Genomic DNA, 144,179 nt, shown 5'->3' on the forward strand with positions numbered 1-144,179 from the left:
GGTGTGCCTGAGAATTTAAGGTATGTCTGAAAGAAACATACATGAAATTATTAAACGTCCCATTTTATAACTCACAGCGTGTGTCTATATCTAGCCTGTAAAGTACTCAAAATTATAATCACCTTATCTGTAAATTACTGAAGAAAGAGTTAGGCAATATCAAAGAAACACAAAAAGTGATCCTGACAGCCTTACCATCTCCATCAATGTATTTCCCTTCTTCCTCCTCACCCATTAAGGCTGGGTTAATTTTATTTTTAGAGAAGTAGAATCTTAAAGTCATGAATTCTTGTTATAACTTTGCAGATATAAGTCACTTAGGCCTATTTTAAAATGCCACATAGTTCTCATTCTGGAATTGAAACTCTCAGGGGCACACTGCAATGCTTTTTGGCAGAGGTTTTCCTAAAATTGGATTTTCTTCAAGTCCTTCCCTCCTGCTCCTCTCTTTGTGCCAGGTCACCTCCTTCTCCTCTGTTATGTATTCAGATGACAAGGAACTGTGTTCTCTGCCAGGTCATCCCTCCCATGAATCACCCTGACATTAGGGCTTCCCTCTCTTCACTTCTCTTTACTATTTTGTTCAGTTTTGCTGTAATTTTCCAAGGGAAGTGACATTCCCATAATATTGCTATTCACTGAACAATGTTTGTATGTGTTCTGAATAAGAAAAATCCATCTGCTAGGAAAAAATCAGTCCAAGTTTAAAGCAAAATCTTCTTCTTTAAACTAGAACTTTTATACTTAGAAATAGAAGAAAGTTACCCAAACAGGGCTAGTCCCAGGACACATGCCAGCAAGATGCTCATCAAATCTATGTTAATGTGAGATGACATTAAACAACAATCAAATGCTTTGTAATGAATCAGGTTTTCATCAACATTTGCTTACTGTGAAATGTAACATTTTAAAATATGTTTTACAGAAAAAAAGTACACTTTAATTATTGTTGCTAAAATACAATGACTTAAAATGCTTTATGTTGCTATATGAGAAGTGAAGTTTTAAATGTAAAATACATTCTTAATACTAAATACACAGAAATTCAAAGGATGATTCTGGCAAAGCTATTCCTATAAGTCAATATAGTCATCTTTATATCTTTCACTTGCCAGAGATATAATTGCTTCAAAATGAACCAACAAGAGAAATAAGAGTTCTAAGTGAAGTGCTGACAAGTTGAATGGATTCATGTAATTAGCATTTGGTAAGATGTTTTCTGCTTGTTTTCTAAAGGTTATGCTCAAGTAAGTATGGAATAGAAATCTTGTTCATATTTGAGTGGGACTAAACAGCTATTGTTAGAGAATGGACAGTGTATGGACTTTGGAGTTAGACAGATATACAGCAAGTTATTTAATCAATTTTAGCCTCAATTTTATCATTTGTAAAACTGGAATATTAAACTTTCCTTGAACTATTGCCCTAAGTATGAGTTATCCGATATATGAATTATCCCTTATATTGGTTGACACATTGCAGATGGTCAATAAGTATTATTATTAGAAGTGAAAACTTGATTGAAAAATGAGCTATAAGTAATATCTATTTTCAGCTTTTAAACATACATGTAAACAGAGATTAAGTGGGATCAAGAGAGATTTTATCCTCTTAATTTTTACTGTGCCTCTATTGCTGTGCAAATATATGCTGCAATGGTTGGGAAGTTAAATGTTGAGTCAAACCCAGTATAATCATAAATGTTAGTTTAAAATTTTCTTTTTATTTTGTTTGGTATACTGTCCAATTAATTTTTAAAATGAATAAAACCTCTTTCTATATATGGTGGTAGTTTATCTTGGCTGCTGTTGTCTTTTTATTCTCTTTTAAGTCTATGCCTTTTTGTCTTCTAGTTATGATTTTATTACTGACAAGTGCATTACTAGTCTCTGCGGTGGTTCATTTATTTGCTAGTACCTTTACTTCCTTATCGAGAATGGGATAGTTATTATTTCCAGACTCCTGCTGACATTGTTTCTAAATCCAGGGCCACTTCCTCCTGCCATAGCATCATTGGCCAGGTGCTTTGTCTGTAGATTATTTTCATTTTTCAGCTGCTGTTTTCCACCCCATGGAGTTAAATCTATTCATACAGTTTATTTCTGCTTTTACAAAGATTTTCTGATAAAATATGCGAAATGGCTCCTGTGCATAAAGTATTTGCAGAAAGGAAAAAGATGAGAAACATGGCATTAAATTAGGCCCTGATGTAAAAAGAAAAAGCCTAGTTTTTTGAAATAGCTCACACAACAAAATATCTAATTTATCAAATAAAAAAAAAACCCTAATTCTGAAGTTAAATTTGTCTTGGAAGAAAACTAAAAAACAATAATAAAAGGAGCAGAGTCAAAGTGAAATATTTTAATGTATATTTGTGATTCATAAACTAGAGAACAATTATTTTAAGAAAAGAAGTTTGACTTAGTAAATAATATGTGTTCCTCCACACAGAAGAAAATTTTCCATTGAGAAGGGCTATCAAAGCCTATCTTTTAATAGTCTATTGAACTACAGTGGTAAGGTTGCAAACAAATTCTATGTAAGTTTTCTTAAGCTGTGTGTTGTGTCAGTGTTTGTGAGTGCTTGTGTGTGTTTGAAAGGATATACAGAAACGTCATTGAAGAATTTCAAGAAACTGGTAAGCAAAGAGGGGACTAGGGATTTTCTAACAGTTTTAATATTCTTAGAACTCAAGAAGACGAAGATGCCATCTCATGTAGCTCAAACATTTCACTTTAAAGGTGATATATGTTTAGTACAGTAATTTAGATTTACTAGGTCTTATCTAAAATATGACATAATAGCCCTTGCCTGAATGCTAATACTTTTGTAAACGTACCAAGGAAAGAAATATCTTACCCCAGGTGGAAATAAAAATGTTTCTCAATCACTGAGAAGAGTAGTATCAGTGTTTTAGCACAGGTAGGCGGTTTTTCAACTGAAAAGACCGATTGAATGCGAGGGGTGATGGGCACCTTGGCAAAAATAAAGATTCTGTTTCAAAGGTCTGGACTAGGACCTAAGATGCTGCTAATTTGTTGACCACACTTTTAGTATCAAAACTCTATATAATCTGTGTTTCTCATTGCTGCTGGATTAAATTTCAGGGGTTTCCTATTGACCACCTTAATCTCCAAATGCCTCAACATTGTGGTAGAACAGTGGTTCTCAAAATGTGGTCCCTGGACCAATAGCATCAACAGCATCTGAGAACTTGTTGGACATGAAAATTTTCAGCACCTACCACAGTCCTAGTAAATCAGAAACTCTGGGGTGCCCAGAAATTTGTGTTTTAACAAGGTCTCCAGGTGATGCTGATCCCATATGCTAAAATTTGAGGGGGAAAAAAAAGCATTCCAAACGACTGGTTATCCAGCCTGCGGCACATTACAACCATCTGGTAAGCTTTCTAAGAGTAACAATGGTTGGGCCTCACCCCTGTCCAGTTAAACCAGTATCCCTGGGGCTATGTCTAATGTGCAGCCAGAGTCGAAAACTACAGTTGTGTGCTATTGATAGTCTATCTATAGAACTGATTCTTCCCTCCTCATGCTTCACTCTTTCCCAGGGTCACTCCTCCAGGCTCTCTCTTTGCTCCTCTATCTTCTCATGGTATTTCACCTCTGCTTTGTACGGCCTTCTCATTCCTTGTATTAAAACACTTTTTTCCTTTACTCAAAGCCTTCTTTTTGATTTCTATCTCATGTCTCCTAAAGTAACCTTACAAAGGAAATGTTGTTCTTTCTTAAATCTTCATGCTTAATACCACATATTTGTACATACATGATTTTGAGACATTTTTCTCAGATGTTTTAATAAAAAGAACATTGTTTTTCTATCGGGCTCTTAATTTCTTTGGATAAAATATCATATATTTTCTTGCATTTGCAGCTTCAATTGTTTTCAGCACAGATCCGAGGACGCTGGTGATTCTACAACAAGTGCTTTTTAAATTTAAATGAAGAATGCACAATTATGGTTATTCAGTAAGAGCCTTTTTGGACGATTATTTAGAGAAGAAGAGAACAAACACATTTTCATATGTTTATTTAGAGAAAGAGAGAACAAAATAATCAGTTTAGCTGGAGGATTTTTCTTCCCTTTGAATAGATAAAATAATTAATACTGCACTGTTGATTAGCTTGATAAAAAATGTTATTCTCTTAATAATTGTATGAGCAATAATCACGCCTATCTCCACTGATCTAATTCATAAATGCAGATAAAAATTTCTAAGGACTTGTTATGCCAAATCATAAACAAACACCATTATTATTTTAATTATAATGATAAATTTTTCCAGTATTCTATTAAAATACTATTAATGGTTCTCTCCAAATAATTATATTTCTAGTCAATGCTATAAGATAGTAACAAAATAACTCACTCCTCACAAAAATCATTTTCTTGTTTAATATAATTTACATTATAATTAATAGTTTATGGTACAAACATATTTGTGGTGAAAGAAATTATAGCTATAGAGTTAGAATGCAGGCAAAATTACGAAAGCTTGTTTTATTTTATTTGTTTAGTTCAAAATAGCCCTACTGATCTGACATCCCCTTAGGGTTTGGGTAGAGTTTAATGAAAAATCTGAAAAATGAAATAAATTCTTCCTTTGACTGTGTTGCTCTGAAGTATGAATGTAAAGCAATGAGACTGAATGCATAAAACTCATATGTAGGTAAATTGTGTATATAGTTTATACAAAACCACGTTACAAACATGTACAATTTTAAAAATAAATTTTATATTTTAGAATAGATTTAAACCTACAGAAAAATTACAAAGATACTACAAAGAGTTTTCATATACCCCACATTGTATATGTATATAATCCCTGTTATTAACATTTTATATTGGTATGACACATTTATTACAATAAATTATATTTTATTGACACATTATTAACAAAGGTCTATATTAAATTTAGATTTTTTTTGGTTTTTTTCTAATGTTTTGCTGCTTCAGGACCCATCCAAGATGTCATAGTGCATTTAGCTCTCATGTCTCCTCAGGCTCCACTTGTCTATGATAGTGTTTTAGACTTTTCTTGTTTTTGATGACCCTCACTGTTTTGAGGAGTACTGATCAGATATTTTGTAGAATATCCTCAAATGGGATTTTTCTGATGTTTATCTCATGAATTGACTGGGTTATGTGCCTTTGGGAGTGTTCCACAAAGATAAATTGTCATTCTTATCACATCATATCAAGAGTACATATTATCAACATGATTTACAACTCATCATTGTTGATGGTGATGTTGATCACTTGCTTTAGATAGTTTGTGTCATATTTCTCCACTGTAAAGTTACTCTCTTTTCACTTTTTCTATATGTGCTTTTTGGAAGGATGTTCCTATGTGAAGTCCACACTTATGGAGTAAGAACTCGACCTCCTTGAAGGCAAAGCATTTACATAACGCATTCAGAATTCTCTTGCAAAGGAAATTACTGTGCAGAAGAATTGCGAATATTTTTGGGTATTCAGTTATTTAAGTATGATAGTATGGACTCATGGATATTTATTTTATACTTAGGTTTATAATCCAATACTATTTTATTTATTTTATTACTTGAATTAATCCAGGGTTGGCCTTTGGGAGCTCTTTAGATTGGCTTCTGTATCCCTTTGACATAATCCCATTTTTAGCTTTTTTTTTAACTTTCTGGGACAAGATGGAGTATATACTTATCTTGCATATTTCTCACCCCAGTCCTATACTCAGCCATTTATCTAAGGAGTCCTAGCTCCTTTTATTAAAGAACCATAAAGTGTCAAAAACAGCTAGAAAATTGTCTTATTCTCTCTGCTCAGAAATAATAACAACACAATAAATGAGAATAGGTAATACCCTCTTCAAAGATATTTTGCTAAGCATGTTAATCTTTGCTAAAAATGTAACAAGTAATTGTATTAATTATCCTCGTTTTACAAATGAAGAAATTAGAACAGAAAGAGTTAACCTAATGACCAATGTCAATTGGCAGAAAGGCAGCAGAAAAGACATTTGAACCCATGTTATTTTTATTTCAAATGTGCCCAACCAACTTTTCCAAACTCCTGGTTTCATGTCTAATACCTCTACCACTGAGCACCAACTTGCCTCATTCACTTTATATCCCAGTTACTCCCTACAACCGTTCATCCCTGCCAGAGTTCTCTGCTCATCTTCCTCTATATGGGTTGAGAATACAAGATCTACTAGAAATGACTTTTTTTTTTAATCTATACTTTTCTAAACTCTGCTGTCTTTTACATTCTGCATCCTCTGTGAAGCCATCTTTAATCATATAACCTCTCTTCTGAAATTTTATAAACTTATAATTTATTCTAATCATTTGATAGGTGGCATATGATCTTTCTCCAATCAAAAAGTTCCCGAGCAGAATTCTTAGTTATTCAACTTCTCTCCATTTTCAGCAAATGGGTTAGTGCTTTGTAGTCAATCTGTGTAGAAAACATTTAATAAGCACATACAGATTATTACGGTGACAGTAATGATAGTGATTTTCATGACACATAAGTAAATTTCAAATGACCAGAGCCTACATGTGTGCCTGAAGTAGGCTGAGGAATCAGTAATAGATGAGAAAATATTCTATTAGCCGATATTCTACAGGGATACAGAAAGTAGAAAAATGAGAACATCTTTATACTTAGTGCTAATTTAAATGTTCCTTAGGCACCATTAAGAGTTGTAGACTCCATAAATAATATTAATACGCAGAGGGCAAGTATAATAATTTGAAAAGGATTCAAAGAAAAGCCAAAAGATTAGGTCAAAAGTTGGAAAAACAATCTTTAAGAGATTATAAACTCTTCACCTTAGAAAAAAATGAAGAAAAATGTAGAAAAAAATAAGGCAATTCATTGTAAGCAAATTAAATAAAGCACAATTAAAAGAGGAAAAGGTTAATTATTAGTATTTATTTATTTATTTATTTATTTATTTATTTATTTATTTTATAGTCCTGATTTTTTCTTTTCTTTTTTTCTTTCTTTTTTTAACTTTAAGTTCTGGTATACATGTCCTGAAAGTGCAGGTTTATTACACAGGTATACATGTGACATGGTGGTTTGCTACACCTATCAACCCGTCATCTAGGTTTTAAGCCCTGCATGCATTAGGTATTTGTCCTAATGCTCTCCCTCCCATTTTTCCCAACCCCACAAAAGACCCTGGTGTGTGATGTTCCCCTCCCTGTGTCCATGTGTTCTCATTATTCAACTCCCACTTATGAGGGAGAACATGAAGTGTTTGGCTTTCTATTTCTGTGTTAGTTTGCTGAGGATGAGGGTTTCCAGCTTTATCCATGTCCCTGCAAAGGACATAAACTCATTCCTTTTTATGGCTGCATAATATTCCATGATGTACATGTGCCACATTTTCTTTATCCAGTCTATCGTTGATGAGCATTTGCGTTAGTTCCAAGTCTTTGGACTTAGTAGAACGATTTATAATCCTTTGGGTGTATACCCAGTAATGGGATTGCTGGGTCAAATGGTATTTCTGGTTCTAGATCCTTGAGGAATCACCACACTGTCTTCCACACTGGTTTAACTAATTTACACTTCCGCCAACAGTGTGAAAGTGTTCCCATTTCTCCACATCCTCTGCAGCATCTGTTGTTTCCTGACTTTTTAATGATTTCCATTCTAACTGGCATGAGATGGTATCTCATTGTGGTTTTGATTTGCATTTCTCTAATGACCAGGGATGATGAGCTTTTTTTCATATGTTTGTTGGCCACATAAATGTCTTCTTTTAAAAAGTGTCTGTTCATATCCTCACCCACTTTTTGATGGGGTTGTTTTTTTTTTCTTGTAAATATGTTTAAGTTCTTTGTAGATTCTGGATATTAGACTTTTGTCAGATGGATAGGTTACAAAAATTTTCTCCCATTCTGTAGGTTGCCTGTTTACTCCGATAGTTTCTTTTGCTGTGCAGAAGAAGCCCTTTAGATTAATTAGATCCTATTTGTCAATTTTGGCTTTTGTTGCCATTGCTTTTGGTGTCTTAATCATGAAGTCTTTGCCTATGCCTATGTCCTGAATAATATTGCCTAGGTTTTCTTCTAGGGTTTTTATGGTTTTAGGTTTTATGTTTAAATATTTAATCCATCCTGAGTTAATTTTTGTATAAGATGTAAGGAAGGGGTCTAGTTTCTGTTTTCTGCATATGGCTAGCCAGTTTACCCAGCACCATTTATTACATAGGGATTCTTTCCCCATTGCTTGTCAGGTTTGTCAAAGATCAGATGGTTGTAGATGTGTGGTGATATTTCTGAGGCCTCTGTTCTGTTCCATTGGTCTACATATCTGTTTTGGTAGCAGTACCATGCTGTTTAAGTTACTGTAGCCTTGTAGTATAGTTTGAAGTCAGGTAGCATGATGCCTCCAGCTTTGTTCCTTTTGCTTAGGATTGTCTTGGCTATACAAGCTTTTTTGTTTTGTTTTGTTTCATATGAAATTTAAAGTAGTTTTTTCTAGTTCTGTGAAGAAAGTCAATGGTAGCTTGATGTGAACAGCATTGAATCTAGAAATTACTTTGGGCACTATGGCTATTTTCATGATATTGATTCTTCCTATCCATAAGCATGGAATGTTTTTCCATTTGTTTGTGTCCTCTCTTATTTTCTTGAGCAGTGGTTTGTAATTCTCATGAAGAGGTCCTTCATGTCCCTTGTAAGTTGTATTCATAGGTATTTTATTCTCTTTGTAGTAATTGTGAATAAGAATTCACTCATGATTTGGCTCTCTGCTTATCTATTATTGGTGTATAGCAATGCTTGTGATTTCTGCGCATTGATTTTGTATCCTGAGACTTTGCTGAAGTTGCTTATCAGCTTAAGAAGATTTTGGGCTGATATGATGGGGTTTTCTAAATATACAATCATGTCATCTGCAAGTAGAGACAATTTGACTTCCTCTCTTCCCATTTGAATATGCTTTATTTCTTTCTCTTGAGGCTAATTATTTTTAATGAGCCAGAACTTTGCCACATTCCCTCTAATGACCTCAATTATGGCAGAGCTTTTTTATGCAATGGCTTTTCAAAGACTAAAATGGGAGACTTGAAATTAAAAAATGAGTGAAAAGTGTATTTAAAAGCCTTTTTTTCAGCTAAAAAATGGGCAGTGTCCAATTTAAAATAGGACATATTGCACATGTCTGTGTTTCTGATTCTGCAACATTTTTTGTGCTTCCATGTTAGCCTCATTATTCCTTATGAAGGATATAAAACTTACAATTCCAGTCTCAAACACGGATGAGTCCTTATTACCTGCTTCTGAGAAGTTCTGACTAGATTCTGATTCATATTGACATACCTGGCATCTCACACTCACATGGTCACCCTGAAAAAGAAAAAAGGACCCCTCCCATTCCAAATTGGGTTCAGATGTTGAGACTGAGGATACAACACACATACTAAGATGCCATGACGATGTTTATTACTTGCGTAATTAAAGTCTATGGAGAGAGCAGGACAAACTTCTCAAGAATGTACAAAATGGCTTGAGAAATAAGCACATCGTGGCAAATACATTATTTCACCTTGCCTGCCTGTATCAAAATATATTATGTACCCCATAAATATGTACACCTACTATGTACCCACAAATTTTTTAAAAAAATAAAATAAAAAAAGGCTTGAGAGAGCAAGAAGAGAATTCCCCGTGGTTAGGGGCTGGGGCTGGGTTGAGAGTCCCTGCCTGCAGGCAGGGCTTGTATGTCTTAAATGCCTCTAAAGGAGTGGGTCTTATCAGCCAGCACAGATGTGAGGCACAAGGGAGAAGTAAGCTAAAACCTGTCAGCAAACATCAGAAAATGGAGTTAGATTCACCATTAGAGAGACCCTGTCTCTACGTGAAAATAAACTTTAATGATATTATCAAAAATATAGAAGTCATTATACTAATCTTTGATCCCATCTATATAACACCTCAATTTTCATACCTTACTCCAAAGAACAGTTTTGCTGTCCCCTTGCTTGTGCTTTTACTACTAAATCATTAAAATATAACCCAGGCGCAGAAAAATTTGCCTAAGAAATTTTATTATTGGCATGCTATAGTCAGTTTATTCATTCACTTAACTATTTATTGGTCCTTTTCTGTTTCTTTAATTAAGCTAGACATATTGTAGAGTGAGAGACGAGCAGAAGTTAAAGTTACAGAGGTAGACATGACTGCATAGAATACTAACAGGCTGAGATTTTATGTGTTAAATTTTTCAAGTTAAGGATAATTTTTAAGACAAGAATGCCATAATCATATTTAGAAACAGGAAGTTTAGTATGATAACAACAGGAAGAAGCATTAGCAAAAGCTAAGAAGAAAGAGCAGACTTAGAATAAGAAGAATCTATAAGATAATAATGAACAAAAACTTTATTTTGGAAATAAAAATAATAGAATCATGAAGAGGAGAAAGCATTTGACTCTGGGCTAAATTACTTGGCTATTGTTATACATAATTTGTTATATATACTAAATATGTGTGTGTGTGATATGTATATTTATGCATATATGGATATCTATAAATATATACTTATTTCCAAAGCTCTCTTGACTCAGTTTTGAGGCCCTGGTAGAGGCCTATTAGTTCTTCCTGTGCAGTTCATTAAGTCCACACTCTGATCACTCCTCTCATTAGGCTTTCTCACTTTGACCACTATTCACCATCCCTAATCTTCCCAGGGCCAAGTACCAGAAAACTGGGGACAGCCTCTATGACTAGAGCCTGCAATATTATTCAAATAAGCAAGCTCACAAGCAGCCTCAAAAACCTAGCTAACTCTGTGTTGATTGATCTGCATAGGTACCCACTGATTTCAATTTGCTGTTACCCTTTCCCCACATGCAACTCTCTGCGTGGCGCTACTTGGCAACTTTCTTTTTTCTTTTCTTTTCCTTTTTTTTTTTTTTTTTTTTTTTTTGATAGAGTTTCGCTCTTGTTGCCCAGGCTGGAGGGCAATGGCGCAATCTTGGCTCACCGCAACCTCTGCCTCCTGGGTTCAAGCGATTCTCCTGCCTCAGCCTCCTGAGTACCTGGGATTACAGGCATGCACCACCATGACCAGCTAATTTTGGTATTTTTAGTAGAGACGGGATTTCTTCATGTTGGTCAGGCTCATCTCAAACTCCTGACCTCAAGTGATTTGCCTGCCTTGGCCTCCCAAAGTGCTGAAATTACAGGCGTGAGCCATCGTGCCTGGTCAGCAACTTTCTTTCAGTTGGAGCTGTAAGCACCAAAGAGTTCTGCCTTTCATCTGTCTGAGTGTCAGTTTGCTGTGTTCTGCCAACAAAAGAATCTTTAAATCTTATAAAACAGCCATTTACCCAAGTAGGGAACTAAAGAGGGAAAAAAAGAATTAAGAAAAAGAGTATTTATTTAGTTTTTGGTCATGTCATCTGTGAGGTATTTGTGGGCCATCCAGATGGAGATTCATGCAGTTGGATATTCAGTTCTAGATATTAAGGAATACCTGGAACTACAGAAAGAGAATTTAGAATTATTGGCCCATGGCAGTTGAAAACATGAAAATAGACATAATTTTTAGAAAATGAGTTATAAATGAAAAGAAGACAGGACTGAACATTAAATCCTGGGTGGGAAAAGAAAGAATTGGTTACATACTAGATATGTCAATTAGATAATGCCATGTGCACAGCAATTCATACAGCTCTTAAAGGAAAACAAACAAGCAAAGGACAAGGTCACTTAGCACCCAGATGAGCTTGTGCCTTTGTGTCAAGATGAAAAATTTGGAAAACAGGAGTCAACCCTCACCTCCAGAAAGATAACCAATATGTAAGTGTGACTTAAATGTGTTACATATGATTAAAAATTGAATTGGCCTTAGACAAGCTTTTAGAAATTTGTATTGAGAAACATGTAGATTAAGCATTTACTAGAGTATTCTGAAATAGAATAGACAACTAATTGCAATTCCCCCAAGCTGCATTTAAACAACCCAGTTGTTGGAGATGAGATGCCAAATGACTGCGTTTTGATAGCACTGATGTGATGGAGAGATGGGATTGAATGGTTCCAGGGAGCTGTCTGTGTGTGATTAAAATGAGGTATATTAGAGCTTATGCTGAATAAGCAAGAGATAGAAATCAACAAATAGGCTTCTATCTGTAGGCTAGAATAGGCTTTCCTTCCTCTATAGGAAGGAAAATGTGATATAAGATAGAATTAAGAAGGGCAATATGCCCACTCCAAATCTTGATGATTGGTGTTTAGGAGGTTTCATATCCTTTACTGGAGTGACTCTGAAAAAATCATTTCTTCAGTGGGAAGCAAAGTTTTAGTTCAAGTAAAGAAAAATATAAGGTAGAAGAAGGTTTTTATAAGATTGAGAGTATAAAACAGTTGTTCCTGGATAAATGGGAAACTATGAATATCTAGAGGGAGTTTGGTACTGAGGAATGAGAAAGAATAGACAATTGTAGAGCTTACATTTTGTGAGAGTGATCGAGGAGAATAGGGATAAAAGATTTTGAAGAAACTAATAAGTTTCAAAATTCTGAGTACAATTTTGGTGTAGTTTTCCAGCTCTGAAACTACTCTAGGTCTCCAGGTAGTGGAGAGTCACTGCATGTAATCTGTAGCCACATAGGGTTTGGGAAAGTAGGAATTAAAGCAGCACTCTAACTGCTTGGGGGCTATATTAGTCCATTTTCATACTGCTATAAAGAACTGCATGAGACTGGGTAATTTATAAAGGAAAGAGGTTTAATTGACTCACAGTTACACATGACTGGAGAGGCCTCAGGAAACTTACAATCATGGTGGAAGGCACCTCTTCACAGGGCGGCAAGAGAGAGAATGAGTGTCAGCAGGGAAAATGCTAAATGCTTATAAAACCATCAGATCTTATGAGAACTCACTATAACGAGAACAGCATGAGGGAAACTGCCCCCGTGATTCAATTACCTCCCACCAGGTCCCTCCAAGACACATGGATACTGTGGGGATTACAATTCAAGATGAGATTTGGGCAGGAACACAGCCAAATCTTATCAGGGGCATTGGTCATTGTCTATAGTTGACTCAAGTGTGTGTCTTTCTAGGGTCCCTGAAATGCAATACATGACTGGTAAACTTTTTTTTTCCTTATCAGTATTTTCTGCTTTGGACTGGAATATAGCATCCCAAAGCTCCACTTGAATTAAGTCACTAATGATGAGAATTCAAGGGATTAATGATGCTTTACTTGCTGCCACTGGAAGAATTAAGGGAATGATCCTGAAGAAATTATTTAAAGCAGGGCTACATCTCAGACATGCAATACGTATTAAAAAGTTGAAGTTGGGTGACAATAAATATGCCAATAAACAAATGTCTACCCATGCTAAACTTTGACCCTAGTTAAAAAATGATAGTTTTTAAATAAATGTATAAGGCCAGTAAAAATTCCTTAGAAGATGAATTAATGAATAAAAAGAAGTTAAATGACTTTATCATAAAGTAATTAATAACCAATATGTATTATTTGTAAAATGTGGGTTATTTAATAAACTGAAGTAACTATCAAACTTTAGAAATTTTTCATCACATACTTAACAAAGTACTAAATTTAAGGCATTAGAGTGAATAGGCAAACTTAAAACTCACTAAGCTCCATAATTCTATAATCCAATAAATTAGTCCTGCAAATCTGCACAACATAAAAATAGTGCCTATGTTATAAAATAACACAAAAATAAAGATACAACTAGATTCATAGCATAATAATTATTTATTATATTATAAGACTCTCTCAATGTAGAGGAATTCCTAAGAAAGCTGTAAAACTATTCCTGAGTATCAGGTAAGGATCAAAGTTGTAAATTGCTTTAAACTTCATATTTTAATAGGAAATAACTGGATGACAGGACTCAAATACCTGACTCCTAATACTGTTATCTTTCCTAATACAATTATACGTATACTTCAAAATAAATCAGTTGGCCTACCAGTAGCTTTAATATTTTCCTGAGCTATAAATATTTTTAACTTCCTCTTTCAATCATTATTTTCATTTAACCACCTTTTATGGAGCAAAAGCGGTCTTCCTAGCACAAATGCTAGCCTTGGGATCGTAAAGATGACTAATAGATTCTGCCCTCACTGTGCTGGAAGTCTGGAAAAGATAATAACAGATTTATAAATGTAGTTCTATGTTAAAAATCAACAAATTAAGCATATATAACAGATAACTGAGGGTAGTGGACAACTCTACTTGGTAAAATCAGAAAAATCTTCATAGAGAAGGGGCTACTTGAATGAAATGTGATCAAAGTGAGCAAAACTGATCAGCTGCAGTGATAGTGTGTAAGTTGGTTGTGGGTTTGTTTGGGGAGAGCTTGAAGGTAGAGAAAATCTGTTGGATGGCCATTGTAGTTGTCTATGAAAGCATTTTTAAAGATTTTGTTATCTTCATGTTTACAATACTTCAGTGGTTTCCCAAAACTAATGAAAGAAAAGTAATCCTTTTTATGACAACGTGCCAGCTTCTGCATCTGAAAACCTACCTTGCCAGTGTAAACTCTCAACACAATGGCCCTCAAACATCTTACTATCACAATAACAAAATACTTTTTTCTTCAAAACCTAATACATAGATTCAATTCAACCTATAACACGTAGAGAAATATTTCCTATATGTTATAGGTTGAATTGAGTCTCTTTTCCAAAATACATGTTGAAGCCCTAACCACCCGGACCTTGGAATGACTTGAAAATAGGGGCATTGTGGATACAATTAGTTAAGATGGAGTTTACTGGATTAACATAGACCCTTAACCCAATACAACTGGAGTTTTTATGAAAAAATGGCCACATGACACAGAGAACAAGCAGAACATCAGGTGATAATGTAGATGGAGATTGGTAAGTCAAGGAACACCAATATTTCTGACAATAATAGAAGCAAAGAAAAAGGTAAGGAGCAGATTCTCTTGTAGAAGCTTGGAGAGAGCTGGCCTTACCAAGACCTTAATTTTAGACTTCTAAACTCAAAAACTGTGAAAGAACATATTTCTGTTGTTTTAAGCCCTGTAGTTTGTGGGATTTTGTTCAAGCAGCCCTAGGAAAGTAATTCGCTATCCTAACACAACGATAAATATAGAACCCAATATAATAGAGCAAAAATTTGAACAAACTCTTCACACACACATTTATACCAATGGTCATTATGTGCATTAAAAGATACTAAACATTACTGGTATCAAGAAAATATGAGTTAAAAACCAAAGCAACATACCACTATATCTCCACTTGAATGGCTAAAATGTAATAAGATTTAAAATACCAAATGTTAGAGAAGATGTTGTAAAACCAGAAATTGCCAACATATCTGACAGAAGGTAAAATGTTACAACTTCGTTGGTAAAGAAACTTGTCAGTTACTTCAAATTGTTAAATATCAGCTTTAATTATAAGAGGCAAAAATTGCAAACAATGCAGCTATCCATCAACAGGAAAATTGATAAACTGTGTCACTGTCACAAAATAAAATACCACTCCAAAATTAAAAGGAGTAAACTACTGATGCATGCAACATCAATTGGTCTCAAGAGTATTATGCTGAGTAAAAGGAGCTAGACACAAGAAGTGTATACTACATGATTCTATGTACATGAAATTGCAGAATCGGGAAAACTAATCTTTGTTGATAGATAACACATCAGCAGAGGAGTAGATTAGTGGAAAGGAGGAATGAATAAATGTATTGGGGTGATGGAAATGTTCCAATCTTAACATGCAATTATCAAAATTGAATGAAAACACATTTATGATATATAAATCATGTATAAGATATATATAAGTTGTGTATAAATTACATATAAGATGAATAAATAATTAGATAAACCAAAGAATCAATAACTTTTTAAAATAAAACAAATGGATAGAAAGAATTCCATTTTTTTAAAAAAACCCTTAATTTTAGAATTCTAAACAACAGACCAGTGAAAGAGTATATATCTCTCTGTTGAATAAAAGCAAGATTATGTCCAAAGGTGCTAAAATTTTTAAATAAAGAAAATTTTCTGGTTTATAGTGAATTATAAATTACAAGCCTTTGTGAAGTGAGTTTTTTTATGAATTAGGAAGTTTTAAGATGGCCCTATGAAAAGAAATTTTTTCCTGTGTTTGCCTAACATAAACATAACTGTCACAAGACATATAAATATGATAAAATGGTTTTTTTTTATTTTTTGCACATGCTAGCGGTAAAGTGGGAAGAAGAAAGATTGATGTTCTTAGGAGAAAGAAATCATTAAGTATTTAGAAAACTGGAAAAGGATTCAAGAAGAAAATGTACACGGGTAGAAATCAAAAAAGCAAAAATGAAGAAAGAGTACTTGGCAAGTGTTCACCCTTATTACAGATTTTCATTCATAATGAATATAACATTTTGGGAGAACAGTGAATAGACCAGTTTCACTGAGGTAAGAGATTTGTCAAAAGAAGTAATTGAACAAAACATTTAAACAATACAATAGAGTGAAACTTTCGGGAATCAATTATCAAAATATAGAGTTTGGTCATCTGAGGGGCAGTGAAAAATTATTGAGGATTTTTAACTGAAATGATTGTTATAAAGTATTATTTTAGGATGATAAACTAATTTATAAATGTGAAATTATTTTGTATCAGGCACTACTCTATTAATTTTGGAAATGTAGATAATGACAGAGACTTTTGACTTGACCAAATAATACCTAATATAATATGAAGTAATTTATATTCCTTAGCTAAAGATGGATGATCATTATATTAGTCCATCCTTTTGATTTGCTACTGTATGTTGATTAAGTTTAGGTGTCAATTTTACTAGATCAAGGGATGATCAGATATCTGATAAAATATTTTTCTAATTATGTCTGTGAGGATGTTTCCATGATAGATTTGTATGTTTTTTGACTTTTTAGGTTTTGTTTTGTTTGTTTTACATACAGTATCATTTTATTCACATGAATTTCTAGAATGGGCAATCAAATATATGCTAAAAAATAAAAATAAAACATGGCTTCTCCTTATAGGGCATTAGTATGGAGCAGGGGAACTTTCTGGGGTGACGAAAATAGGCTGCATCTTAATACAAATGTGGGCAACACTGGAGTATCTATCCATTAAAGCTATATCATTAGGAAGTATGCATTTTAGTGGATATATGCTACCTTTCAAACCAAAACTTGTGAGAAAAGAAAGAATTGTAAGTTTTCATCTATTTGGTCTCAGTCCAGCTGGGTGGTCATTGTATCTGTGGGAGTCCATATCTTCCATGTTGGACATTATGAACATAACAGTTTCTCTATACAAGGGGTTCGGCTTTCCAGATGAATTAATAAATGCAATGTTCCTGTCGCAGCCACTCTGTGTGTGCCATTGCCACAAGTCTGGAGTGGCCTGCCTTTACACAGAAAACACTGATCTGGATGGTCAGGCTCTCAGAATGGTCACTTTGTAAAGGCCCATCGTCCTGCCACTGTTGTAAGGCAATGGGTCTGTCCTTAGTAGTCAGAGCATCTTAGACATCCATCCATGTTACAGGTGTGCAGAGAGCTCCTGAGTGTGGTTGAAATATCGCCTTTACTTATATGTATCATTCGTAGGATAAATGAAGTTATCTTCCTCCAAGCACCCATCCAGTTGGGAATGGACTTAAGGGCGCAAGCCTATCAGCAATGTCTGGGCAGTTCATGGCATTTGGGAGACTTGAACTTCAGTGCCTACGAGGTGGGATCATGTGCTCTCCAGGTTGCCATAGCTATGGGTGCCCTCTGTCATCTGATTTCTGCCTTGCCGTTTCCTTCCTGCTTCACTCAAGAATCCTTCCAAGATGACTCTGAAGGGAAGCTTCTAAGTTTGTCCTCCAGCCCAAAGGAAGTCTGAAAATTCAGAAGAAAATTAAAAGAAGTCCATAATTAAACTGTATTAAGTGATGAAGTTGACATAGCTTATGCAGTGGTACATATATTCTGAAATCAAAGATGGGAAGAGAAAGATTTGACCTGTCTTTCATGATGCCAATGGAGTATATTATTATTGTTTATTTATTTATTTTTCAAATTTTAGTTTAGATTGAGGAGGTAGATGTGCAGGTTTATTACCTGGGTATATTGTATGATGCTGAGGTTTGGGGTGCCAATGATTCCATCACACAGGTACTGAGTGTAGTACCCAATAGTTAGTTTTTTAACTCTTGTCCTGCTGTCTTCCTCCATTCTTTAGTAGTCACCAGTGTCTATTGTTGCCATCTTCTGTCCATGAGTAACTGATGTTTAGCTCCCACTTATAAGTGAAAACATGCAGCATTTGGTTTGCTGTTACTGCATTAATGCCAATAGTATAATGGCCTCCAGCTGTATCCATGTTGTTGCAAAGGATATAATTCCTTTGTTTTGTGTGAATGTGTAGTATTTCATGGTGTGTGTGTGTGTGTATATATATATATACACACACCATATATATATATATACACACCATATATAGATATACACACACCATATATAGATATATATACACCATATATAGATATATATACACACACCATATATAGATATACACACCACATACAGATATATATCTCTCACATATATATACATATATATATACACCATGTGATATATATATCTGAGATATATATCTCTCATATATATATCTCTCTCACATATATATCTCTCATATATATATCTCTCACATATATGTCACATATATATCTCTCATATATATATCTCTCACATATATATATATCTCAGATATATATCTCTCTCACATATATATATCTCACATATATATACACACCATATATAGATATATATACACACCATATATAGATATATATATACACACCATATATATATACACACCATATATAGATACATATATATCTCACACATATATATCTCTCACATATATATCACATATATATATCTCACATGTGTGTGTGTGTGTGTGTGTGTGTGTATATATGTGTGTGTATATATATATCACATTTTATTCACTCAGTCCACTGTTGATGAGCACCTTGGTTGACTCAGGTCTTTGCTATTGTGAATACTGCTGTGATGAATATGCAACTGCATGTGTCTTCTTGGTAGAACAAATTTCTGTCTTTTGGATATTTATGTGGTTTGGCTGTGTCCCCACACAAATTTCATCTTGAATTGTAGTTCCCATAATCCCCACATGTTGTGAGAGGGACCCACTGGGAGGTAATTTAATCATGGGGGCAGCTACCCCCATGCTTCTGTTCTTGTGACAGTGAGTGAGTTCTCACAAGATATGATGGTTTTATGACGAACTTTTCCCTCTTTTGCTAGGTACTTCTCCTTCCTGCCATCATGTGAAGAAGGATGTGTTTTCTTCCCCTTCTGTCATGATTGTAGGTTTCCTGAGGCCTCCCCAACCATGTGGAACTGTTAGTCAATTAAACCTCTTACCTTTATAAATTATCCAGTCTCAGGCAGTTCTTTATAGCAGAGTGAGAATGTACCAATACAGATATATACTCAGTAATGGGATTGCAGCATCAAATGATATTAATATTTTAGTTTTAGGCTTTTTGAGAAACCTCAAAACTGTTTTCCACAGTGGCTAAACAAATTTACATTCCTGCCAACAGTATGTAAGTGTTCCCTTTTCTCTGCAGCCTCACCAGCATTATCTGCAGTTTTTCTGACTTTTTAATAAGAGACATCCTGACTGGAGTGAAATGGTATCTCATTGTGGTTTTGATTTGCATTTCTCTGATGATTAGTGATGTGGAACGTTTTTTATATATTTGTGGGCCACTTTTATGTATTCTTTAGAGAAGTGTCTGATTATACCTTTTGCCAATTTTTAATGGAGTTTATTTATTCACTTGTTTAAATTTCTTATAGATGCTGGTTATTATATGTTTGTCAGGTGTGTAGTTGGAACATATTTTCTAGCATTCTGTAGGTTGTATATTTATTCTATTGATAGTTTCTTTTGCTGAGCAGAAGCTTTTAGTTTAATTTGGTCTCACTTCTCTATTTTGTTTTTGTTAAGATTGCTTTTAAGGACTTAGTCATAAATTCTCTCCAAGACAAATGTCCAGAATAGTGTTTCCTAAATTTCCTTCTAGAATTCTTATAATTTGAGGTCTTCCATTTAAATATTTAATCTCTCGAGTTCATTTTTGTATAGGGTGAAATATAGGGGTCCAATTTAAATCTTCTGCATATGCCTAGCAAGCTATTCCACCACTGTTTATTGAGTAGGGAGTCTCTTCCCCACTGCTTATTTTTGTCATTTTCAAGAAATATCTGATAGCTTTATTGTGGTTTCTCTATTCTGTTCCAGTGGTCTGTGTGCCTATTTCTGTACCAGTACCAGGCTGTTTTGGTTACTGTAGCTTTACAGTATAGTTTGAATTCAGGTTATGTGATGCTGTTTTTGTACCAGTGCCAGGCTATTTTGGTTACTGTAGCTTTACAGTATAGAGTGAAGTCAGGTAATATGATGCCTCAGATTTTGTTCCTTTTGCTTAAGATTGCTTTGACTATTCAGGCTGATTTTGGGTTCCATATGAATTTTAGAATAGTGTTTTGTAGTTATGTGAAAAATGACATTGGTAGTTTGATAGGAATAGTATTGAATCTGTGGATTGCTTTGGGCAATATAGATATTTTAACAATATTGATTCTTCCAATCCTTGAGCATGGAATGATTTTCTATTTGTTTATGTCATCTATGATTTCTTTTAGCAGTGTATTGCAGTTCTTCTTTTAAAGATCTTTCACCTTCTTAGTTATATGTATTCCTGGGTATTTTATTTTTTTGCAGCTATTGTAAATGGAATTGTGTTATTGATTTGGCTCTCATCTCTCATTTTTATACACATACTCTATTTGTTTATAAAAATGATGCTGATTTTGTAATCTGCAACTTTAATGAAGTTGTACTGATCAGTTCCAGCAGCCTTTTGAGGGATTCTTTAGGATTTTGTAGGTACAGAATCGTATCATATGTGAAGACAGCTAGTTTGAATTCTTCTTATCCTTTTTGCATGCCTTTCATTTCTTTCTCTTACCTGAGTGGTCTTGCTAACACTTCCAGTACTATGTTGAGTAGGTGTGGTAAAAGTTAGCATCAGAAATGCTTTTAGTTTTTGCCCATTCAGTATGATGTTGTCTGTGGGGTGATCATAGATGGCTCTTATTTTGAGGTATGTTCCTTCAATGCCTAGTGTTTTGATGATTTTTATCATAAAGGGATGTTGGACTTTCTGAATGCTTTTTCTGCATCTATATGGTTTTTGTTTTTATTCAGCTTATGTGGTGAATAACATTTATTGATTTGTGTATGTTGAAATAATGTTACATCACAGGAATAAATAAAACCTGCTTGAACAAAGCCTACTTGATCATGGTGAATTAACTTTTTGATGTGCTTTCCTACTTGGTTTGCTAGGATTTTGTTGAGGATTTTTGTCTGTGTTCATCAGGGATATTGACCTGTAGTATTCTTTTTTCATTATATATTTGCCAGGTTTTGGTATCAGAGTGATTCCGGCTTTGCGTAATGAGTTAGAGAGGAGACCCTCCTCCTTTATTTTTTGGAATAGTTTCAGTAGAATTGGTACAAGCTCTTCTTTGTATCTCTGGTAGAATTTAGCTGAGAATCCATCTTGTCTGGGTCTATTGGTAGATTTCTTATTATTGGTCCAATTTCAAAACCCAATTGGTCTACGCAAGGTTTCAAATTCTTCCTATTGAACCTTGGGAGATTGTGTGTTATTAGGAATTTATCCATTTTCTCCAGATTTTTCTGGTTTGTGTGCATAGAGATGTTCATAATAGTCTCCATTGATCTTTTGTATTTTCATAGGATCATTTGTAATGTCATCTTTTTCATGTCTGATTGTACTTATTTGTATATTGTAGAGAGTGTCTATCAATCTTGTTTACACTTTCAAAAAACAAACTTTTGGTTTTGTTGATTCTTTGTATAATTTGGGGGTCTTAATTTTATTCAATTCTGCTCTGGTTTAGTTATTTTATTTTTCTCCTGCTAGCTTTGAGGTTACTTTGTTCTTATTTTTTCTAATTCCCCTAGGTGTGATGTTGGATAATTAATTTGAGGTTTTTCTAACTTTTTGACATAGGTATTTAATGTTACAAACCTTCCTCTTAACACTGTTTTTTATGCATCCCAGAGATTTTGGTATGTTGTATCTGTTTTCATTTATTTAAAAGAATTTTTTAAGCTTAATTTCAATGTTAAATTTGCTGTTTATTCAAAAGTCATTCTGGAGCAAGCTGTTTAATTTTTACTATAATTAGGTGTTTCTGAGTGATCTTCTTGGTACTGATTTCTTTTTTTTTTTTTTTTTTGCACTGTGGTCTGAGAATATGGTTTGTGTGCTTTCAATTTTTTTTTAATTAATTGAGGCTTGCTTTATGGCCAAGCATTTCATTGATATTGGATTATGTACTGTGGGCAGATAAGAAGAATGTATATTCTGTGTTTGATGCGTGAAATGTTCTGTAGATGTCTAATGCTGACAGAGGGATGTTGAAGTTCCTCACTATTGTTGTGTGGTCTTCTAAGTCTTTTCATAGGTCTAGAAATACTGCTTGTACAAATCTGGGTGCTGCAATGTTGGGTGCATATATATTTAGGATAGTTAAGTCTTCTTATTGACTTGAGCCCTTTATCATTATGTAATGCCTTTCTTTGTCTTTTTGTTGTTGTTGGTTTACAGTCTGTTTTATCTGATACAAGAGTAGTGACTCCTGATGTTTTTGTTTGTTTGTTTTCTGTTTGTGTGTTAGATCTTTCTCCAACCCACTACTTTTAGTCTAGGAGTGTCAATATGTGTGAGATGGGTCTCTTGAAGACAGCAGATGCATGAGTTTTTTTTTTTAATCCAACTTACCATTCTACCTTTTATGTTGGGTGTTTAGAGCATTTACATCCAAATTTAATATTAATATGTGAAGTTTTGATCCTATTATGAAGTTGTTAGCTGGTTGCTTTGTAGTTTTTACTGTGTTGTTGCTTTATAGAACCTGTGAGCTATGTACTTAAGCAAGTGTTTCTGGTAGCAGGTATTGTTATTTTGTTTCCATCTTTAGAATTCCCTTAAGAGTCTCTTGTAAGGCGAGCCTAGAGGTAATAAATTTCCTTAGTCCTTGCTTGTCTGGAAAAGATTTTATTTGATTTTTGCTTATAAAGCTTAGATGACAGGTTATGAAATTTTTGGTTGGAATTTCCTTTCTTGAAGAATGCTGAAAATATGCTCGCAGTCTTTCCTGACTTGTCAGGTTTCTGCTGAGAAGTCTGCTGTTAGCCTGATGGGATACCCTTTGTATATCATCTGCCCTTTTTCTCTAGCTGTCTTTAAGATTTTTTCTTTAACCTTGACCTTGGACAGTCTGGTGAGTATATGCCTTGGTGATGTTTATTTTTTATAGAATATTGCAAGTGTCTCTGGATTTCTTGTATCTGGATGTTTACCTCTCTAGCAAAATTAGAAGATTTTTAAAAATTATTTCCTTACATATGTTTTCCAGGGTGTTTTCCCTTGCTTATTCTCTCTCTTGAATGCCAATAATATGTATGTTTGATTGCTTTATATAATCTGATATTTCTCAAAGACTTTGTTCACTAAATTTATTTTTTTTTATTTTTACCTGACTTAGTTCAAAATAAATTTAATGAACACAGATGGAGATGGCCCTCCTGCACCAGAATCTTTGCACAGGAATGCTGGGGCACCTCAGGCTACAAATCCAGGTGAGCTGGTACTCTGAATGCCTGGAGATTTGCCTAGGCATGAAGCAGAGAGGGACTTGCTGCATCACAATCTATGTCCAGAATGTGTGGGGCAACTCAGCCTGATGAACCAGATGAATGGGTTTTCTAAATTCTTGGAAGTCTGCCTGGTTGTAAAGCAGATGTCTGCCTTTGTTGATGTTGGTTGACAGTCTGTTTTTATCTGATATAAGAATAGTGACCCCTGATCCTGCACCAGGATCTCTGCACAGGATGGGCAGGGCAACTCGGGCTGCTAATCTAGGTGAATGGGTTCTCTGAATGCCTGGAGATGTCCCTGGGCATGGGGCATAGTGCCTCCTGCACCAGGATCTCTGCATAGAGGGGGTGAGGTGACTGAGGTTGCTAAACCAGGCAAGCAGGTTCACTGAATGCTTAGAGATCTGCCTGAGCACGTAACAAAGAGGGCCCCCCTGCACCAGGATCTCTGCACAGAAAGGGTGGGGCTGGTCAAGCTGCTGATCCAGGTAAGCAGGTGCTCTGAATGCCTGAAGATCTGTCTAGGCATGGAACAGAAAGAGCTCTTCTGTAACACAGTTATTTCCATGAAGGGTGGAGCAGCTCAGGTTGCTGGTCCAGGCAAGTAGGTGCTGCAGATACCTGTATTTCTGTCTGGAAGTGGAGTAGAGAGGGCCCTGCTGCACCACGATCTCAGGGGAGCAGCCTGGGGAAAACAACAATGGCACGCACACACTGGTTCTAGGTTGCCAAGCTGGGTCTACCTGTAAGTTTTCTGCCCAGGAGAAACTGCAGCTGTAGCAGCTCTCCTTTCCCAGGCTGTGACAGGGAAAATACAATTCCAGCTCCTACTGCTGAGGCACTTTCCAAAGTTCCGGCTATGGAGGCCCCTATCCTACCCCAGAGTGGACATTCTAATCTCTGACCTGAGACAAATATGCTTTTGCATCCAGAAGAATGGGTTGCCAAAGAATGGGGTCACCAAAGAATGGCTGACTTTGTATTCACCTGGATTAAAAATGGTATCCTGCTCTCAGTCCTAGGTCTGGGCCAATGTTGCAGTTTTCCCAGTGTCTTTCCATCATAGCATCTACAAGCTTCTTCCCACACTAGCTCCAGGGCTTGTGAGAAACAAAATGTTCTCCCTCAGCTTGGGTTGCTCGGATCCCCAGTGCAAATGTGAGTCATAGAGAAAGGCTCCCTGCATCTCTTGTGTACTGGCGCTTCACTCACTTTTGTCAGCCAGATTCCATCATAGAGACTGTTTGCCAGCAATCTCTTTCCCAAAATCAGGGTGCCCTTCATGATTCTGGTGGATTCCCATATTCCTTCTTGAATTAATTGAATTTTCTTCTTGAATTTCCTTCTGTCTCTCTGAAGAATCCTGACTAATAAGCTCACAGAGTTTATCTTTATGCACTATCTTGCTGCTTCCAAGTGGCAGAGGCACGCTAAAAGCCTGTAATCTACCATCAAATAGACTGCTATTTGAATCAGTGACTGAGTAATAAAGACCCACCCTCCTCCAGTTGGATGGGCAGGTACCATCCAATCTGCTGAGGGCCTAGATAGAACAAAAAGGCAGAAGAAAGGCAAATTGACCCTCTCTTTCTTTTCTGGAGCTGAGGCACCCTTCTTTATCTGCCCTTGGACATCAGAACTCCAAACTGTTTGGTCTTTGAACTCAGGACTTGCATCAGTAGCCCTGCACCCCCAGTTTTTAGGCATTCGGCCTCAGATTGAGAGTTACACTATTGACTTCACTGGGTCTTAGGCCTTCAGACTTGGACTGAGCCACACTCTAGGCTTCTCTGGTTCTTCAGCTTGCAGATGGCCTTTCATGGAATATCTCGTGTGTGTGTGTGTGTGTGTGTGTGTGTGTATATATATATATATGTTAAGGAGAGAGAGAGAGAAGAGGGGATTTATTAGGGGAATTGCCTCATATGATTACGGAGGCTGAAATGTTCCACAACATTAATGGGATATATATCCTATTAGTTCTTTCTCTCTGAAGAACCCTGACTAATACATACTCTGTTCTCTAATCTGTATGTATCACTTTACCTGGTAGGGTCTGATTTGAAAAAAATAATCTATATTTTTAACCACATACCTGTTTCCCATATTCTTTTGTCTTCTGATCACATTAACTCTAAGTTTTAAATGATTGAAAGAAACTGCTACCAACTTTCCTTAAATCAATTTACAACTCTACCTCTGGCCATGATGACAATGGAGGAGCATATTATAATATGCAAGGAAGTGGGCACTATGAGATGAGGATATACATTTTCTTTACACTGACCATCAGCCACTCTACTCTTCTGCTTCCATGTTGTTTATGGGGAAAGATGTAACAACAGTTAAGTTGTCATTTGCAAGAATGGGTGCTATTTTTTAAAGTATGCAAGGTAAAGCATGCATAAGGATTCATACCATCTTAATATTGCACAATGTGTCCTAATTTAAAAACTTGTTTTGGAGGCAAGTTGGCAGTGCTGACAGTGTATGCTTTTTCTTTTTTAATGTTTCTAAAGAGAAGTAAAAATTTGACTGAATCAGGTGTCAATTATACTACAAAAATCAAAGGTTTGTACTATGTAGTTTGATAAATTCTTCCCATGAACATTGGTAGATATGGTGCATAATGAAATATTTTGACCTTTCTTGTTTCTTAAAATATTACTGGAAAATAATATGAGGATGTATAAAAGAGTCGTCACAGAAAAAAAAAGTCCTTTTTATTTATTTATTTATTTTTCTAAAGGAGCAGTAGTGAACTTAAAGTAAGGGTGATATTTGTTTCCTTCCAATCTCGAGATTTTCTCATTCTAAGGCATGAAAGCATGGATAGTATAAAGTTTGTATGATAAAAGTTGTAAAGGCATTTACTTCATTCTATCTGTCATTATCCTAATGTGTTATCTTGTCTTATTCCTTTGATGACTATATAAATTAACATTTATTTAAAAGCTACTTGGCCATATACCATATGGTAAATTTTTGAAAACATTGTCTCTAGTCTTTAAAATGACTCTTAAAGATACGTCATATCATTTCCATTGTCCAGTTGAGAAAACCACATTCAGAGATGTTGAGTCTTTGTCTAACATCTGAACATCTGAAATAAGGCATGGTGCTGGAATAGGATCCTATAATTCTGAAATTCTAATTTCTGTTCCCTCTGCATAGCCTAGACCCTCTTAGATAGGTTTTGTTCTCTTCATTTGTCTCTAAATCACCTGGAAAAATGCTCTCGGTATAGCAGGTGGTCAGTGAACATTTATCTTGCGTGAACTTAGTGGGGAAATGTAGTTATGCAACCAAGACTTATGGATTCTGTCATAATAGTTCTGTCCCTTATCAATTGTAAAAATGTATCATTATCCCATGGATTGTTTCAATTTCCTCAATTATAAAATGAGAATTTAAAAATGATCAGAATTAAGAGATAGCATGTAGTGTAAAAGACTCTACAGGTAGTGTAAAGCCACTCTATATTCACTCATAATGCCACTTTTCTGGCCAGCTCCAATACAGCACAGAACCCGCCAGGCACATTGACTCATCCTTCTAAACTTCTTCAGTGGGGTAAAATTTTTTATCCATTCTTTTTACATCTGTTCATAGAATAGCAGCTGCAGGGACTTTTCTATAACTGTGGTGGGATGAAATACAGGGACTAGATCTAATCTGTTACATAGGCCCCAGCCTAACATTTGTGTGTGCGTGTGCTCTAATCTGTACTTTTGGTAATTTCCACAGGCAGCAGCATATCAATGAGTTTAAACCATCTTCTCTGTTGCTGTTTGTTTTTGTTTTTTGTTGTTTTGGTTTCTCTTGTTTTTTTTAGTTATTGGCAAATGCTTCTTACCTCAACCCCAGAAGCATTTTCTTAGGCTTGCCAAAAATATTAAATGCCTGGGCAATTTTATGGGATAATAGAATCTGTGTTCTCCCATTTTGATTCTATAAAAGCAGCAAGTGGCTTGCCTGAGCTATATATTGTATGATGCATGGGGATGCTCAGGGTCCTATAATCACAGTGTATAGGGATGGTCTAGATGGCCATCCCCTGTGACTAGAATGAAAGACAGGAGTTACAACGGCAAAGTGACCTACGGGAAATTTGGATTTCTAAATTGCTTACCAAAATGCCTCCAAAAGGTGGTGTATCTATTAAGGGAGGCTGAGAATATACTGAGGGAGAAATTTAACACTTTATATAGTGAAGACCAAGAAAAGCATCAAGCTTCCTAATGCAACCTTGCATGGTGACTTTAAAATTCTTTTCGGGAAAAATGGCTAGAGAATTAAATGTTTATTGAAAATACCCTCCTTTTATATGGTTTCATATCTTTCCCAAACCCTCTGCACTTACATTCTTGACTGTGATACAACATATATGGTTAAAATGTTTTATCTCATAAGGTTAATTTTCGAGATGTGAAACTCTGTTGGTTGTTACTGTGCATGTGCTAGAAACCCCAGGGTTTAAGGTAAAAGAAGACTCTAAATTTGAAAAACTGTGGACAATAGTAGAAACACAGAGGATGATTTTGCATTCATTCCACCTTGACAACTCCACTTTGTAGTTTTCCTCACCTTTGTGTCTGGAATTTTCATACAAATTATGTTTATTTATCAAACATTCCAGGAGATTGGTTTTTGTTCCGGAACTATATTCATTTGATTACCCAGGAAGCATATTTTCTTTGAACACTAATTGGATCCCCTAGTAAAGATACTAGTTTTATTTTCATATTCCTAAAATGTTAAGTTTCAGGGCATTATGATCATGCAGCCTTTTTGAATCCAATGGTTAAGTTATTTATTTCCATACTATAATTTTTTTTAGCTATTGTGGAAGAAAATTTGTTGCTGAGCTAGTTAAAACAAATGTTAAATTAAATATAAACAACATTAATTATGATCTACTTATGCTTTCCAGGCAGGAGTCAAAAACCACATGTGATTTAGAAAGTGTTACATAAATGAATGAAATGGTCTCCAGTAATGCAGTAAGTAGCTGTGAGACTGGTGAACTGAAGAATGCATGACCTGCCTAACAGTATTAAAAAATATGTGAATAAGCCACTCTGCCAGACAAACAAAATCCATAGATAAGCTGAGAGATGCAGAAGGGACAGGAGGAAGGAGCTCTATTTCTCTCTGTGGAAGGGAACGCTGACATGAGGAAAAATAATCATGGTGAGTGAGCATTGACTATGACTTCACTTAGAGCTCTAGGCAGTAGGGAACAAGTGAAGATCAGATCTAACAAAATAAGGCCTAGGGAATGCAAATGAAGCAATTTATAACTAGCGATTGGTTAAAATTGGCTTACTGACCCTGTAGTAACATCAATCCAAGTAAGTACTTTTTTATTCTCATTATGGAGAAGATGTGAGTCAGTGCTTGTTAGTGGTTCAGACCACAAGCTCTAAAGCTTTGTTGTTTAGGATCAAGGACTCTTTCTGCTCCATGTGAGGTATGAAAATGTGGGCATGTTACCAGAACTCACTGCCCTTCAGTTTGCACATCTGTACAACACGGATAATAATAGTACTTACATCAATGGTTACTTTAAAAATAAAATGACTTTATATACTTAAAAGGGCTGGCACATAATATTGCACAAACATTTGTTATTACAAAATAATTGTCAAACAACAAGCATAACCTCATTCAATTCTAATTGTGACTGGTTTTAGCTTTTTTTTCTACTTACTTGAAGATATACTATAGATTCTATTTTCTAGATTTCAGTAAAGCAGTAAATAATCATACCTTTTATTTCATATAAAGTCAAAGATTATTAGAGCCACTAGGAAATTTAAGAATCCCAATTCCAACTTTGATTTTCTAAGTTAAAATTATGTCTAGAAAGAAAATGCCTTATAGTCATACTGTGTAAAACAAAAAATGGCTACAATTCATATCTTCTGTGAACAAGTTTGATGATTTTCCTGAGACTCTCTCTGTATTGTATATGAAATGAAACATGTTAATTTATTCCTGATATTAGTGATTAGTGAGCTAAAAATTGTTCCTCTATTTTCAATGAAACTAGTTCATATAGAGAGATCTACCACAGGCATGAAATATAGGAGAAAGGTTTTGTGATTTACTTAGTATCAAGGCAGTAATTTCCTCCAGTTAACAGCTAACATGTTTTATCCTTTGTGGAAACAGGTGCCTTTAGATGTGATCCTTTTAAATTCAGGGGCTGTCTGACAGAAAAGAAGGGGAAGATCCTCTACAACGTTGATGCCAGGAAAGCAACCTCATCTCCTGAGCTTTATATGCAGTTGTAAACACATTGTCTTCCTGCAGCTGGAAGGAAGTATGTGTAATAAGAATAAAGCCTTTAACAAAACACAATTTACCTGGCAGGAGAAGTAGAAATTCAGGTATAAAGAGGAGTAATGCTATAAGACAATAATTCTCAACCCTAACTGCAAACCACAATCACCTGGAAAATTCTTAAAACTACTGCTTCTCAAATACCACCACAGAGATTATGATGAATATATTCTAGGGTTATAGCCAAAACAAAAGTATTTTTAAGCTTCATGATGGACTCTAATGTAAAAGTATTAGTTAAGCACCATGAACCTAATAATAATCTTCTGTCTGAACTTCTACTGGAATGGCCTCTTCTCTCATTACCATTGTTTTATTCAAATAACCTATGTACACTAGCAATGAACAATCTGAAAAAGAAATCAAGAAAATAATTTTATTTGTATTGGCATCAGAAAGGGTAAAATACCTAGAAATAAATGAAACCTAAGATGTGAAGGATTTGTACATTAAAAACTACAAAACATTGCATAAAGTAATTAAATAAGACACATAAATAGAAAGGCATCCCAATTTTATGGTTTGGAAGAACTAATATTGTTAAGATGGATATGCCATCCAAGCCAATCTAGAGACTCATTGTAATGCCTATCAATGTTTCACCAGCCCTCTTTTTATTGCAGAAATAGGAAATCCAACTCTCAAATTCATGTAAAATTTTCATAGCCAAAAAAATATATAGAAAAAAACAAAGTTGGAGGGCTACACTTCTCAATTTCAAAACATACTACACTACAGTGATCAAAACAGTGAGGAACTGACATAAAGATAACTATATAGACCTATAGTATAGAAATTAGAATCAGTGAATAAATTCATGTATCTATGGCCAATTGATTTTTGGTAAATGTGCCAATGCCATTCAATAGGGGAAATTATATTCTCTTCAACAAATGGTATTCACATAACCAGCCGACAAGTGACAAAGAATAAAATTGGAAAGTTACTTTAAAGCATATAGAAAAAATTTACTCAAAGTGGATCAGGGATCTAAATGTAAGAATTAAGCTCATAAATCTCATAAAAAGAAACATAGGAATAAATCATCACGACCTTGGATTTGAAATGGATATTTAGATACAACACTGACAACATATGAACAAAATAAAATAGATAAATCAGACTTCATCAATATTAAAAACTTTTGTGTATCAAATATATTATTAAGAAAGTAGAAAAACAACCTAAAAATGAGATAAAATATTAGCAAATCAAGTATCTAATAAGAGTCTAGTATCCAGAATATAGAAAAAAAATACTTACAAGTCAATGAGAGAAAGATAAACAATGCCATTATAAAATAAGCAAAGAACTTGAATAGACATTTCTCCAAAAACTATATTTAAATTGTCTACAAATACATTTTAAAAATGCTCAATATCATTAGTAATTAGAAAAATACACTTCAAAATCACAATGTGGTACCACTTCACACTCACTAGAGTGGTTTTAAGAAAAAAAATAGAATATTTAAAGTGTTGGTGAAGATGTAAAGAAATTTAAACCCTCATACACTGATGGTAGAAATGTAAAAAGGCTTATATAGAAAACAGTTTGACTTCTCCATAAAAAGTTAAGCATAAAATTACCATAGGGTCCAGCAATTCCACTCATATGTATATACCCCAAAGAATTGAAACTGATACTCAAACAAACATTTTTACATGAATGTTCACAGCAGCACTATTCAGAGTATCTGCTTTGGACTAAATGTTTGTGTCTTCTGCTCCCCCAATTTATATGTTGAAACCTAGCCTCCAATGTGAGGGTAATTTGAGGTGTGGTCTTTGAGAAGCAATTAGGTCATGAGAGTGGAGCCCTCATGAAAATGATTAGTACCCTTATAAAGGTCTGAGGAGACCACAGATTTTCCCTTTAATCGCACTGAGACATCTATGAACCAAGAAAGTGGACTCTCACCAGACACTGAACTTCCTGGAGGCTTGATCTTGGACTCCACAGTCTCTAAGAGTGTAAGAAATAAACTTACATTGATTATAAGCTATCTAGTTTATGGTATTTTGTTATAGCAGCCCTAAAGGATTAAGACAATAGTCAAAAGCTGGAAACAACCTAATTTCCATTAATTGATCAATAAATACACAAAATGTGACTCATACATTCAATGAAGTATTATTTGGTCATAAAAGGAGTGAAGTACTGATATATGCAACAATGTAGATGAACCTCAAACACATTATGCTAAATGAAAGATACAAGACACAAAATGGCACATATTTTACCATTCTATTTATATGAAATACTCAGAATAGGCAAAGCAGATTCATTGCAGGGGATGGAGAAATGATGAGTGACTGCTTAATGGATACAGGGCATACTTTTTGAGGGTGCAAGGAGTGATAAAAATAATTTGCAACTTTATAGAAGTGGTGGTTGCATAACATTGTGAATGTAGTAAATACCAATACATTCTATACTTTTAAATTTATGTATATTAATTTTGTTATGTGGATGTCACTTCAATGAAAAATAAAAAGAAATAGAGATAATAGAAATTGGTGCCTGCACAATTAAAAGGGTAGTGCATGTACCCATCAACCAGACTAAAAACCTCAAGATTCACAAGACATTAGTAAGAATACACAAAAAGGTGCTGCCTCAGAAGTGGGGAATAATAAGCCTTATAATTAATACTTCTCTATTGCCATTTAACAAAGTGAGACCCAAATGGCATAAATTGTTTCTGAGTAATTTAATTGCAGCTTAGAGTAAAGCTCAAGAATACTTACAGGGATCTAAATAGATACAACACCCAACAAAGATAAAATTAACAATGTCTAAAATCTAATAAAAAATTACCAGCCATGAAAAGAAAGCATGACCCTTATGGAGGAAAAAAAATAAAGTGAATCAAAACCGATGCAGACTGGCACAAATGTTAGAAATAGCAGACAGAATTAAAAAGTGCTATTATTATTATTATGTTAAAATGAAAAGCAATTTTAGATTAAAATAGATTTTAGATTAGATATCTAATCTAAACATTTTAATTCTGACAATATAATTGCATATTATAACAGACTATGTTAGAATATGTGAAATAATTGTGTATCTTAAAATCCTGTTAGAACGTGCAATATGTTATAATGTGCAATTATGTTAGAATTAAAAGCTATAACTATCTTTTATATGATCAAAGAATTAAGTAGATATAAGAAAGGACATAAGAAAAATGCTAAGTTAAACTCCTAGAGATGAAAGTGATATCGCTAGGAGACTGAGATAAAAAATGCGCTAGGTAAAATTAATGGAAAATTAGATATTTCAGAGAAACATATTAATGAATTAAAAACTGAATAATAGAAACTATACAAAAACAGGGAGAAAAGCACATTTTTAAACAGTTAACTAAACATCAATGAATTAAGTGACAGTTTTAAATAGCCTATATACATGTAATTGGACTACTTAAAAGAGAGAAGAGAGAAAATAATAAATATTTGAAGAAAAAAATCACCAAAAATTTTCAAATTTGATTTTAAAAGCCCACAAATGTAAGAAGTTCAATAAAACTGACATCCAAGAAATATTACAAAAATTATACCAAGGCATATGAAAATAAATTTCTAAAAAAAAAAAATCGATAAAATCTTAAAAGTAGCCAGAGGTAAAAGGACATGTTATATGCAGAGGCACAAAGAAAAAGAGCTTAACAGATTTCTTATTGAGGAAAAAATAATTAAGGAGGCAATGGAGCAAAATACCTAGAGTATTGAAACAAAATTAATAACTGACAACATAGAATTCTATATCCACTGACAATATTTTTCAAGTGAAGGTAAAATAAGGACTTATCCAAACATACAAAAAATTGAATAATTGATCCCCAGCAGACTTACACTATATAAAATGTGAAAAGATGTCCTTCAAACAGAAGAAAAATTATAGCTGATAGGAATATGGATCTACACAAAGAGGTGAAGAGTACCAAAAATGACAACTGCATGGATAAATGTAAGAATTTTTTATTATTTAAATTTTGAAACATAATTGATGGTTTCAAACAAGAATAATGTAAATATAGTTTAGGGTTTATTACATAAATTATGTAAAATATATGCTAATAAGTGCACAAAGATCAGAAGAGGAGGAGTGGGAGTGTATCATTGTAAAGTTCTTACAATTGAAGTGGTATACCATCACATGAACATAAGCTCTGGTAAGTTAAGAGCATATACTATGAAAGCATAAAGCTATAAAGTGTAAAACAACCTCTACAATAACGAAAGAGTGACAGTCACTAAGTAAACAAAGAAGATAAAAGGAAATAATAACATGATGACAAAGCATTATACTCTCTGCAGAATGGCTAACAATAATAATTAATAATAATAATAAACCAATAACACAGAGTGCTGCAAAGAATGTGGAGCAATAGGAACTTGCAGATACTACTACTAACAAGGTGTATTGTATTATTACTTTCAGAAACATTTGGCAGTATCTAATAAGATGAACATATACACACTTTGATAGAATAATTTCATATATATAAGAAAGTAAAGTTTTAAGAAAGTAAAAAGTTTAAAAAGAAAAATATCCATTAATATTGAATAGATTAAATGTATCATATTCACACAATGGAATATTATAAAGCAATAAGAATAAGTACAGTATGCTACTTGCAATAACATTAATAAATTTCACAGATATTATTGAACTAAACATAGCACAGACATGGAGTACATTTTATATAATTCCGTGTATGTACAATTCTACTGAGCTAAAATCCTGGCTAGTAGTTATCTTTTGTGGTCAGTTATGACTGGAGTTGAGAAGGCACTTTCGTGATGCTCTTCATGGTCTATTTCCTTAAATGGATGGTGGTTACACAGAGGCATTCACTTTATTGGACTTCATCATTTATGGTTGTGTACTTTATGTATATTATACATACTTTTTAAATGCCTTAAAATCACAGAGTTGAAGTTGTGCATCCACATAGCTAGTGTAGTTTCAACTTTCAAGACCTTCAAGTGTTCAAGGTCTGTTAAATGAATATAGCCTGTATTATCATGTTATTCAGCTTCATGCACATGATGAAGACTTACGATGATGAAGACAGGGTAGGTACAGTGATGAAAATAGTGGGAGAAAATGTTTCTCTTTGTCTAGAGCTATGGTAAAATCATGTGTTTTAAAAATAATTTACAAAAAGTAAGTAAATATTGATATTTCTACCCAGATTAAATTGATATTGATGTTTTTGTTGCACATACTTCCAGAAGTTGTGTGTGTGGGGGAAGGGGGAGGTATAATTTAAATTTATCTCTTTTGTTTAAATAATGAGTACATTGCTTTAAAATGCATATTTTGATCATTTAGTAGCCCATGGTGAATATTTTTCCATGTCAATAATTATTGCTCCTGCCATATTAATTAATTATTTTTATCTATTTATTTATTTTAAAAAAACTTTTTAGAGAGGAGGTATTGCTTTGTTGCCCAGGCTGGAGTGCAGTGGTGCAATCATGGCTCACTGCCACCACAAATTCCTGGGCTCAAGGGATATTCCCTCCTTACCCTCCTGAGTAACTGGGACCACAGAAATACATCATATTAATTAAATAATGAAAACCGAAGCATATGTAATGTGAGGACACAAAGACATCCTCTTAGTATTTCAAAATTAGATGGGCACTAACATAAAGCAAAATAGAAGAGTTTATTTGAGTATTTTAAAAGTCAGCATTCAAAAAATAGTTTACTTGCTGGATACACACACTGAATATGAAGTGCATCATTAGTAATTCATTTGCTTTTTGCCTTCTCTGTTTGATTTGAATTTTCAAAGGGTGTATAAGGCAGCTGTCAAATTGGTCACTCACCTAACAATTTAAAGTGTACAATACTATTTTGTCTGCTTTCGATCTTGTAATAGTGAGGTCTGGGAAGTTAAGTTGATATGTAATGGGAAAGACCACATTCCACAATTTCCAATGGGATTTAGTCATAAAGAAAAATACTTTCATTCTATGTTGACCCACCTGAGAATCGTTCCTTTAAGTTCCCTCAAGAAAGCCTCTTTGGGTTTGCAGAGGTTATTTGGCCAAGTCATGGGGATAACTCTGAAATTGTGTACATTTTGCAAGTGCATCACTATCAAATCTTAAATGCAAGCTAATTATTTGAAAATTATTTTAGTTAAATTCAAATGTGTTGCTCAAATATCTAAGTATAACCCACTTTACCTTTTCAAGTATAGATTGGACTTTTAGCAACAGTATGCCTATCAATGTATAATTAATTTAGTGCTACATAACTTAATCCAGCTGTCTCCTGCTACAGTATGCAGGAGTAGCTATGTATTAAATAAAGTCAAATCATGGTAAACTTTATTGCCCTTGGACAGGAGAACTAACAAAATGTACTTTCTCTGTTTAAGAGAGTTGAATTAAGGACAGTGGGGATCATCTTATTGCATCACTCTTTGTTATTTTCTTTACAAGCTGCAGCTTTCAGATTTCATGTTGCTGGTTCCCAGAGCTTATTTGAGTCACTAACACTTTTTAATGTAAATGCAAAATCTTCAGTCATCATTATGCAAACTACTGTCAGATGAATCGCTATAGGTTTGCATTTTCCATGAATCAATAGAACTAATTTGATAGCATTATCTAACAGCTTACTCAACCACACACACCAACACATATATAAATTATCACTATGAATTCTAATTGATGCTGAAATATAGAAATCACAAATTCATTTACCACAATCTGCTCTCTATAGGGTTATTGCAGTTTTGTTGGGAGGAGAATCCATGCCCTACTCTGAAAAATAATCAAAGAGAATTTTGTTTTTTACAGTGGTCTCATCAGTAGGCTCTATTTCACACTACAATATAACTGGGAATCTTAACATGGAGTTTATAGACCCATTGGGTTGACTTCAAAGGCTTCATGAAACCCATAAAATATCCATAAATCACTCATATTGTTGCTGGCAAATTTTATGTAAAGAAGATCATCAATAACCTCTACAAAATTTTCAAAATATCCTATGATATAGTTTGGCTATGTTCCCACCCAAATCTCATTTTGAATTATAACTCCCATAATTCCCATGTGTTATGAGAGGGACCTGGTGGGAGATCACTGAATCATGGGGGTTGAAATTTCCCATCCTGTTCTTGTGATAGTGAATAAGACTCACAAAATCTGATGGTTTTATAAAGGGGAGTTTCCCTGCACATGCTCTCTTGCTTGCCTCCATGTGAGATGTGACTTTGCTCCTCACTCACCTTCTGCTATGATTTTCAGGCCTCCCCAGCCATATAGAACTGTGAGTCAATTAAACCTCTTTCTTTTATAAATTACTTACTCTCTGGTATGTCTTTCTTAGCAGTGTGAGAACAGACTAATACATGCTATGATCTGTAAGATTTACAAACATAGACCCATTTCTAAACTGGTGCCATTAAAACAAGATCCAGACTCTGACTCCCTTCCCCCTCAATGTACCCATTTTATCTATGTCTAGTGTCCCCTCTCAACTGCAATTGCTGAAAGAGGCCTTGTTTTGTAACAGCTGCAGGGTCTTGAATCTCATGGCTCTCTTATTAGACATAAACGTGTTTTTCATAAAATTCAACAAGAATTTGTTGAATATATAAAATGCATTGACACTATGTTAGGCGCTTTGGTAAACACCTATGTAGGAGGATTTTCAGTACACCTCAAAGAGTGCTATGCCCTAAAATACAATCTGCAATTTCACCTAATTTTACAGGAAAAGATTCAGAATTTACATCTTTTATAAGGGGTAAATTTTCCAAAAGAAGAAACAAATTAAGCTGGTAACAAATTTTATTCATTTCATCTAATAAGAGTTTTCCCTTCTCTACAGGAAGCTAAGATTAGTTAACTCTAGAGAAATTGAGAGTAGTCATTCATATAAAGTATGTGGCATAAATAAGAATGGGCAAATTTGAGTTGGATATAAATTAGGAGTAGAAAAGTATGGATCTTGTCAATCACAAGCTGCAGAAAATTTCTAGGCATTCCAAACAAAAATGGCCAGAAGAGAAAAGATGTAGCCAGAAAGAGAAGAACATAAACTGTTTTGGCCTTCTTCATAATTTTGTGAGGACGTAAGTAACTCTGAATACATAGAGAAGTCCATCCTTAAAATGGGCTTTCATGTTGCAGAAGTGACTCTGAGAAGTCATTTTTTAAGCACTTTTCACAGCAGTTTTAGATTCACAGCAAAATTGAGAGGAGATTATAGAGATTTCCCATATGTCCCCGAACTCCACACATGCATAGCTTCCGACGTTAACAACGTCCCCCATTCTCATGCATAGCTTCCCATATTATCAACATCCCCCACCAGAATGGTACAACTTGTTACAACTGATGAACCTACATTGACACATCATAATTAGCCAAAGTCCATAGCTTACTTTCAGGTTCACTCTTGGTGTTGCACATTCTATGGATTTGGAAAAATGTATAATTACATCTACTTATTATTATAGCATCATACAGAGTACTCTCATTGCCCTGAAAATCCTCTGTGCTCTGCCTAGTCATCCCTGCCCCTATCAACCCCTCGCAACCACTGAATTTGTACTGGCCCTATAGTTTTGCCTTTTCTAGAATGTCATACAGTTAGGTGATATGGTATGTATTCTTTTTGGTTTGGAGTTTCCACTTAGTAGTATGCATTTTGGTTTTCTCCATGTCTTTTAATGGCTTCATAACTAGTTTTTTAGCACTGAATAATATTCCATTGTCTGTATGTACCATAGGTTATCTATCCACTTATCTACTGGAGGACATTTTGGTGACTTCCAAATTTTTGCAATTATGTTAGATTATGTGTGCTTATGTATATACACATTATGTGTGTATTTGCTTATGCACACTTATATATAAGTGAAACGAATGACAGCAATAATACAAGAGATGAGAGGAAAGAGTTAGGATTATTTTCTTACCATAAGGTATTCACACTACACTTAAATTTGTATGTTATTTAAAGGTAGGCTTGGATTAGTTGTAAATGTGTACTGCAAACTCCAGGATGACCTCCAAAAACAGTGAAAAAAAATTGTAACTGATATTCTAAGAAAGCAGAGAAAATGAAATAATATAAAATCTAAGTTAAAACCACAAACACCAGAAAAAGAGTGGAAGACAAAAATAAGAATAAAGAACAAAGGCAACAAATACAAAACAGTAGCAAATATTTATTTAACTATACCTATAATCACCCTATAATCTTTTACTGGCAATGATCTAAATATACCAGTTAAAATACAGATTATTAGAGTGGTAAAATCCACTAAAATCCTCTAAAAGTGGCTGTAATAATTCATACTCAGGTTTTTTTGTGAACATAAGTTTTCAATTTTGTTTGGTAAGCACCAAGAAGCACAAGCTGCCTGATGGCATGGTAAAAGTATGATTAGTCTTAAAAGAAACTGCCAAATTGTCTTCCAAAGTGGCTGTACCATTTTGCATTTCTACCAGCAATGAGTGAAATTTCCTGTTACTCCTTATTCTTCTCATCAATTTATGCTGTCAATGGTCTGGATTTTGTCCATTCTAATAGGTGTGTGTGTAGTAGTATCTCATTGTTTTAATTTGCATTTAACATAAAATGTGGAGATTCTTTTAACATAATTCTTTGCCATATTTATATATATATACATACACATATATATGTATATATGTGTGTATATATAGACACACACACATATATATACACACACACATATACACACACACACACGCATATATATATATATATATATATATATATATATATATATATATATATCTTCTTTGGTAAGATGTCCTTTAAGGTCTTTGGCTCATTTTTTAATTGAGTTATTTCTTTTCCTATTGTTGAGTTTTAAAAGTTCTTAGTATATTTGGGGTATTACAAATATTTTGTTTTGTTCTTTTGCAAATACTTTTCCAAGTTTCCGGCTTGTCTTATTCTCTTGACATTGTCCTTTGCAGAGCAGAAGTTTTTAATTTTAAGAAAGTCCAGCTTGTCAATTATCTCATGGATTATACCTTTGGTGTTTTATCTAAAACATCATCACCATACCCAAGGTCATCTAAGTTATTTCCTATGTTATGCTCTAGAAGTCTTATAGTTTGGCATTTTACATTTAGGTCTATCATGCATTTTGAGTTAATTTTTGTGACAGGTGTTAGGTCTATCTAAATTCATGTTTTTGCATGTGGATGGCCAGTTAGTTGCTCTAGCACCTTTTATTAAAAATATTTCCCTTGCTCCATTGTATGTTCTTTTCTCTTTTATCAAAAACCAATTGACAGTATTTATTTGAGTCTGTTTCTGGGCTCCCTATTTTGTTCAGTTCATCTATTTGTCTATTTTTTCCCAATACCACACTGCCTTGATTACTGTAGCTTTATAGTAAGTCTTGAAGTTGTGTAGTGTCATTGTACAACTTGTTCTTCTTCAATATTGTGTTGGCTATTCTGGGTCTTTTCCTTCTCCACATAAAATTCAGAGTCCATTTTTTATATTCAAAAAATAACTTGCTGAGATTTTGATTGGGATTGCATTGAATCTATAGATCAAGTTGGAAAGAACTCCCATCTTGGCATTATTGAATTTTCTTATTTGTGAACATGAAATATCTTTCCATTTATTTAGTTCTTTTAAATTTTATTTTAGTCTAGTTGATCAGGGCTTTACACTTTTGATTACATAAATTTTGTACATATTTTGTTAGATTTATAACTAATTATTTAGTTTTGGAGGTGCTAATGTAAATACTATTGTGTTTTAGTTTCAAATTCCACTTGTTCATTACTGGCATATAAAAATTTCAATTTGTATATTAACTTTGTCTTCTACAACCTTGCAATAATTGCATATTAGTTCCAGGAGTTTGTTGTTGTTGTTGTTGATTCTTTTGGATTTTTCACATAAATGATTATTTCATCAGTGAACAAAGAAAATTTTATTTTTTACTTCCCCATCTGTATACATTTTCTTTTCTTTTCTTGTTCAGCCTGTTGATGTGATTGATTACATTAATTGATTTTTGCATGTTGAACCAGACTGAGATACCCGGGATAAATCCCACTTGGCCATAGTGTATAATTGTTTTTATGCATTGCTAGAGTCCATTTGTTGATATTTGTTGAGGATTTTTGCATCAATGTTTGTGAGATATCTTGATCTGTAATTTTATTTTCTTATAATGGCTTTGCCTGATTTTGGTATTAGGATAATGCTGACTTCATAGAACAAGTTAGAAAGTTCTAACTTTTAATTACTTTAAAAAGATGCTTAAAGTGCTGTAATTTTTTCCTTTAATGTTTGGTAGAATTTACCAGTGAATCCATCTGGGCCTGGTGATTTCTGTTTGAAAGACTATTAATCATTGATTCAATTTTTAAATAGATATGCACTTATTCAGGTTGTCTATTTATTCTTGTGTGATTTCTGGCACATGGTGTCTTTCAATAAATTGGTCCATTTCATTTAGGTTATTAAATATGTAGACATAGAGTTGTTCATAATATTACTTTATTATCCTTTTAATGTTCACAAAAACTGAAATTTTAATAATAGCAATTTGTATTTTGTCTTTTTTTTGCTTGACTAGAGGCTTATTCATTTTATCTATCTTTTTAAAGAACTAGCTTTTGTTTTTGTTAATTTTCTCTATTGATTTCCTCTTTTCAATTTCACTGATTTCTGCATTGATTCTTATTACTTATTTTCTTCTGCTTACATTGTATTTAATTTTCTTTTTCTAGTTTCCTGATGTGGAAGCTTACACTATTTATGATGGATCTACTTCTATTTTACACATCCAGTACTATAAATTTCCCTCAAAGCACTGCTTTTGCTACATCCCATAAATTTTGATAAGTTGTATTTTTATTTTGACTTAGTCAAAATATTGTTTAATTTATATTGAGATTTCTTTTTAATCTATGTGTTATTTGGAAATGTGTTGTTTAATCTCTGTGTATTTTGGAACTTTTCAATTATTTTTTTGTCATTGATTTCTTAGTTTAATTTAATTATATTCTGAGAGAAAACATTATATGATTTCTATATTTAAAAATTTGTTAATCTGTGCGTTTTAATCCAGAATGTGGTCTATCTTGTGAGCTTAAGAGGAATGGATATGCTGCTGTCTCTTGATGTAGCCCATAAATGTCAATTATAGCCAGTATTGTTGAGTTCAACTACGTTCTTACTAATTTTCTGCCTGCTGGATCTATTTCTGCAGATGGATGTTTAAGTTTCCAGCTATAATTGTGGAGTTCCTTTCAGTTCTATCAGTTTTTAACCTCATATAGTTTGATGCTTTGTTGTTAGTTGCATACACATTAAGAATTAGTTACATCTTCTTAGAGAACTTGTCTATTGTGTAATAACCTTCTTTATATCTGATAACTCTTCTTGCCTTAAAATCCACTCTGTCTCAAATTCGTATCATTATTCTGCTTTCTTTTGTTTAGTGTTAACATGATATATTTTTCTTCATTCATTTACTTTTAATTTATTAAGCTTACCAGGGGCATTCTTTCTGTTATACTGTTTTTGATTTCCAGAATTTATTTTGGGTTCTTTGTTAAGATTTTTGTGTGTCTTCATATTTACAGTGGAATTTTTGTGAACAACAGACATAGTTGGGTTGTGTTTTTTAATGCACTCTAAAAAAATCTGTCCTTTTATTAATACATTTAGACCATCGACATTAAAAGTGATTATTGGTATACTTAAGTAAATATCTATTATATTTGGTACTATTTTGTTTTTGTTGCCCTTATTCTTTGTTCTTGTTTTTGTCTTCCACTCTTTTTCTGCCTTTTGTAGTTTTAACTGCAATTTTATAAGATTCCATTTTCTCTGCTTTTTTAGAATATCAGTTATACTGTTTTTCACTATTTTTGGTGGTTGTCCTGGAGTTTGCAGTACTCATTTACAACTAATCCAAGTCTACCTTCAAATAACATTATACCACTTCAAGATTAGTGTGAGTACCTTATAACAAAATAATCTTAATTATTTCCTCTCATGTCTTATATCACTGCTGTCATTAATTTCACATATATAAGCATACATAAACTTAATACTATACTATATTATACATATATACTACATATACATAAGCATACATAAACTCATGTGTTGTCGATATTATTATTTTAAGCAATTTAAATCTGCTGGATCAATTGAGAATTTTTTTAATTAAATTTTTATTTTATCTTCATTTATTTCTTCAATACTTTCTTTTCTTTATTTATATATGAGTTTCTGACCTATATTTTTCTTTTTAGCTCCAAAAATCTTTTAACATTCCTTGCAAGGCAGTTCTACAGGCAACAAATCTTCTCGAATTTGTTTAAGAAAGTCTATTTCTCCTTCACTTTTGAAAAATAATGTTTCAGGGTAGAGAATTCTAGGTTGGTGGATTTTTCTCTCTCAACAGTATTTATTTATTTATTTATTTATTATCTTCCTTTTTTTAAATCTTTGATTTTCCGTAATTTTAAAATGATATGCCTATATTTGGTTTTGGCTCGTTGTTTGTTTCTTTGGTTTTAGCATTTATCCTGTTTCGTATTCTCTGTAGCTTCCTGGATTTATCTTTGGCTTGGTGTTTAACAGTAATTTGGAAAAATTCTCAGTCATTGTTTCAAATATTTTTTTCTGCTCTTCCTTTCTTTATTCTTCTTCTTGTAGTCCCATCAGATGTATTGTAACATCTTTTGTAGTTGTCACACAGTCCTTGAATGTTCTGTTTATTTTTTTTCTTCTTTCAGTCTTTGTTCTTTTTGCTTTTCAGTTTTGGAGGTTTCTATTGGTATGTCCTCAATCTCAAACAACCCTCAGTTAGTCTACAAATAGGCCCATCAAGAGGATTCTATTTTGGTTATAGTGTTTTGGCTCCTAGAATTTATTTCTGGCTCACTTAGGATATGTATTTATCTGCTTACATTGCCCATCTGTTCTCACATTCTGTATTTTATCTGCTAGCACCCTTAACTTATTAATCATAGTTGTTTCTTAAAAAAATTATCTGATATTCCAATATCCCTGCCTTGTCTGATTTTTATGCTTGCTCTGTCTCTTCAAATTGTCATTTTTGCCTTTTAGTATGTCTTATGATTTTTTCTTAATAGCTGGGTATGATGTACTAGGTAATAGGAACTGCTGTAAATAGTTTTCTATTGATGTAGTGGTAAGGTGTGGAAGAGGAGAAGTGTTCTACAGTACTCTGATTAGTTTTCAATCTTTCAGTAAGAACATGCTTCCAGACTGTGAAATTTACAAGTGTTTCCTTTTTTTTTTTTCCTCCCCAGTTAGGTGGAACAGGGAGGCTAGAGTGGGCTAGAGTTGGGGTATTTTCCTTCCCCCAGGTCGATTAGGCTCTGATGGTACCCCAGGAGGTTAGGCTCTGGTTTACTAGTTTCCTTTAGGAGAGGCCTTATTTAGAAGAACAGAGGGCTCTGTTCCTTTTTTCCCCCACCATTCTGGAAGTGTGGGAATTTTTCTCTGATTTTACTATGAGAATCTGGTCAACATCCTTTAGGTAAAACTTAGAAAAGTATGGAGGCTTCTCTATGACTCGATCGTCCTGGAGTTCTAACTCTCAAGATTTGTCTGTACTCTTAGAATTTATCAATCTCTGCTTCTGTAAGCCATGATTTCCTGTATTTGCCTGTCTGTCTCTCAAATTTTGAGGTCAAAGGTTTGTTCTGTGTCTTCGCCTCTCTTATGGATCCAAGATCTGTTGATTTTTTTCGGTCTGTCACTTTTTTGACTGTTAGGATGAGGTGACAACTTCCAAGCTCCTTACATGAAGAACCAGAAACCGGAATTCTGAGCAGGAGTTTAGAGCTGAGCGCTGTGTACGACTCTGTGGTCTTTCTGAAAAGAAAGGATGCAGGAGACAGAGGGCACAGGGGTGAAGCTAGAACACAGGGATCCTGAGGCTCTGTCTTGAAAGAAAGCAGTTCTGCTTTAATCTACTTGTATATTGTCCTTTAGCTTTTTGGAATAATTGATTCTACTATATAAAGACAGATAGAGACATACACAGAGAGACAAGTTATTAGTAGGTAGATAATGAATGGATGGATGGATAAAAAGATAGATGATGCATAGATACAAAGAATATGCCTGATTGCTATTGGTGGAGAAGGCACATAATGACCTTCCAATTCTTGTGCTCTGAATCAGTTTGTTTTGTTTTTATCTTTCTTCAGTCATGGATCTAGAGAGTTTGCTTTAGGTAACAAGGTTATTATTTAAGAGCGATCTCTGAGGATGTCTTGTGTAATCACAATAGGTAGAGTCTTATTTCTAGACCTTACTATCTTGTTTCTAATATTACTTTTAATTTGCCATTGTAAATTCAGCCATTTAACTCTTTCCTAATTGTTTTCAAACTCAACATCTCTACTTAACAAGAACTGAAAGTCTTAAAAATGAATGTTGTAATAAAAACTATAGTCCTACATTAGCTTTATTTATGGAAGGAACTAATGATAAAATCAAAAGTGAGAAAGAATACACAGATATGGGTAAAGTGAAGCTTGTAGGCCAAAGTTTCCAATTAATAAAGCTTTTTATTTCTCTTCTGGGATCATCTACATATCCATTTAGATACCGGCTTCAATACTGAACAAAAACTAATGTTCAAGAACTTATGCAATTGAACTTCTCTGCTTTAAAACTGCCTATGACCTTATTTGGAAGTCAAGTGTAAATTTCTGATTCACTCTATGTAAAGCTGTCAGCTGACCTCAATGTAAATGAATATTTTAGATTTCCTGGTTGTTTGCCTTACCTGCTAGAAAATTCCTGGAGTGAAGAGTAAAAATAAATATAAAGATACCAGTGTGGTTACTTAATTCCTCACCTTGTCAGTAGAAGAAAATTCACATAATTTAATTTCCCACCCTCCTGTCTCTGTATTTTCTCTGCTGTCTGTCACAGGAGGGCAATGTAGATGCATATTAATGAGACCAGGCTAGGCAGACACTCAAGGCATTTTTCTCAATCTGGAAAAAATGCCTCAACAATATTTACAAAAGTCTATGACAAGACAGTTGCATAAGCAATTGTCAAACTTAAAAGAGTTAGGAGGCAAAAGAGAGGCAAGGTGAGATCAAGAAGCTTGTACTAAAAAAACTGTGGCAAACAGTATTTACCTTTTTCCTTGGTCTAAAGTCATATGGTATCATCTAGACTTTGCACAAATGTCCTTGATTTAGATACCATTTTGTTCCAACAATCTTGACTCACAATAACAGAGAAAAATTACATGAAAATATTCAGAAATGGAAAAGTAGCCTATTTGTGAATCACTTTTTATGAAAGACTTTATATTGTTAAATAGAGATATACTTAACAATAAGCGAGGTAGATGAGTGCTGATATAATAGATTTCACACAATCAAGGAATAATCATGAAATGTATGGGTATCCTAAGTGTAAAGAGAGACTTTCAGGATAATGACATTGAAATTGTAAAGAAATGTGTTTTATATATATGCACACACACACATACTCACAAATATACATACATACGTATGTATATATACATCCTTTTAAAAAAATTTTTTTAAATTCCAGTTAAAAAATAGAGATGACCTGCTTATATTGAAAAGACTTAGGAATTTTTCATGAGAAAAAGATGCTTACAATCTATAGTGAACTCCTTATTTGGGCAAAGGAAGGTATTACCATAAGTGCAATAGATACCGTTTTGCCCCAGCCATTTACACATGAAACATTTAGTTAGATTCTAAGCATTTCATTTTAAGAGACAATTTAACATTCTATAGCATGTCATTAATAGAATGATTATGTGTCTGGAATCTACAGCATATAAAGAACTAAAGATGTAGTTGATGATCATCCCGAAAGAAAAAAAATAACAGGAATAAAACAAGATCTCTATCCAATGGTCTCTGACACAGATAAGGGGTTTCATTCGTTCAGCACCAATCCAGTGATATCCATCAGGGCCATTGTGTAAGAGAAGAGAAGAGGAGGCATATTAGTTGTGATATAACCAACTCTGTCACAAACAATATGCAAGCCTAGACTCATATTGAGGGTGGGCTGTAGAAAGATTTCCTGTACTAGATGGAGCTTAATTTTAAAGATATATTTACCAATGAGTCCTAGATGATATATTATTTATATCTTTTCCTAAAAGTTTGCCAGATCCATTCCTAAAAATAAGACTTGTTATAAGTAATTCTAGAATATTCCCTCTAAAATATTCTAGAATGTCATTTAGAAAACAAAGTGTGTCTTTCAAAGCCCCTTTCCACCACGTACCTTTGGTTAACTCTTTGAGTCTTTCTTATTTTCTTCCATAAACCATGATTTCCATTCCCTTCTCTTCTTGATAATAATGTAATTTCATAAAAGTACCTCATATACATATTCAACATAAGTTGTAAATAAATAGTTGCTGGCTAAAATTCAGATAGTTCCTATGAGTTTTATGTGTTTACAGATGCTAAGTTCTTAATGAAGGAATTGAAACTCTAACTTGAAATTTAGGGCAACAACAATCTTAATTTTTTGTGTGGAGAGACTGTTCCAAAGACCCATTAATAGTGCATGAGAGGCTGAGTAACCCACCTGCTAGTGGAAAAAGCATAAAGCAACTATGCTTCTGGGTTGCAGAATAAAGAACCCCATCCAAATTTTCCAAAATATGGTCATTGGGGAACTCACCAGTTCATTCACCTCTGTTAAGTACTTCTAATTTAGAAGAAATAAAACAGTTCAGTGTCCTTGTGGCCTTTTCTTAGTCATCTTTACCAGTTCATTATCCTATCCCTGACCTTTATATTTTAAGTTCCTCAAACATCTTTCCAAATTCCTTTCTCTTCTGGCAGAATCATCTCTATAATCTTTTAACTCTACTATAATCCACGATATTTTCTTCAAATAAAATATGTATGCAATTTTTAAAAAACAATTGATCTCTCTTTCTTTGCATCTATACTCTTACATGTAACTACTTTCCTAACATGTCTAGCTGAGATATCTTAAAGGCTTCTCAACTAAGTATGTCTGAAATTAAATTTATTATCTTTCCCTCAAACCAGCTCTTTTTTCTAGGGTGATACATTTTATGAACAAAGCAATGATTTATATAATTGTGCAAGTCAGAAATCTAGCATTTATCCTTGGTTCCTCCTACTTCTTCACACTCATGATTCATATGTCTTCATTTATTATTAATATCACCTTCTAAATATTTCTCAAAACTGGCTTCTTTAATTCATCTTAATAAGTTCACCCCCACAGTTTTACCTACCTTCCTCTCTTTCTTGGACCACTTCGACAATCAGCTAATGGCTTTCAACTCAGATTACTGCCTCTGTTTCAATCCATTCTACATATGGAAAAAAGTGATCTTTTAAAAATGGAGATCTCATTAAAAAGGCTAAAGTTCTTAGCATGCCCTAAACTGCCCTGCTTATTCTCATCCTGCATTCATCTGCTGTCACTGCCTCTCCCCAGCTCACTTTCTGCTTAGACCCTAGAACTTTATTCAGCTTTCAGAAAACTATGCTCCCTCACAATGAAGGTCTTTGCACTTGCACTTTCTTCCGTCTGCTTAAAATATTCTGTTCAAACCTTCTTTTCATATTAAACTACTCTTCAACTGTTGACTTTCAACACACATGATTTTTCTCTTAAAATAGGCATCCTTGATGTCTCATACTGAGTCAAATCCACTCATAGAATTTCATGACAACTTATACTTTTCCCACATGATACGTTTAAGACTTTATAAGTATATTTGTGTGATCACTTAATATCTACTTCACCCTCTATATTATAGGTGCCAAAAGGGCAGGTATCATGTGTGTTTTGATGATTCACTGCAAAATACATATTTACAAATGTGATAATTAAGTAAATGAAAGAAAGAATACATGAATAAAATAAGACATTTGAAATTTAAATACCTACAAAAGGAACTTCTGGAGTATTGGCAAATTTTGCTTTATTTGTGCTATTTGTATTTAACTTTGTTAATAGTCATCAGATTGTACTGAGGAGCAATATTTTTTGAAAGTTTTCTTTGATGAATTTACTGTAAAATCAATGATGTGGAGGTTAAATTGATGTAGGCATTAAGCAAGATATTTCTTTGAGCGTGTTTAAGATTTCAATTTTCTGACATGTTCAAAGTGATTTCTAGAAACACTTTGAAAATATGCTATGGATTGGATATATAAGCTTGAGTAAAAAATATTTTTAAATTTTTTTTTCAAAATAGTAATTTAAAACATTTGTGCACATTTCTTTGTTCTTTGTGTTTTTATGGAAAAAGAATACCATTTCTCTTCATTCTACTTTTAACTATTCAAACACATTTCTCTAGTGTATTCTCCATTTAAAATATGCAGGCACATGTGCAAAATTGCAGCTGATTCAGCCTGTCTAAATACATGCCAATGTGCAACTTGAACCCGTTTTTGATGTTTTCTATGTTTTTTCCAGAATGAAATATTTAGTCTTTTGCTAGTAACTTCAAAAAAGATTTTGAAATATTTATAAAGTATATAGCATACACATAAAAAGTAGATGCAATAAATTCTTATTATTTTATTCAAATTGCTCTAAGATTCAATTATATTATTTTGAACTCTCTTCTGAGATACTCCTTAAAAACTTGTAAACTTATAATGAAGTATTTGAAGCCACTTCTAGGCAGCTCCTCAACTAAAGAGCCATGGGAAGGTATGTAGACTGACATTAAAGACAGTGAAAGGGATAATGATAGGGACTTAATGTCTGAAAATGCTAGAATTTTGAGTTATTGAGTGTAATGGTTAATTGTATGTATCAACTTGTAGAGTATTTTTTGGATGAGATTACCATTTAAATTGATGAACACTGCGTAAGCAAATTCCCCTCCATAATGTGGGTAGCCTCATTTAATCAGTTGAAGGCCTAACAAGAACAAAAAGATTAGTCTCCACAAACAAGGGGGAGTTTTTCAGTAGACTGCGTTTGGACTTATCTACACCATCACACTATTCACTCCCCTTGGTCTCTAGCCTACCAGCCTACACTGTAGATTTTGGACTCACCAGCTTTCATAATTGTGTGAGCCAATTCCTTATAAGAAATTCCTCTATTTTCTTCTCTCTCTTTCTCTGCCTCTCCATATTATATATGCTATTGAATTGTATATTATAATGGATGAATATTTTGAGATATAAATTAAGTATTAGTAAAGCTCCTAAAAAAACAGAAATAAAAAAGGAAGTTCACTACTGCAATTAAATCTGAGAAGGGTATCTATTTCTCAGCACTCAACCATTTATATACATGTACATCACAGTGAATATATCCAATCATATATAAAATCTGTGAACAATTTTATAATTCCACAATACTCATGGAATGAATATTTATGGAGTATTTTTCTGTTCTGAAAGTTTGTATCCATTTCATCTAATCTCTTTTCCAAGATTTAGAAGTAGATTGCATGTTTTCTTTCTCTGTTGCTTAAGATATTTTCTAGGATGGTAGCATTATAATACTGGCAGAACCAATACAAAGAGAATTGAAACTGGACCCATCTTTACACCATATAGAAAAATCAACTCAAGATGGATTAAAAACCTAAATGTAACACCTAAACCTATAAAAAACCATTGAAGAAAACTTATGAAATACCATTCTGGACATATGTCCTGGCAAAGACTTCATGAAGAAGATGCCAAAAGCAATTGCAACAAAAACAAAAATTGAAAAGTGGGATCTAATTAAACTAAAGAGCTTCCACACAGCAAAAGAAACTGTCAACAGAGTAAACAACCAGCCCACAGAATGGGAGAAAATATTTGCAAACTATGCATCTGACAATGATCTAATATTCATAATCTATAAGGAACTTAAGTAAATCAACAAGCAGAAAGCAAAACAAAAATAATATCGAAAAGTAAGCAAAGGATATGAACAAGCACTTTTCAAAAGAAGACATACGCACAGCCAACAAGCACATGAAAAAAATTCTCAACATCACTAATCATTAGAGAAAAGCAAGTCAAAAACCACAGTGAGATAGTATTCATACTAGTCAGAATGACTACTATTAAAAAGTCAAAAAATAACAGATGCAGGTGAGGTTGCAAAAAAAATAGGGGGAATGCTTACACATTGCTGATGGAAATGTAAATTAGTTCAAACACTGTGGAAGGCAGTTTTGTAATGTCTCCAATAAATTAAAATAGAACTACCATTCTACCCATTAATCCTATTATTGGGTATATAACCAAAGGAATACAAATTACTCTACCATAAAGATATATGCATGCATATGTTCATCACAGCACTATTCACAATAGCAAAGACATGAAGTCAATCCAGGTGCCTATCCACAGTGGACTGGAAAAATAAAATGTGGTACATATACACCATGGAATACTACACAGCCATAAAAATGAATAAGACTGTGTACTTGGCAGCAGCAGGGATGGAGCTAGAGGCCATTATCCTAAGCAAACTAATGGAGGAACAGAAAACCAAATACCACATGTTCTCACTTATTAATGGGAGCTAAACATTGAGTACACAGAGACACAAAGAAGGGACAAATAGACATAGGGGCCTACTTCAAAGCAGAGGGTGGGAAGTGAGTGAAGATCAAAAAACTACCTATAGGGTACTATGCTCCATACCTGGGTGACAGGTACAAGAAACCCACATGACACGCAGTATTACTGCACATGTACCCCTGAAACTAAAGTAAAAGCTAAAAACAAATACTGGCAAGACATTTTAAAAATAAGTGGGACCTTCGAAATTCTTAACGATTATTTTATAGGCAATAGCGTACACTGTTTTATCACAGGCGGCAACACGTGGACAGGAGAAAGTGTCTTTCTCTAGCTTTCTCTTGTAATTGACAGAACTGGACTCAGGTTTGGTTTGCCACATTCCCTCTCCTGTTTTCTGTTTGTTTGTTTGTTTTGTTTTTCCACTCTGAGTAAACTATCTCTTGAGTAAATAAAACATTTCAGGTAGTTTCTGAAAAGGCCTGTCAGAAACTGGCACATTGAATCCCCAGCACTGAGAGAAATGGAAGTAAGCAAAGTTGTCACCTCCATGCCAAATTTACTAGGAACTGAGTTCCAGGTATATCAAATCAAGGAGTTCCACCAGGAGTAGATAAATAATTTTCAGGACCCCAATACAAAGTAAAAGTTCTGGAACCCTTGTTCAGAAATTGCTAAGAATTTCAAGACTGTGAGAGCAAAGTATGAAACCAAGTGTTGTGCCCCTTGAGCGTGGGGCCCTGTGTGGCTACCAGAAAGCATGCCCTGGTTCCAGATATACTTCAACTCCTTACTTTATAGCAGATGCTTCTTTAAGTACTCAAATGATAAAGATTGGCACTCCTTATCCTGAGGTAATGAAAAACAATTTCAGGTGAACATTAGCAGTCTGAATTGGGTATGAGTGAGCAATGACTACCTTTTTACTACCAAGAAAATAACTGCCTCTCAAATAAATGAGAAATGAGTAAGTCTTTAGTTGCAACAGTTAAAGCTAAATAACTGAAAACATTATTTGTATTGAAGCAAATGACTATCGAAATGCAGAAGATATTTTGTGTTTAACAGAAATTTATATCCAATACCTTAGATTTTTAAGAACATAAAACACACTAGTATCTTTGTAAGCAACTCCAATGCCATCATGTTTTGTGATAGAGTGCTTAGGTTAACTCCCATACTTTAAAAAATTTTAATTGATAGCATTTATTTTCAAATTCTTTAGCCATTCTAACAGGATGAGAAGAGGATCAAAATTTTAAAAGCACAGATAAGGACTCGCTTTTGTTAAGATCGTTCACTTTTAGCAAGTATCAATTGTCAGAAGATATACATACTAGACTTTTTTGGATAAGGCGATCTTAATTTCACAGTTGAGAGATTCCTATTTGCCACTTTCTAGCCATTTAGCCAGCCAGCACCTATATCACTTGTTTCACTGCTCTTTTTTTTTTTTTTTGAAACTTCTTGCAATATTTTTCACTTCTTTCTGCAACTGTTCTCTGTTCTCTGTGTAAATCCTTGATAATGTCTGAAAATTTCCTCAACGTTCGTCAGGTCTTGAGATTTTCCTGATACCTAGGAATGCTGGTCGGAGAAATACATTCCAAAAAATAGTTTCCAAAGTATCGTTCATGATTGGACTGGCAAAGTTACCAAGTGGATGTAAACTTTGTACCTGACTTTGTACCTCTCTTGACTTAAAAGATGTTTAAGACATCAGCTCTCAGTTTGGCTTTTCATGCAATTTATTTTCCTCCCTGGAACATTCTTCTTTTTCAGAAACAGACTTTATGGAACATTTTACCCCCTATTTCCTGCCTCAGGGCTTGCCTAGTTTTGTATGAAAGATTTCCAGAAATGTGAACTGTTGGCATTTTCTAATACCAAGATTTACTCTTATTTAATAATTTATTTAAAATATCTTCCTCCCTTGAACTGACATGGTATGTTTTCCTCCATTAAATTTTAAATTAAATATTTTATTTGAAGATAACTGTAGATTCACTTGAAGTTGTAAGAAATAAGACAGAGAAATCCCATATATCCTTTATTCAGTTTCCCCCAGTGGTTTCATCTTGCAAAACTATATAGCATTATCACAAACAGGATTGACAGTGATACAATCCATGGATCTTATTTGAATATCCAGTTTTATTCATACTTTTATATGTGTTTAGTTCTATCCAATTTTATCATTTGTGTAGGTGCATGTATCCACCACCACAGCCAAGATACAGAATAGTTCCATTATCACAAGTAGCCCCTATGTTGGTCTTTTATAACACACTCACAGCCACTTACCTGTTTTCCACTACTATAATGTTGTAATTTCAAAAATGTTATATAAATGGAATCACATAATATGTAACCCTTTAGAATCAGCATAATTCACTCTCATAATTCTTAGAGATTCGTTCATTTTGATGTGTGTAACAATAGTTTGTTTCTTTGTATTACTAAGTGATATTCCATTGTATAAATACACTACAGTTTCTTTAACCATTCACTAATTAAAAATCATCTGGGGTTTTTAAGATTGTGTCTATTATGAATTAAGCCATTGTGAACATTTGGGTACAGATCGTGTGAATATAAATTTTCATTTATTTGAAATAGACCAAAAATATAATTGGTGGGTCGAATGGCAATTGCATTTTTAATTTTATGAGAAACCACCAAATTATTTTCCAGAGTGAGTGTTACATTTAACATTCTCACCAGCTATGTATAAGTGATTCAGTTTCTCCATGTCCCTGTGAGTATTTGGTGTTACCTTTATTGCTCATTTTATCAAGTCTGATAGGTATATCGTGATATCTCACTGCAAGATTAATTTCTATTTCTGTAATGATTAAATGATGTTGAATATTTTTCAATTTATGTATGTGCCTTCTGTGTATCCTCTTCATGTCTTTAGTCCATTTTAAAATTGGATTTCAGACTTTGGTTACAATAATAATTTTCAGAAACTTTGTTGTGTTTTTTAAAAATTTGGCTTGATTTATCTGGTGTCTTCAATCACCAGACTGAAGCTTTCGATGAAAGCTTCAACGCTTTCCTTTTTTTTCTGCTTGTGCAGCCTGAAGGGATGTGTGCTAGGTGGTCCTTGCATTGCTATAACAAAATATCTTGGCCGGCTAATTTATTAAAAAGGAGGTTTAATTGGCTCACAGTTCTGCAGACTATACAGGAAGCACTGCACCTGAGGCAATCTGTTTCTAGTGAGGAATCTGTTTCTAGCATCAGGAAGCTTACAATTATGGTGGAAGGTGAAGGGGGAGCAGGCGTCTCACATGGAAAGACTGGGAACAAGAAGGGGGGTGGCATACAGTTTTAAACAACCAGATCTCATGAAAACTCACTCACTATTATGAGGACAGCACCAAGCTGCCTCTATAACCCAAATACCTCATACCAGGCCACATCTCCAACATTGGGGATTACATGGCAACATAGGTTTTGAGGGGGCAAATATCCAAAGTATATTATTCTGCCCTGGCCCCTCAAATCTCATGTCCTCTTCACATTGCAAAACACAGTTATATCTTCCCAATAGTTGCCCAAAGTCTTAACTCATTGCAGCATCAGCTGAATCAAAAGTCCCAAGACCAAAGTCTCATCTGGAGATGAGTTCCTTCTACCTATGAACCTGTGAAACCAAACAAGTTATTTACTTTCAAGATACAATAAGGGTACAGGCATTGGATAAACATTTATGTTCCAAAAGTGAGAAATCAGTCAAAAGAAAGGGCTACAGGCATCATGCAAGTTCAAAACCCATCAGGGTAGCAATTAAATCTTAAAGCTTCAAAACAATATCTTTTGACTCCATGTCTATCATCCAGGGAACACAACTGTAAGGGATGGGCTCTCAAGGCCTTGAGTAGCCCTAGTCCTGTGGCTTTTCAAGGCTTAGCTCCTGCAGTGGTTCTCCTGGGTTGGAGTTGAGTACCTGCAGCTTTTCCAGGCATAGGGTGAAAACTGCCAATGGATCTATTACTATGGGGTCTGGAGGATGGTGACCACCTTCCCACAGCTCCACTAAGCAGTACCCCAGTGGGTACCCAGTGTGGGGCCTCCAACCCCACATTTCCCCTCCATACTGCCCTGGTAGAGGTTCTGTTAGGACCCCACCTCTGCAACAGGCTTCTGCCTGGGAACCCAGGCTTTCTCACACATCCTCTGAAATCTAGGTGGAAGTTGACAGGTCTCTTTTACTCTTGCATTCTGCATGCCTACAGGCTTAACACCACATGGAAGTTGTCATGGCTTATGGCTTGCATCCTCCGAAAGAGTGGCCTGAGCTATATCAGGGGTATTTTGAGCAGCTCTGGAGGTGGATTAGCCTGTATATGGGCAGTATCCTGAGGCTGCACAGGGCAGCAGGGCCATGGGCCTGGCCTAAGAAATCATTCTTTCTTCCTATGTCTCAGGGCCTGTGATGTCTCTGGGCACTAAAGATCTCTGAAATACTTTCAAGGCCTTTTTCTCATTGTCTTATCTATCAGCACCTGACTCCTTTTAGTGATGCAAATATCTCTAGCAAATTGTTACTCCACAGCCCACTTGGATTCTTCTCCTGAAAATGGGCTTTTACAGCAGTAACCTCTGCAGACTTAAATGTCTCTCTCAGACAGCTTTGAAGAGAGTAGGGGTTCTCCCAGCACTCAGCTTGAGATCTGAGAATGGGCAGACTGCCTCCTCAAGTGGGTCCCTAAACCCCGAGTAGCCTAACTGGGAGGCACCCCCCAAGTAGGGGCGGACTGACACCTCGCATGGCCGGGTACTCCTCTGAGACAAAACTTGCAGAGGAACGATCAGGCAGCAGCATTTGTGGTTCACCAATATCCGCTGTTCTGCAGCCACCGCTGCTGATACTCAGGCAAACGGGGTCTGGAGTGGACCTCTAGCAAACTCCAACAGACCTGCAGCTGAGGGTCCTGTCTGTTAGAAGGAAAACTAACAAACAGAAAGGACACCCACATCAAAAACCCATCGTACATCACCATCACCAAAGACCAAAGGTAGATAAAATCACAAAGATGGGAAAAAAACAGAGCAGAAAAACTGGAAACTCTAAAAATCAGAGCGCCTCTCCTCCTCCAAAGGAACTCAGCTCCTCACCAGCAACGGAACAAAGCTAGACAGAGAATGACTTTGACGAGTTGAGAGAAGAAGGCTTCAGATGATCAAACTACTCCGAGCTACAGGAGGAAATTCGAACCAATGGCAAAGAAGTTAAAAACCTTGAAAAAAAAATAGACTAATGGATAACTAGAACAACCAATGCAGAGAAGTCCTTAAAGGACCTGATAGAGCTGAAAACCAAGGCACAAGAGTTACGTGATGAATGCAGAAGCCTCAGTAGCCAATGCGATCAACTGGAAGAAAGGGTATCAGCGATGGAAGATGAAATGAATGAAATGAAGTGAGAAGAGAAGTTTAGAGAAAAAAGAATAAAAAGAAATGAACAAAGCCTCCAAGAAATATGGGACTATGTGAAAAGACCAAATCTACGTCTGATTGGTGTACCTGAAAGTGATGGGGAGAATGGAACCAAGTTGGAAAACACTCTGCAGGATATTATCCAGGAGAACTTCCCCAATCTAGCAAAGCAGGCCAACATTCAAATTCAGGAAATGCAGAGAAAGCCACAAAGATACTCCTCAAGAAGAGGAACTCCAAGACACATAATTGTCAGATTCACCGAAGTTGAAATGAAGGAAAAAATGTTAAGGGTAGCCAGAGAGAAAGGTCAGGTTACCCACAAAGGGAAGCCCATCAAACTAACAGCTGATCTCTTGGCAGAAACTCTACAAGCCTGAAGAGAGTGGGGGCCAATATTCAACATTCTTAAAGAAAAGAATCTTCAACCCAGAATTTCATATCCAGCCAAACTAAGCTTCATAAGTGAAGGAGACATAAAATCCTTTACAGAAAAACAAATGCTGAGAGATTTTGTCATCACCAGGCCTGCCCTAAAAGAGCTCCTGAAGGAAGCACTAAACATGGAAAGGAACAGCCAGTACCAGCCACTGCAAAAACATGCCAAATTGTAAAGACACTCAAAGCTAGGAAGAAACTGCATCAACTAACGAGCAAAATAACCAGCTAACATCATAATGACAGGATCAAATTCACACATAACAATATTTACTTTAAATGTAAATAGGCTAAATGCTCCAATTAAAAAACACAGACTGTCAAATTGGATAAAGAATCAAGACCCATCAGTGTGCTGTATTCAGGAAACCCATCTGACGTACAGAGACACTCATAGGCTCAAAATAAAGGGATGGAGGAAGATCTACCAAGCAAATGGAAAACAAAAAAAGGCACGGGTTGAAATCCCAGTCTGTGATAAAACAGACTTCAAACCAACAAAGACCAAAAGAGACAAAGAAGGTCATTACATAATGGTAAAGGGATCAATTCAACAAGAAGAGCTAACTATCCTAAATATATATATATATATTTATAAATATATATAAATATATATATATTTATATATATAAATATTTATATATTTATTATATATATATATATATGCACCCAATACAGGAGCACCCAGATTCATAAAGCAAGTCCTGAGTGATCTACAAAGAGACTTAGACTACCACACAATAATAACGGGAGACTTTAACACCCCACTGTCAACATTCGACAGATCAACGAGACAGAAAGTTAACAAGGATACCCAGGAATTGAACTCAGCTCTGCACCAAGCAGACCTAACAGACATCTACAGAACTCTCCACCCCAAATCAACAGAACATACATTCTTTTCAGCACCACACCACACCTATTCCAAAATTGACCACATAGTTTGAAGTAAAGCACTCCTCAGCAAATGTAAAAGAACAGAAATTATATAAAACTGTCTCTCAGACCACAGTGCAATCAAACTAGAACTCAGGATTAAGAAACTCACTCAAAACTGCTCAACTACATGGAAACTGAACAACCTGCTCCTGAATGACTACTGGGTACATAACGAAATGAAGGCAGAAATAAAGATGTTCTTTGAAACCAATGAGAACAAAGACACAACATACCAGAATCTCTGGGACACATTCAAAGCAGTATGTAGAGGGAAATTTATAGCACTAAATGCCCACAACAGAAAGCAGGAAAGATCTAAAATAGACACCCTAACATCACAATTAAAAGAACTAGAAAAGCAAGAGCAAACACATTCAAAAGCTAGCAGAAGGCAAGAAATAACTAAGATCAGAGCAGAACTGAAGGAAATAGAGACACAAAAAAACTCTTCAAAAAATTAATGAATCCAGGAGCTGGTTTTTTGAAAAGACCACCAAAATTGATAGACCGCTAGCAAGACTAATAAAGAAGAAAAGAGAGAAGAATCAAATAGATGCAATAAAAAATGATAAAGGGGATATCACCACCGATCCCACAGAAATACAAACTACCATCAGAGAATACTATAAACACCTCTACGCAAATAAACTAGAAAATCTAGAAGAAATGGATAAACTCCTCAACACATACATCCTCCCAAGACTAAACCAGGAAGACGTTGAATCTCTGAATAGACCAATAACAGGCTCTGAAATTGAGGCAATAATTAAGAGCTAACAACCAAAAAAAGTCCAGGACCAGATGGATTCACAGCCGATTTCTACCAGAGGTACAAAGAGGAGGTGGTACCATTCCTTCCGAAACTATTCCAATCAATAGAAAAAGAGGGAATCCTCCCTAACTCATTTTATGAGGCTAGTATCATTCTGATACCAAAGCCTGGCAGAGACACAACCAAAAAAGAGAATTTTAGACCAATACCCTTGATGAACATCGGTGCAAAAATCCTCAATAAAATACTGGCAAACCGAATCCAGCAGCACATCAAAACGCTTATCCACCATGGTCAAGTGGGCTTCATCCCTGGGATGCAAGGCTGGTTCAACATACAAAAATCAATAAATGTAATCCAGCATATAAACAGAGCCAAAGACAAAAACCACATGATTATCTCAATAGATGCAGAAAAGGCCTTTGACAAAATTCAACAACCTTTCATGCTAAAACCTCTCAATAAATTAGGTATTGATGGGATATATTTCAAAATAATAAGAGCTGTCTATAACAAACCCACAGCCAATATCATAATGAATGGACAAAAACTGGAAGCATTCCCTTTGAAATTGGGCACAAGACAGGGATGCCCTCTCTCACCACTCCTATTCATCATAGTGTTGGAAGTTCTGGCCAGGGCAATTAGGCAGGAGAAGGAAATAAAGGGTATTCAATTAGGAAAAGAGGAAGTCAAATTGTCCCTGTTTGCAGATGACATGATTGTATATCTAGAAAACCCCATCATCTCAGCACAAAATCTCCTCAAGCTGATAAGCAACTTCAGCAAAGTCTCAGGATACAAAATCAATGTGCAAAAATCACAAGTATTCTTATACACCAATAACAGACAAACAGAGAGCGAAATCATGAGTGAACTCCCATTCACAATTGCTTCAAAGAGAATAAAATACCTAGGAATCCAACTTACAAGGGATGTGAAGGACCTCTTCAAGGAGAACTACAAACCACTGCTCAATGAAATAAAAGAGGATACGAACAAATGGAAGAACATTCCACGCTCATGGGTAGGAAGAATCAATATCGTGAAAATGGCCATACTGCCCAAGGTAATTTATAGATTCAATGCCATCCCCTTCAAGCTACCAATGACTTTCTTCACAGAATTGGAAAAAACTACTTTAAAGTTCATATGGAACTAAAAAAGAGCCCGCATTGCGAAGTCAATCCTGAGCCAAAAGAACAAAGCTGGAGGCATCATGCTACCTGACTTCAAACTAGACTACAAGGCTATAGTAACCAAAGCAGCATGGTACTGGTACCAAAACAGAGATATAGACCAATGGAACAGAACACAGCCCTCAGAAATAATGCCACATATCTACAACCATCTGATCTTTGACAAACCTGACAAAAACAAGCAATGGGGAAAGGGTACCCTATTTAATAAATGGTGCTGGGAAAACTGGCTAGCTATATGTAGAAAGCTGAAACTGGATCCCTTCCTTACACCTTATACAAAAATTAATTCAAGATGGATTAAAGACTTACATGTTAGACCTAAAACCATAAAAACCCTAGAAGAAAACCTATGCAATACCATTCAGGACATAGGCATGGGCAAGGACTTCATGTCTAAAACACCAAAAGCAATGGCAACAAAAGCCAAAATTGACAAATGGGATCTAATTAAGCTAAAGAGCCTCTGCACAGCAAAAGAAACTACCATCAGAGTGAACAGGCAACCTACAGAATGGGAGAAAATTTTTGCAACCTACTCATCTGACAAAGGGCTAATATCCAGAATCTACAATGAACTCAAACAAATTTACAAGAAAAAAACAAACAACCCCATCAAAAAGTGGGCGAAGGATATGAACAGACATTTCTCAAAAGAAGACATTTATGCAGCCAAAAGACACATGGAAAAATGCTCATCATCACTAGCCATCAGAGAAATGGAAATCAAAACTACAATGAGATACCATCTCACACCAGTTAGAATGGTGATCATTAAAAAGTCAGGAAACAACAGGTGCTGGAGAGGATGTGGAGAAATAGGAACACTTTTACACTGCTGGTGGGACTGTAAACTAGTTCAACCATTGTGGAAGTCAGTGTGGTGATTCCTCAGGCATCTAGGACTAGAAATACCATTTGACCCAGCCATCCCATTACTAGGTATATACCCAAAGGATTATAAATCATGCTGCTAGAAAGATGCATGCACACGTATGTTTATAGCGACACTATTCACAATAGCAAAGACTTGGAACCAACCTAAATGTCCAGCAACGATAGTCTGTATTAAGAAAATGTGGCACATATACACCATGGAATACTATGCAGCCATGAAAAATGATGAGTTCATGTCCTTTGTAGGGACATGGATGAAACTAGAAACCATCATTCTCAGCAAACTATCACAAGGAGAAAAAACCAAACACCACATGTTCTCACTCATAGGTGGGAATTGAACAATGAGAACACATGGACACAGGAAGGGGAACGTCACACACCGGGGCCTGTTGTGGGGTGGGGGGAGGGGGGAGGGATAGCATTAGGAGATATACCTAATGCTAAATGACGAGTTAATGGGTGCAGCACACCAACATGGCACATGTGTACACATGTAACAAAGCTGCACGTTGTGCACATGTACCCTAAAACTTAAAGTATAATAATAATAAAATTAAAAAAAAAAAAACAGAAAATGGGCTTTTCTTTTATACCACCTGGCCAGGTTGCAAATTTTCCAAATGTTTGCACTCTGCTTCCCCTTTAAATATAACTTACAACTTTAAATGATTTCTTTGCCGTAGCTTCTGAGCATAGGCACTTAGAAGCATCCAGGCTGAATCTTGAATGCCTGATGCTTAGAAATTTCTTCCACCAGAAACTTTAAGTCAAGTCTCTTAAGTTCAAACTTTAAGAGATCCATAGGTAATGTTCACAATGCAGCCAAGTTTTTTGCTAAAGTATAGCAAGAGTGGCCTTTTCTTCAGTTCTCAATAACCTCTTCATTTCATCTGAACCTCTTCAGCCTGAACTTCACTGTCCATATCACTGCCAGCATTTTGGTCATCACCATTTAACCAGTCTCTAAGAAGATTCAAACTTTTCCTCATCTTTGTATTTTCTTCTGAGCCCTCCAAACTCTTTGAACTTCTGCCTATTACTCAGTTCTAAAGCTGATTTCACATTTTCAGGTATCTTTACAGCAATTCCCCATCATTGATACCAATTTTCTGTCTTAGACCATTCTTGCATTACTATAAAGAAATACCTGGGCTGGCTACTTTATAAGCAAAGAGATTTAATTAGCTCACTGTTCTGCAGGCTGTACAGGAAGCATAGCCCCTGCATCAACTTCTGACAAGGACCTCACGAAGCTTACAATCATGGCAGAAGGTGAAGGAAGAGCAGTTTTCTTACGTGACATGAGTGGGAGCAAGAGATAGTGTAAGGGGGAGATGTCACAAACTTTTAAACAACCAGATCTTGTACAAAGTCACTCCCTGTCATGAAGACAGCACCAAGCCATGAGGAATCCATTCCCATGACCAAAATACCTCCCACCAGACCCCATCTCCAACATTAGCAGTTACAATATTATATCTGTATATAATAATTTTATGTATCCCCTTAATGTTCCAAAGTAGTTATTTTGATTATAATTAATCAAAATATTGATTAAAGGCTTTGGTATTAGATTTTGAATCCATTCCACCTATTGGCTGGAACATGAGATGTGGAGGGACAAATATCCAAGCTATATCATGGTGAAAAGAGTTTTCCAAAGCAATTCCCATTCCCTCATGAGAAAGATAGAGGACAAGAGTCTCTGGCTCTTGGGAGTATAGAGGTTTACATAGATGAGCACTTGTAAAAGGATCCCCTTTTCTGTATCTTGCATTTTACCCTGTCTCATTTGGTTCCTTTTAGTGGGCAATGGGAGTTGAAGTCCTGCTTACAGGGAAGAAGAGCTCTTTTCCTTTCAGGTTATTGTTACTGGGGCTCCAGTTGATCCATCTCAGTTGTGTCACCAGTTCACCTGGTGGTATTTGCTGGTTGCTCTGAGGGAGAAATGATCTCACATGGGATAGCCACTACCTCTAAAAGGCACCGAAGATGCAACTTTCCCACAAGGAAACAGGTAAACCCTTCAGAAGCTACACCATTTTTTTCTATATATATGTTAAATACCAGCTTAACCTGGCTTGGATGTGCTTGGCCTAGGAAAGAAGAAAAAAGCAATAGTTAACTCATATCTAAGAATAGTTAACACCATTTCTTAGCCTCGAAATATTTACATAAATTATAACTGTATATAATAAGATTATATATCTCATTAATGTTCCAAATTACTCATTTTTATTATAATTATAGGTTTTGGTATTAGATTTTGGATGTTTCACTTATTGACTAGGAGAAATGAATGGTTTTATCCTGAGTTAAGGGAAAATGCCTGTTTCCCTGAAAGATGGTAGATTAAGAATTAGAAAGATTAAGGAAGTAAAAATACTAGACTAGATATATTATATTACAATGCAAGACAACATGATAACATAATACATGGAAAGCCCATGTATATAAAATGCCATTTGCCAAGACTGTCAAGAATACACTGGCACTGATGGGAGGAACACCAGTGTTACTAACAAATTCAAGGGTGGCTCACCTCCACAGGCCAGAGCTGATGGTAAGAGAGATGGTCCCAGTCCAGGGCTCATTAATATTTATGGAGATAAGACAGATCTGAAATAATAGAGGCCAGGTGGTGATGTTTAGCTGCCAGAAATCAGGACACAATTATCGTAATGACCATCAAGGTCAGAAGAGCAGCCAATAAGTCTTGGCCCACAGAGAGTAATGGACATGGTTAACAGTGTGTGGCATCCCTAGGGGGAAACAGACAGCTAGGCAATAAGGATATGGTTTAATATCTATAACCAAACACGACAAGAATGAAGAAGGAGGAGACTGAGGAGTGCCATCCCAATAAAAAGCCATGCATGATCCCTTGCTCAGTTTCCAGGTTTGAGCCAATTTTCAAATTCAGAACTTGTCAACTAATAAAGTGAATGGGTCCCCAGGGGGATGACTTTTTAAGAAGACTGTGGCAAATATGATTCCCCCAATCCTTTCATTAATTAATCTACAGCCATTTATACAGGTGACTATATAGTGGGGAACAGAGAATATCTAGACATATTGAGGAAAAATATGGCATAAGTTCTGAGCTGACGTTAATATTCAGTGACTCAAAGCATCATCTTGACTCCCCTGTTGGGAGGGAGTTTGCAGGAGCCATGTAATAAAGGGATACCCAGCTAAAACTTTGATTCTATATCTACTTTCACCACTGTTATTCAACATAGTACTAGAATCCTAGCTAGAGCAGTCAGACAATAGAAAGAAATAAAAAGCATCCAAATTGGAAAGGAAGAAGTTAAATTATCCTTATTTGGAGATGGTATGATCTTATATTCGGAAAAACCCAAAGACTCCTCTAAAAAAACTATTAAAACTTATTTAAAATTTTAGTAAAGTTGCAGCATACAAAAGTAACATACAAAAATTACTAGCATTTCTATATGCCGAAAGCAAACAACCTGAACAAAAAATCAAGAAAGTAATCCCAATTACAAGAGCCATGAGTAAAGTAAAATACTGAAGAATAAACTTAGCCAAATAAGTGAAAGATCTCTACAAGGAAAACTATAAAACATTGGTGCAAGAAATTGAAGCAGACACACACAAAAAGGATATTTCACATTTATGGACTGGAAGAATTAATGTTAAAATGTTCATAGTACCCAAAGAAATCTACAGATTCAATGCAATTCTTATTAAATTACCAAACACATTCTTCACAGAAATAGCAAAAAAAAATGCTAAAATTTATATGGAACCATAAAAGACCCAGAATAGCCAATGCCACCCTGAGGAAAAAAAAAAAACAAAACTGAAGTCATCATATTACCTGGCTTCAAATTCTACTACAGAGCTATAGTAACCAAAACAGTATGGTACTGCCATAAAAACAGGCACATGGCTCAATGGAACAGAACAGGGAACACAGAAAAAAATCTATACATCTACAGTGAACTCATTTTTGACAAAGGTGCCAAGAAAATACATAAGAGAAAGGACAGTCTCTTCAATAAATGATGCTGGGAAACTGAATATTCATATGCAGAAGGAGGAAACTAGATTCCATTCTTTTGCCATACACAAAAGTTAAATAAAAATGATTAAAAGCTTAAATTTAAGACCTCAAACCATAAAACTAGTGAAATAAAACATTTGGAAAACTCCAGAACATTGGTCTGGGAAAAAGATTTATTGAGTAATACCCAAAGCACAGGTTACCAAAGCAAAAATAGCCAAATGGGGTCACATCAACTTAAAAAGCTGCTGCACAGCAAAGGATGCAATCCACAAAGTGAGGAGACAACCCCCAGAATGTGAGAAAATATTTGCACACTACCCTTCTGATGAGGGATAAATAACCAGAATATATAAGGAGCTAAAACAATGGTATAGAATAAAAATCTAATAATCCAATTTATAAATGGACAAAAGACCTCAAGAAACATTTCTCAAAAGAAGACATACAAATGCCAAACAGGCATATGAAAAGGTTGATAATGAGATATCATCTCACCCCAGTTAAAATGGCTTTTATCTATAAGACAGGCAACAGTAAATGCCGGTGAAGATGTAGAGGAAAGGGAACCTTTGTACAATGTTGTTGGGAATGTAAATTAGTACACCCACTATGAAGAACAGTTTGGAGGGTCCTCAAAAAACTAAAAATAGAACTACCATATGATACAGCAATCTCACTGCTAGGTATATATCAAAGAAAAGGAAATCCGTATATTAAAAAGATATATGCACTCCCATTTTTATTACAGCACTATTTGCAATAGCCAAGATTTGGAAGCAACCTAATTGTCCATCAACAGATGAATGGATAAAGAAAATGTGGCACATATACACAATGGAATATTGTTCAACCATAAAGAAGAATGAGATCTTATCATTTCCAACAACATGGATGAAACCAGAGGTCATTATATCAGGTAAAATAAGATAGGCACAGAAAGACAAACTTCACATGTTCTCCCTCATTTTGCAGAGCTAAAAATTAAAACTATTGATCTCTTGGAAATAGAGAGTAGAATGATGGTAATCAGAGGGTGAAAAGGATAGTGTGGGTGGGCGGACTGAGGATGGTTAATGGGTGCAAGAATATAGTTAGATAGAATAAATAAGATTTAGTATTTGATAGCACAATAGGGTGATTACAGTACGCAATAATTTATTGTACATTTTAAAGTAACTAAAAGAGTATAATTGGAATGTTTTTAGCACAAAGAAGCGATCAATGTTTGAGGTGATGGATATCCCATTTACCCTGATGTGATTATTACACACTATATGCCTGTACCAAAATATCTCATATACCCCATACTATATATACACCCATTATGTACCCGTACAATAAAATAAAATAAAATTCTGGTTCTATTGTATCCACTGGGTCCACAGACCCACCCAATTGTCATTTAACTAGTTTTGAACTGTATACCTAAAATCTATATACTTAGAAGTAACAGTAACCTCTCTATTGTGTTGCTAGCTTGTGGCATAAGAGTTGTTATGGTGTAAAAGACCAAGGTAAACATCTTAAACTACTCTCAACTGTCCTTGGACCACAGTGAAGTAACTTATGACCTGAACTTCTGGTTATGTATCTGCAAGGAAAATAATTAGAATACCAGATATTGGTAAGTCTGGTGTAGTATATGTGCATATACATATGGGGGTGAGCACAAAGTGTAAAAATTTTGGAATCACACTTTAATACTCACCACAAGGTATTCACCCCAAAAGAGGAATTGAACATTCAAGTAGATCAGTTAATATTAGCCAGTCCTCACCATAGGTCATGTTGGAACTGGTTCAATGTACACATGAACAGGGGGTCCTGGTGAAGAGATGGGAGAAATGTATGGGCCAGCAGCATGGACTCCCACTAACCAAGGCTGACCCAGCTATTGCTGCCTCTGAATGTCAAAATTGTCAGCAACAGCTATCAATTCTGAGCCTCTGATATGGCACCTTTCCTCACGAAGACTAAGCAGTGGCCACTTGGAGGGCAAGTCAATTGCACTGGGCCTCACCTCTTATGAAAGGGTCAATATTTCATCCTCACAGGGATAAATATCTATTCTATCCTAGATATATGTTTACTTTTCCGGCTCAGAGAAATCAGCAGCACCACTATCTGAGGGCTTACAAAATGCCTAATCCACAGGCACAGAATCTCAAACAAAGGCATTGAAACAGGAAACCTACTGTGTAGCAAAGAGGGTATGAGAGTGATCCCATGATGATAGGACCCACTGGTGTTATCATTATAATACACTGCACTTCTCAGAAGCCATTGGCCTCATGCAGTTACTGAAGATACTGAAGATATATAGGTTCTTCCATTTTCTTTCTTTCTTTTTTTCTTTTTTTGAGGAGGAGTCTCGGGCTGGAGTACAATGGTGCAGTATCAGCTCACTGCAACCTCTGCCTCCCAGGTTCAAGCGATTCTCCTGCCTCAGCCTCCTGAGTAGCTTGGACTACAGGTGCGTGCCACCACACCAGGATATATATATATATATATATATATATATATATATATATATATATATATATATATATATATATATATATATTTTTTTTTTTGGTAGAGATGGGGTTTCACTATGTTGGCGAGGCTGGTCTTGAACTCCTGACCTCGTGATCTGCCTGCCTCGGCCTCCCAAAGTGCAGGGATTACAGGTGTGAGCCACAGCACCTGGCTGGTTCATCCATTTTCTAAAGGCACAATTGAAGCTCCACCTCAGAGGCAACAGTCGAAACCAATGAGATGCCACCTTTTAGGATCTAGTATGTACAATAATTGGAGACCTCTATATTGTCCTGTATTCCCAAAAGAACAAAGGCATGAGTCTGGGAGCCAAAGAGGGAAAAGAGGACTGGCCTCAGGTAATTCTTGTTCCACTATACCTGGAATAAATGTATGCAGCAACCCTGAGAAAGCTAGGATTATGGCTCAGACACTTCAGAAATGTCTAGGCTACTTGGCAGCCGCTAGCACAGGCTGAAATGATAGTAGTGGGTGGGAAGAATTTAGATTGGATAATAGGGGCAGATCACGAATACCAGTTGTGACCACAAGGCTAACTGTAGCAACTAGGATTTGTAGTTCATCCCTTTAACCTCTCTCTTCTAAGCTTCTTCTCACAAAGTGAGACCAACAAAGACTCTGGAGGAGCTTCTACAGAAACATGTGTCACGTAAGAATGGTCATAAAATACGGTGGCCTGCAGTGGCCATAAATACTGCTGCTCAGATTTTCTGCTGGGCAGAGCATAGTAGACTGACAGTCCCAGCTGCCATCTCTCTGGATTCTCCATTGTGTTCAGGCATCACACTTCCCTGTGATGCTTCCAGCCAATGACTGAGTACAACAGGGGTGCTGGACCATGACCATTTCTGCAGGACACATCAGTGTTCCAATGAGAACCTTTGCCTCAGGGACTCCCCATTGGCCTTGCTGAAATTCCTTAAACTGTCTGGCAGTGAGACTCTTCTTATCCATTATCTCCTCCTTCCTCCTTTCCTTCCACTGGTGTCAGGCTGCATCATAGTCTAAAGTATTATTCTGCGTACATCTATGTTCACTCCTTCATCTTTAACGATGTATCTCTTGCACATCTAAACTCATCTGATGTCTGCTTCTCAAGTGACCGAAGCTAATACACCTTTAAAATCAATTCTAGTTTGAAGTTGTTGTGGTTGCATGTAGAAAGTACCAGGTTTTTTTCTCAAGATCTCTTTTCATTTGCCCCTGCCAGTCCCTAAAATTTTTGTTGTCCAACTCTTTCTTCCTTTTATTCTTTCAAAAATTAAGTGACAAGAAAATGATATAGATTCAGAGACTGAGTATGAAGAGTAGAATAAGGAAGTGGTGTTTGCATCTTGGGTAAAATTGGTGGAAAGTTTTCCAGATTAAATTTTTTTCAAAGGTTTGAAATTTCTCAGAGCCAACTACTGTTTTTGGATCTCCAAATAAATCTTTTAAAAACATTTTTAATTAATAAATAATAATTATACAGATTTATGGAGTGCATAGTGATTTATTTAATTATTATTTGATTAATAAATAATAATTGTACAGATTTATGGAGTACATATGGAGTATATAGTGATCTGATTAGGGTAATTAGCATATCTATCATCTCAAACATTTATCATTTTTTTGTTGGCAACATTCAACAGTCTCTCTTCTAGCTATTTGAAGATATATATTTTTGTTAACTATACTCATCCTACAGTGCTATAGAACATTTGAAGTTATTTCTCCTATTTAGCTATAATTTTGTATCCTTTAGCAAATCTATCTTGCTTTCCAATTAAATGTTGGTGTTAACTAGAAAAAGTTTCTTATGTATATACATCTGTTTCCTTTTCTTTAAACTGGACTGTATAATCTGTTATTTACTTCCATCCCAAAAATACCATATTCAGTTGGGCTTGGTGGTTCATCTCTGTAATCCCAGCACTTTGGAAGGCCAAGATGGGAAGATCACTTGAGTCTGGGAGCTCAAGACCAGCCTCAGCAACATAGTAAGAACCCCGCCTCAACAAAGAAAAAAAAATTTTTTTCTTTTTTTTAATTAGCCAAGCATGGTGGCATGTGCCTGTAGTCCCAGCTACTTCAGAAGCTGAGGTGGGAAGACAGTTTGAGCCCAGGAGGTCGAGGCTGCAGTGAGTGAGCTATGATTATACTACTGCACTTCAGTGAAACCCTATCAAGACAAAAATAAATAAATAAAGTAAAATATAATAAATAAATAATAAAATATTATCTTCTATACTTGTTAGAGATTATCTCAAAGAATGATCTGTATTTTATGTGTTCGACTGCTTATCTCTTTGTAAGAGTACAGAAAAAATATGAATGTAGTTTTATATTTTCTGTTTTCACACAAAGTTGCCCATATTGTGACCTTAACTAAATTTTTGCAGGATTAGACAGTCTGGTGCAGCAAGCTCATTATTGTGGCTATAGAGGGCAGAGAAAGACTAGTTTGTACAAGTTGCCAGGAAGTGAATCTCAGCTAAACCTGAGGAAGTGGGGTTTGATTATCCGATGAACATGCAGGTTTCGGATTGTTCCATCTTTAACTGAAGATAAGAGCCATTTTTGTATTTCTGTCAGTATAGTCATGTTTCCTGCAAAATCTAAATTCTCAAAAGACAAGCACCTGTCTCTCAGATTCACTCATCTATTCAATTTATGCACAGCCTAGCAGAAGACTGGAAATAAAAAAGGCATGCAAAAAGAAGAAGGAAAAGGAGGAGCGAAAACAGCCAGGGTAGGGAGACTGGAATAACTTTAATAACTTCTCATTCTTAAACCTCAAGAATGTTATAGAAATCACATAGGCCAGGCACGGTGGCTCACTCCTGTAATCCCAGCACTTTGAGAGGCCGAGGCAGGTGATCACCTGAGGTCAGGAGTATGAGAACAGCCTGACCAACATGGCGAAACCCCCTCTCTCCTAAAACTACAAAAAATTATCCCGGTGTGGTGGCACACGTCTCCTCGCTACTTGGGAGGCTGAGGCATGAGAATCGCTTGAACCCGAGAGGTGGAGGTTGCAGTGAGCCAAGATTGCACCAACTGCACTCCAGCCTGGGTGACAGAGCAAGATTCTGTCAGGAAGGAAGGAAGGAAGGAAGGAAGGAAGGAAGGAAGGAAGGAAGGAAGGAAGGAAGGAAGGAAGGAAGGAAGGAAGGAAGGAAGGAAGGGAGGGAGAGACGGAAGGAAGGAAGGAAGGGAGGGAAATCACATAGTACTCACCAGCTCCCCTCCTCTCTCTGACACCTGATACCACTAGTCACCAGAGAGAAAGAAAAAACCCCAAAAAGGCAACAGTATCCCTCACCACAGCAGCCCCATGTCTGACACTCCAGGAGAAACAAAACCACTTGCCTGAAATTAAAGTAAGCTATAAAGATTATCTTCATTATAACATTGTAACTAAAACATTATGTATCTATTTTCCTGGGCATCTTAAATTGTTTAATTAATACTGAGCACTCATATGAATGAAGACTTTTGCTTGGTGTTGTGGCTATTGAGATGCCCTTTCTCCAAATAAAAGGAATGATTTTAATATATGAATAACTTGTTTTTATTCTGCCAATTGGTTTCTCATGCTTGTGATAAGTACAGTGTAATAAATTAAAAGCGTAATTTCTTACTCCTCCCAAGTATGTAGCTAATTTCCTTTCCCAGGCTCTTTCTAATAGCGCAGGGCCATGTCGTATGGCTTTTCTTTGATAGAATATGGTAGAAATGATGTGTGGTACATTCAAGATTGGTTCCTTCAAACATTTGCACTTTCCTAGATACAAGGATACTTCTATTCTCACTCAAATCTTCACAACTCAGAAGCAATTTTTACCATTTCTGCAATGAAATATCATTTGACAAGAGATGGTAGATGGTATTCAGGGAACTGTTCCTAGACATATTATTTGGAAATATCGTATGCTCAGCATTCTTTTCATGAGATCTGCAGACCAGAGATACAGATTCTTTCCAAATCTTTGGGTTAGGGAATGGTAGAAGACCAAAATAAACACACTCCTAATCATTATTTATGCCTAAAATCTCACTTTATGAAAATTTCACCAAGGAGGTTATTTCTCAGACAGCTTGCAAATAGTGGAGAAAAGAATGCTCTGAGCATTTATGTTGGGGTGAGTAAATCTTATTCATAATTTAAAAAGTTACCATAAACAATGAAAATTTCACACGGAAAGTAGAAAAAACTAGATAAATGGCCTAAAGCATTGGAGAAAAGGTATAGATGAGAGAGAGCCCAGAAAGGCAGAGAGCAGGTTAAGAGCTTAGTGGGGCTCCTCCACTGTGCTTACTTCTGTGCCAGGCACTCACATTTAATTTTTTTTTTTTTTTTTTTTTTTTTTGGTTTTGTTGCCCAGGCTGGAGGGCAATGGCACAATCTCAGCTCACCCCGGCCTCTGCCTCCCAGGTTCAAGCGATTCTCCTGCGTCAGCCGCTGGAGTAGCCGGGATTACAGGGATGTGCCACCACGCCCAGCTAATTTTGTATTTTTAATAGAGACGGGGTTTCTCCATGTTGGTCAGGATGATCTTGAACTCCCGACCTCAGGTGATCCGCCTGCCTCAGCCTCCCAAAGTGCTGGCATTACAGGTGTGAGCCACTGCACCCAGCCCACATTTAATTTTGGCAGCCATGCTGGAAACTCAGGTATGATTTTACCAAATTACAAAGAAAGAAAGAAACTCAGCATGTTCACATAATTTTCCCATTGATGGTGGAATTAATATTTCACTCTAGTTCTGATTCTAGTGTTTTTCTGTTTTCAGTTCACAACGTTGCTTACAGTAAACTTTATCCTTGTGCATACAGTTATTGTTGTCACTATTATTTTCAGAAAAATACATTTTTCTTTTTTTTAAATTTATTATTATCATACTTTAAGTTTTAGGGTACATGTGCACAACATGCAGGTTTGTTACATATGTATACATGTGCCATGCTGGTGTGCTGCACCCATTAACTGGACATTCAGCATTAAGTATATCTCCTAATGCTATCCCTCCCCCTTCTCCCCACCCCACAACAGTCCCCAGTGTGTGATGTTCCCCTTCCTGTGTCCATGTGTTCTCATTGTTCAATTCCCACCTATGAGTGAGAACATGTGGTGTTTGGCTTTTTGCCCTTGCCATAGTTTGCTGAGAATGTTGGTTTCCAGCTTCATCCATGTCCCTACAAAGGACATGAACTCATCATTTTTTATGGCTGCATAGTATTCCATGGTGTATATGTGCCACATTTTCTTAATCCATTCTATCACTGTTGGACATTTGGGTTGGTTCCAAGTCTTTGCTATTGTGAATAGCGCCACAATAAACATATGTCTGCATGTGTCTTTATAGCAGCATGATTTATAATCCTTTGGGTATATACCCAGAAATGCGATGGCTGGGTCAAATGGTATTTCTAGTTCTAGATCCCTGAGGAATTGCCACACTGACTTCCACAATGGTTGAACTAGTTTACAGTCCCACTAACAGTGTAAAAGTGTTCCTATTTCTGCACATCGTCTCCAGCACCTGCTGTTTCCTGACTTTTTAATGATCGCCATTCTAACTGATGTGAGACGGTATCTCATTGTGGTTTTGATTTGCATTTCTCTGATGGCCAGTGATGATGAGCATTTTTTCATGTGCTTTTTGGCTGCGTAAATGTCTTCTTTTGAGAAGTGTCTGTTCATGTCCTTCACCCACTTTTTGATGGGGTTGTTTGTTTTTTTCTTATAAATTTGTTTGAGTTCACTGTAGATTCTGGATATTAGCCTTTTGTCCAATGAGTAGGTTGCAAAAATTTTCTTCCATTCTGTAGGTTGCCTGTTCACTCTGATGGTAGTTTCTTTTGCTGTGCAGAAGCTCTTTAGTTTAATTAGATCCCATTTGTCAATTTTGGCTTTTGTTGCCACTGCTTTTGGTGTTTTAGACATGAAGTCTTTGCCCATGCTTATGTCCTGAATGGTATTGCCTAGACTTTCTTCTAGGGTTTTTATGGTTTTAGGTCTAACATGTAAGTCTTTAATCCATCTTGAATTAATTTTTGTATAAGGTGTAAGGAAGGGATCCAGTTTCAGCTTTCTACATATGGCTAGCCAGTTTTCCCAGCACCATTTATTAAATAGGGAATCCTTTCCCCATTGCTTGTTTTTGTCAGGTTTGTCAAATATCAGATAGTTGAAGATATGCGGCATTATTTCTGAGGGCTCTGTTCTGTTCCATTGGTTTATATCTCTGTTTTGGTACCAGTACCATGCTGTTTTTGGCTACTGTAGCCTTGTAGTATAGTTTGAAGTCAGGTAGCATGATGCCTCCAGCTTTGTTCTTTTGGCTTAGGATTGACTTCGCAATGCAGGCCCTTTTTTGGTTCCATATGAACTTTAAAGCAGTTTTTTCCAATTCTGTGAGGAAAGTCATTGGTAGCTTGAAGGGGATGGCATTGAATCTATAAATTACCTTGGGCAGTATGATCATTTTCATGATACTGATTCTCCCTACCCATGAACATGGAATGTTCTCCCATTTCTTTGTATCCTCTTTTATTTCATTGAGCAGTGGTTTGTAGTTCTCCTTGAAGAGGTCCTTCACATCCCTTGTAAGTCGGATTTCTACATATTTTATTCTCTTTGAAGCAATTGTGAATCGGAGTCCACTCATGATTTGGCTCTGTGTTTGTCTGTTATTGGTGTATAAGAATGCTTGTGATTTTTGCACATTGATTTTGTATCCTGAGACTTTGCTGAAGTTGCCTATCAGCTTAAGGAGATTTTGGCCTGAGACGATGGGGTTTTCTAGATATACAATCATATCACCTGCAAACAGGGACAATTTGACTTCCTCTTTTCCTAATTGAATACCCTTTATTTTCTTCTCCTGCCTGATTGCCCTGGCCAGAACTTCCAACACTATGTTGAATAGGAGTGGTGAGAGAGGGCATCCCTGTCTTGTGCCAGTTTTCAAAGGGAATGCTTCCAGGTTTTGTCCATTCAGCATGATATTGGCTGTGGGTTTGTTATGGATAGCTCTTATTATTTTGAGATATGTCCCATCAATACCTAATTTATTGAGAGTTTTTAGTTGTTGAATTTTGTCAAAGGCCTGTTCTGCATCTGTTGAGATAATCATGTGGTTTTTGTCTTTGGTTCTGCTTATATGCTGGAATACATTTATTGATTTTTGTATGTTGAACCAGCCTTGCATCCCAGGGATGAAGCCCACTTGATCATGGTGGATAAGCTTTTTGATGTGTTGCTGGATTCGATTTGACAGTATTTTATTGAGGATTTTCGCATCAATATTCATCAAGGATACTGGTCTAAAATACTCTTTTTTTGTTGTGTCTCTGCCAGGCTTTGGTATCAGGATGATGCTGGCCTCATAAAATGAGTCAGGGAGGATTCCTTCTTTTTCTATTGATTGGAATAGTTTCAGAAGGAATGGTACCAGCTCCTCTTTGTACCTCTGGTAGAACTCGGCTGTGAATTCATCTGGTCCTGGACTTTTTTTTGGTTGGTAGGCTCTTAATTATTGTCTCAATTTCAGAGCCTGTTATTGGTCTATTCAGGGATTCAATGTCTTCCTGGTTTAGTCTTGAAAATGGCATGACATTAAATAGGTCACCTCTTTCAGGTAAAAATCAAATGACTAGCTCCTCCTTCTGGCTCCCAAAGTGACAGGGCCTAACAGGCCCCATGAAACATGAGTTATGATAGTAAGTTTCATTATTCATGCAGTATTGAGAAATCCATTACATTAGAGGGGTCCCACGTCTAAAGCCTTCACTTCAAGTCTACCCTGTAAAAGTGAACTGAAGGGCACAAGGAGAGAATGGAGGACACAGGCCCAGGAAGGTCCTTTCGAAGGGTGTGAGGAGAGCTTTGAGGGACTCTCTTGCCTCTCGTCTTCTGTTTCCAGTTCTGCCAACTGCCTTCTAAGGATATTGACTTTTGCTTGTAATTCCTGATTATATTCAATGATATTAACCATTTCTTCATATGCTTCATCCAAATACTTAGAGGATCTATTCCAACGTAGGAAAATACCTTCCCACAGTGGAAGACTGTGGAGCAACTGAAGGCCAGATGACCAGGTTGTTGGCTTCAAAGAAGGGATTGGTGAATTTACTCAGCTCACTGGGCTGATTGACCCAGGACCACAAAGACATCATCTTCTGCTGTAGCTTTAACTTACATCTTTCACTATTGTTGTCGCCCAGAAATGTCTATCATTATATTTAAATGGTGGTGATAATTCTCATTGACAGTGTTTTCATTTCCTTTGGATATATACCCAGAAGTGGGATTGCTGGATCATATAGAGGTTTAATTTTTAATTTTTTTCAGGAAACTTTATACTGTTTTCCGTAATGGCTATACCAATTTATATTCTCACCAACAGTATACTAGGGGGCCATTTTCTTCACCCCCTCTTTCACCAACACTTGTCTCTTGTCTTTCTGATGATAGCCATCCTAATAGATGTGAGGTAACATCTTATTGTGTTTTTGATTTGCATTTATTGATGATTGGTAATGTTGAGCACATTTTTGTATAAGTGGAAAATGGTCATTCATATGTCTCCTTTGGAAAAATATCTATTCAAGTTTTTTTTACCATTTTTAAGTCAGTTTTATGTTTGCTATTACGACATATAGAAGTTTATTCCATGTTTTAAATATCAATCCCTTATCAGATATATGGTATGCAAATATTTATCTTCACTTTGAAGGTTGCCTTTCCTTTTTGTTCATTGTTCCCCTTGCTGTGCAAAACCTTTTAGTTATATATAGTCCATTTGTTTATTTTCGCTTTTGTTGCCTGTGCTTTTGATGCCATATAAAAAAATTCATTGCCAAGGCCAGCATCAAGAGGCTTTATTCCTATGGTTTCTCCTAGCAGTTTTACAGGTTCTGATACAATATTCATGCCTTCAATGTATTTTGAGTTAGTTTTTTTATATGGGGTAAGATAATAGTCCAATTTCATTCCTTTGCATGTGGATATTTAGTTTTCCCAGCACTGTTTAATGAAGAGATTATCTTTTCCCCATTGGGTATTCTTGGCATTCTTGTAAAAGATTAGTTCATCTTATATACATACATTTGTTTCTGGGGTGTCTATTTTGTTCCATTATCCTATATGTCTGTTTTCATGTCAGTATTTCACTGTTTTGATTACTATATCTTTGTAATATAGTTTGAAATCAGAAAGTATGATACCTTCAACTTTGCTTTTCTTTATTAAGATTGTGTTTCCCATTTTGGGTCTTTTATGGTTCCACACAAATTTTAATATTTTTTGTGTGTGTGTCTATACAAATGCAATTGAAATTTTTGTTAAGGATTCCATTGAATATGTTGATTGCTTTTGGTAGCATGGACATTTTAATATTCTTTGAATTTGTAAACATGTTGTTTCTCCATTTATTTGTGTTTTCAGTTTCTTTCATCAATGTCTGATCTTTTCTGTGTATATATCTTTCATCCATTTGTTAATTTTTTTTTTTTTTTTTTTTTTGAGGCAGAGTGTCTGTCATGCTGGCTGGAGTGTAGTAGCACAACCTCAGCTCACTGCAACCTCTGCCTCCTGGATTCAAGCAATTCTCATACCTCAGCATTCCTAGTAGGTGGGATTACAGGTCCCACATCTGGCTAATTTTTGCATTTTTAGTAGAGATGGGGTTTCGCCATGTTGGCCAGGCTGGTCTTGAACTCCTGATCATAAGTGATCCACCTGCCTCAGGCATCCCAAAGTGCTGGTATTACAAGCATGAGCCACCATGTCCGGCCAAATTTATTCTTAATTATTTTATTCTTTTCAATACCATTGTACATGAGATTGTTTTTTTATTTATCTTCAGAGAGTTTGTTGTTAGAGTACAGAAATGCAACTAATTTTTGTATGTTGATGTTAAATAATACTTTGTTGAATTTCTTTATTAGTCTAACTTTTTTTTTTTTTTTTTGGTGAGTTCTTAGGGTTTTCTATATATATATATCTTGCCCTCTACAAGCAGATTTAGCATCTTTTTGTGATTTTGATGCCTTTTATTTCTTTTTCGTGCCAACTGCTCTGGCTAGGACTTCCACTGTTCTGTTGAATGGAAGTGGCAAGACTGGACAGACCTGTCTTTTTCCTGATCTTAGAAGAAAAACTTTTAGCTTTTAACCACTGAGTATGATGTTAACTGCAATTTTATAATAGATGGCTTTTATTATATTGAGGTACATTTCTTCTATATCTAACTTGTTGAGAGTTATTTCTTTTGTAATTATGAAACAGTGATGAATTTTGCCAAATGCTCTTTCTGCATCTGTCAAGATTATCGCATGGGTTTTGTCCTTCATTCTGTTAATGTGGTGTATCACATTGACTGACGTGTGTATTTTGAATCATCCTGGCATCCTAGAAATAAATTCCACTTGATCATGGTGTATGATTCTTTTAACATACTGTTGAATTCTGTTTACTACATTTTGTTGAAAATTTTTGCGCATATCTTCCTCAGTCATATTGGCCTATAGTTTTCTTTTCTTGCAGAGTCCTTATCTGGCTTTGGTTTGAGAGTAATGCTGGTCTCATAAAATAGGTTTGGAAGTGTTTTCTCCTCTTCAATTTTTGGAAGAGTTTGAAAAGGATTGAAGTTCTTTAAATGCTTGGTAAAATTCCCCATGAAGCCATCTAGTCTTGGGCTTTTCTTTGTTGGGAGGCTTTTGATTACTGATTCAATCTTGTTACTCGTTATTGGTCTGTTCAGATTATCTATTTCTTCATCATTCAGTCTCAATAGGTTTTATGTTCCTAAAAATGTAAATATTTTTTCTAGATTATCCAGTTTTGCTGGCATATAATTGTTCATATTAGTCCCATGATTCTGTAAATTTCTGTGGTATCCATATGAATGATTCCTCTTTCATTTATAATTATATTTATTTGAATGCTTTCTTATTTTTGTGGTTAGACTAGCTGAATGTTTGATTTATGTTTTAAATTTTGTTTATCAGTTCAAAAAATAACACCCTTTCATTGATCTTTTATATTGCCTATTGCCTTTCTAGTCTCCATTTCATTTATTTCAACTCTAATATTTATTACAATTTTAATTTTGCTAACTTTGTTCTTACTTCATTTTTTTTGTAGTTCCTTGAAGTTTGGGCATGCTGTTTTTACTGTTTCAAGATAATTTTTTATTTCCTTGTTAATGTCTTCTTTGACTCCTTGGTTTTCGAGAGTGTGTTCTTAAATTATTACCTATTTGTGAATTTTCCAAAATGCCTACTGTTATTGATCTGTAGTCACACCATTGTCAAGTAGAAAAGGTACTTGATACTATTTCAATTTTCTTACATTTTTTAAGACTTGTTTTGTGTCCTAATATTTGATATATCCTGGAGAATATTTTACATATACTTGAGAAAAATGTGTACTTTGCTGCTATTGGATAGAATATTCTAGTATATGTCTGTTAGGTTTGTTTGGTCTATAGCATTATTAAAGTCCATTTTTCCTTATTGATCTTCTGTCCAGATTACGTGTCTGTTTTTGACACTGGGGTAGTTGAAGTCCTCAACTATTATTGTATTGCTGTGTATTAATCGCTCAGTTCTGTTAATGTTTGCTTCATATATTTAAGTATTCCAATATTGGGTAGAAATATAATAACAATTGTTATAGCTTCTTAATTAATTGTCCCCTCTATCATTATATAGTGATCTCCTCTGTCTCTTGTGATAGATATTGACATTCTGTTTTGTCTGATATAACTATAGCCATTTTTGCTCTCTTTGGTTATCACTTTCATTTTATCTTTTTGCATCCCGTTACTTTCAGTCTATGTATGTCCTTAAAGTTAAATTGAGTCTCTGGTAGGCATCATATTGTTGGATTTTTTTTGTTTTATCCATTCTGTCACTCTGTGTCTTTTGATTGTAGAATTAAATCCATTTACATTTAAAGTAATTACTGGTAGGTAAAGATATTATTTTCATTTATTAAGTTGTTTTTTTAACTGTTTTGTAGTTCCTCTGTTCCTTTCTTTCTCTCTTGTTATCTTCTCTTGTGTTTTGTTCATTTTTAATAGTGGTATGTTTTGATTATTTTCTATTTATTTTTTCATACATGTACTAGAGGTTTGTTTTTTGTCTTACCATGAGGCTTACATAAAATATCGTATAGTCATAATATTCTTTTTTAAGCTGATAGCAAGTTAATGTCATTTGCACACAAACTACAATTTTGCTTTCTTCATCTGTGACATTTTATGCTATGGTATCATACTTTATTTCTTTTTGTACTGTGTATCCATTAACAAGTTATTATAGCTATAATTACTTTTAATCTTCTTGTTTTTAACCTTTATACTAGAGTTAAAATTGGTGTTCATGTCATCATTTTGTATTAGAGTTTTCTGATTTTGACTTATATTTACTTTTGCCAGAGAGCTTTATAATTTAATATGATCTCATGTTATTACTTAACATAATTTTGTTTAATCTCAAAGAACTCACTTTGGAATTTCTTAGAAGGTAAGTGTAGTGGTGATTAACTCTCTTAGCTTTTATTTATCTGTGAATATCTTTATTTCTACATCTCTGAAGGACAGCTTTGCCAAGTACAGTATTCTTTTGTGGCAGAGTTTTTCTCAGCACTTTGAATACAGAATGACTGGAATACATTTGGACAAGTGTGTCACTAGGCAATATGTGTCACTGTACAAACATAAAGTGTCTTTATACAAATCTAGGTGATGCAGCTTACCATATATCTAGGCTATATGGTATAACTCATTGCTCCTGCAATACCAATCTGTACGGCGAGTTACTATAATGAGTACTGTAAGTGACTGCAACATAATGATAAGTATGTGTGTATCTAAACATATCTAAACATAGAAGAGGTGTAGTAAATATATGATATAAAAGATAAAGAATGGTACATCTGTGTTGTCCACTTAACATGAATGGAGTTTACAGTACTGGAAGTTCCTCTGACTGAGTCACTGAATGAGAGAAGAGTGAACACAAAGGCCTAGGACATTGTTGCACACTACAGTAAAGTTTATAAGTACTGTACACTTAGGCTACGTTACATTTATAAGAATATTTTTCTTTCTTCAATGTTAAAATAAATCTAACTTACATTTTTACTTTATAACGTTTTTATTTTTTAAACTGTTTTAAGTAATATTTTTACTTTATAAACTTTTAAATTTTTTAAATTTTTGACTCTTCTGTAATAGCAGTTGGCTTAAAACACTCATTGTAAAGCAGTACAAAAACATTTTCTTTCTTTATATCATTATAAACTTTTTTCTATTAAAAACTTTTAAAAATTTTTCAGCATTTTTTTTGAAAACTAAGGTATGAAAACACACATTAGTCTATGCCTACACAATATCAGGATTATCAATATCACTGTCTGCCACCTCCACATCTTGTCCCACTGGAAGGTCTTTAGGGGCAATAACAAACAAAGAGCTGTCATTTCCTATAATAACAATACCTTATTCAAAATACTATCTGAAGGATCTGTCTGTCTGAGACTGTTTTACAGTTAACTTTTAAAAAATTAGTAGGAATACATTTAAAAATAATGATAGAGAGGGAGGCAGAACAAGATGGCTGAATGGAAGCCTCCAGTGATCATACTCCCTGAAGTAACACCAAACTGAACAACTCTCCACACAAAAAAGTACCTTCAAGTGAACTAAAAATCAGGCCGGTGACCACAGTACAAAGTTTTAAATGATATTAAGGGAAGATGCACTGAAGAGGGTAAAAACAATAGTTGTGAATTGCCTACACCACTCCTTCTCCATCCCTCAACAATAGCCACATAGCCACATAGTACAGGGAGAAAATCTGTGTTCTTGAGAGAATGAAGAGTGCAGTGATGGTGGGACTTTGCATTGGAACTCAGTGCTGCTGTGTCACAGTGGAAGGCAACACGGAGCAGAACTAAGCTTGTGCTCATGGAGTAAGCATGTAGATCATTCCTAGCTAGAGGCAAATTGTCCATCCCGCTGGTAGGAATCTGAGTTTCAACGAGAATTGCCGCCATGTGCTAAAGTCCTCTGGGGTTCTAAATAAACTTGAAGGGCACTCTAAGCCACAAGGACTGCAATTCCTGGGCAAGATTTGGTGTTGTGCTGGGCTCAGAACTAGCAGACTTGGAGTGCATGTAACCTAGTGAGACATGAGGCTGGGAAGCCTAGGAAGTGTTTGCATCACCCCTCCCCCAACTTCAGGCAGCACAGTTCACAGCTCTGGGATAGACTCCTTCCTTCTACTTGAGAAGAGGAGAAGAGAAAGTAAAGAGGACCTTGTCTTGCAAATTGGATACCAGCTCAGCCACGGAAAACAGGGTAACAGGTAGAGTCCTGAGGTCTCCCATTACAGGTCCTAGCTGTGGACAACATATCTAGACACATCCTGGGCTAGAAAGGAACCTGCTCTCTTGAAAGGAAAAAACCTAGTCCTGGCAGGACCTATTACCTACTAACCAAAGAGTTCTTTGGCCTTGGATAATCAGCAGTGGTAGTGAGGCAGTACTTGCCAGGGGCCTTGTGTGAAACTCAGAGCCCTGCTATCTTCAGGTGTTACCCAGGACATTCTCAGCTGTGGTAGCTAAAGGAATAGACTCCTTCTACTTGAGCAAAGGAGAGGGAAGAGTAAAGGAGACTTTGTCTTGCAGCTTGAATACTGGCTCAGCCACAATGAAGTAGAGTACCAGTTGGGCTTTTGGGGTCTCTGGTTCCAGGCCTTGGCTTCTGGGAGGCATTTCTGGACCTGCCCTGGGCCAGAGAGGTGCCCAATGCCTGGGAAGAAGAGACCTTGGTTTTGTAGCATTCACCACAAGCTGACTGAAGAGCCATTGAGACTTGAGTGAACACTGTCAGTAGGCAGGCAGTACTTACTGTGGGCTTGAGGTGGTATTGGCTATAGAAAGATAATCCACTGTTTGAAGAAAGGGGAGGAAAGAGTGGGAAGGACATTGTCTTGTAGATTGGGTGCCAGCCCAGCTGCAATAAAATAAAGCACCAGGTAGCTTCCTAAATTTCCAGACTGCAGGCCCCGGCTCCCAGGTGGCATCTCTGGACCTGCCCAGGGCTTGAGGGAACTGGCTACCCAGAAGGGAAGGAGGCAAACTTGGCTGGCATTGCCACCTACTGATTGTAGAGTCCTTAGACCGTAAGTGAACAAAGGTGGTAGCCAGGCGATGGTCACTGTGAACCTTGGGCAAGCCCCAGCACTGCGCTGGTTTCAGGTCTGATCCGGTGCAATACTAGTCGTGGTGGCCACAGGGGTGCTTGTATCATCATTCCTGCAGCTAAAGGAAGCTCAGCACAGAGAGAGATATTCTGGTTTTTTGGGGAAATGTAAGGGAAGAGCAAACGAGCCTCTGCCTGGTAACCTAGGGAGTTCTCCTGTACCATATCCAAGGTAACTAATGGGGCACGTCTATAAGAGGTCTACAAGAGCCACAAGGTTACTAGGCTTGGGGTATCCCCTAATGCTGATAGGGTGTTAGTGACTGAAGACTTAGGTCATAACATCCAAGGCCTTTCAAATACTTGGGAAGCTTTCTCAAGAAGGATGGGTATACGTAAGCTCAGACTGTGAAGACTACAATAAATATCTAACTCTTCATTGCCAAGACACCCACGAACATCCGTGAGCATCGAGATCATCCATAAAGATATGACCTCACCCAATGAAACAAAGAAGGCATCAGTGACCAATCCCAGAAACACAAATATGTGTAACTTTCAGGTAGATAATTCAAATTAGGTGTCTGAAGAAGCTCAATGAAATTTAAGACAACACAGAAGAGGAATTCAGCTCTGTGAATTCCTCTGTAAAATTTACCAGATAAATTTTACAAAGAGATTGAAATAATTAAAAAGAATAAAGCAGAAATTCTGAAGTAGAAAAATGCAATTGACATATTGAAGAATGCATAACAGGTTCTTAACAGCAAAATTGACCAAGAAGAAGACAAAAATCGTGAGCTTAAAGACAAGACTATTTGAAAATGCACAGTTGGAGGAAAAAAAAAGAAAACAGCATAGAAAAGAATGAAGCATTCCTCAAAAATATAGAAAATAGGCTCAAAAGGGTAAATCTAAGAGTTTTTGGCCTTAAAGAGGAGGTAGAAAGGCAGTAGAAATTTTGTTCAAAAAGATAGTAATATTCAAAAAGATAGTAATAGTAATTTTATTCAAAAAGATAGTAATAGAGAATTTTCTAAACCTAGAGAACAATATCAATGTTAAAGTACAACAAGTTTATAGAATTCCAAGCAGATTTAACCCAAATAAGACTAACTCAATAATAATCAAACTTCCAGAGGACAAAGATAAAGTAAGGCCTTAAAAACAGAAAAAGAAAAGAAACAAATAATGTGCAAAGACATGGCAGACTTTTCAGTGGAAATGTTACAGGCCAGGAGAGAGTAGCATGACATATTTAAAGTCCTGAAGGAAAAAAATAATAAAAAATAAAAACTTCTATTCTAGAATACTGTATCCAGCAAACTATCCTTCAAACACGAGGAAGAAATACTCTCCCAGGAAAACAAATTTGAGGGACTTCAACAACACCAGACTTGTCCTACAAGAAATGAAGTGACATTAAATTTGCCACTAAGCTTTTGGGCTATAACTGTTAATATTTTATAAATAATATCTCCTAAATGTCTAAACTTATATAAGTTAACTTAGTAACAATGGTTTAGCAAAACCAACTTTCTGAAGATTTTACAGTTTGGGATCCAATTTCTGACTAAGACAGTATTTCTGGAACATAGATCCCTATATATAAAACTTTAAGGAATTTTATTAATAGCCTAGTGTAGCTTTATTCTTAGAGGCTAAGTGATAATTCAAATTCATAACTAGGTTACCCTGCCTAGACAAGATTGCTGGATAAAATATAGGACACAATTTTAGATAAACAACATATATTATTTTTAATATAAGTATGTTCCAAATATTGAATAGAAAGTAATTTTAAAAAATTTATTGTGTTTCTATAATTCAAATTTAACTGAGTATTCTGTAATTTTATTTGCTCAATCTGATCACCTTATTCCTAGGTCCTAGAATTTTTGTTATAATTTATGTTATACCTTTAAAATGCAGGTATAAATATTTAGTATATACCTAACTACAGTCCTTTTCTAATAATATTAATTTTACTATACAATCCACTGTTTGTATCACTCATATATGCCTTTCGAAGAGAAGTTCAGGCATCCTATGAGGAATCATCTGGAGGAGGAGAAGCCATTGTTAAAAATTGTACCTCACACTGTTTGAACTCTGAGAATGAATCTCAGAAGACTGAATCCAGCAATCTACATTTCACCAAAGATAATTTTTATGGACAAATAATATTGAGAATTATTATATTAAAGAGATGCAGCAGAGCCATCGAAATACAATATCAAAAATGTTATGGATAGTTACAACCTCAGGCCTAAGAGATGATACCTCTCACTAAGATGAGGAGAGACAAAGCCAATGTGATAGGTGGCTAGGTTGTCTGTAATTCCATTTGCAACTTCAACTTGAGCTCTTCAAAGCAGGTTTCTCTGCACTGACATTTGGAAGACGACTTCCAGCAGCTCCAGCTGTGACTGCAAATGGAGCCTTGGTCAGCTGCTTATGTTGGACAGCCGTTATGTTTCTAATCAATGCTATGAGTCATGAAATTATTTCAGCCACTAAAAAGTAAGCCAGCTTTCCTGCCAGTAATGCTTCCAACATCCTGCAATTATTTAAGAGAATTCATTAGTCTTTCAAGTGACATTGAGTCTTCTTGCTGAGAGCTAAATTGCTGGCTAGGATAGAATCGGAAAGCAATACTTCAGCGCTCTTGATTGCTCACCTGGCAAAATTTATTTGATGCAATTTTTATTATGATCACAGCCTGAAAAACAATTTCTTAAATGCTTATGATGTAGGTGGCTCAAATTATAATAATAGAATTGAGATTAGGTAAGGACTTATCTCCAAGAAAGCCTCACCCATAAATGTGAGTAGTCCTGAGCATATTCTAGGCTAGCATTTCTGAATTTAAATTCACTATGGGCAAGAATTCTGTATATTTCTTAGTGGCGACCCCACAAGTGAAAGCTGTCAGCATGGGAAAAAATAGAGATTAGAGAAAATGTTAATAGTAACCACAATCAAAGGAACAGATATCTGTTAAGTATTAAGCTATAAAACTTTGTTCTCCCATCTGCAAAACTGCCATTGTAAAACTCTTCTACAGAGCAGAGTTTTTCTTTTCGTATCAGTTTTTATTTCTTGCTTAAGGCATGTCTTCTTTCAAAAAAATTTTTTTGAGACAAGGTCTTGTTCTTTAACCCAGGCGAGAATGCAGTGGCAAAATCACAACTCATGGGGCAGCCTCGACCTCCTGAGTTCAAGTGACCCTCCCACATCAGCCTCCCAAGTATGGGACTACAGGTGCATGCCACCATGCCCACCTAATTTCTCTTTTCTATTATATCGTAGAGACAGGGTCACACTATGTTGCCCATGCTGGTCTCAAACTCCTTGGCTCAAGCAATCCTCCTGCCTTGGCCTCCCAAAGTGTTGAGATTATAGGTGCGAGCCACTGTATTTGGCCCCTTCTTTAATTTTTGCACTTGTTTACTTCAGATCTCTGATCTATGAAATTCAGTTAAGCATATTGACATGTAATCTGGATAATGTTTCTTCAGTGCTCTGAGATTTTCTATCTTTGCCTCAAAATAAATAAGAATATTGTCTGCTTCCCCAGCTAACACAAGCATAAGATGAAGAGTAATATAATTTTAAATCAATCTGTGGACATGTTAAGCACTTAATCTGTGCCGGTGAAGCAAATAGTAGAAGGGCCATTACTTAGGATGCCTTTGCCAACAACTAGCAAAATATTAGCTTAAAGAATATAAAAATTAATTTTTTCTCCCGAGATTTGAAAGCAAGGTAGTTTTAGAATTGACGTAGTGACGTCATCAAGTCATTAAGGATTCAGACTATTCTTCTTTATGAGGTAGCATCCTCTGTCTGCTTGCCTTTCTTCTCAGACTTGTATCTTTGTATTTACAAGAAGACTGATGCAACTAGTACAGCTTATAGTCACATAGTCACATCCACAGGCACACACCAAAAAACGGGGTAGTTTTTCTTTGCTTATCTCTTTCTCTAAAGGATGAAAACTTTTCCTCAGACCTTCCAAAGGCCTTTCTCTCAGGTTCTGTTATCCATAATGACTATGTACTAGCTACAGTGAAGGCTGGGGATGTGTTAGATATTTTATCCTCTATACTGGGGGGCAGACCTTGCCGGTCATAAATAAAGGTTTTATGAAAGGTGGAATTCAGAAGACTATTTGGTAGACAACCAACATATAACTTCCATAAAGTGGAAGACTTTCTTTTAATTTCAAAATCTTCCAAGTTGATCACAGTCATCAGACTAATGATTAAATTATACTTTTAGTATACTGACTTACATTTGCAAATTACTTTAGATATGTTATTTCATTCAGTTGTGACACTAATCATGTGAAGTATATGTCATTGCTATCTCCTGCAAATAAGAAAATTGAGTCGCAAAATGAAAAAAGATTAATGAAAATTATAATTTAAGCTTTTTTATATGTCATAGTATAAAAGGTCTCAGTGCTTAGTGAAGGGAGACAATAATAATGCTTTTGGAGTCAATAAATCTGTGTCAGAATGATAGAAGGCAGTTCCTCCAAGGTCTAATCCCTACTATAAAACAGACGCTATTGCAAATGGAAAAAAGAAAAGTGGCAGAAGAGAACCATTGGAGATCAATCAAATGCTAAATTTTGTGGTACTTACTATTAGTAAGTGTAGTGAGTTGAACTGTGCTCCCCAGAAAGATATGCCTATTTCCTAACTCCTGTGAACACAAGCTTATTTGGAAAAATTAGCCTTTGAAGGTGTCAATCCAAGGACAGGGTTCCATATAAGAGAAAGGCAAGAGGGGAATTTGACTCAGAAAGATGCAATGGAGAAAGCCATGTGAAGTCAAAAGGAGAGGTAATTAGCGTTATGCTGCCACAAACCAAGGAATGTCTGAAGCCACCAGAAACTGGTAGAGGCAAGGAAGGACTTTTTTATTCCTCCCTCAGAGAATTTACTGTCTTTGTAGGTGCTGGCCTAATCTAATGTAATTTTATTTTATTTTATTTTATTTTATTTGTTTTATTTTATTTTATTTTATTTTTGAGACGGAGTCTTGCTTTGTCGCCCAGGCTGGAGTGCAGTGGCGCGATCTCGGCTCACTGCAAGCTCCACCTCCCGGGTTCACGCCATTCTCCTGCCTCAGCCTCCCGAGTAGCTGGGACTACAGGCGCCCACTACCACGCCCGGCTAATTTTTTGTATTTTTAGTAGAGACGGGGTTTCACCGTGTTAGCCAGGATGGTCTCGATCTCCTGACCTCGTGATCCGCCCGCCTCGGCCTCCCAAAGTGCTGGGATTACAGGCGTGAGCCACCGCGCCCGGCCAATTTTATTTATACCTTAAGAATTAATCAAAGGAAGTACATAATTATGGTGCAGAAAAAATCCCATTATGAATTCCTTTATGTAGATTTAGGTAGAGCCTTGAGTTTTGATAAGGCTTGTTTCTCAGCCTAATGATATAACTTCAGTGAGCCACAGATCTGGGTTTCTCTGCTTCTCCTGGAAAACGGCATACTAGAGTTTTTTTTATTTTTTATTTTTTGAGATGGAGTCTCGCTCTATGGCCAAGCTGGAGTGCGGTGGCACGGTCTTGGCTCACTGCAACCTCTGTCTCCCAGATTCAAGCAATTTTCCTGCCTCAGCCTCCTGAGTAGCGGGGACTACCGGTATGTGCCACCACACACAGCTAATTTTTTTCTGTATTTCTAGTAAAGACGGGGTTTCACCATGTTGGCCAGGATGGTCACGATCTCCTGACTTCGTGATCCACCCACCTTGGCCTCCCAAAGTGCTGGGATTACAGGCGTGAGCCACCACGCCTAGCCATGGCATACTAGAATTTTAGGTGGACTGCGTTGAACAGGGAACTCAGGGTATGTCTTCATGATACCTAGGGAATCACTAGGAAGTTGTGTCAACTTTTTAGTTCTTCTGGTCTGTTCTATCCTTTGTACTGTGTGGTTATAGGTTCAGATGTAAATTAAAGTGAAAGCAATTTGAAGTAGGTTCAAATCAATACTTATTTTAATCTATAAATTTTGAAACTTGTCTAATCTAGCCTATCATTCATTTGTTGGGGAAGATACATACACGAACAATACACAAAAATAAATATATATTAATATAGGATCTGATCTCTAAAAGACACTTGCAGTCCATATGTTAGCACAGATGTCACCTCCTCAACATGATAGGTTTGAATAGTCACAATACCATCAGCCTTATATAACTATCACATTATTCTGGTTGGTTTTCTTAGTAGCTTTAACTGTCTAAACGTATCATTATATATTTTATGTTTAAATTTAACTATCCTGTTAGAATTCCCGGGTCACAATAATGCAGAATTCTTGTCTTATAAAACTTACATAACACACTACTGTTTTCCTGTGTCTAAAACAAATAATCAATTGGTATAAATGTGTTGAATGAATGGATAAGTGAATTAATGAATGAAACAAATATTATAATAAGAAATACCTATGTAACAATGTTAGCTCTCTTATTACTGAACACCATGCCCTATACCTAATAAGCTCTTTAAATATTTGTTGAACTATTTTATTTTATTTTTGAAATTGATAAATCTATTACCTCAAATGCTCATCTTTTTTTGTGGTGGGAACATTTCAAATCTTATAACCAGTTATTTTTCAAAATACAATACACTTTTTAAACTTTTTTTAATTTTTAATGACCAGGCAACTGACAATAAAACAATAAATTATTAACCAAAGTCACCCTACTGTGTTGTCAAGCAGTAGTAGTTATTCTTTCTATCTAACTGTATGTTAATACTTATTAATCCACCTCTCTTCATCACCATCTTCCCCGACACACCTCTTTCCCAGGCTCTGGTAACAATCATTCCACTCTCCACCTCCATGAGATCAAGTTTTCTAACTCCTGTGTATGAGGGAGAACATGTGATATTGTCTTTCAGTACCTGGCTTATTTCACTTAACATAATGACCTCTAGTTCCATCCATGTAGCTGCAAATAACAGGATTTCATTCATTTTTATGGCTGGATAGCATTTTATTGTAAATATATAACACATTTTCTTTATCCATTCATATGTTAATGGATACTTAGGTTTATTCCATATCTTGGCTACAGTGAATAGTGCTGCAATAAACATGAGGGTACAGGTCTCTTTTTGATATAGTAATTTCCTTTTCATTGGATAACCTCCCAGTAGGGAAATTGCTGGATTGTATGGTAGTTCTATTTTGAGTTTTTTGAGAAACCTCTGCATTGTTTTCCATAAAGGCTGTACTAATTTTCATTCCCGCCACCAGTATATGAGTCCCATTTCTCTGCATCCTCACTAACATTTTGCTATTCTTGTCTTTTTGAAAATAGTCATTTTAACGGGGATGAGATGAAATCTGATAGTAGTTTTGATTTGCAATTCCTTGATGATTAATGATATTGAGTATTTTTAAATATACCTGCTGGCCATTTGTATGTTTTTTGAGAAATGTTTATTTAGATTTTTTGCCCACTTTTTAGTGGTATTCTTTGTTCTTTGTTTTGCCTTTTGTTTTTGCTGTTATATTCTGCATATTGTTCTTTTTATATTCTGAATATTGTTTCCTTGTTAGATAGTTTGTAAATATTTTTCCCTAGTCAATAGTTTGTCTATTCACTCTGTTGATTGTTTCCTTTACTGTGCAGAAGCTTTTAGTTTAATATAGTCCCACCTGTCTATTTTTGTTTTTGTTGCCTGTGCTTTTGAAGTCTTAGCCATGAAACCTTTTCCTAGATCAATGTCCTGAAACATTTTCCCTATGTTTTCTTCTAGTAGTTTTATAATGTTGGGTCTTACATTTAAGTCTGCAATCGATTTTGAGTTAATTTTTCTATATGGTGAGAGATTGGTCCGGTTTTATTCTTCTGCATGTGGATATTCAACATTTAAAATGTACTCTCTCAGCAATTTTCAATTATACAATGCATTGTTATTATTAACTATAGTCACCATACATACATAATGGAATTCTATTCACTATTCAGCCTTTAGAAAAGAAGGAAAATTTGTCATTTGCAACAATATGATAAATGAAATAAGCAAAGCACAGAAAGACACATACTGAATGATATTACTTATATGTGGAATCTAAGAAAGTTGAACTCATAAAAGTGGAGTCCAGAATAGTAGTTTCCAGGAGTTGGAGGTGGGGGGAATGGAGACTTTTTAAGTAAGTGGAAAACTGATTAAAGGAATGCAAACTATAATATATTAAAACACAAAGAAATATGGTATATTTAATGAATTCAAAAAATGGCATAGGAGTAAGAAAAGTAATATACATTTTTTCTGATGCTTCAGAGAAGACAATACCTAAAAACTGGATTTATTTGCAGTGTAACCAGAGCTAATTTAGTGAAAATAGATCTTTGTTTCTTCATAAAATAAATTAAGTGTGCTAATCTTCAGGCCATTGTTAACCCCAATTAATTATAAAAAGGAAATGTCAATGTCACCTTTTAATTTATCCTGTGGGGTGTATTTACACTAACATTAGAAAAATATAGTGCCCTGGATATTTATGGAAGTTCCCTTCGAAAAAATTATTACAGTGAACAAAACACACAAAAGCAGCATCAGGAGGAAGTGGGAAAATGCTCATGTAGAACTCCACAGCTGACTCTGAGCGTATTGAGGGCCAGTGCTGCATTTCTTGGCTGATAGTTGAATAGTTTGTGAAGTTTTTATGTAATTGAGAAATAAAAAAAAAAATGTTTAATCTGAGGAATGAAAGTCCCTTAAATTATCAGGCCCAGAGAGACATTAAACATGCAACAGTAGTCACGTCTCACTCCCTCTTGAACAAAGTAATTGCCTCTTGAAGCCACTTAGATTGCAGTATCTTCAACTGCTTCCATTCATGTCCCAGTATGTTTTTAGCTATAATTTCTGCTTAATCACTGGTTCCAGGTTGGCTTAGAAGCCCAATATGACACAGTTTATTTTCCGGTCCAACAATATTTGATATCTTAATTTGGATTTTATTGACTTTTTTAAATTTTTTATTTTTTTGCCTCTGTTGCCCATGCTGGAGTGCAGTGGCATGATCACAGCTCACTACATCCTCCACCTGCTGGGCTCAAGTGATCTACTCGCCTCAGCCTCCCAAAGTGCTGGGATTACAGGAATGATATATTGACTTATTATTAATTATATGCATCTAATTGATAATATATATAATATATGTATGCATTTTTAGCAGTAAGCTGAACTTTTTTCATAGGAACCTTAAGTGGAACCCAAATATACTATTTATTTGGGATCTGGAGGCCAGACTGTCTGACCATTTGCCTCTTAAGGTAGTCCCAGAGGTAACTCAGTGGAGCTCAGAATACCTCAGAAAGTGCAGATTATAAATAATACTCCCATTAATACTCCTGGCATAATGTTAACTGATCAGGGTTTACACTACATTTAATAGCCTACTACTGACACCATCCTTGCCACTGGCAGTTAGTGTTTGAATCACATCCTCTAGAGCAGGAGTCAGCAAACCTATCCTATAAATGGTCAGGCAGAAGACCTCTTAGGTATTTCACACCAACAGTCTCTGTCACAACTACTTGATTTACTGTTGTAGCACAAAAGCAGTATAAAAGCAGGCACCAGGCCATGTTTGGACCAAGAGTCCTTCTCTAGGGGCATTGTTCTAAAGGTGTCATGTGAAGAGAAGGTTGAAGCAGAACACTTAGTCTGTGCATTCAGTGATTTAAAGCCCAACAGCAGAAACATGGCTGAGAAAGGTGTGTCTTAGAGTCAACTTAGAAGTTCTGTGTACGTATGTTTTAACTAGGCTTTAACTTAGCTACGGATGTCTACCCTTTACAGGTGATTGAACTCAACTTGAATGGTCAGATCACTTAAGGGCTTCAAAAGTACAGAAAAGGCTCTTAGCGACTTGAACTAATGATATAAAACCACTCCTACCTTACTATAACAAATTCTGACTTTTAATACTATCAAGGAACATTTGTGCCTTGTGAAATGCCTGGGCATTTCAATTTGTACTTTAGTTACCCATGCTCTCAAAACACATTTCACTAATTATTTAAAAAAAATGCGCATTTTCAAAAAACCCTCAGAATCACTATCTCATACGATCTAATTGAAAAATAATACCACATGTTCTCCTAAGTAATTTATTCATATTCACATATGATGACTGGAACTTGAGAGCAGGCCTTTTGAAACCACTTTCATCTATATTCCACCTTGCCACACTGACTTTCAAACATGTGCACGATGAATAACCTTTTCATGTGTATTGACATCGTAGTTTTTTTTTGCAGACCATAAATAATAATTATATAAATTCAAACAATTAATTTGGCTGCTCAACAATAATGCACTTCTCTGAGAATTGGTGAAGTACTGGAATTGTCTTGCATCCGCTCAGAGAGCTGATTGTTACATTTTCAGAAATGTTTGAATTTATTGTTAAAAATAGTGATTATAAAAAATAAATTATATGAAATTTCTTAGTTATGTCAAAAACAAAGGTAGTAAATACTCAAATCTCATCACGTTCCAATTAGTTTTCTACATTTTACTATTATATGTGCTTTTGAGGTTTCTATGACTGTTGTATATGTGTGGTAGAAATACTATATAATAGAATGCTACTACATACCTCCTTTCAAGTTTGTGTTCAGTGATATCATGTTGATAGCTTGAAATTGGCTATGGTGAAACTATACTATTGAAATTGGCAAATACTTCAAACTATGATCCTTTGGTGTATGAGTGTGTGTGAGAGAGTGTTTGTATAAAGAATGTCATGTCCATGAATCTACCTAGATTGAATGCCAAGCAATGAAGTGTCCCGCAGAAAATAACAACATGGTCCAGCAGATAATGGAAACATGCACAAAGAGGTACATTTTGGGCTGAGCAGGAGATGCTAAGATGTCTCTTTTCTACCACTTAGCTGTGTTTATCTCAGAAATTTACCTCATTGTCCCAATGATATTACTTTATGAATTAGACAAAAGGAGATAGGTAAAATTTTCAAATCCATAGAGAAATTATAGATTCCAAAACACCCATCTAGTGTTTCAAAATGGATCTGTTTTAGCTTTCTATAAAACCTTTGGTTCTATTTAAAGTTCTAAAGTCCCACCTCAAGAAGTAAACACTGCCTCAGTAATGCATCACACTTTTCTAGTATGAAAGTTATGTAGAGCATTCGAGAATTTATTTTTGGTTTTATTTTATTTTTTTAAAAAATATTTTTATTTGACAAATAATAATTGTGTATATTTATGAGGTACAGTGTGTGATGTGTTGATATATGCTTACAATGTGGAATGACTAAATCAGGGTAATTAACAAATACATCATCTCATGTGCCTATTATTTTTTGTGGGGAAAACATTTAAAATCTACTCTTTTAGCAATTTTGAAATATACTACAATATTGTAGCCAGCATTGTGTACAAATCAAAGCTTTAGGTAACTAAAGGTTTTAACCTTTTTCATAAATTGCATTATGTCCTTATGGTATATACACAATTTTTTTGTCAATAGGGAATTTCCTAACTTCCTTTGTATCTGTTTTAGCTTCAAGTTGCCTATAGTGGGAGTATTTACACCACCAAAATTGGCAAATGCTACAAACCAGGACTACCTGGTGGATGATCATGTGTATGTGTGAGTGTGTGTATGTAAATCGTGCCATGTCCACGCATCTGCCTAGGTTGAATATCAAGCAACAAAATGTCAAGTAGAAAAAAAAAATAGAAGAATAGAATAGGAGAATAAATAAAGAATAGGAGACTATATGGTAAATTAATTAGAATACTATAGTAATTACATTACAATAATAATTATCATTATATTATATATAACATAATTATAATAATTATAATATAATTAAAATAATTATAATTATAGTATATATAATATATATATAATATAATAATTATATTATATATAATATAATATAATATAATATAATAATTATATTATATATACTATAATTATAATAATTATATTATATATACTATAATTATAATAATTATATTATATTATATTATATTATTATATATTATATTGTATTATATATTATAATATATTATATAATAATATATTATATATAATATATTATATAATAATATATTATATATAATATATTATATATTAATTATTATAATTATTATAATATATATAATATATTATATATTATATTAATATATTAATATATAAAATATTATATATTATATATAATATAATTATATATAATATATTATATATATTAATATAATATATTAATATATATTATATATTATATTATATATATATTACATATATTATTATATTATATCATATATATTATATATATGATATTATATATATAATATATATAATATATAATAATTATTATATATACAATTCTATTATATAATTGTAATATTTATAATTATAAGAATTATAATATAATTAGTAAATAGATATATTATATAATATATATTTTAATTATATATAATATATGATTATATATAATTATAGTATGATTATTATATTATATATTATATAATTATAATATAATAATTATACAATATATAATATAATATATTATATATTACATAAGATATAATATAATATATAATATAATTATTATATTACATACTATATAAGTATTATATTACATACTATATAATATAGATAATTATACTAATTATAATATAATTAGTATAATAATTATATATTTATAATATATAATTGGTATAATAATTAATTATAGAATATAGTAATTATAATACAGTAGTATATACTATATAATAATTATAATATAGTAGTTATATTATAATTTTAATATACTAATATAATAATTACAATATAATTACTATATTATAATGTAATATGTGGTATAATAATTGTATTATACTTGAAATTATATTTTTATTTGAAGGAAAATTTAAAATATATTTTTATTTGAAAGAAAAAGAGGGCGTGGAGCCAAGATGGCCGAATAGGACCAGCTCCAGTCTATAGCTCCGAGTGTGAGTGACACAAAAGACAAGTGATTTCTGCATTTCCAACTGAGGTACCGGGTTCATCGTACTGGGGAGTGCTGGAGAGTGGGTGCAGGACAGTGGGTGCAGCACACTGTGCATGAGCGGAAGCAGGGCGAGGCATCACCTCACCCGGGAAGCAGAAGGGGTCAGGGAATTCCCTTTCCTAGTCAAAGTAAGGGGTAGCAGATGACACCTGGAAAATTGGGTCACTCCCACCCTAATTCTGCGCTTTTCCAACGGGCTTAACAAATGGCACACCAAGAGATTATATCCTGCACATGGCTAGCTCGGAGGGTCCTACGTCCATGGAGCCTCACTCATTGCTAGCACAGCAGTCTGAAATCAAACTGCAAGGCAGTAGCGAGACTAGGGGAAGGGCTGCCGCCATTGCCGAGGCTTGAGTAGGTAAACAAAGCTGTGGGGAAGCTCGAACTAGGTGGAGCCCACCACAGCTCAAGGAGGCCTGCCTGCCTTTGTAGGCCCCACCTCCGGGTGCAGGGCACAGACAAACAAAAGGCAGCAGTGACCTCTGCAGACTTAAATGTCCCTGTCTGACAGCTTTGAAGAGAGTAGTGGTCCTCCCAGCATGCAGCTTAAGATCTAAAAATGGGCAGGCTGCCTCCTCAAGTGGGTCCCTGAACCCCGAGTAGCCTAACTGGGAGGCAACCCCCAGGAGGAGCAGACTGAAACCTCACACAGCCGGGTACTCCTCTGAGACAAAACTTCCAGAGGAAAGATCAGGCAGCAGCATTTGCGGTTCACCAATATCTGCTGTTCTGCAGCCACCGCTGCTGATACCCAGGCAAACAGGGTCTGGAGTGGACCTCCAGCAAACTCCAACAGACCTGCAGCTGAGGGTCCTGTCTGTTAGAGGGAAAACTAACAAACAGAAAGGACATCCACACCAAAAACCCATCTGTACGTCACCATCATCAAAGACCAAAGGCAGATAAAAACACAAAGATGGGGAAAAAACAAAACAGAAAAACCGGAAACTCTAAAAATCAGAGTGCCTCTCCTCCTCCACAGGAACGCAGCTCCTCACCAGCAACGGAACAAAGCTGGACAGAGAATGACTTTGACGAGTTGAGAGAAGAAGGCTTCAGACGATCAAACTACTCCGAGCTACAGGAGGAAATTCGAACCAATGGCAAAGAAGTTAAAAACCTTGAAAAAAAATTAGACGAATGGCTAACTAGAATAACCAATGCAGAGAAGTCCTTAAAGGACCTGATGGAGCTGAAAACCACGGCATGAGAACTACGTGACGAATGCACAAGCCTCAGTAGCCAATGTGATCAACTGGAAGGAAGGGTATCAGCGATAGAAGATGAAATGAATGAAATGAAGCGAGAAGAGAAGTTTAGAGAAAAAAGAATAAAAAGAAATGAACAAAGCCTCCAAGAAATATGGGACTATGTGAAAAGACCAAATCTACGTCTGATTGGTGTGCCTGAAAGTGACGGGGAGAATGGAACCAAGTTGGAAAACACTCTTCAGGATATTATCCAGGAGAACTTCCCCAATCTAGCAAGGCAGGCCAACATTCAAATTCAGGAAATACAGAGAATCCCACAAAGATACTCCTCGAGAAGAGCAACTCCAAGACACATAATTGTCAGATTCACCAAAGTTGAAATGAAGGAAAAAATGTTAAGGGCAGCCAGAGAGAAAGGTCGGGTTACCCACAAAGGTAAGCCCATCAGACTAACAGCTGATCTCTCGGCAGAAACTCTACAATCCAGAAGAGAGTGGGGGCCAATATTCAACATTCTTAAAGAAAAGAATTTTCAACCCAGAATTTCATATCCAGCCAAACTAAGCTTCATAAGTGAAGGAGAAATAAAATACTTTACAAACAAGCAAATGCTGAGAGATTTTGTCACCACCAGGCCTGCCCTAAAAGAGCTCCTGAAGGAAGCGCTAAACATGGAAAGGAACAACTGGTACCAGCCACTGCAAAAACATGCCTAATTGTAAAGACCTTCAAGGCTAGGAAGAAACTGCATCAAGTAACGAGCAAAATAACCAGCTAACATCATAATGACAGGATCAAATTCACACATAACAATATTAACCTTAAATGTACATGGGCTAAATTCTCCAATTAAAAGACACAGACTGGCAATTTGGATAAAGAGTCAAGACCCATCAGTGTAATGTATTCAGGAAACCCATCTCACGTGCAGAGACACACACATAGGCTCAAAATAAAGGGATGGAGGAAGATCTACCAAGCAAATGGAAAACAAAAAAAGGCACGGGTTGCAATCCTAGTCTTGGATAAAACAGACTTCAAACCAACAAAGATCAAAAGAGACAAAGAAGACCATTACATAATGGTAAAGGGATCAATTCAACAAGAAGAGCTAACTGTCCTAAATATATATGCACACAATACAGGAGCACCCAGATTCATAAAGCCAGTCCTTAGTGACCTACAAAGAGACTTAGACTCCCACACAATAATCATGGGAGACTTTAACACCCCACTGTCAACATTCGACAGATCAACGAGACAGAAAGTTAACAAGGATACCCAGGAATTGAACTCAGCTCTGCACCAAGCAGACCTCATAGACATCTACAGAACTCTCCACCCCAAATCAACAGAATATACAATCTTTTCAGCACCACACCCCACCTATTACAAAATTGACCACATAGTTAGAAGTAAAGCACTCCTCAGCAAATATAAAAGAACAGAAATTGTAACAAACTGTCTCTCAGACCACAGTGCAATCAAACTAGAACTCAGGATTAAGAAACTCACTCAAAACCTCTCAACTACATGGAAACTGAACAACCTGCTCCTGAATGATCACTGGGTACATAACGAAATGAAGGCAGAAATAAAGATGTTCTTTGAAACCAATGAGAACAAAGACACAACATACCAGAATCTCTGGAACACATTCAAAGCAGTGTGTAGAGGGAAATTTATAGCACCAAACGCCCACAAGAGAAAGCAGGAAAGATCTAAAATTGACACCCTAACATCACAATTAAAAGAACTAGAGAAGCAAGAGCAAACACATTCAAAAGCTAGCAGAAGGCAAGAAATAACTAAGAACAGAGCAGAACTGAAGGAAATAGAGACACAAAAAAGCCCTTCAAAAAAATCAATGAATCCAGGAGCTGGTTTTTTGAAAAGATCAACAAAATTGATAGACCACTAGCAAGACTAATAAAGAAGAAAAGAGAGAAGAATCAAATAGATGCAATAAAAAATGATAAAGGGGATATCATCACCGATCCCACAGAAATACAAACTACCATCAGAGAATACTATAAACACCTCTAGGCAAATAAACTAGAAAATCTAGAAGAAATGGATAAATTCCTCAACACATACACCCTCCCAAGACTAAACCAGGAAGAAGCCATATGTAGAAAGCTGAAACTGGATCCCTTCCTTACACCTTATACAAAAATTAATTCAAGATGGATTAAAGACTTAAATGTTAGACCTAAAACCATAAGAACTCTAGAAGAAAACCTAGGAGATACCATTCAGGATGTAGGCATGGGCAAGGACTTCATGACTAAAACACCAAAAGCGATGGGAACAAAAACCAAAATAGACAAATGGAATATAATTAAACTAAAGAGCTTCTGCACAGCAAAAGAAACTGCCATCAGAGTGAACAGGGAACCAACAGAATGGGAGAAAAAATTTGCAATCTACTCATCTGACAAAGGGCTAATAGCCAGAATCTGCAAAGAACTCAAATAAATTTACAAGAAAAAATCAAACAACCCCATCAAAAAGTGGGAAAAGGATATGAACGGACACTTTTCAAAAGAAGACATTTATGCAACCAACAGACACATGAAAAAATGCTCCTCATCACTGGCCATCAGAGAAATGCAAATCAAAACCACAATGAGATACCATCTCACACCAGTTAGAATGGCGATCATTAAAAAGTCAGGAAACAACAGGTACTGGAGAGGATGTGGAGAAACAGGAATGCTTTTACACTGTTGGTGGGAGTGTAAACTAGTTCAACCATTGTGGAAGACAGTGTGGCGATTCCTCAGGGATCTAGAACTAGAAATACCATTTGATCCAGTGATCCCACTACTGGGTATATACCCAAACGATTATAAATTATGCTACTATGAAGACACATGCACACGTATCTTTATTGCGGCACTATTCACAATAGCAAAGACTTGGAACCAACCCAAATGTCCATCAGTGATAGACTGGATTAAGAAAATGTGGCACATATACACTGTGGAATACTATGCTATGCAGCCATAAAAAAGGATGAGTTCCTGTCCTTTGTAGGGACATAGATGAAGCTGGAAACCATCATTCTGTGCAAATTATCACAAGGACAGAAAACCAACCACCACATGTTCTCACTTATAGGTGGGAATTGAACAATGAGAACACTTGGACACAGGGCAGGGAACATCACACAATGAGGCCTGTCATGGGGTTGGGGCATGGGGGAGGGATAGCAATAAGAGAAATACCTAATGTAAATGATGAATTAATGGGTGCAGCAAACCAACATGGCACATGTATACATATGTAACAATGTACACATATGTTGTGCACGTGTACCCTAGAACTTAAAGTGTAATAAAAAAAGTAGAGGCAAAATTTAATAATAATAATAATAATGATAGAGAGGGAGGCACAACAAGATGGCTGAATGGAAGCCTCCAGTGATCATAACCCCTGCAGTAACACCAAACTAAACAACTATCCACACAAAAAAGCACCTTCAAGTAAACTAAAAATCAGGTGGGTGAATACAGTACAAAGTTTTGACATGATATTAAGGGAAGATGCACTGAAGAGGGTAAAAACAACAGTTGTGAATTACCTACACCACTCATCCTCCATCCTTTGACAATAGCCACATAGTACAGGGAGAAAATCTGTGTGCTTGGGGGACTCAAAACTAGAGCACTTGGGGTGCATGCAACCTAGTGAGACATGAGGCTGGGAAGCCTAGAAGTTTTTGCATTGCCCCTCCCCCAACCTCAGGCAGCACAGTTCACAGCTCTGGCATAGACTCCTTCCTTCTGCTTGAGAAGAGGAGAAGAGAAAGTAAAGAGGACTTCATCTTGCAAATTGGATACCAGCTCAGCCACAGTAGAATAGGGCAACAGGTAGAGTCCTGAGGTCTCTCATTACAGGTCCTAGTTGTGGACAACATATCTAGACACACCCTGGGCCAGAAAGGAACCTGCTCTCTTAAAGGGAGGAACCTAGCCCTGGCAGGACTTATTACCTACCAACTAAAGAGTTCTTTGGCCCTGAAAAATCAGCAGTGGTAGTGCTTGCCAGGGGCCTTGCCAGGGGCCTTGTGTGAAACTCAGAGCCCTGCTATACTCAGGTGTTACCCAGTACGTTCTCAGCTGTGGTAGCTAAAGGGACAGACTCCTTCGGCTTGAGCAAAGGAGAGGGAAGAGTAAAGGAGACTTTGTCTTGCAGCTTGAATATTGGCTCAGCCACAATGAAGTAGCAAGATCCTTGCTTTTATAATTTTCTATCTCTTTAAAGAATTGCCCTTTGTAATTGTTTTTAAGGCCATCTATTGGGAACAAATTCTCTTAGCTTTCTTTCTTCTGAGAATGTCTTGATTTCTCCTTTATTCTGGAAAGTTATTTTCACTGGATGTAAAATTCCAGATTGACAGTGCTTCTCTTTCAAGAACTGAAAACTGTTATGCCACTTCCTTCTCATCTTTATGATTTCTGATGAGAAGTCTTCTGACATTCAAATCACTTCTCCCGTGTAGGCAAGGTGTTATTTCTTTCTCCCTGATTTCAATTTTTTTTTCTCTTTTTGGCTTGATGTGGTTTTCTTTTAAATTATCCTGTTTGAATTCTCTTACTTTCTTGAATCTCTAAGTTTATGTATTTTGCCAAACTTGGTGATATTTTAGCTGTTATTTATTTTGGCACATTTTTAACTGCATGGTCTTTCAAATGTTAGATTAGGGCATACGCTGTTCTCTATATTACATGGGTCATCAGTAACTCCAATAATGTACAATATGTCATATATAACAAATGTTAATCATAAAGAGCCTCAGAAACAACTGGTAATCCTGAAAGAAGGAAATAGAAATTATACATATTATACTTCCACTTCACCCCACATACGTTTTTACCCTTTTCTCTTGGAATATGTTACTTTCTCTCTGGGAATAAATATACCCGTAAGTATACACATAAAATTTATTAAAATAAACTCATATAGCAAACATTATGTTTTATGATTTGCCTTTCCTATTTAGCAATAGTAGACTTTTAACTACTTTCATAGTAAATGCCACAATTATGTTAAACTTTTTTTCTTTGTAAGTCACAAGACAGCATGGCTGGTTGCCTTTGAGTTAGCTCTACTGCTTATTTGCTCTGCAATCATCTTATCTTTTGCTTCAAGCCTGTCTAGGGAATTCACTTCAGATTTCTAAACCCCATTTTTTCCAGATTTCAAGCCCTGCCATTGCTCCCCATAGTTAGCAGCTGACGAACAAATTTTCTTCCCAATATGCTGAGTATGCTTTTGATATCTGCTCTGATGCTGTGTTCTTGATAGAAGACTACAATGAAGGGCAAAGTTGTTTTTCTTTTCTTTTTTTCTGTAGTCCTACAGCACTGAACATGGAATAACAACATAAGGAAGGTGTCCTTTCTCATGGTACAGAACAACTTTCATTAATATTTGCCAATAATTCTTACCAGGGCTGCCCTGAGCTTTCTAGGCTTAAAGGTCTAGAAAAGGGGTCGGGGCGGGGGTTATATAGCAAGTATCAATGCAAACAAGGTTGTAAAATGCCAGTTTCATTTCTTTAAGAATAATTTCAGGCTCTTTATATTTGTTATTTATTTAAAATTTGTCTTTTAATTATGATGACTTATATATTTTTAAACATTAGATCCCTTGATACTTTCTACTTCACACTACTTATTACCTTAGACCCAAGGTCACAGATCCTGGGCAAGTCATTTAGCTTCTTTGACCCATAACTTCTTTATCTTAAAAAAGAGAATAACAATAACATCAATTTAAGAAAATACTGTAAGCTATATACTATATATACCATTTTTAAATGAGTGAAGCTTTACACAAGTGGAAGTTCTTACTAGTGGTAAGCTAGTTCCAGTTACTTTGTACACTAAATGAAATAAACTGTATGTGATTTACAGCTTTATATAATTTAAATTCACTCCACTCTCAATTTTGAAGTAACCCTGCCATCAGAAAGAATTAATAAAATTAAATGCATTTTTGGTAATACAGTTATATGAGTTTCTCTACCATTTCTTTTTATTTTACTTTATTTTATTTATTTTTTTTAGAGACACAGCATCATGAAAATTACTTTATATATAAAATCAAGAGCCTATTAAGTACATCAGAACATAAGGATAGTGCTCTATGGAAACAAATGCATAATATAGCACCACAGATAATAATACTATTCCAACGACAAATGTAAGTCACTGAGTTAATTGCTACAAAATTAGTTTGGGTCTTGGGATATATATATATAAAATATATATTAAATATATACATTATATATAATATATATTAAATATATACTATATATAATATATAGTATATATTTTTATTTATATAATATATATTATATATAATATATATTTTATATATAAATATATTTATATATATATTTATATTTATATATATTAGATATATTATATATAATATATATTTATATATTAGATATATTATATATAATATATATTTATATATTAGATATATTATATATAATATATATTTATATATTAGATATATTATATATAATATATATTTATATATTAGATATATTATATATAATATATATTTATATATTAGATATATTATATATAATATATATTTATATATATTAGATATATTATATATAATATATATTTATATATTAGATATATTATATATAATATATATTTATATATAAAATATATATGTAAATATAAATATATATAAATATAAATATATATAATATATAATAGATTATATATTATATATACAAATATATATAAATATATATATTATATATACATAGAATATATATATATTCTATGTATGCTTCTGTTTAAGGATGAAAAAAGTGGATAAGTTAGTCTTAGCTTGATTCTGAGAATTAAGAATAAGTTTTACTATATACATATAAGATAGTTTGCATTTTATATTGTTATACCATAAATGTAACTAGATCTATGTTTTAGAGGTCACACTTTTTTAAATTATACTTTAAGTTTTAGGGTACATGTGCACAATGTGCAGGTTTGTTACATATGTATACGTGTGCCATGTTGGTGTGCTGCACCCATTAACTCTTCATTTAACATTAGGTATACCTCCTAATGCTATCCCTCCCCCCTCCCCCCTCCCCCCACCCCACAGCAGTCCCCAGTGTGTGTGTGATGTTCCCCTTCCTGTGTCCATGTGTTCTCATTGTTCAATTCCCACCTATGAGTGAGAACATGTGGTGTTTGGTTTTTTGTCCTTGGGATAGTTTGCTGGGAATGATGGTTTCCAGCTTCATCCATGTCCCTACAAAAGACATGAACTCATCATTTTTTATGGCTGAAAATTATTCCCACACAGTAATAATGGGAGACTTTAACACCCCACTGTCAGCATTAACAGATCAATGAGACAGAAAGTTAACAAGGATATCCAGGAACTGAACTCAGCTCTGCACCAAACAGACCTCATAGACATCTACAGAACTCTCCACCCCAAATCAACAGAATGTACATTCTTTTCAGCACCATACCGCACCTATTCCAAAATTGACCACATAGTTAGAAGTAAAGCACTCCTCAGCAAATGTGAAAGAACAGAAATTATATAAAACTGTCTCTCAGACAACAGTGCAATCAAACTAGAACTCAGGATTAAGAATCTCACTCAAAACCTCTCAACTACATGGAAACTGAACAACCTGCTCCTGAGTGAACACTGGGTACATAATGAAATGAAGGCAGAAATAAAGATGTTCTTTGAAACCAACGAGAACAAAGACACAACATACCAGAATCTCTGGGACACATTCAAAGCAGTGTGTAGAGGGAAATTTATAGCACTAAATGCCCACAACAGAAAGCAGGAAAGATCTAAAATTGACACCCTAACATCACAATTAAAAGAACTAGAGAAGTAAGAGCAAACACATTCAAAAGCCAGCAGAAGGCAAGAAATAACTAAGATCAGAGCAGAATTGAAGGAAATAGAGACACAAAAAAACCCTTCAAAAAATCAATGAATCCAGGAGCTGGTTTTTTGAAAAGATCAACAAAATTGATAGACCACTAGCAAGACTAATAAAGAAGAAAAGAGAGAAGAATCAAATAGACGCAGTAAAAAATGATAAAGGGGATATCACCACTGATCCCACAGAAATACAAACTACCATCAATGAATGCTATAAACACCTCCACGCAAATAAACTAGAAAATCTAGAAGAAATGGATAAATTCCTCGACACATACACCCTCCCAAGACTAAACCAGGAAGAAGTTGAATCTCTGAATAGACCATTTCTTTTTAATAAATATCTTTCTCAACACAAAACATCCCTATTTTCCTGAGTATATCATAGGAAAATTAAGTCAGGAACACGTCCAAAACAGCTTAGTAACTGAGGAAGAAGCAAAGTAATGGCGATACATCACAATGGCCCTCTTTATACATTTGCTTTCGATGGTTTCTTATACAGAACTGTGGGAAGGTGTGACTGTTTAAATCTGCAAATTCCTTGGGAGAGTACAATTTTCCTGGTACCTCAAATGCTGCTTCTCATTTAGGTGCCACAGTCCTTAAAAAAAAATGATGATTTTCCTTCCCAAAAGACATTTGTAAATATCTGGATACATTTTGAGTTTTTATTTAGGATATAGTGGGTAGAGTGTAGGGATGTTGCTAAATGTTCTGCAATGCTCTAGACAGCCCCATAATGAAGAATATTTCAGCTCAAGATGTCCATAGTGCTGAGGTTGAGAAACCCTGAACTAGTAGAATCCCTAGATTTATGGTAGATTCTGAATTAGAATTAATGGGGCCTATTCCTCCAGTGCTAGTGCCATCAACTCACTAGCTAGTGCTAGTGGGGCCTAGTGCAGTGCTAGGCCATCAACTCAAAACTGAGAGAGACAGTAACAAGAACGGCAGAGGATCCCTCCTCACCTTTGTTTTTCTGCTAAAGTCCTAACACAAGTGAGCCGATTAGGACTTTACCCATTTTGCCATAGTTGTCATCTCTCTATCATCCTGGCTGTTTCCCATAATCAATCAAGAATTAGCATTCTTACCATCTTGCCTTCTGGGTTTAATGTAGTCATTGCTTATTTTATTTTACATATTGATTGATTGATTGATTTAGACAAGGTCTTGCTCTGTCACCCAGGCTGGAGTACAGTGGTGCAATCATAGCTCAGTTCAGCTTTGAACTCCTGGGCTCAAGCGATCCTCCCAACTCAGCCTCCCAAAGCAACTGGGACTACAGGGGTGCATCACTATACCTAGCTAATTTATTTTATTGTATTTTTTTTTGTAGAGATGCAGTCTTGCTATGTTGCCCAGGCTGATCTCTAACTGCTCATTTTACATGTTTGATTATTTTTTAGAAACAAATGTAATAGGCTAGAATAACTTCAGAGTTAGGGTTAGGGAAAAGTCTTGCTAATATTAAATATTAAGTACTGACCTACCAAAGTTAGATTTCAGACACTATATTTTTCTGGTCTTTTTTAACATTCTTTCATTCCTTGCTGACTTCATAAATCTGATTATAAAGCATTCTTCTTTACTACAATGATGTTTATGCTCATATTCTACTACTTGCATTGTCAAATACAAATTATTTTTTAATAATCACTATTGGTGGTATATAGGATCCTCCTCCCTGCATTTCTTTCAGCTTTGGAATTCTGTTATTATTTGCCATCATCTTTCTAATGAGGGATTATCTCAGGCTGTTAGTCTTTAGATTGTGAGGTTTATTTCAGTCTTGATGTGGTCATTTGACATATTTGTCATTTCCCTCAATTATGAAAAAATATTTTGATTGGCTGACTTCCTGACCACAACTGACAAACTAAGGAAATATAGCATTATAATTAAGGAAAAACTCGAAACCCAGAAATTTCTTAAAGAAAAACAAATTTAGCAGCCTTTTTGACTTCTTTTTAGAAGACAGCCTTTAAGTTACACCAATCTTCACAACGACTGAAGTGTTCTGCCAGATTCACTTCCTCTACAACTAGCTACAGAGTGGATCTTGTCCATGTTTAATCATTCTTCCTGTTAAAAACTGCCTCTATTTCAGATTTTTCAGTTGGATGATTTAAAATTCAAAGCTCAACGTCAGAACCTGCAATTTACATATGCTGTTTCCATATAACAGAGAATGATTTGAGCCTCAGGTTAGATGAAAGTCATTAGGAATGGAAAACTTTTATTCTTTTGCTTAAAAAAAAGTATATTAACATAGCAGATATTGAACAGTGAATTAGAAAATATTATTGAAACACCTTTAAAACTAAATATTGGGCTACAATTTAACAATTTTTAAATATTACATTTTGATTTTACCACTATATTATCACCAGATAAGGAGAAACCTTTTTATTGCATGCTAAATGTGAACTTGGCAGGTTTCTTTCAAAATAAAGAGAGAGTTTTAGGATTTTATCCCAGCTTTGTGTCAAGAGATCTCCCTGGTTCTTTGCTTACAGTTTCTAGTTTGCCCGAGCTTTATGTAACTTTTAAGATCCTTTGTCAATTCTCATCCTAAATCATTTCTTTATCGGCATCATTCAATATTGTTAACTACTTATTTTTGTAAGAGTCTTTTTCATTAGCTTCTATGTTCTGACACTCATGATTTTCCTTTCATGTTTCCATTTTCTTTCATTGTTTTAGGTTCACCCTTCTCTTCTAAGACATTAATTATACAGACATCCAAGGTTGAGTTCTAGGGCCTCTTATTTTTCCAGAGTATTCTCCTTGGGCATTCTCATTCACACCCATAACCCCAACCTGTATGATTTCCAAATATGTATTTCTAGCTTAGGACTCCCATTTGAACTCCATATCTAGGTTGATGTTTTCTCCCATATACTCAAAGGCATCTCCAACTCTGAATGTTCTAAACGGGACCTATAATTGTTTTTTCACAGCCTCACCATCTTCTCTCTTTTGCTATTTCAGTAAATGGCACACTGATTTCTCTAGTTCCATAGCCTCAAAAATAGAGTAATCAAGTGGTTTTATGCTACCCATTTTTCACATCAAACTTATCACACCTGTCTTGTCAGTATTATCTCCTAATTGTCTCTTAATCTGTTTACTCTTCCCCATCTCCATCACTACTTCCAAATTCCAAGCCATCATCATCTTTCCCATGAACCACTGAAAAAGAAGGAAGGAACTGCAGGCCTGACAATCTTTGTTGTGTGGCTTCCTCTCACCTGTTTAACCTCCCTCAATGCCATCTCTCCCTTGCAACTCGTCCACCTTCACAAAGAAAAATTTATAGTTGCTCAATGGAAGATAAAATATCTATGTATATTTTTATATACATCTTACTTGCGCTAAGTTATACTTGTACAATAGTTCAAGAAACCTGGAAATCACTGTAAAATATGATAATTTTCTTTTTTCTTCATGCTTTAGCTGTTAAAAAATGAACACAGTAATGAAATTAAGTGACATGATTTAGTTCAATATAAAATAATAATCTATATGTAGTATATGTTGTCTATTAAATTAATAGGTAACAGCCACTTATTCCAATATTTATACTTTATTCAACATAACATAATTTTCATAGGATTAATGTTTCAATATTTTTTAGGTTTCTTTTTATAAAAACTCAATCTACGAAGGCATGCATACAAATTACGTCAAATGTGACATTTGATAAATCAACATATCTCTCCTTTCCTCCATTTCTTTATCTTCAAAATAAGAAATGTGATGATTTATGAGATCAGTTTAGCTCCTGCAATTAATTTTAGAATTAATTGCAATTTAGGATTCATCTGATATGGAGGGGAAGAAATAGGACAAAAGGGTTGTTCCTGAGCTTAGCAATTATTGAGAAAGATGGTTAATATGCATCTTTTAATGGCAGAGACATAGAACCAATTGTGATTGCAAATTTTCCAAGAAGTCTTGCAATTAAATAGCGCATTTAATTTTGTTTAAGTCAGTGCGTTTTCTGAAAGTATTTGCTCTGATGACCTCATTTTATATACCACAATACACATTATATAACATGATGTATTACATAATACATTTTATATAACACATACCACTAGTTGGGAAATGACAGCTTTATGTTAGGATTACAGCTCTTTGCTCTTTAAATAGTTGAATTATATAAATGTCTTCACATTTTTATAAGCCTAGTTGTTTCAACAAGTCTAACCTGTGTCTGTGGGGCCAAATGAAAGCAATTTCACAGCATGGCCATCTGTTACAAATTCTTGGTATAAAAATTTTCATTAATCTAACTCAGAAGCATTTCCCTTACAGCAAATTAACAGACTGGAAATTCATGGTGAATAAATTCAGGGTCATTCTGCTTCACAGAACAGCTTTCTTTCCAGGGATATTGGGGTCAGTGGGGGCAAGATTCTCTACTGTCTCTTAGTCGTCTCTACCCAAACTCCTGCAATGAGATATCTGAAGGCCAAAGACTTATATCATTAGTATTGTTGCTTGCAGTTGCAAATAATACGGATCCCCAAATAGGTATAAATACAGTTTTGAGCCCTAAATTTGGCTTCTGCACAGTTCAGGGATTAGTGCTGAATTAAACCGCGCCCCCCCACACCCGGCCCCAGAAAAGAAAAACCATATTTTTCCTGCAATTAAATATCTGGAGGCCAAAGACTTAAATCATTAGTACTGTTGCTTGCAGTTACAAATATTCCTGATCCCCAAATAGGTATCAAAATTCTGCTTCCACACAGTTCAGAGCCTAGTACTGAATTAAAACCCTCCAGAAAAGAAAAACTATGTTTTATGCTTCATAGAGGGAATAATTCCTCAAAGTGTACTGGGTGTTTTCTTCTCTATAACTTGGATTTTAGGGTAATATAAAAAATAAAATATATAATGGTATTTTTATTTAAACTACATTTGAGTTTTGTGTATCTGTATTTATTGACATACTTTAGTTGCAGAGTATAATTTTCTAAGTACAACATTTTAAGTCAATGTTGCCAATATATCCTAATAAATTTTATTTTCCAGAACTGTAATTGTATGTTTTGTTTCTCAAAGGAAAAAAGAACAGTGTCACCCTTCAGAATTTTGTAGCAGCCACTAATTAATTTTCCTGTCAGTAATGTTGGCCCCTCTGGTGCCATCACTGTCACAAACATAGTCACATTTCCAAAGCATTCACATCTTGTTTTTTCTTTACTTTTCATATTAGGTGATTATATTGGGGGGGAGGGGGTTATTTAATATGTATACATTAAGCTGGCTAACGCTGGCTGAAAACCTCTTGATAAGCTTATTGGAAGTAAATTTTGTAAGTAAAGGGATCTAATGCAAGGGAGGTGGTAGCTTCGTTCATTTAGGAGAGAATATCAGAAATAATGATGAAAATATTTGATTTTTTTACAATTTAGGAAGCCAAGATCTAAAAAGTTGAACATATTAGATTGCAAATTTCTGTAAAAGACTATGAGATACTCAAATGTTTTATTGTATCCCCATTTTATATCACAATGTCTAATATTTTCTAGGTGCTCAATAAGCATTTGTTGATTAGCTGAATGGATGACTGAATGAATGGCTATATATTATGTGGGAAGATTTACCACCCTTTGATATTTTTTGAAATACCTTCAAGGAAATTATAAAGAAGCAACAGAGGAACCCAGGACTGAAAATTAAAAATGGATATCTTGGTCCAAACCTGATATAGTTTGACTCTGTGTCCCCACCCAAATCTCGTTGTGTAGTTCCAACAATTACCATGCGCTGTGGAAAGGGCCCAGTGGGAGATGACTGAATCATGGGGGCAGGTATTTCCCATGCCATTCCTGTGATAGTGAATGGGTCTCAGAACTGACAGCTTTAAAAATGGGAATTTCTCTGCATGAGCTCTCTCTTTGCCTGCAGCCATCCACGTAAGACATGACTTGCTCCTTCTTGCCTTCTCAAATGATTGTGAGCACTCCCAGCCATGCAGAACTGTAAGTCCAATAAACCTCTTTCTTTTGTAAATTGTCCAGTCTTGGGTATGTCTTTATCATTAGTGTGAAAATGGACTAATCCTGAAGTTAAAATTCTAAAGCCCAAGCATTCAATTTAAAAACTTGAAATCACTATGGAACATCAAGAAAGGACAGTTAGGGTCAGAATCAATATTTTTGTGGATGCAAGCTTCTATTTCTTTCATCATGCCTCTTTCATTAATGGCTGCAAAGAAAGAAAATCAAACTCCTTCCTATTAACCAAGATGATTTAATATCAGCATCACTCATATTGTTTCTTTTCTATATTAGCTTTATAGATTTAATAACTATAATCACATATTCTTCTCTCATTAATTTTTATCTGCCAATCTTCTAGTGAATTTCAGAACCCCAAAATCATGATTTTTAGGTTTCAGTCTCATAAACACTTCAAATATCCTTAGTGCACATATTCTCCCAGTATGTAATAATTGTATTTAATTGAATTACCAATCTAGAAACAGATTTGAAAGCTGAGGAAAACTCAGATGTGAAAGTATTTGCAAAACATAAAGAAATTCTCAAGTGACTAATATTATCATCAATGGTCAAACCTTTTTCCAAGAAAATATCATTAATAGGCAATATTTTTTCCTGTAAAACATTTAAAAAGAGAAAACGGTACCCCTAATGCACCTAACATAAATTAAAAGAAGCAGTGTAAATCAAAACACAGGGACATTGCTATGGTTTACATGTCCCCTCCTAAACATATGTTGAAGTTTAATTGCCATGGTAACCAGCTAGTTCTTATGCTAGGTGTGAAACAGCCAGAGGATCCTATTGTTTCAACATTGGCCAGAGTGTCTGTCTTAGCCCGTTTTCTGCTGCTGTAAAAGAATACCTCCGACTGTGTAATAAATTAAAAAAAAAAAACAAAAAACAGAAGTTTATTTGGTTCATGTTTCTAGAGACTGAGAAGTCTACGAGCAAGACGCTGGCACCTGGCAAGGGTCATCCCATGGTGGAAGGCATCGCTATCTTGTGGGAACTGATAAAATCCACTTGGGAGCAGTTGAGAGGCAAGTAGCGTGTTCTGCCCTCAGGGACTCCACTGTCCACACTTACATCTTGCATGAGTGTAGCCTAATTGGTATGCAGCTTAATAATCATAACAAATTGTACTATTTTATTGATATGGTAAATCAAAAAACAATAAAATGTAAGAATTTAACTGTAATAGAAAGGCTAAATCTCATGAAAGCATACAGAAAATCACTTTCAAATATAGAAAAATCATAATTAAAATTAAAGATTAAAAATAAAGTAAGTAAAGGACAAGCAAAATCTTGAAATAAACAGAAGTTGTAGAGATGAGATTAAAAGATCACATCAGAAGAATTTGTGCTGAGCAAAACAAAACAAAACATGTTTGGAATTGAATTGATTTAAAGATAAATAAATAAGCTAGTCAACTAGATTAAGAATGGGACATATAACTACAGTTTAAAGAGGTGAGACGTGGTTTTTTACTCTTTGTTTTCCTTAGGAAGTCAATATATGAAGTAAAATTAAAAATATTATATTAAATCCAAGTGTGTCTAAATGATTTCGCTATCCAAAAACATATATTAACTGGAAAATCTTAGAGAAAGAGGTTAAATGAATAAATGAATAAAAGAATACATATATGTTCTTGCAGCCAGAGGGGTTAGGTGGAAAATCAAGTTTCTACTCAGCCACGCTAAAACCACAAGGAGTAAGATACACTTTTACCATAAGTGTTTGTCCGGAATAGGGCAGGTGTTGTAAAAAACATTTTCTATTTTTGGCCATCCTGGTCCTGACTCTTTGGCTAGGAGAAACAAGCATTTCCTTGGAGATTTTTTTCTTTTGGTAGTTCCCACTTAGAGGCTTTTATGATGCCCTGTCTAGGTTATGTGGGGAATTAAAACCAGAGAACTCACTTCCATGGCAATCTTTCAGTCTCAAGTTCCCCAGGCTGCCTCGCTTTCCACCTTTCAGAGTCTTTCTCTGTTTTTTGCTGTGCTATGTCCAGGCTTATTTAGTCTTAAGAGGGAAAACCTGGGAGGAATTGGGCTACTCCCACGTGAAGAAACTAGATGATAGTATCAATCTTTTAAAATCTTTAAATTGTATGAAAGAACTCTTACAATGAGAAGTAGATTTGTAATATAAAATATAGAACCAAAACTTATAGGTGAAATGTATATAATAAGACAGCAAGAAGTCTTATTAAATAAGGACCATGACAAACTGAAAAATGTATACATGCCTAAGGGCATTTAGATTCCGAACTGTGAAACCATCAGGCTAGTCAAATGAAATCCAATCTGGCCTCAGAATCCTAAGTTTGAATTCTAAGAGAATGTGTAATTCTTAGGCTCAGTTTCTCTTTTCTTCTCCTCCTTCAATTATACCTTGATTTTATCATCAAAGATGAACTTCCTCAACTTCCCATTTCCTCTTTGCCCCAAGAATAATCGCCAGTGGTGCTTGCAGCTGCAGCGTACACCTTGAGAAAACTCATAGATTTCAGTCCTAACCTTACCTTCAAAGTTTGCTTTTATTATTACTTTATTATTATTTTAGCATCACTCTACTATATCCACTTTGGAAACAAAAGACATCATTCTATTTATAGCGTTCTGTTTTTAGTAATGGTATTTCCATTTACAAAATACAGTAAATCTTGATCACTGAAAACATCACGTCCTAGAAAAAGTAACATTCCTACGCATGATGTTAATTCTGCGGTGAACTTATTGCACTGAAATGGTGTGAAAAAGAAGGAGATGACAAGCTATCGACATTCCACAAAGATACTTTGATTGAAGTGGACAACAGAAATGGAAAGAAGACTAAGAAGCCATCTGCCATTGTGGATTATAACAAGAATATGAGAGGAGTGGACTAGGCTGATCACTTATCCAGCTGAGCACAAAGGCACAAGGTTCGCTATAATTCTTTCTCCCCATTCTAAACATTACAGTGCTGAATCCTGCATCCTGTTCAAGAAAGACAATCCTGAGCACACGATTAACCATGTCAACTTCAGACTGATACTGATTGAAAGACTGCTGGAAAAGCATCACAAACCATGGCAGCAGCATCTTTGAGGTCATCTGTGCTGTGATGATGTCACACCTTTTTGCCTGTCTGGAAGACAATTCCCCAAGAACATATCACCATCAGGGAAAACTAACTGGTTGCTGCAAAGTTTGCTGCTCGCACAACAAGGATGGCAAGATCTGGAAAGAAGTGCAATATTTTTAGTGCAGGATGTGATATTCTTCTTTGTGTTGTTCCATGCTTTATTATTTATTTATTTTTATTTATATATTTATTTATCATTATTATTATTATTTTTGAGACAGTCTTGTTCTGTCACCCGGGCTGGAGTGCAATGGCACAATCTAGGCTCACTGCAACCTCCACCTCCCAGGTTCAAGCAATTCTCCTGCCTCAGCCTCCTAAGTAGCTGGGATTACAGGCACTGGCTACCACACCAGGCTAATTTTTTTTTTTTTTTTGGAGTTTTAATAGAGACGTGATTTCACCATGTTGGCCAGGCTAGAGTTGAACTCTTGACCTAAAGTGATCTGCCCACCTCAGCCTCCCAAAGTACAAAGTGCTAGGATTATAGGCGTGAACCACCCCACTCGGCTGTTCCATGTTTTAAAATTTACTACACACACATTAAAAAATTATTAAATACTGATCATCATATACATTTCTGTTACATTAAGGTTAGAGACAAGTTCTGTTTAGGAATAACTCCAAAAGCAGTTTTTCTAATGTATTTTCATATTGAAAATCAGTCAGATGTGCTTCAGTCTCAAGAGCATGTTTTTGTAATATTAAATGAACACTGGCAACAAGCTGCACTTTTTTTTCTAAACAAAAAAATGGGTGAAAGCTTGAGAAGTAGAAGGTAAATTCACTCTCTGAAGGGTTAAGTTTTTGCGTCATAATATTGGAGACTGAGATGTAGTCAGAGTCAGAACTACAGAAGAGAAAACAATGGCAAAAATATTTAATATGGGTTTTCTTTATTTTCATGCATAATATATTAATTTGTTTGGTATCTTAAATAGGAAAGCATACTTTTATTTTTTAAGTGAACTAGAATATAGCTTCTTCCCAGATTCCTACAAACTTTTAGTAGTTTTCCACAAGAAAGAAAAAAAAGTAAACTTCTAAGCCTTGCAAATATTTTCGTAAGTAAACTACAAGCTAATGTTTGCCTTATGAGTTAAATAAATTTGTAAATTTGAATTTTGTTCTAAAATTTTAGTTCATGTAAAAAGAAAACCTTATTTCTACAGAAATATTCTCCTGGCCTGAAAATTTTCTCTTTAATCCCTTGCAAATATAATTAGTATAGTAAGTAATAATAGATCTCATGTATCTGAGTCTAAAAAGGTAAACTGGCCTAATTACTAATGCATCTAACATTTCCACCTTGATCTCTGTCCATGAAGCTGTCAAGTGTGGACTTCATCATCAGGCTCCTTTGCCTTCTATCTTTTTTTTAGGGTCAATGAGAGGCACTGGCAAAAGGTCAAAGGTCAGAAGAAGAGTAGAGTTGGGGTATTAACTACTCCAGCATCTTCCCTGCTAAGACACAAATTGTGATTGTATTCCCTTAGCCAAAACCAGAAGTCCTATTGGTGACTTTCTTATGGCTTTCTTTCTTATCTTTGTCTTTTGGGGATTGAGCTCCTTTCACCCAATTCCCACAGGCATGGAGGTGTTAACTCCCTCTCTTGCTATCGGGGATGCTTTTTTTTTTTTAATCCCTTTAATTTTCTTTTTTTAACCCGACTAAAACCTTTATTAACTTTTAATTACCCCATTTGAGTGTGTCATTTGTTTTTTGAAAGGCTCTTGTCTGATACAATTACATTCCTTAAATATCTTCTTTGTCAGAGCTCTTTTACACTTCACACAATGAAGACTATCTCAATTTAGCTACTAACAAACATAGTATTAATAGGTTAACAAGCATTTTGTTATAATTGTTATCAATTAAACTCTAGGAAAAATTATAAAGTAAGCAGAATTGGATTGGAGTGTCATCTGTGAAGTCAGCATGAGTTTTGAAGTCAGAGAAGTCTGTGTTTTAATTACATCTTCAGCATGTATCAGCTAAAGAAAGTACAAATGGCTAAATAATGAATGATTAATGTAACCTAGATTGAAACTTGGTTTCCTAGTCTTTAAAATGGTAAGAATAATACTCACTATACTGGGTTGTCATGTTGACTTCACCTGACACAATACCAGCATATTGTGTCCAAGTAAAGCAATTACCAAGTAAAGGAATTATTTTACCCAGTAAACGAATTACCTTCCTTATCTTCCCTTTTTTATGAATAATCAGAGATTATTCCATTATTCTGTGTATCTAGGTATATTCTCCCTCCTGTCTCCCTGTTTCCTGAGCAGCCCTGCAGAATGGATGGCTTCTTGAAAATGGATAGAATTATTATTTTGCCTTAGTTTAGAAAAAAAAAACACACTTTCAGCATGCTCATATTTTTCCTTGGGCTTGCGTCTAATAATAAAAAGGTGTGATTAATTCTTGATTCATTCTCTGCATATCTTTTATTTGTTCATCAAATGCAGGAAGGAAAATTGCTTAATTGGGCATAGGGTCTTAGTGTCTTCTATGAAATTAAAGACTAGAACAGATAGATGATCTTTCAGAACCCTTAAAATTCTAAGATCCTATGAAATATTTATTTTTAAATGGTGCTAAAATCAACCATTGACATCACATAAAATGGATTTCTATTCTTTTCCCAGCCATGACTATCAGGTGATCTCCAGCCTGTTGGTGGTCCAAAGCTCCCCAGTCAGTGTGCTTTCTAGTGTACTGTGTGTACTGTGGGTGGGTGAGTCAACCCCTGTGCTGAGATATTGACTCCATTAGCCCTTCAAAGTTTACAAGGCTGATGACGTGTGCTATAAATCTCTTCTACGTACCCCAATGTGACCTATATTATCACAGGATATTTTGTTGATGGTGATGGTGATTAGTATTAAAAATCCACCTGAAAATTTCTATTTTCTACCTGGTGAGTTTAGTAGAATGATATTATTAGTAGTATTATCATATTGGGACCATGTCTACCATCTTATGACTGTATTTTTGTCGTACTTTATGTTATTTTTTAAAATTATTTTTTTCTTTTTAAAGATCGAGTCTTGCTCTGTCACCCAAGCTAAAGCGCAGTGGCATGATCATGGCTACCTGTAGCCTCAAATTCCTGTGTTCAGATCACCCTCCCGCCTCAGCTTTCTGCGTAGCTGGGACTACATGTGTGCACCACCATGCCTGAGTAATTTTTTGTTGTTTTTAGTTGAGATGGGGTCTTGCTATGCTGCCCAGGCTGTTCTCAAACTCCTGGGATCACATGATTTTCCTGCCTCAGTTTCCCAAAATGTTGGGATTACAGGTATGAGCTATTGCAGCCAGCCTAAAATTTTTCATTAAAAAATTTTTTTGAATCTTTTGCACTTCCATTTGTTAGAATTCTATTTCATTTTAATGTTGGAACTTAAAATTTGCCAATGCCAATTTAACGTAATTAAATCCACATCTCAACCCCATCCTTAGCATTTAACTTAGATATTGATAATCATTATTTTTTGTGAACAATGTTAGTTCACCTCAAATGTTTACCAATTTTCTTTGCTCACCATTCTGCTTATGCTCCAAACCCTGATTTGGGAAAATTTCCTTTTTCTTGAAAGTATATTCTTTAGAATTTTCTTATCTGAAAGTCAGTTTGTGGTAACCTCTCTAAGTTTGCATTTCTTTTTTAAAAAAGCCTTATTTTACATTATCTTAAAATATAATTTTGCTAAATACACACTCCTCTAATCATGTTATTTTTGTTTTTTTATGTTGTAATCACATAAATATATTACTGTCTCATTTTATCTTCTTTGTCTCTGAAACATCGATTTATAGTCACCATTTTGTTAGTTTTATTCTGAATTGTGAGAATTTCTTTAGCTCTACACTTCAGTTCATTTAAGTATCCTACAATTTATTCTGTCTACAATTGTGGCTGACCAGGTGGCAGTCATGATTTAGTTTCATTGTCTGACAACTTGTGGTATCACCAAGTAAGCAGCAGCAGAACTAACGGAATGGACATCAGCAGATTGGAAGAGAACCCTAGGAACAAAGGTGGAGCAGCCTTTGAAAAATACCAGGTTAAAATTCTCATGAAGACACTCCAGAAATGACAGTGGAACATTTTTGATGATTCAGAAAAAAGTATGAAAAACGATGGCTCTAAGTTGATAAGTGATTCAGAAGGATTGAATTATAAATAAGAACAAGTCTAGGATTTTGTAAACCAATTTATTTCATCTATATTTTCCTTCTTAGGTAAGCACGCTAGTGATAGGTGACAAGAACTTATGTCTAAATACTTATAAAAAGTCTCCGTCAATGAGTATAAAATTTTTTTTTTTCTTGCTGGGCACGGTTGCACACGCCTTTAATCCCAGCACTTTGGGAGGCTGAAGTGGGCGGATCATGAGGTCAGGAGTTCAAGACCAGCCTGGCCAAGATGGTGAAACCCCATCTCTACTAAAAATACAAAAATTAGCAGGGCATGGTGGCGGATGCCTGTAATCCCAGTTACTCAGGAGGCTGAGGCAGAAAACTGCTTGAATCCAGGAGGCAGAGGTTGCAGTAAGCCGAGATTGCACCACTGCACTCCAGCGTGGGTGACAGAGCGAGACTCCATCTCAGAAAAACACACACACACACACACGCACACACTTTATTTCTTAATTATACATAACATAATGGTGCATTTACAATTAAAGGCATCTTAGACATGAAGTAATGCAGAATCACTTCTACACTGATAGAATTGCTCATGTCCTTCCAGACCAGATACCATTCTCTTGAAAATGTTGTATGCCTTCCAGTAGTTTTCTTATCTGACATCCATACACAATCTTTTAAAATATGCTAATATCATTGATTCTATTGTGGTTGAGGTATTTTTCCTGTGAGTTTGGAAGACAGAATTTGCTTTCCCATTTTTTGCTAATTCAATTGGTTGGATTCTCAGAACGTTGTTGTTCCATACAATTTTACTGATTATTGGTGCAAACTGAAGTCCATTCAAAAGAAAGTTGAGTGTGCTTAATACTCAGTGTGACACACACACACACACACACATATATATGCTAAAAGAGGGAAGAAGAGAAAAAGAGAGGTGGAGCTAGAGAAAGAGCGTTGAACTGGTGATGTGAGATATTGATCTCAAATCTAGACCTAGATATTAATTTCCTTAAACCTAAGAAGAAGCAACACATTTCAATTGTTGAAAATTTTTGTAATAACAGAACCATGAGCTTGTTTATTCTGTATTCTCTTGTTAGCAAACATTGCTACTTAATAACGAACACAGGTTTCCCAATCCTCACTGTCAATTAGATTTCATGATATTATCCTTCATAGCTTTATAGATAATTGGCCTAACTAAAGAAGAAACGGTCCTTATTGCTTAAATTGTTGTTTGAATGAAGGCTGAGTCTTTTGAGATCTAGATTCATTTTCCATGAGTTTAAGAATATCTGTATATCAGGTGATTTCAGCTCCCAAGATATAAGAAAAACCTGCTTGCACATTGAACAATCAGTCACTGAGTATTTACTTGCAGTGTGATACACAAGGCACTGAGTACTAGGCATCTGAATATCAATAAGATAAAGCAGTTGCCCACAAGTATATAATGCAGACATATTTACAGTAACGGTACAATGATGTCAGTTAGTAGGTTCAACAGCAAGTAATGGAAGTAGATTTCAAGGCCTTAAACAAACAAACAAAATAAATAAGTTCTTTTTTTCCTCACTAATCAGGAAGTAAATAGCTGGTGTTGCTGTCAAGGACCTATGTTCTTTTTATATTCTTTGAAGTACTTAGCATGTTCTTCTTATACTTCTGCCCTTACAATTATAAGATGACTGCTGCATATTTCAACTAGGACCAATTATCCACAAAGGGAAAAACATGGTAGGGAGAAAACAGGAAGGAGTTGGACCTATATCAGAAAGACTTCCTGTGTCACTGTCAACTTCTCTCTCATTTGGCAAAAACTTGGTGGCACACTCCTCTGGTTGTAAGGGCATCTGAAGGAAAGGATTATATAACTGAACATACCGCTAATGAAGACAAAACCTGGAGAATTTTTTAGAAGGAATACTGTGGACAGGAGATTGAATAGGCAACTGGCAGAGGAAAGCAAAATAGAAAAACTAAAGTTATAAGAGAGGGATGCACCAACTGTGACTGCAAAGCCTCCGGGGACTAACTGTTTCTCAAATATCCCCTAAGGTGTTCATTGTTGTTGATGCACTACCTACGACACATTAATTTGGAATTGTATGACTGTATTACTATCCTACACATAGATAATTTTAGATGACTTTATTCAGATCTCATACTTTGGTAAGTTCACATCAGTTGTTCAAATGTAACTGTCTTTCCACAGATGTTTAGCTTTTCGTTCGTTCACTGGAAACAGACTTTTCTGGCACTCTCCACCATGTAACAAAAGCATGTTTAAATAAGACTAAAGAGAATTTTTGCAAATTCAAGTAGAACTGATTTATTTCCACCTGTCTGATATATGGAACCTGTAAAAAAAAACCCATTCAATTATCTGGTCTGCCTGGCATCTTGCCTGTAGCTGCCATTATCTATGCCAAACATTTCCTGAACTTAACTACTCAAGCATTACATCACTAATAACAGAACAGACTCTCAAAGGAGCTGAGATGCAGATGGCCAGGTATGCTTTAACATAGACCAAAGAATTAGCTAAAAATTCTGTTTTGAAAGAAAAGGATGAAAGAGAAGACAGCCATAAATTATTAAAGAGCCTCATCAAAAAGCCCCTTCGTCTTTTCAAATTTGTTGCAAATGCATTTTATCCATCTGTCAGTAGGCATTATCATTTTTGTAGCATTATAGCATTTTGTAGCAATTTATTTTTAATAAATTATTCACTTGACAATTAATTTTATACCACTGCATGCCTCCAAACATGGAAAGCACAAGAAACCCTATTTTAGAGTCTGGGCCATATAGATAATGAGGGTTTTGTCAACTGTTTCATAATAAATCTGACTGCCTGTAGCAGTGGTTGGATCTATGCTATCTGTAAAACAAAAGCACTCAGAATATATGGTCATATTTGTAATAAATCTTATTTTCTAATTAATTTGAATACACATTTACATATATGTCTGGAACTTTTAGCATTATGAAGTAGAAAGTATTCTATAAAATAATGCATAGACTCCTTTTGTGTTTATGTTCAAATAAAAGATTCAGAGTTATTTGTAACTGATCACTCTGCAAGAATGTATTCAGGACCTATACTATCTAAGAGATGAGTCATTGTCTGCCATTAAAAAGTTTGCTATAAGACTTTTTCATTAAATGGTTTTTCAGACAGAACTGGTGATATGCTGCATTAATTGAAATTTCTTTACAGTATCTTGACCAAATAAAAAATTATTTTTGTCTGACATATGAAATCCAAAGATTAATAGATCAGAGCTGGTTCAGTAGCTTCACAGTGTCCTCTATGCCCCAGACACCTTCTGTCTTTCCAAAACACCATTCTTAGTATAGGCCTCTCATTCTCATAAAAGTCTCATGGCCACAAGATGACTGCCCCACTATTAGCTCCTGTCTGTATTGCTTGAGGTGGGAGAACATATCTAGACGGTCCTCATGGTTTCCTTATCAGGAAAGGAAGACCAGCACTTGAACCTTTATCTTATTTGGAAGGGAAACTAGGAATGTAGTTTTGCTTTGTGTTACTTGGTCACAAACTGTGAATAAAAGGTTCTTTTCATAAGCAAAATCAAAAGAATGAATATCGTTAAGTCAATTAGCAGAGTCTGTCACAATAATTTATAAATTTTCATTACGTTAATGTTTTCCTCATCAAATAACAAAATCTCAGCAAAGTGAGTTTAATGATTGAATTGGTTTTTATTAGCAATTTATGAACTAGTCAGAATCCCATCTGTAAAACAGAAAATGTTCAATGAGCCAAGCATAGGAGGTGGGCTTTATATGTAGAAAAGGTTGAAAAAAGCAGAAACAAAAAAATAAGTGGATTTTAAGTAGAGAGGACTTTTTTTATTATGGAGAGGACCCTTTTTTTCAGCTCAGCTTGACTGGGCCCCTTCTGATTATTTGCTGTGATTTTCCTGTTTTTTGTTTTTTTTAAAAATGCCTCATTTCAAAGTTCAGTTTGATTACGTGGCACCTAAAATGAGTGTATTCATTCTGGTTTGATCTGGTGTATTGGGGCCTAGTGCAGGAATGTGGTTCAAAATGATAGACTCCCATAAACTTTATTTAATATACTACATTCTGAAATACATACACCATTTTAGTTTATTTTACTTACAAAATTATTTTATTAAAAATCAGGCCAGGCACGGTGGCTCACGCCTGTAATCCCAGCATTTTGGGAGGCCAAGGCGGGCGGATCACGAGGTCAAGAGATCGAGACCATCCTGGCCAACATGGTGAAATCCCGTCTCTACTAAACATACAAAACTTAGCCAGGCGTGGTGGCGGGCACCTGTAGTCCCAGCTACATGGGAGGCCGAGGCAGGAGAATCGCTAGAACCCGGGAGGCAGAAGTCGCAGTGAGCCAAGATTGTGCCATTGCACTCCAGCCTGGCAACAGAGCAAGACTCCATCTCAAAAGAAAAAAAAAAAAAAAAAGATTCCATAATTACTGATACTTTTCTAAGAAGGAAGTGGTTTTGCATTTGGAAATGGGATTATTGAATAAATATAATCTCTTCAGGGATTCATTCTCAAGACAGTAGCAATTTTTAGTAAAAATTGTGTGAAATAATTTTCTTAATCATTCTTCTAAAAATGTAAAATGCAATCATATAGCCAACAAAGTATAACAATATGTATGCAATACCAGATGTAACAAGATGCAATGCCGGAAACCCTCATATATTTATTTTTGATCATTATTTATGTTACTTTTTTTTTTCTGGACCAGAGAAGTCATCTTTCTCATTAATGGGTGTGTAAAGGTTAGATAAAATGTATTTTATTTTGTATTCCATAAAACGTTGGTTGAAAAACCTCAATTTTAATCTGCCTACAGTTCAATTACAAAAGTGATATCTATAGCTGCATTAAGCATAAGATTACTTTTTCTGACTTAATTGCTTTCTGAATTATGCTAGAAGCCACTTCCAAAATCAGACAACTGTAAGAGACAAACTTCCCGGCTTGATAAATTTTGCATAACATGTGTGTGTGTGTGTGTGTGTGTGTGGCAGAGGAACTAATTTCCACATTAGTTGATTTCCATCATTAATATCTCTTTTACTATAATGTCTATGAAAAGGTGATTTTGAAAGATGAAAATATATAACATTTTCAGTCTCAAGAATTATTGACTTTCTTAAGGAAAAATAAAACAGGCAAAACAGTTGTGCAGTATGCAGGAAGGGTATCTCCCAAAGCCCACTTTAGTTCCAACATTGCAGAATAATAGATCAAAAAATAAATAATTAAAAAGGAAAGAAGGTTGGATTGCACAAATCCAATGACTATAGGGGACAGTGGACAAGAATTTCTTTTATAGAGCAAAACTAGCTGGAAAACTTCATGGCTAGAGTGAGAAGTCTGGTAAGTCTGTCTAACATGAATTTGATAATTGCTATGAGTCAGTGACTCCTCAATTTCCCATTATTCCTTCTTCTTATTTTACCGTGTTTTATCTCCTAAGTTTTAAATGGTGCATGTAATTTGCTTTTTAGCATGTGGCAAGGACTGGACCTCAACTGAGAATGTGCTGGATGCAATGTGAGTTTTGAAAAGATTCTTCCTTGGTAGGGAATAAGTGTGGTCTCTTTATGAAAGTAGGTTGTGTGTGGATATTGGTCTACGTATGTAAGTCAGGATGTAAACATTCCAAATAAGCACAGCCAGCTCCAGAGCCCATGTTACAGTGGAGAATCACACAGAGACAATCAATGTAGGTAAAGAAAAGACAGAACAGCAGTAAAATACATATAAATCAACCCCAGAAAGAGAAAGGGTAATCTGACTTGGTGGATCAGTACACTTGCTTCTTGGAAAGTGAAAACTGAACTTTAAAGGGTGTGGGATCAGAGGGAAGATAGTGCTGCAATAGAGAGAAGGAATTTTTTTTTAAATATGGATTTTAAAGATGTTTAGATTTATAAGGAGACTACTATCTCTTCATGGACCACCATAATTCTACAGAAAGTGAAAATGTACAAGTAAGAGAAACCTAAATTAGCTTGAGCAAAATAGAAGACTTATAAGAAGTAAAAGGAAAATTGAATAGCATCTCTTCATTTGAAAAATAGAAAAAAACCCTACTTTTAAAGAGATGTGTTAGGTTCTAAGAAATGAGAATTCTTGGTGTTTCAATAAATTAAAAGAAAATGGGGAAGTCAGAAGGGATAGAGAGTATTCAGCTCAGATACTGAAGGACCATGTAAAGAATTAGAAATTTTATGCAAAAGAATTGGAAAACCATTGGTGTATGATATGGTTTGGCTGTGTTCCCACCTAAATCTCATCTTGAGTTGTAACTCCCACAATTCCCATGTGTCATGGGAGGCACCCAGTTGGGGGCAATTGAGTAATGGGGTCAGGTCTTTCTTGTGCTATTCTCATGATAGTGAATAAGTCTCATGAGAGCTGATGGTTTTATAAAGAGGAGTTCTCCTACACAAGCTCTCTCTCTTTGCCTGCCACCATCCATGTAAGACACAACTTGCTCCTCTTTGCCTTCTGCCATGGTCGTGAGGCCTCCCCAGCCACGTGGAGTTGTGAGTCCATTAAACCTCTTTTCGTTTATAAATTACTCAGTCTCATGTATATCTTTATCAGCAGTATGAAAATGGACTAATACAGTAAATTGGTACCGGTAGAATGGAGTGCTGCTGTAAAGATGCCTGAAAATGTGGAAGCAACTTTAGAACAAGGTAACAGGCAGAGGTTGGAACAGTTTGGAGGGCTCAGAAGAAGACAGGAAAATGTGGGAAAGTTTGGAACTGCCTAGAGACTTGTTGAATGGCTTTGACCAAAATGCTGCTAGTGACATAGACAATGAAATCTAGTCTAAGGTGGTCTCAGATGGAGATGAGGAACTTTTTGGAAACTGGAGTATTCTTGTTATTCTTTAACAAAGAAACTGGTGGCATTTTGCCCCTGTCCTAGAGATTTGTGGAACTTTGAACTTGAGAGAGGTGATTTAGGGTATCTGGTGATTAAAATTTCTCAGCAGCAAAGCATTCAAGAGGCAACTTGGGTGACATTAAAAGCATTCACTTTTAAAAGGAAAACAGAGCATGAAATTTCAGAGAATTTGCAGCCTGATTGCATTAGAAAAGAAAACCCCACTTTCTGAGGAAAAATTTAAGCTGGCTGCAGAAATTTGCATAAGTAACAGGGAACCAAATGTTAGTCACCAAGACAATGGGGAAATTGTCTCCAGGGCATGTCAGAGGTCTTCATGGCAGCCCCTTCCATCACAGGCCCAGAGGAGAAGGTGTAGGAAGAAAAAGTGGTTTCCTGGGCCAGGCCCATGGCCCCCCTGCTGTGTGCAGTCTAGGGACTTGGTGCCCTGCATCCCAGCCACTCTAGCCATGCCTACAAGGGGCCAAGCTACAGCTTGGGCTGTGGCTTCAGAGGGTGCAAACCTCAAGCCTTGGCAGCTTCCACATAGTGTTGAGCCCGCGGGTGCACAGAAGTCAAGAATTGAGGTTTGGGAACCTCCACCTAGATTTCACAGGATGTATGGAAACACCTGTCAGGCAGAGGTTTGCTGCAGGGATGAGGCACTCATAAAGAACCTGTGCAAGGGCAGTGTGGAAGGGAAATATAGGGTCACAGACCCACACAGAATCCCCACTGGGGCACTGCCCAGTGGAGCTGTGAGAAGATGGCCACCATCCTCCAGATCCCAGAATGGTAGGTCCACCTACAACTTGTACTGTGTGCCCGAAAAAGGCGCAGACAGTAAACACCAGCATGTGAAAGCAGCCAGGAGGGGGGCTGTACCCTACAAAGCCACAGGGGAGGAGCTTCCCAAGACCATGGCAACTCACCTCTTGCATCAGTGTGACCTGGATGTGAGACATGGAATCAAAGGAGATTATTTTAGAGGTTTAAGATTTGACGACTGCCCAGCTGGATTTCAGACTTGCATGGGGCTTGTAGCCCATTTGTTTTGGCCAATTTCTCCCATTTGGAAAAACTGTATTTACCCAATACCTGTACCCCCATTGTATCTAGGAAGTAACTAGCTTGCTTTTGATTTTACAGGTTCATAGACAGAAGGGATTTGCCTTGTTGCAGATGAGACTTTGGACTGTGGACTTTTGGGTTATTGTTGAAATGAGTTAAGACTTTGAGGGACTGTTGGGAAGGCATGATTGGCTTTGAAATGTGAAGACATGAGATTTGCGAGGGGCCAGGGGTGGAATGATATGGTTTGGCTGTGTCTCCACCCAAATATCATCTTGAATTGTAACACCCACAATTCCCATGTGTCATGAGACAGACTCAGTGGGAGGTAATTGAATAATAGGAGCAGGGGAGGTCTTTTTTGTACTGTTCTTGTGATAGTGACTAAGTCTCATGATATCTGATCATTTTATAAAGAGAAGTTTCCCTGGACAAGCTCTCTTTCTTTGCCTGTCCCCATCCGTGTAAGATGTGGCTTGCTCCTCTTTGCCTTCCACCATAATTGTGAGGCCTCCCCAGCCATGTGGAACTGTTAGCCCATCAAACCTCTTTTTCTTCCCAGTCTCGGGTATGTCTTTATCAGCAGCATAAAAATGGACTAATACATTGTGTTTAAGCAATATATTAGCACAAGGGTTGAAACACTCCAGCCCACTGGCTAAATAGAACCATCCACCCATTTTTGAAAAATTGGCAATATTTATTGATTTACATACTGTCTATGGCTGCTTCTGTGCTACAACAGCAGACTTGATAATTTGGTTTGCCTGTGTCCCCACCCAAATCTCATCTGGTTCCCATAATTTATACATGTTGTGAGAGGGACCTGGTGGCACATAATTGAATCATGGAGTGGTTCCCCCATACTGTTCTCATGGTAGTGAATAAGTCTCATGAAATCTGATGGTTTTACTAGGGAAAACCCCTTTCACTTCACCCTTATTCTCTCTTGCCACACCATGTAAGACATGCCTTTTACCTTCCACCATGATTGTGAGGAGTCCCCAGCCACATGGAACTGAGTCCATTAAACCTCTTTTTCTTTATAAATTACCCAGGCTTGCATAGGTCTTTATCAGCAGCATGACAATGGACTAATACAGTACATTGATACTGGTAGAGTGAGGTGCTGCTGTAAAGATACCTGAAAACGTGAGAGCAACTTTGTAACGGGGTAACAGGCAGAGGTTGAAAGAGTTCAGAGGGCTCAGAATAAGATAGGAAAATGTGGGAAAGTTTGGAACTGCCTAGAGACTTGTTGAATCACTTTGAACAAAATGCTGATAATGATATAGACAATGAAATCCAGGCTGAAGTGGTCTCAGATGGAGACGAGGAACTTTTTGGGGACTGGAGTAAAAGTGACTCTTGCTATGTTTCAGCAAAGACACTGGTGACATTTTGCCCTGCCCTAGAGATCTGTGGAACTTTGAAGTTAAGGGAGATGTTTTAGGGTATCTGGTGAACGAAATTTCTAAGCATCAAGCATTTCAGAGGTAACTCAGGTGCTGTTAAAGGCGTACTGTTTTAAAAGGAAAACAGAACATAAAAGTTCAGAAAATTTGCAACCTGATGATGCAGTAGAAAAGAAAAATCGATTTTCTTAGAAGAAATTCTGACCAGCTGCAGAAATTTGCCTAAGTAACAGGGAGCCAAATGTTCATCACCAAGACACTGAGGAAAATGTCTCCAGGGCATGTCAGAGATTTTTCACAACAGCCCCTCTCATCACAGGTCCAGAGGCATAGAAGGAAAAATTATTTCCTGGGCCAAGCCCAGGGTCCCCCTGCTGTGTACAGCATAGGGGCTTGGTGCCCTGTGTCCCAGCCACTCTGGCTAAAAGGTGCCAGCTTATAGCTGGGGCCATGGATTCAGAGGGTACAAGCTCCAAACCTTGCCAGCTTCCACATGGTGTTGAGCCTGCAAGTATGCAGAAGTCAAGAATTGAGGTTTGAAAACCTCCTCCTAGATTTCAAAGCATGTATGGAAATGCCTGGATGTCCAGGCTTAAGTATGCTGCAGGGACGGGGCCCTCATGGAGAATTTCAGCTAGGGCAGTGCAGCAGGGAAATGTGGAGTGGGCCTCCCCACAGAGTCCCCACTGGGGCATTGCCCAGTGGAGCTGTGAGAAGAAGGCCACTATCCTCCAGACCCCAGAATGATAGATCCACCAATAGCCTGCACCATGCACCTGAGAAAGCCGTGGACACTCAACACCAGCTTGTGAAAGCAGACAGGAGGAAGGCTGTACCCTGCAAAACCACAGGGGTGGGGCTGCCCAAGATCACAGAAACCCACCCCTTGCATCAGCATGAACTGGATTCAAGACCAGGAGTCAAAGCAGACCATTTAGGAGCTTTAAGATTTGACTGCCCAGCTGGATTTCAGACTTGCATGGGCCCTGTAGCCCCTTTTTCTGGTCAGTTTCTCCCATTTGGAACAACCATATTTACCCAATGCCTGTACCCCATTGTATCTAGGAGGTAACTAACTTGCTTGTGATTTTACAGGCTCATAAGCAGAAGGGACTTGCCTTGTCTCAGATGAGACTCTGGACTGTGGACTTTTGGGTTAATGCTGAAATGAGTTAAGACTTTGAGGGACTGTTGGGAAGGCATGATTGGTTTTGAAATGTGAAATGAGATTTTGGAGCAGCTGAGGTGGAATGATATGGTTTGGCTCTGTCTCCACCCAAATTTCATCTTAATTTTAGCTCCCATAATTCCCATGTGCTGTGGGAGGGACCTGGTGGCACATAATTGAATTATGGCAGTGGTTTTCTCCATACTGTTCTTGTGGTAGTGAATAAGTCTCACAAGATCTGATGGTTTTATAAGGGGAAATCTCTTTCACTTTGCCATCATTCTCTCTTGCTACTGCCATGTAAGACATACCTTTCACCCTCCACTATGACTGTGAGGCCTCCCTAGCCACATGGAACTGTGAGTCCATTAAACCTCTTTTTCTTTATAAATTACCCCGTGTCAGGTATGTCTTTATCAGTAGCATGAAAATGGACTAATATAGTTGAGTAGTTATGACAGAAATCATATGACCTACAAAGCCTAAAATATTTACTACCTGACTCTTTAGAAAAAGTTTGCTGACTCTTTGATACATGTATATCTATTTCGAAAAGATCACTCTATTAGAAATATAAAGAAATATAAATTGCTAGTGGAGAAGCAAGAGGTCAGACATACAGACCAATTAGGAGACTGTGGTAGGTAAGGGATGGTAAAGAACTGGATTAGGTTGGTAACAATAGATATGGAATTATGTGAAAAATAAGGTGACATCAACTGAACCTGGTGATGAAGTGCAAATGGAGAATAAGTGAAAATAAGGAGTTGAGGATGTTTTCTAGGTTTTTCTTTTGAAAAATGTAATAGATGGAGGTGATAAGATTAGTTTGGAGATGTCCGTTTTGAAGGGTCTATGAAATATGCACATAGAGATATTGAGACAGCAGTGGAATACATGGCCCTGCATTTCCAGGGATAGACAGATCTAGGCTGGGAGTCAAACATCAATGAAAATTAAATATATAAGAATAGTTGAAAATCCAGGAAAAGTGTGTAGAGGGAGAAATAGGCAAAAGACCAGAATAACTTCACACTCAATAAAATTTTATTAATCTCCATGTGTTTGCATGAAATGCATATTTTGATGGGGTCAAGTTCTCGATTAAATGCTACTTTAGAAATCTGAAAATCCAACTTTTCACATGCCTTACACTTTACTTGTTCATTCTTATCCCACTATGTTACGGCATGACTGTTCACTGAAATAAACTCGAACTGCATTAAAATAGTTTATAATTAAGATCATCTTCATTTCAGTTACTCTAAGTTAGTGTGAGTCAGTGTTTTACTCCTATAATTTATCTCACTAATTTTGAGAGTTTTACCCTGCAATATGATAGCTATTGTTTCTTTAATGCTCACTCTCTATTCAGGCCCCTATCAAAGCAGTATGCAATCTGGTCTTTGTATCCATGGGCTTTGCATCTGTGAATTCAACAAAACATTGATTGAAAATATTTAGGGAGAAAAAAATGGATAGTTGCTTTGTACTGTACATGTACAGGATTTTTTTTATTATTTCCTAAACAATTCAGTACAACAATTATTTACACAGCATTTACATTGTATTAGGTATTGTAAATAATCTAGAGATGATTCATGGTGTAGAGAAAGATGTGCATAGGTTATATGAAAGTACTACACCAATGTATATATAAGGGCCTGAATATCTGTGAGTTTTGATATCCATGGGAAGTCCTAGAACCAATCCCCTGTGGATATTGATGGATGGCTCTATATATGGCTGTCATTTTATCCTAAATGACAGCCATATGGGGAGACTGAGGCTTGGAGAACTTGTTGAGGTAAAACATTTTGTAAGTGGTAGATCTCTAGTAACCTACCTCCAGAATCTTTACTCTTAACCTATAAGATACACAACCTCACTTCATTCACTTCCTCTAAGTCCTGTGCCTTCTATGTATTTACACCTTTAAGTGTGTCTTACAGAATTATTATAATGGAATATATATTCATTGTTGTGTGACAGAAATCATACAAGGCTAAGAGTGAAAAATCCAAATTTCAGAACAGTTTGTGATACAAGCTTTGAACAATGATTTAATATTCCTGAACTTGCTTTCTAATATGTTAGAATATGTTAAAAATATCACTGACCTATCTTAATTAGAGGGTGTTTGAGATTAGGCATATGAAAAACAGTATATATGTGGAGGCACTCTGAAAATATGTATCATTGTTAAAATATTTCTGCAAAATTGGTATTTTTTATGGACCTATCTCTGACGCAGGAGAATCAAGGCCTGGGAAAGAAAGATTAACCCATTTATGCCTGAGGTGGCAATTTTTTGAATTTTTGCAATCAGACCTTGGTGATGACCTTGAGCAGTAGGATATAAATAACTTCCACATGCTCAGCGTTCCAATAATGGAACACTAGGCATATTAAGTAGCTGGCATGCAATTTATTTCTCTCTTCTTTCCAGAAGAAAACTTTGAAGAAAGAAAGAAAACAAGTGGCAAATTCAAATCTTTTAAACATGCTGAAAACAGACCTTGTGTAAATAAACTAATATTTTCTAGCATGATAGTTCTTATTGATATAATACTCTTAGCAAATGACCCTGGTCTAGGAGTGCTTATGATAATCAAACCAGGAATATGTGAATTTGTGGTACATGGTTCTCTGCAAAATGTCATGGAAGCCATGTAAATATATTAATGTATAAAATGGAGATATTTCATAATCTAGATCAGCAGTGGACAAGCGTTTTCTGTAAAGAAGCAGGTGGTATTTTCAGTTTTGTAGGTCATCCAGTCTCTGTCACAAATATCAGTTCTGCCACTGTAGTGCCAAATATGTCATACATTATAAGGAAACAAACCAACGTGGCTGTGTTTGAATAAAACTTTATTTACAAAAAGAGTCAGTGGGCTGGATTTGGCTAAAATCCAAAAATTTGAATTTTCTTGGATAAAGAAAATGTGGTACACATACACCATGAAATACTATGCAGCCATAAAAAGAATGAGTTCATGTCCTCTACAGCAACATGGATAGAGCTGGAGGGCATTATTATAAGTAAATTAACATAGGAACAGAAAATCAAATACCGCATGTTCTCATTTATAAGTTGGAGTTAAATACTGAGTACACATGAACATAGAGAAGGAATAATAGACTCTGGGGTTTACTTGAGGGTGGAAGGTGAGATGAAGGTAAGGATTACAAAGCTGCCTATTGAGTACTATGCTTATTACCTGGGTGATGAAATAATCTGTACACTAAATCCCCAGGACATGCAATTTACCCATATAACAAACATGCACATGTATCCTCTTGAATGTAAAACAAAATTTGGAATAAAAAAGTAAAAAAAGTTTAAATTTTTGTTTAAATTAAAGAAAACAGACAACAGGCCTACTGATACTAATAGTTACGTTCATGACAAGTATTGTATAGTGTATAAAGCCATTGATCAAATGAGTTTCATTTAAAGAGATTTATAATTTAATAATCTAATGGCAAATAAAGGAAATCTTCTATTTTAGTAGAATACAGGATCTTTTACTAATTTATATTTTTAAGAGCTACAGCACCCTCTTGATAATGTCCTTTCAAGAACTGGTAGCAAATTAGAGAACATTTCACTATATCACATAATTCCAAATGAATGATCATATATAAATATGAGATTTCTGATTGAAGCAGATTCATTTAAAATATGTAGGTCCTATAAGATGCACTTGAGATTTAGTCATAAATCATAGATGATATCTATATCATGGAGACAAAATAATGCCAGCATGCATCTGAAATATTCTTTTAACAGACACTATTAACCTGTTATAATTTGTGGGAGAAATCATTCTCCTTCTCCAGTCTTCATCAGCAGAGAGGGAAGAATGAATCTAAAGTGCTATGGTCTCAGCATCCAGCATGATCATCTTTAGTTACTTATTCATAAAGCTTATTTACACAGTAATCATGGTTTTCTATTTAATAACTCCTAAATTAAAAAAAAAACTTTAAAATCAAAGGAGATATATTTGTGTAGTCTAAAGAAAATATGAATTGCTGCAATTTTTGTAATGAGGAAAACAGGAAGACATCTGGCAATGCATTCCAGCCTTAGGAGAATACCCCAGCATACATATTTTTGAATCAATATGAGCTAAGTACATTATTAAGGCCCTTTATGAATCAACCACATACTTTATGTTAACTCTAGAGTTAACAGGGAAAACAAATTCCTGCTAAAAGGCAATACAACTATAACAAAGCTTCTACTTCTAATTATAGCTCAAAAAAAACCTTTACTTTTAAATTTAAAAATCATAATTATTAAATGTTTTCTGACAAAACTCTGGTAAAACACCCTCATTTTTGAAATGAAAACACATGAAAAACATTGTGTTAAACTTTTGTCATTTTGATTCATGCTCATACTCAAAGTTTGTATTGAAATTGCTGGCAAAATCAACATGGGCTCAATGGAGACAATTGATGTGATAATTATCATCCATTATGGATTTAAAAATGCAGTAACAGGAAATATGAAATATTCTATCTGAGAAGAAAAGTTTATTGGTAGAGTTCACAGCTCCAAAAATATTCCTGGTAAGGGGTAAAAGTAGTCAGTCATATATTCTCCTGTTCAGTTACAGTTTTCCAGTTCCATAACAGAAATGTGTAGCTGTTCCAGTATTATGGTCTAGATTAACTAGACTAATTTTATCAGACCTTAGTCTTGTAGATAAAAACAGGTTCTTGTCACATGACCAGAAAAGATTAGGCTCACAGACACACAGGAAGGCGAGGAGTGAAATTTATTGGGCTGAAAGGAAAAACAACTCAGCAAAATGAGATGAAGCCTTGCTAACAGGCTCTCCACCTCACTGATTGAATCCCAGGTCCCCACCCAGGAACAGGAGAGGCCAGGGCCCTCTCCCCTGCAAATGGCATGAATTTCCTGAGGCTCTATCCTAGTCCTCCCAGTGCACAGGCCAGTTGGAGATTCTCTGGGGAGCCCTTTTTACTTGGCTGTCTCATTAGCATTTTTATTTTTTCAAAAATATGAATCCCACATTAACTTATAAGAAAAATTATTGTCAAAGTATTTTCTCTATTTCTCAAAATTAGTATTCTAAGGGAGCTGCCAGGTGTTTAAATTATTAGAAAATAGGGGTTCAGTTATGGTTAGAATGGGGTAGATTAGGCAAGAAAGAGTAGAAAAGCAGCCATATATAACCACTTCACTCTTTTTCAACTAAGATATTTTCCAAGAGAAAATAGTCACCAGAGACTTGCAATATGGTTAGAGTATTTTCCTTAATGGTTTCAGGTGTCTGGACAAGACTAAAATAGTAATTTTTTTTTCTAGTAAACTAGCACAGGTACAGAAGCAGAAAATAATTTGGAAGGGATTTTTAAAAATCTCTCTTTCTCAGCAAATAAGAATCTTTTCTTTCTCAGGAAAAAATATTAACTTTGTATACATAGCTCCAGGCAGAGAACTGCTATGAATGTCACCTCACTTCTAGTGTAGCCAGCACTTATTCTCTTCAGTTAGAGCCTGAGCTTGTTATATCTATAATTGTATTTAAGATGACTACATTTGAAAAGATTAAGAAACAAAAAAAGGGATTTGCACATAAGAGTACTTAAATAATAATTTAAAATACTGTTTTTTCTTTGCTTTTGAAATTTCATTTTACATTAAATCATATATGATTTATATAACTTATGAATTTACATTTTCCACATTTCAAGATAATGCCTTTGGTATTGTTGCAAACTGATAATATTTGATTTGGCCATTTATACTGTTAAGTTCCTTTTAGCATATTTATTGCATCCAATAATAAAAGATGTGTAGATGTTCCAATATGACATTCACCAATAACAAGGACAAGTTATGTGAAAAGGATTTTCATGTAAACTGATATAAAAATAGTACCATTCTGCAAACTCAATGCATTCCCAATAATCTTTCCTTCTAAGCACTGAGACAATTATCTTGCATGAAAGATGTAGTAAAAGCAGACGTAGAATTGTTCCACTGTCAGGATTAAGTCAGGTGACAGCATCCTGTGTAGGCCACTGAACAGAGAACTAGAATCTTAACCAGCACCAGAATCATTCCTACGGAACAAATTCAAACAATTTCTCCATCCATTATGCTAATTAATAAGCCCATTGACACTGACTGCAGATAAACATCATCAAAAATTTTGGTTCAGAACACCTCTGAATTGCTGAACTTTGAAGAGCATCTAACACTCTACCGAAGATTTTGTATTCCAAATTAGGGAACATTAGGGGCTAACTAACCATTGCAAGGGTATAAATTAAAATTAACAAATTGAGATGTTTAAAAATAATTACAGACAAGTTAGCAAGAGCTTAGAATGCAGAGAAACTCAAATCATCATGAAAATGAATGTTTTGCATCCAGAGTACCTATTCGACCCCAATAATGTTGGATAAATGGCTTTTTTTTTTATTTATTTTTATTTATTTTTTATTTTTTTATTATACTTTAAGTTTTAGGGTACATGTGCACAATGTGCAGGTTTGTTACATATGTATACATGTGCCTTGCTGGTGTGCTGCACCCATTAACTCGTCATTTAACATTAGGTATATCCTCTAATGCTATCCCTCCCCCCTCCCCCCACCCCACAACAGGCCCCGGTGTGTGATGTTCCCCTTCCTCTGTCCATGTGTTCTCATTGTTCAATTCCCACCTATGAGTGCAAACATGTGGTGTTTGGTTTTTTTGTCCTTGCAATAGTTTGCTGAGAATGATAGTTTCCAGCTTCATCCATGTCCCTACAAAGGACATGAACTCATCATTTTTCATGGCTGCATAGTATTCCATGGTGTATATGTGCAACATTTTCTTAATCCTGTCTATCATTGTTGGACATTTGGGTTGGTTCCAAATCTTTGCTATTGTGAATAGTGCCACAATAAACAGATGTGTGCATGTGTCTTTATAGCAGCATGATTTATAATCCTTTGGGTATATACCTAGTAATGGGATGGCTGGGTCAAATGGTATTTCTAGTTCTAGATCCCTGAGGAATCACCACACTGACTTCCACAATGGTTGAACTACTTTACAGTCCCACCAACAGTGTAAAAGTGTTCTTATTTCTCCACATCCTCTCCAGCACCTGTTGTTTCCTGACTTTTTAATGATTGCCATTCTAACTGGTGTGAGATGGTATCTCAATGTGGTTTTTGATTTGCATTTCTCCGATGGCCAGTGATGATGAGCATTTTTTCATGTGTCTTTTGGCTGCATAAATATCTTCTTTTGAGAAGTGTCTGTTCATATCCTTTGATAAAGGGGATATCACTACCGATCCCACAGAAATACAAACTACCATCAGAGAATACTATAAACACCTCTATGGAAATAAACTAGAAAATCTAGAAGAAATGCATAAATTCCTCGACACATACACCCTCCCAAGACTAAACCAGGAAGAAGATGGCTTTATTAAATAAAGGTCTTGTGAAGTGTATTAGATTACCAGGCACATGCATTAATAGTTATATTTTCTGTTCATGTATGTGACTGATGATTTGTTTCCCTCCAATGTCAGAATTTCTATAATCTTAGTTCAATTAAAAAAATTAAAGAGGTGGTATTACATCGTTATTGTGAACTAGGCAGGAAGACATGATAAAAGATTGTCAGAAAAAAACAACTTGAAAAATGTATATTCTGGCTGAAAAACGAAGCTTCATCTGAAATGCATACAAATTTACTCAACAATAAAGATATTTTATTCTGTGTCACTACCTTTGTGTAGCTGATATTACAAAAATTAAGTGCATAAACATTTAAGTGTCTTGAAAACAATGTGAACTGAACTGAAATATATGACAGAGTTAGGTCAAATTCAGACAGAATATAGAGAATTATTTCTCACCTTCTGTAACAGAATTTGAAATTTTAAAATATTTATGGTATTAAGGGTTTTTTTAAAGAAAGCCATAAAAATGACAACATTGGTGATAGAGAGGGGGATACAAAAATAGAGTAAAAAATACTTATTATCCAAATGTATTCCAATCTACTAAGAGTAGGCCACGTATAATGAAGAAAAACTGACAACTGTAACTGTGTGTCTCAAAGCCTGATTTAACTAGATCAGAATTTGATAAAGATTTGCTATTCCATGATTATACTTTTTTGCCAAATTATAGGATCATATATAGGCAGAAGAAATAGTAATACTTTCTGTACATTCTTGAAAAATAATCTTTTCTTTTTCCTTTTATATGACAAACTTCTGAGAGGTTTGTGACAGCATCATCTCAGAAATACAAAATCTTCAGAGGATTTCATTATGTATAACTTAGAAGTAAATTCAATTTAGGTATCATTAAATCATGCAAATCAATTATCTAAAGTACTTTAATGATCTTTGATCACTGCCTATTGATTCCAGATAATTAGTCATAAGCTTTTCTTGGATCCCAAGTACTAAATAGAGGTGGTTTAGGCTAAAGGAAAGGCAAAATAGGGAGTAACTGTTCAGCAGGTATAAAGTTTCAGTCATATAAGATAAACAAGTTCCAGATATCTGCTGTACAACACTGTGCCTAAAAATTTTTAAGTGCACAATACAGTATTGTTAAGAGGGTAGATTTCATGTTAAGTCCTTTTACTATTAATACAATAATAATGACAAGAGAATCTGAACATTCTAACTGGATCAATGGCAAAATCAAGATTGTGGCACTGGAGACTCAAATTCAGTGACTCTTAAAGTTCCTGTGTGTTCGAAATAATCAATAATAAGCTTGGATTTGTGTTATACTAGCTTTTTATAATATAAAGGGGATCTTTTTTGTTAATAACAATACTCTGAATATGTGTTTCTTCTAAGTATTTTTGTTTCTTCACATTCATTAGTTTCATTTTCATTACCTTTATGTCTAATTAATGTACATATTTGCATCTGTGACCAAGAGTTATTGTGTTTTAAATAGAACAGATTTTTAAGCCAAGAAATAACATACTCGGAGATAGTTTTGATGATTATGACTAAAAGAGTTTAGTGTGAATTGATTGTCTCACATTGTTTAAGAAGAACCCCTGATTATTTTAAAGCTGAGCTGAAATATGGATGTTGCTTTATTCTGGAGTTGTTCTCATGAAGTGTCCACTAGATTACTAGTTATTATAATACAAAACAAGAGTGTTAAATAGGCATATAGCATATCCACTTAGTACATCTAACTTCAGGTAGATGATGCAAAAGTGGATGTTATTGTAACATTTACTATAATAAATATAGAATAAAAATAAACATTCTTTTCAGTAAAAAAGCAACAAAATTATATTTGATATAATATATATGTATATGTATATTTAAAAGTGAGAAAATAAAACCTGCACCTAGGGATTTATTTGTTATGACCCACCATCCTATCAGTTAATTTCTTAGTCAAAGCTGTCCTATTTATAAAGTGCAGATGACTAAACAAAGAAAGAAACAAATAGAAAGCACAGGAGATAATACTGTCTCTCCTTTTGTGCTGCTGCTTAACATCTACATTAGGCATGAACATCTTCATGTTTATCTGTTTTGTATAAAGGGGTTCTCCATGAAATTCTCAATGGCATACAAAGTATTTTATGAGTCACTACTATGGTGCTATATCTTATCTCTTGATTTTGTTCAAAAGCCAAAAACTATACATAGTACCCTTGGATGATTTCCTTTGTCATAAATTATTTTTAAAGTTATTTTACTATTTATTTATTCATTTACTTAACATTTATTGAGCTTCAATTATAACAGAGGTTATCTGATATTTTGCATTCAATGAGTCCTGAGTCCTACCTAATTGCTTTCTCCCTTCCCTAGCAAAGATTTTAAAACTTTTCCAATTCTACAATCAGGGCCTTGAGTAATAACAATCAGAATCTTCTACCACCTTCTCTGTGCACATGCATTCTTTTGTTTTTTGCTTTTTATTTTTAAATCGTTTTAGGCATAGGAAAAAAATGGCAAAAATAGAGATAATTCTCAGATACTCTCAACCCATTCTAATACTAACATTCTATATAACCATAATATAATATTCAGAAGTAAGTAATTAACATAAATGACACTATTGTTAACTAAACTACAGACCTTATTTGAATTTCATACAGTATCCTTTTTCTGTTTCAGGATCAATTCAGGATCATACACTGCAGTTAGTTGTCATGTCTTCTTAGTCTGCCTTAGGCTGTTACACTTCCTATGTCTTTTCTTCCCTTTTATAACCTTGACACGTTTGAAGATCGTTGGTCAGTTATTTTGTAGAATGTTTCTCAGTTTGGATTTTCAAATATTTTCTCATGATTAGTTTGAAGTGATATATTTTTTACAAGAATAATATAGAAGGAATGTGCTCTTCTCTGTGAATCACATCAGAAGCACATAATGTCAATGTCTTATTACTGCTGATGTTACCCTGGATCACTTGAAGATTTTTTGCTTCTTTGCCTGCAACTTACTATTTTGCCCTTTGTAAGTAACAAATACCTTGGGGGAGATTGTAAGTAACAAATACCTTGGGGGAGATACTTTGAGAATATGCAAATATACTTTTTCTTCTTAAACTTTTATCCTCAAATTTAACATCTATTGGTAGATTTTGTCTGCAGCAATTACTACTGTGGTGTTTGCTTAATGGTGATTCTCTCTCTCTCTCTCTCTCTCAAGACAGAGCCTCATTCTGTCTCCCAGGCTGGAATGCAGTGGCACAATCTCAGCTCACTGCAGCCTCGACTTCCCAGGCTCAAGTGACCCTCCTTCCTCAGTCTCATGAGTAGCTGGGACTACAGGCACGTGCCACCACATCCAGCTAATTTTTGTATTTTTTGTAGAGATGAGTTTCGCCCTGTTGCTCAGGCTGGTCTCAAACTCCTGAGCTCAAGTGATCCACCCTTCTTCGGCCTCCCAAAGTGTACAGGTGTAAGCCAGCACACCAGGCCTTTTCTCTTTTTTTTTACTTGTATTATTTGCCTGTAAAGAAGAGCTGTCCCTTCTTCCCCATTTATTTATTCAATTATTTATAACAGTTTTAATTCATAAATATTAAATTTATTCTGTGGGGCATATTCCAACATTACCACTGTTTTGTGACCCAAATTGTTCCACCTTTGGATCTTAGGAGCTTTTTTAGGTTAGTTCCTTTTGAGATGCTCCTGTCCTCTTTGAGCACATCTCACTTTTTGGCACCACAATATATTGCGGGCTTATTTTATATTTTCCTGCTCTGATTTTCCTAGAATTAACTACTTCTCCAAGAATCCTTGATTCCTTTTACGAGGGAACAGTGATTACAAACCAAGATGTGGGTGCTATGTGTGTTCATTGCTACTGCAGTATAATTGTTACTAGCTCCCCTTCATGAACAAAACTTGAAAGTATACCTTTGTATAACAAAACATGTACACACACCTTTATTTCTTTATCTGTGTGTATGTGTGTGTATGCATATGTGTATATGTCCGTGAGTTTACACTAATACATTGGATTCTAATTCAACACAGCATAGATCATTTAGGCTTCTCCTTCTTTTCCTTATTCCAACTTCATCTGAAAATTCAGATTCATCATTCACCACCAATGAAACTTAGCTATCATTATCTACAATACCTTTACTTATTTGTGTAACTTAGGATATAAGTAAAGTAGTTTCAGAATTGCTAATCATACCACTGGGAAAAGAAATTTATTGACGGGATTACAGTGCTTCCATACGGATCTTTTTTTCCTTAGTCTCACAGTAGCTAGTAACCAGTTAAGATATAATTTTCAGATTTACTTAGCCTATTTTTTTTCTTCCCTAGCCCCTGCGGTTTATTTGCCTTAGGGCTTCATCCTGAAGTCAAATCCTGTGCTATTTAATTTCAGGTTGGTTCAAGTACCCTGCTGTTCTCCAACAGGGACAGCCTTAATGTGAAAAGAGAAAAGCTGAGGGGATCCTCACCAGAGGCCCCTGGTGCTGCTTTAATAACAACTGTAGCTACCAGGTTGCCTTCAGCATCTTGGCAGAAATTTTTCTTATGGATGGTGAGCTGCAGGTGGGCTTGATAAGAAGAATGTAAATATGTTTCTAAGAATTCATATTTCTTTACCTAGAAACTATTCCTTCACTACAGTTGTAGTTAAATCTCGGGATATTCTCTCTCAAAGACAGTGCCCTTTCTGTATTGATTTCTGTGAGCCTGTCTTATCTTTTTAGATGCAAATTCCTCCCTAGATGACAGCTTTGCCCTGAAACCTACCCTTTATATGAGGATGCTCAGTGAATACCTGTCAGTAACTACCGTGCCTCTGAGCATGCCTGGCCAACTAACTAAATCTTCCTACTGAGCAGTGTTGCTGCAGCTTGCGCTCAGGTGTATCTTTTCTAAGTATCTGAATATGCTTGCTGCTCACCAGGCTCGATTTCAGCTTCGGTTCTCTTTCTGTCTTGCTTGCATAGGCTTTACACCCCTTGTGAATTTTAAAACTAGTTGCATCTACAATGAAATAAGAACATCACCCTCCTGCTCACTGGCAAAAACCTTTGAAAATGACTTTCAAAGGTTATTGAAACTATTCAAAATAATCAAACTTTATTTCTTAACTTCCCCAATTCCCTCATCCTAGGTGATATGAGGAAGTAATTTTAAAGCTGAGTTAGCTGCAACCATGAGCAAACAAAGAGGCTTGAGATGAAATCCAGTAATCACAGAGAGTCAGTGGAGATGGAGCATCCCTGGTAGGAAGAGCCCTGAGGACCCTATGCACTAATATTCTGTTAATAGCTACATTGAGGGCAGCTCTGAAAGAAAAATCATGAGAGTGAGGCACATGACCATCTGTTGAATAAAAAAGAGGACATGATCATATCTGCTCATTGATGAAACTCCTTCCTGATAAATGAAGTGGTGAATACCATCATCTCCTCTTCCAACACTAGTGTTTTTCCTGAGTTTCTGTATTAAGCTCCTTGATTTTGGGAGGAAAGGGAGGCCTTCCTCCTACCAGCTAGGATCCAGGGAAAGCATCTCATCTATAGTGTCTCATGGAAGGTTCTGAGTTGATAAGAGACTCCTCTGGTATCCATGAAACAGAGGAAGGGCACTTCATCAAGTCTTTGCTGTAGCCTTTCTCTTTGACTCATTTGCCAATTTATACTTATGAGTCTGAAGATTATTTTTTAATGCCTGTCCTTGATATTGACCTATGTCATCAATTCTAATACACATTTTATTCACATTTTAACGTCTCTAAAATTTAGATAAATGTGCAAGTCAATGCCATTTTTTTTCAAGAGGTATGTAAAATAAGGATGTATGTCAAAATAAAGTCATTTTACCTTTGAAGAGGTACAATAGCCTATTCAGTATGCTCTCTTGGATGTATCAAAGGAAATTCAGACATAGTTGGTCCAGGATCAGCCTTATGATCCCCTCTTCAACTGTGATTATCCCCTTTCAGTATTTCTTCTCCCAGTTAATGGCACTACTATAACTCCAATCAGGCAAGCCCTAAATCTGTAAGTCATCCTTGACAGCTACCTCTTCCTCAGCCTTCACACCTATCCATCTCCTGTTACTAGCAGCTTTACCTGTTCAATACCTAATGTTGTCATTATTATTCCTAAGCGTTTTAGTTTTAAAACCACTCTTTGTTTTAATCAACTGTATTGAGAATTAATCTACATTCATGCATTTGTTTTAGGTGTACAGATTGTTGAGTTTTGACAAATGCATGTAGTTATGTAACTGTTACTATGATCAAGATAAAGAACATGTCTCAGCACTGAAAAGATAGCTTTAGATCTATAAATTATTTTTACCTTCTAGAATTTCATGTGAATAAAATCATATAGTATGGACCTTCCTTCCTTTCTTTCCTTTCTTTTCTTTCTTTTCTCTCTTTTCTTCTTTCTCTCTTTGACAGAGTCTCACTCTGTCACCAGGCTGGAGTAGAGTGGCGTGATCTTGGCTCACTGCAACCTCTGCCTCCCACGTTTAAGCGATTCCTGTGCCTCAGCCTCCTGAGTAGCTGGGACTACAGGTGTGTGCCACCACACCTATCTAATTTTTGTATTTTTAGTAGAGATGGGGTTTCACCATGTTGGCCAGGATGGTCTTGATCTCTTGACCTCGTGATCCGCCCACCTTGGTCTCCCAAGTGCTGGGATTACAGGCGTGAGCCACTGCTCCCAGCCTTGCACTTTTCTTTTTAAATTCTACTTTAATTTCCAGGATACAAGTGCAGAAATTGTAGGTTTGTTATATAGGTATACGTGTGCCATGGTGGTTTGCTGCACATATCAACCTGTCATCTAGGTATTAAGCCCTGCATGCATTAGCTATTTGTCCTAATGCTTTCCCTTTCCTTGCACCCCACCCCTTGACTGGCCCCAGTATGTGTTGTTCCCCTCCCTGTGTTCATCTGTTCTCATTGTTTAATTCCCACTTATGAGTGATAACATGTGGGTTTAATTCCCACTTATGAGTGATAACATGTGGGTTTAATTCCCACTTATGAGTGATAACATGTGGTGTTTGAGTTTCTGTTCCTGTGTTAGTTTGCCCAGAATGATGGCTTCCAGCTTCTGCCATGTCCCTGCAAAGGATATGATCTAATTCCTTTTTATGGCTGCATGGTATTCCATGTTCCATATGTACCACATTTTTTTTTAATCCAGTCTTTCTTTGATGGGCTTTTGGGTTGGTTCCATGTCTTTACTATTGCAAATAGTGCTCCAGTAAACATACATGTGCACGTGTTTTATAGGAGAATAATTTATATTTTTGGG

The sequence above is a fragment of the Gorilla gorilla genome, chromosome 5, assembly GCF_029281585.2.
Source record: "Gorilla gorilla gorilla isolate KB3781 chromosome 5, NHGRI_mGorGor1-v2.1_pri, whole genome shotgun sequence".
Lineage (NCBI taxonomy): Eukaryota > Metazoa > Chordata > Mammalia > Primates > Hominidae > Gorilla > Gorilla gorilla.